We start from the raw sequence: 144,179 nt of genomic DNA, 5'->3' as shown, positions 1-144,179 counted from the left end.
TGTCTCTATCTGACGTACCAAAACTCCAGTTCCTATCCTTCCTTTTTCTTTCACCACGTAACCAATCACCACACGATAAACGTCTTTGTGAAATTAAAACTAGTTATAAACTTAGCCCACGGAGTGTTCAGAACTTTAAAAATATCTTCATTACACATGTTTAATTATGCCATCCATTCAGAGTTGCGTCCATCTCTGAACGAGTCGCCAGCACATCGCAGGATGAATACAAGCAAAACATACACTAGCAGGGCAATATAGCACAACAAAACCCCACATCCTACATGACTTTGAAAGGAAACTGAAGCGCCGAGTAAACCCACCAGAAAAACATGCAAATGCAAGGCAGGCACGCCGCCGTGCCCCCATATGATTAATGCATGCTTTAATGTATTTCACCATGAAAATTATATTAAGTTTTTATCTTAGCATTCTAAATGTTCAGAGAGCAGGAAGATCATGAAGTGAATGTATTCTGTGCAGCGATCGCTGCCGGTGCCTACTCTTAGTGCAAGAAGAAGTCAGTTTAAGAATCACTTAACACAAAGCATTTAATGTGCTATATAACTTATGACGGGGTTTGAGAAAATCTAGTAAATTAAATATTCATTTTACGATGAAGTTTAGTTTACGATGTTCTACTTTAATGACAAATTACGAGAATAAAGTCAACATGTCGACTTTAATCTTGACATAAATGGCGAGAATAAAGTAGAAATGTCGAGAATAAAGTCAACATGTCGACTTTATTCTCGTCATAAGCGTCAAGATTAAAGTGGAAATGTCGAGAATAAAGTCAACATGTCGTCACACTATTACACAGTACCCAGGTACATTACACTGTATTGAAAACAAATAAAACAAGTACAACTTGGCTTGCAGTATTATCCAGTAGTATAGAAACAGTATTTACACATCTGACCTTTTAAAAAAGTATCTCCATGTGTGGACGAAAAAATGCACACTGAAAAGCAGACAGATAATATTTTCTCAATTCTCGTTTATTTATTCATTTGGAGTCGCAGTAAGTAGAGATTCAAAAGAGTATAACCTATAGCCGCAAAGCTCAATTGAACCCTGATCAAAAGCCAGGAGGGGTTTTTTATACTTCAGCATCTCATGATTAATAAGACAGAAAGAACATCCTTATCAAACCAGTAAAGTTAAACAATATGTCTGTTGAGCTAAGCATTATCTGTGTTTTGGAAGCTTAGCACAGGAGAGACGCCTTTGCATAAACTACATGTGCAGTTCTGCAGCCTTGTGACCTTGTCCCTGAAACATTCACTCTGAGAAAGGGAAAAACAAGAAACAGCTTACATTTTATTCATGTGGACACTATTTCTCCTGAACCCTGGAATAATATATTTTTGTTAGTTCATAAGCCAAAGCGTCTCTCACTGGCAAGTTACAAAATAGTTATTATAAAGATTCTAATTTACTAAACACACAAAATACATGGTGCTGAGGAGAACATTCTTCTTCTACATTCCCCCCTTTTTGAACCAACAAAAATATGGGTGACATAGGAGTAACAAGGGAGAGAGTAGGAGAAGGGGAAGGAGTGGAAGGAAAGGAGGAAGAAATGGGAAGCATGCATTCTTCGTGTAACATATAAGCCTTGGCCACAGAGGCAGTGAAATACTGGGACACAATATATCTAATTAGGGGGACTCTACAGTAGGCCACAAGTAACAGAATGATAAAAGCAACGGCCAGTGAAATAAAAACTGACCTGAGCCATCAGCCCCAGGGGCTAGAAATGCCAGAAGTGGTAGCTAATTTATTTGAAAGGGCAGTTAAACCTGGCAAAGCACGGTGATTGATCCATCGGGAGCCGTATTATTAGGGATGCAAGTGCAGCACGCATCACCAAACATAGCACATACACCCCCCTTTTCAGCAAGGAGCATATCTAATGCTAATCAATTTTGCCAAGTCATAAGAGATGTTCTATCAACCTGTTCATGTATCCCTTCAACAGCCTCTTTAGTAAAATTCAGGAAACGCTGTTGGTTGTAATATAAGTAATTAATCCAATCTACATTTTTATTTATTGTAACTTGGGGGAAAATAGACTCAAATCCGGCAGCAACTTGATCTCGCGCTTGAAATTTATCAAGGACTCCACAAGGGACACCAATGGAATCAAAGTAAACGCCAGGGCCGTGAAGAGAGAATGTGGAGGGGTCAGTAGAGCGGGGTCGACGACGTCGGCCAGAGCTGGACGACATGCGAGGAGAATTCAAAGGGAGGAGGTGGAATGGCATAACAAGTTGGGTTAATGCGCATGTGCCAGTCCAAATAGGGGGAAGAATATCAAGTAATTTTAATGTACTGCACATCCACCAAACATCAGCACGCGGAGTGGACTGTGTCAACAGGAAAAGTGATAATGTAGAATTAAATGAGGTGGAGTTAACCTGGAAAGTCTGGGAACAGAAGGAAGAAGGGATATGACCAACATTAGTACCTCAGAAGGGGGAACTATAATTACTAGAGAAGCAGGTATAATTGCCTTCATGAGACTGGAACATCGGGGGAGTCATTTGAGGAGTGGGGGGGGAAGAGGAGAGAAAGTGTAATGCAGTTAGAGTCTTTTGGTGTGGACGGAGAGGTAAAAAGGGCAAGGAGACAAGGAAGACCAACAGGGTAAATATTAGAAAGAGGGAAAGGGACGGTAGCCAAATGTGGCCTGGCCGTAGCACAGGCGTAGCAATCAGATTGATTTACTTGCTTAGCTGAATATAATACCCACTGCAACCAACGGTTCTGATCGCCATAGCCAGTTTCAATTGAAAAAGTGGATGAGAGGGTGGAAATATTCATAATCTTAACAGAAGAAAAGTCTGAACCAGAAGTTGGGGAGACGGGTGTGTGTGCAGGAGAATGAGAGGTGTTAGTAACAGGATTGTCAATCTTAATTAGAAATCTCCCTAAAGGGTCTGTTCCAGATACATATGCCCCTAATATATAGGTTCCTGAGTCATGTAAAGAGGAGTTCTTCAAAATGATGATCAAGGGGTTACAATGGTTGTCAACACATTTATGAGAAGCATGTCCTTTTATGATAGAAAATCGATTTTTCAAACCGTATTTTTGGGCCTCAAAAGGTTGAGAACCCCAGTTCTCAGTTCCAGTGTTAGCAAAAACCCATTGCCAGGTGTCGCAGTTACTTCCCCAATAATACCTTGAAACAGTCATACACACGTATTTGTCAGACCAGGTCCACTGGGCTTGTCGACCAGTCCCACAGTTGATAATAGAGCAGAAATCAACCTGCACTGATGTGGTGATTCCTAACGGGAAAGTCAAGGTGACCAGGGCAGTAGACAAGGGAAAAGAAAGCACAGTAGCACAGCAATCAAGGGTGCCATCTCTTGCAATGTGAGGCGTGAATCCAGGCGGGCAATCCTTCCATTTTCACTGCATGTGGTGTGGACAGAAGAACTTGGAACGGTCCTCTCCACCTCGGCTGATGCCAATGTTTCCTCCGAGTGTCACGGACGAGGATCCAAGTGCTTAAGGGAATCGGCGTGTCTTTAGATGGAAGATTAGTCCTCCAGGCCTGGTTAACCTGCTCGTGGACTTCTTTCAGAGAAGCTCGGAGACCTGTAAGACAAGAGAGAAGATCATTGTCCACAGTATGCAGGTTAACATTTCGCATAACCATGCCCACAGGCATGGGTGTCCGGTCAGAATTTCAAACGGCGACAGTCCTAATAGCCGGTGTGTTCTTGCCCTCAATCTCATTAAGGCCAGAGGCAAAGTGTCTGGTCAGGATAAATTTGTCTGCTCACAGATTTTTTTGCTAATTTAGATTTTAGGGTGCCATTATCAGTTTGCAATTTTTGTGGTATGCCCCACCTAGGAATAATTTCTTTGATTAAAGCTTAGGCTACAGTTTTAGCATCAGCGTGTTTAGAAGGAAAAGCTTCCACCCATCGGGAGAACACATCAACAATTACTAGACAATAACGGTAAGCTTTAGACGGAGTTAGTTCAATGAAATCCATTTGGAGGTGTTCAAACGGACCCATTGGATTAGGTGTAACGGCGGGACTTACCTGGACTTACCTGGGTGCCCTTTCCTACATTAGACTTTTGGCATAATGCACAGCATCTGCAGAACTGCTCTGCATATGTAGAAAAGCCTGCAGCTTCCCAGTGTTTTTCAACATCCTGAATCATGGCGTCCCTTCCAGCATAGTCTAGACCATGAGCGATTTTTGCCATACCTGGGAAAGAAGCCTTTGGGAGGAAAGGTTTGTTAGTTTGCCTATGGGTCCAGACTCCATCAGAGAGGGACCATTCTTTGGACCATTTTTTTTTTTCTCTGTCCGTGGCTGCACTCTGTAAAGAAACAAGTTGATTATCAGGGTCCTGGTTATTTCTCTGTTGGAATAAAGAAATTGATGTGTTATTATATGCAGCCTGTTTAGCAAAGTGATCAGCTAATTCGTTTCCTTTGCTGACAGGATCTTGTTTTCCTATGTGAGCTTGACATTTAACGATCGCTAACTTTGATGGTTTAGTTATAGCTTCTAAGAGGGATTCAATAAGTTTTTGATGTTGGATCGGTTTGCCAGCGCTGGTCTTAAATCCTCTACTAAAATAGAATGAACGGTGTGAGGTACCTTTACTGTTAGGGGCTCATGAGCACTTTGTTTGTCTGTATGTGGTTGCGTTAAAACTGCATTCATTAATCCCCCCTTTTTCGTCCACGAACACAGTGAATGGACGAGAATATGGTCAGTGAGAGTAATGCATTTTTATTATTATTTATTTATTGATTTATTTTAATCACATAGAGCCTTGTCAGCCTGCTATACCACTGCATGCAGCCAGATCGCAGTGTTAGCTAGATTTTGTAAAGGCTGTGCTCCTCCTGAAAAACTTACAATCAAACAACTTCTCAGGCCGCAAGCTGGTACTACTTTTAAATTAGGAATTCATCTCACCGTGGTGCCATACATGCTAGCCTCCAGATCATGGAAAAGTCTGAGGCGGAACCGGGTCAGCGACAACAAGGAAACACTAATTTCCGTGGCGACCCAAATGCCAACTGTAAACAAAGATAATCCATCTCGGGAAACACACAGCACAACTCCACAACAAGAAAACATTCCCACCAAAAGCTATGCAGCCACAGAGAAATATGCTGACTTAACCTGTTGTTTTGTGACCGGTCTTGGAAGGTTTTGAATGATGGTTAAACGGCCGCTAGAGAGAGCTCTTGTATCGCAAGAAATGTCATGACCTAAATATTTAACGATAGCTTGAAGTAACTGCAGTTTTTTTTTTTTTTTCTTTCTTCGACACTTTTTTATGGCCATTTTCACCTAAAAAGAATAGCAATTTTCTGAGTATCATGTGCACTTGTTGTTTATTTATTTTTCTTTTCTTTTTTCTTATCTATATACTGTATCAATTTATTATCTTTTTCTGGCCAAAACCATAAACACAAGGGGCTTCAGTATATCCCTGAGGCATGACGGTCCAGGTCCATCGGCGGTTTTGAAAGGTAAAAGCAAACCAGAATTGAGAATCAGGGTGCACGGGAAATGGAAAAGAAAGCGTTAGCAAGGTCAAGAACAGAGAAGTACCGGGCGGACGGGGGTATCGTGGAAAGAATAGTGGATGGATTAGGAACAATAGGTGTTCTAGGAAAAAAAAACCACAGAGTTAACTTTTCATAGGTCTGGAACAAAACGGCAGGACCCGTCAGCCTTTTTTACAGGAAAAAATGGGGGAGTTGACTAGAAAGTATGTAATTGGAATAATCGCTCCTCGCCTCACGAGATCAGAATGTACGGCGGCGATGCCAGCCTCTGCCTCTGGAGACAGAGGATCCTGGACACGGTACGGGCGGAAGGAAGATTTTGAGAAAATCACCAGTGGCTCAGTGTGCTATCCTTCCATAATCAATTTTTCCCTTGGGACCACAGTGCTAAGGAAACATGGGGAACCGAATCTCCTAAACAGAAAACGCTTTGTGAATATGTGAGGTGCACTGAAGCAACAGCTTTAGTAGACAACAAAAATACATGGAATGTGCAAAGTTTCAGGGCATGTGCTGGAGGAAAGAAAAGATTCTAACCAAGGTGTGTCCACTTCAGTAGGGAAATACTGGGCAGTACAAGGCAGGGTGTCCGGGACTTGTAAGTGAGGAAAATAGGCATGAGGGGAAAGAATGAAGGGCTTTCAAGAGGAAGGTGTGCGGAGAGATGTTCAGGGTCCAGGCTGTAAAAGAGGGCTTGGGGTGTGAAGTGTGGCACAGGAGCTTAGGAATGGAGCAGCAAAAATCCTTGTTCAGTTAAAGAAATTGAGACTGACAATTAAGTCATAAGATCCCATCCCAGCAGTTTCACAGGGCACAAATGATTTAACAGAAAGCAACGAGTCAATAATGAAACTGTTAATGCTGAGCTGTAATTGCACAGGAACCTCCTTCAGCGCATGGCTCCTGTGTCCATTTCAAAGGCAGTTTCTTTGCCATTAAAGTCAATAAAAGATCAGTTTCAGCATGACGAGTAAGCAAAGGAAACTGGAAAAAGTGGCTGGGGTCCCTGATATTTCTTAGGACCAAGGAATGTCATTAGGCTCAGGGAGAGGGGGTGACGGAGGCGCTTGTGTGGGCAGTTGCGTCTGAAATGTCCAAGTTCACCGCAGCAGCGGCAGGCATATGACGCTGGCATCTGCTCCAAAGGGTTAGGCATCTGAGCAAAAGGATTATTAGGGTTTGATAAATGGAACCCGCGTCCTCTTCCGTGCCCTCGCCCTCGACCTCCAAAGAATTTTCCACGTCCTCTCCCCCTAGCCAGGTCAGTTCTTCCAGTATAGTAATTTATTTGTGCAGCCAAAAGTTTGGTCTGTGTGTCTGACTCTTTTAATTTAGTCTGACTGTCAGCATGCTCTGCATGACGCTTGTCTTCCTCGAACGTTGCGGTCTTCCAGCTTTTTTGCAGGACGTGCAGACTTTGCTTTGAATGTCACTTCTCAGTCCCGAGATGAAAGGAGGCACTGCAGCACGAGTTCTATCGTTTGTATTGTCTAGCCCAGAGTGATTAGCCATCAGATCTTGCAATCGGTGAGCCGGCTGAAATTAGTGACCAGTTTGTGCCCTTTTTATATTTTTTTCTGCCAGGGCTCCTTTCAAAGGCTCTCACTGGGCGAGGAAAGGACCTTCATTCCAACGCCAAGGGACACCGTTATGATCACCGTGATTTACAGTTGCCCATGCGGTGCTCAGCTGTCGACGGAGCACCTGTTTCCACTCTGCAGCATTTGTTTTATACATGTTATCCAGCTGCTGTAACAGCTCCACAAATTGCAGTCCACGGACTGCTCGTGCGCTGGGAGACAGATGACTCTTTTAATTTCTGCCATTACAATCCAGTAGCATCTTGTGAATGATCTGAATTATCTTCCTCAGGGTCAATATGTGAGGATGGGTCATAATGATATTGTTCATTGTAAAAACCTGCTCCAGACGGTTCGTCTGTTAACAGGGGTGTTGTTGGAGAAGAGGGTGCAGGAGGTGGAAGCGGGGGAGTTTTGGTAAGGAGGGGGTGGACAGATTACGGGGTATAGGGGGTCTTTCTTTTCGGTCTGCTTTCTTTTACTTTCAGGCTTGGGCGCTGTCTCTATCTTCATTTTCTGCAACACTAGCAATAATTCTTCCTTGTCTTTTTTGTGTTTTGACTTCAGCAGCCAGCAGGTTGTTACGCCTCTGCTTATTCCACTTCTTACATGCCTTTTAAAATCCAACCCAGTCTGCTTCTCTATTAACTGTTTAGGGGACCCGCTTTCAATCCCGACGGTGTACTAGGAGCCTGGTGATTCTCTGAAAATAATCCTTCTAACATTAAGTTTTGAGGACCCTGGGGGACCTGTTTGACTGGCGTGCCATTACAATTTCCCATAGTAAGCGGCAGGCCTTCAACAGAGAGCAACTCAATCCCCGATTATTTCTCGTCCCACTTGTCGTCCCCGGAATCAACCAGTCGACAAGTGGAAATCAACCTCCCCTCTTCAAATTTCACACGTACTCTAACTGCCCCTTTCACCCCTATTCCTCTTAATATAGGAACGTGCCACTCGGTCCTTTCTACTCGAATTCTTAAGGGATGACTTACTAGCATTCACACTGTGCCGTCGCTCTCTATGAATCCCTAGAACCCTTCTAGGTCGATACGGTATAATTCTCTATTCTTTTAGCATGCTTTTTATTTTTTATTCTCTTTTATTATTCCCCCGTATACTTCTATTTCTTCCAGCACACCAGTCAAACCAACGGGAATCCCCCGAATCTACTCACCGCGACTCCTTCTGCCTGCCTGGAAAAATCCCGTCCAGTTGCTTTTCGTTTCGGTCAGGAGGAGGTCAGCGACTCCCCACGCAGGAAAGCGCCCAAGGTTGGCCAGTCCTAACTTTTACCGGAGCTGGTCCTCGATCCCGGAAATCGGTCCACTTGGACGAACCCGCCCAGGGAGTCGTCTGCCCGTCACCTGCCCCACGTTCGGGCGCCAAAACTGTGGACGAAAAAATGCACACTGAAAAGCAGACAGATAATATTTTCTCAATTCTCGTTTATTTATTCATTTGGAGTCGCAGTAAGTAGAGATTCAAAAGAGTATAACCTATAGCCGCAAAGCTCAATTGAACCCTGATCAAAAGCCAGGAGGGGTTTTTTATACTTCAGCATCTCATGATTAATAAGACAGAAAGAACATCCTTATCAAACCAGTAAAGTTAAACAATATGTCTGTTGAGCTAAGCATTATCTGTGTTTTGGAAGCTTAGCACAGGAGAGACGCCTTTGCATAAACTACATGTGCAGTTCTGCAGCCTTGTGACCTTGTCCCTGAAACATTCACTCTGAGAAAGGGAAAAACAAGAAACAGCTTACATTTTATTCATGTGGACACTATTTCTCCTGAACCCTGGAATAATATATTTTTGTTAGTTCATAAGCCAAAGCGTCTCTCACTGGCAAGTTACAAAATAGTTATTATAAAGATTCTAATTTACTAAACACACAAAATACATGGTGCTGAGGAGAACATTCTTCTTCTACACATGCGACGGACGTGACTTCTTTTTTTCGGCAAAAGTTCTTCTGTTCATCATGTTCAACTTTATCGTCGGCTTCAGTTTCGGAATTTTCTCTGTCCATTTTCACCGTGCAATACCTATGCTACCGCTACCAATTTGGTGGTGTAGCAGTGAAAAAGAGCCCTAGTGCAACAAATCTGTGTTTAGCGGTGTAGCAGTGAAAAAGGTCCCCACTTGAACAGTTTCTCGTTGCGCCACGTTCCGAACATCGTTTAGGCAATTTAAACCGGTGTTGCGGTATAAGAAAAATCCATATCATAAAAAAAATAAAAAATGGTTTTCGGTATGAACCGGTATACCGCCCAGCACTAAGTTCAGCTATGAATTTCACTGGGTTTGGACTTTTACGGTTTTGAGGGAGACCTTAAATTCTAATATTATTCCTTCTATATCCATCTTCCAGGGCAGCTAGTCTGTCTTCAAGCATTTTTCCTTCGGAATTTGCAGACGTTTCTTTTTCCTCAGTGGTAGATGCCAGTTGTTCAACTATTTCAGTACAAATTGTGAACGTTTTCTTAACGTCTTCAAGCTGAACACCAAGGGCTCAAAATTTATTCTCAAACATACTTGCATTTTCCTGTATTCTTTCCTCAATGTTCTCCTCAGTTTTTTCTAGCATACCTTTAAAGGTTGCCTCAAAGCGATTAGTTAAACGTTTCTCCTGGGGCCCCAAACATAACACTGTGCTTAGAATTCACACTAAAACTTAGCGTACAGACAATAGTGGAAATGTGCGTACGCACAAAAAAATCCAGATGCATAAATCTGTGCGTACACCAACTTCCACGTTCTTCTGTTCCATAAATCACGGTCAGCGTGAAAAGTAACACTCGTGCACATGCCTTTCGCCTCACCCCGACTCCTCCTAGAATTACGCCTCTTTGAATATGCAAATCAATATAAATAGCCCGTTTTGTTTTGCGTTCTATGAAAAGACAATGACAAAAGCACTGGGAAAAAGAAGAATTTCAGCGAATTCCAAGTAGAGGCAAGGAAAAATGTACTATTTGTTGGTTTAAGCAGTGATATAAACAACAAAAGGAAGTTGATCGTGTGACAGAGTGGTGGAGGAACTTGAAAGTCAAAGTTCAGAAAGTTGCACAGTGCCCGAAATAATTAAGAAGTGGTCAGATATCGAAGTCGCAATGAAAAGGCGAGTCATAGCCCACCGTCTGAGTGCCATACAGAAGCATATTAGGGTACAGAGAAAAGAAAAAAAACTGGGACACAGTGTGAAAAAAGAAAAAAAAATCCACTTTAATCACAGTTTATTTTGTCATTAAAGCAGAAAGTCATAAACATTATCTTAAAATCATTTAATTTAATAGTTTCTCAAATTCCATCGTAACTAAAGTGGCATGTTATATTCTGTGTGTTATTCTATGTACTCTTATGTGTGTGAATCACTATGTGCTTCTTAAACGGGCTTTCTCTTACGCCAACAGGACACAGAATACATTACATTCATAATGTTATAGCTCTCTGAACAATTTAAATACTAAGATGTACGTATACTTAATATCACTTTCAAGATGATAGAAATTAAAGCATGTATAAAACATTGAGGCACGTTGGCGCAGTGGTAGGGATGAGCTGGCCCCCATTCGAGAGGTTGTTCCTGCCTCTCGCAAGATGCTTGCTGCACTGTGTGCGACCCTCAATAAAATAATTTATTGCAGCAGTACTGTCTCTTTCCAACGTACTAACCCCCAATTCCTGTCCTTCCTTTTCTTTCTCCAAATAACCAATCACCACACAATCAGCTATTTAATAAATGTCAAGCCATTTGTAAGCTTAGAATGCCGATTCTTCAAAACTTTTAAGGAACATTGAAATATCTTTATAGTACATGTTTAATTATTCCATCCATCTATCCATCCAGGTCATGGCAGTCCCAGCAAGCATACAGTGCAAGGCAGGAATAAGCTCTGAACGGGGCACCAGCTCATCGCTACCACTGCCCACCGAGTCCTCACATATTTAATCATTAACAATATACATTATTTAAATGAAGTTAAAAATGTATCTGTATAATGTAAAATATATACTTTACTGCATTTCATCTTAAAAATTATATCAAGAGATCCAAGAAGATAGCGCCTGGAAATCTAAATCAACTTAGAAGCCAGTCGTCATCATCTGTAAATATGCACTCTCAATTGAATTGAATTCCTTTATTGTTATTGTATGATACAATAAGATTCAATATGCAAATCCTCCATAAACTTATTTTCCTATAAAATGGTAAAACAACAACAACAACAACAAAAATAATAATAATAATAATAGGATAAAAAACAGTGAAAATATATACAATATGAAAGCATAAGTGGTTCAGGTTGTGCTATATTACAACTGTAGTGCAAGTTTACAGTGAGGTAATTGTACTTATAATTACCTACAGTTCTACCGGGAGCACTTGATGGACTGATTGAGTGCTTTTAGAGCTCGTGGGATGAAACTGTTTCTGAACTGCGAGGTCCATACAGGAAAGGCTCTGAAGCGTTTGCCGAATGGGAGAAGTTCAAATAGGCTGTGCACATGGCTGAGGCAGCGTGTGCTAGAAGCTGTACCTTCTCCCCGCTCTTGACACAATCTGTCGTAGAGCTTTCCGATCAGCTGCTGTAGAGCTGTGATTCCACACTCAGATACAGTGGGTTAAATACTCTGAGTGGTGCACTATAGTAACAATGCTAAAGTGGCTATGGTATTTGGAATAGTTTGGCCTTTCAGTGCACAATTATATGGTTACAGGTTGATTTCAATCAGATGTCTTGACCTAAAAAACAACATGTGGTTAATTTCAGGGTATTTGATAAAGCCACGTCAGGGATGTGAATCTAAAAAATAAAGGTAAACCACACAGGAACAGAAGCACTGCTTTGACGCTGGGTGCCGCCTTTTTACAAAACCGAGTGGAGAACTTGCATACACAAGGGATTGAGCTGGTGTGAAAATGTGCGTGGCTTTACACCAAGTTTAGTTTTTATACATAGCGATGTGAGCATGGAAACGGGCGTATGCAACATTTTTGTGCATATGCACCGTTTATACATGAGGCCCCTGGTCTTTAATATCATGAAGCAGCTTCTCGTTTGTCTTGTTTTATGTCCTTTATATCTTTTCTTATATCCTTTATATCCCCTCCGAGAACAGTAGTTATTTCGGTAATCATTGCGGTGATCGTTACCTTCACCTCGGACTGTTCATTTCAGTCTTCTCCATGGCTTTGCTGGCGGAATAGCAAGCTCGGTTGGGGTCGATGCCACTGACTCGAGGGGGCTAGTTGAAAATGGGAATGTTAAATCCATACACGGTTCCAATTCACCTTCTGGAATCGACGAGTTCTTCTGGCCCGAGTCACTTGCAGTTTCACTCCCACTTTCGCTTTCGGCTGGAGGCGATGCTGCAGCGTCAAGTCCCCAGAGACGTATTCTTTCCCCTATCTGTTCCAGGTCCATCTCTGTCAGGCTGTACTTTGAACTTGAACTTGAGGACTGATTAGACTTAGATGAAGGTTTAGCTTTAGTGCTTGTATATACTTGCATTGACTTTAATTAAAATCCCTCAGGTTCAGTAAATACAGGTTACCTTGGGATGGTGGTAAAGAAAATAAGGTAAAATGACACTGCTGCTAACTGAGTTCCGTCTCAGACATCCATCTCCCGAAACGGATGAGACCAAATGCAGCAATGTAACCTTAAGAGACTGAATGCCACATACTTTGGGTGTCATCTACAGTGTGACAGCTCCGGAAATAGCCAGGTGGTATTATTGGTGATTTCCCATCGCCCATTTACTTTTCTTCTGCTTTTGGTACATTAAGAATATTTAGGAATGTTAAAGACTATAGAGACAGAATTAAAGTATATTACCTGTTCCCCTTGTTTGCATTTAATATTTGCACTCCGTTGCCACCTGAGGTATAAATTAATACAGAGGAGGTGTCCTCTAATAGGAAAAGTGAAGCACAGTAGCAGTGAGCAGTGGGTGTAGTTTGGGTCCGTAGTCCGCCAGACTGTCTTTTCTTCCAGGTTATTTGAATGCAAGGAAAAGAAAACAAGACTTAGGGTGGCATTTACAACGCATGTGTGTCTTTTGGCATAGAAAGTGGGCGTGGAAATAAAAGTATCTGTGTTTTTAGGATACAGTCACCTGAAAAACCCTTTCATGACAAAACACCCAGTGACGCAGAGGCAAGAACTGAGCTAGCAGCTGCTGTGGTCAAGCCAGAGATTCTTTCTCCCTTGGCTTTATTTTTGAATTGCTTGGTTTTTTTTTTTTGGTTTTTTTTTTTCACTTTTCATTATTGTTTTTTTTTCCCATTATTTTTTATAATATTGTTCTATTCAATTACTATTTATTATGCATGATCTATTAATTTTATGCAATTTTGCTATTACGTATCTATTGACACTGCGATGGGCTGGTGCCCTGCCCGGGGTTTGTTTCCTGCCTTGCACCCTGTTTTGGCTGGGATTGGCTCCAGCAGACCCCCGTGACCCTGTAGTTAGGATATAGCAGGTTGGATAATGGATGGATGGTATCTATTGACAAGGTAGCTTTAAAATGCAAGCGAGGGCAGACTTGCAATTATCTGTAGTCACTTTGGTGTGTTGGTCAGGACATAGGAACAATCCAACCATGGCAGAAACATTGCTTTAATGTTGAAATGCTGTAGAACAACTGTACAGGTAGATTTATAAAGGTATGGTTCTAACAAGGCAAACAACAAGAACAGAACATTTAATATATATAAATGTTATTCTGCAATACTAATTGTAATGTTGTTTCATTATGCAATACAGAAAATGTCCAATAGATGACACTGTAGCTATACACTATTGCAACTGCAAATTCAATGCTAGATACAGTACAGTAGATCTAAGATCCGAGTTGATTTATAAGGTCAGTGTTTTCTAACAGTTGGACAATAGACACGTCGATCTACTCACTCAGAATCAGTAATTTATATGGAAATGTGAATGGACCCCTATAACCTTGTGGTTTTAATCTAACAGCCTCTATAATAGTGATGATCTCTCCAAATTGTTAGACTGTGTTGATCCTATTAATTGCCATTTATTTAATTATTATTTCAGAAAAGCAACATGGTCAGAAAACTCGCATCATTCAAGCGGACTTCACCGAAGGTTACTCCATTTATGAAGGCATTGAAGAAAAGCTGAAAGGCCTAGAAATTGGAATTCTAGGTAATATAAAAAATAAAGTAAAATCCTTTTTATAAAGTGATTGTGAAAGAGAGGTGCAGTGGTTAGTACTGCTGGTGCATTATTTAACTCCATGGTCTTAAGTTCAGTTACTGGCCCTACAGTCAGTGTGCAATTTACACATTTTCTTGCTTGGGGTTTTCTTTAGGAACTCTAGTTTCCACTTGTAGTAAAATGATATGCATGTTAGGTTACCTGGTGACATTCAGTTGGCTTGGTGTTAGTGAATAAGTGAGTGTGTATGCATGAGAGAACCTTCTAATAAACTTGCATAAAGTCCACAATTAGTTCCTGGTTTGCTCATCATACTGACTGGCACTGGCAAACCTGCAATGGAAAGAGCAAGGTTCAAAAATTAAAGGATGAATGTATAATGTCAGGTTAGTCTACATACCTGCAGACAAGTGTGACTGAAGAGAAGAAACAACATCCTTTTTTAAAAGTTCGTTCCATCAGTAACTGCTTCCTGCTTTGTTTAGTAAGAGCCAGGATAGAGTTCAATCATCCTGAAATGGAAAGAAATGAGTTTAGAAAATGGAAAGATGAACATACAACTTGAAATTACTGTAGACACATCCCCATCCTAAATCATCAGCATCATCTCTTCTGAAGCATCTTGTACTTTATAACTGAGGATGGACTAGGGCAATTGAGAACACAATAAGACTGATGTTCAAATCAAGTGCAAAAAGAGTTCAAGTGTAGCCATTTAAAAAGGTGTTCAATAAGTACATTAAAACACAAAATAAAAAAAATCCACTAGCAAACCTTCCATTTCCTTTGCTCTCTCTCTCTCTCTCTCTCTCTTTTCAGTCAGTCAACAGACACGAGACCCTTCTAAACTCAGTCTTCCTCTCAGCCACCTGAGTCACCACTGACAACCAAACTGACCCCCAGCTCACTCTCTCTCCCTGCCACCTCCTTTGGTCACTGCAAGAAGTCACCTGGAGCCATTGATCTCCCCTGCCCCAAACTGTTGCTTATTGGGTTCAACCAGTCCTTCTGGCAATGGCATCTCGTGCTCCACTTTCACAAATTTTCTCCCTACTCTTTGGTTCATTTTCTTCGTAATTCTTCATTGAGTGCAGGGCCCCTCAATTATGACCATGTGAAATAAAAGTTATAAAATAAAAGTGCTTAAAAGTTTCAGTTTTGTTAGACTTAACACTTCTGTAACAGAAATTAAGGGAAACAGTCACCTTTTTATGTATTAATTACCTTGAACAGTAACATTTTTGGCCATGAAACAGATTCAAAATGAAATGTAATCACCTCATTAGAATATTTAAAACATCAACCTATGTTATGCAAAAAATAAGGCTTATTCATATGAATAAGAGCAGGTTATTTTGAGAATTTTATTTATCTGACTTTCACTACATTGAAATCTCCTATTAAATCCTGATAATCTAAACTTTTTGTTGAGTATTTTCAATAGAGAATATAGCTCTTCCATTCAGTCTCTCTTGAGACATAGTTACTTTTTCAAAAATAAATAATTTAAACACGTCTGTTTTTGCCAAAGACTTTTGACCATAAATGTATCCCAAAAGCAATGTAACTTTTTAGAAGGCCCATTAAACATTACAGTTCATCTCTTCCAGTTCAAAAGATGTGAGAGCTCCAGTAAATTTGACAAGTTTTCCTGCAATAAGCAAGGCAAAATTCAAATGAAACTGTCATATGCAATTTTATCTTTGAAGCTACTGCTCAGGTTTAATGACACATCTGCATTGGCAATCGGAAGGTTGCCGGTTCGAATCTCATTAATGCCAATAGGGACTCTGCTCTGTTGGCCCTTAACCAGCAATTGCTAAGAGCTTTGAGTAGTGAGAAAAGTGCTATATAAATGCAAAGAATTATTACAAATAAGCGGCTGAAAACAATTAGCTATCTTATGCCTCATCAGAAATCAGGCTAACAAAATGTATAGATAGTGTAGAAAAGGCGCTATATAGACGCCTGACCCGGCACAGAATGACACAGAGGCACGTATAAAACACAAGGACTTTTATTTTCTTCTTCACCCGTGGGCACACGTCTTCCCCGTGACCCACAGGCAATACACAGTCCCACAAGCACTCTTTTCCACACCAACAATTCCTTCTCTACTCTCCCACCACTCCTCCTTAAGTGTAGTCCGCGTAGTCCTCCTCCTCCTCCTCCTCCTCCTCCTCCTTCCGACCCTGGCTCCCTGAGTGGTGGTGGCTGGCCCTTTTTATACCCCACCCGGAAGCGTTCCAGGTGCTTGATCACCTGGTCCTAATTGCATTTCCGGGTGGGGCTGAAGATTCGGCCAGCTGGGCTGCAGACTCCATGCAGCTCCCCCTAGCGGCCATCCAAGACCCAACCAGACAGTGGAGGACTCCATTTCCCATGGAGCCATGCACTAGGCTGGGGGATCATCGTCCGCCAGGGAGACTGCCACCAAGCGTCCCGGGGGAGGTATTGAGCCGCCCATGGTGGCTCCCTCGGAACAGATGCAGCAGGGGCGTCCCTGTCGGTCATGGGACCCGGCTGTCCTTCACAATGGGTAACATTGAATAACAGAACAGTGAATTGCCAGTCAGTGGGGTCCCTCCTAAGAATTTTATTTTGCTTTCTAACAAACTTTGCCCACTCTATCAATGTTTTTATTGATTGCACAGTGCTTGACCCAGCAGACATGAGACACAAGGCATTCATCTTGTGGCCATGGACTTGACTAATAATCTCACTTTGCAAATACAGAGACAAGGGGGGTAGGGGTGGGCCTACAAGCAAACCTGCCTGTTGAAGTGCTGGTGATGAACACTTTGAAATTTTCTCTTACTTGGGGTTGTCGAAAGAAGACTTCAAGTTTTATATGTATAATTTGGAAAGTTGTTAAAGAAAGACATTTCAAAATTGAATTTTAATGATGTCTACAGAAAAAGGAGTAAGGTACAGAACCCCAGGGGATAGGCCTGGATGTAAATATCACAACTCCAAGGTTCTGTGCTTCAGTACCTGCCTTGGCACTGCCGTTGTGGAATTTATACATTCCACCATGCTTGCATGTGTTTTCCTCTGGTTATTCCAATTTTTCTCACACATCCCTAAGAAATGCCTGATAGGTTCATTTCCAAATATAATTTTCCTTGGTGTAAGTTTCAATGCTGTTGTGTGCATGAGTGTGTCCTACAATTGTCTACCTCCCCTATTAAGTGTGATTTCCCTCCTTGAACGCAGTTCTACCAGTATAGTACACTGGTTTCCATTGACTCTGAACTGTTTAAGTGGGTTAGAAAATGGATGGATTGATGGAACGATGGATGCAGTTGTTCAGAGTGTCTCTTTGAAGTATAGCTAGCCAACTAATACTTTAATTAATTTGTTTTAACCTCTAGAAGTGTATGATTATTTAAAACCTTATATTGATGACAAAGTGGCATGATAGTTAGTGCAGTATAGGGGGTTTTGCACATTGCATATGTTTATGTCCCTAATTAAAGAGGTCATAGTGAGCATGTTAATTTGTAATTTTTTAATCTATCTCCCTGAACGGGCCCATTATTTGAAAGCAGGTAAAAAATGTATGTATGCTTGTTCTTGGCCTCCTGGTGGTTGGAAACCCCCATACAACATATATTCTGCATACCCCTTATTTATGCTCCCTGTGACTGATGTACTTTTTTTTGTGTTCATATAGTCAACAATGTTGGAATGATATATGCAGGCTATTTTTGCCGGCTACTTGATACTACAAACCCAGCTCAGGTAAGTGCCAATCTTTGGTTCTGAGAGGTTTCAGAAATACTTTCTTGAGTACTGTATTCTTTATTTTTTAAGTCTAGCACACAAACTATTAAATGTGTGCAGTATCGGTTGGTTATTATTAAAATTCCATTGGGCAGTTTCTAGCATTGCTGTAACATACCTCTAGGGTCATTGATTGCTTTCCTTCTGGAAGTTTGAATGTTCTCTCCTGTCCGCATTGTTTTTTAGGTTAGAAAAGGTTAGACTGATTTTGGACTATAAATGAACCTGGTGTGATGGGCTGGATTCCTGTCTAGTGTTGGTTCCAATCTGGTGCTCCATTGTAAGGTTATGAAGGACGAAGGAACACTATCTCTAGCTCAAACTGATATCTTGTTGTTATCCTAGCCGGTCCGACTATTCATCAACCCATCTCTCTTCAGCTTGGCTTATTATCAGTAGCACCCGAAAAGTCAGTATGCAATCTTTAGTAATGATCGACGCCCAACTATCTTTCACTGACCACATGGCAATTGCCATTTTTTCATGCAGAATCACTCCATATAACATCTGCAAGATTAGACCATGTCTGATGGTGTATGCAGCACCACTCCTGTTCCAGGCTTTGATATGTTACATCTGGACTACTGTAGCCCTTTACAGGCAGGGGTACCTGCATGTAATACCAAGCCACAGCAGATGATTCAAAATGCAGTGGTATGCCTTATGTTCAGCCTGCCAAGACAGACATGTCACCCCTCGTTTCAGGTTGCTACAATGGATCCCTTTGGCAGCATGCATTAAGTTCAAACCCTTATGCTTGCCTACTAAGTAGTCAATGCGTCAATATCTATGTGTATGGAAGCACTCATGAAATCATTTGTCCAGTCAGGTCTGCTACTGAATACAGTCTGGTAATTCCACCTCTATGTAGCATCAAATCTCAATCCAGATGGTTTTCATGTGAATCTTCTAGCTGGCAAAATGAGCTGCCCTCCTCCATTAAACATTCTAACTCCCAAACTGTATTTAAGAAGCATTTGACAATTTTCTTGTTCAGCAAACTTTTGTCTAACTAATAATGGCTTTGATAGGTTCATTTAAGTAGAATGACAGTAACTAGTCCTTTGTTGCTTTTCACTTCTGATTATCAGTTTTGTAACCTTGTCCCATAGTACTTCTTCCAGAACTGTCACAGGACTGTTGTTTACTTGATTATGTTGACCTCTTTTGTAAGTTGGTTTGGATAAAAATGTCTGCTAAGCGAATAAATGTAAATGTAACCTATGTTCCAGAATTTAAATAAAGACATGGCTAAAATTTATTAATGCATTTTCCTGTAATAAGCCAAATGGGTTTAGAAAATAAAAGAATGATATAAAAAATAAAATAAACAAGAATGTTGTCTGCAACTTTGACTGAAACCATACAGTTTGGTAAAATATGAAGAGGATGAGGCCTCATCTACTCAGGTTGCAGCCGACAGAATGTTGCCATGCCTCACCCTCTCCATCCTTTATAGGCTATCTAGTTATCCTACCTTTTTGGATATAACAAACAAATATACAGTAAATACTAAACTTAATAACAAACTTTTTTTTCTTTTACTGCAATTTTCTTCATTATCATTGATACCATGATTTGACATGTTCTGTTTTTCCATTGAAAGAAATTGATTCAAGTGATCAATTGCAACATCCTCTCCGTGACACAGGTGAGTCTTGCATCCCATTGGTCCTTTTCTTTAGTAATAGGTTGCCTTGTAAAGCAGCACTTTCATTAACAGGCATTTGTTTGTTTGTAGATGAGCAGTATGCTTCTGCCAGAGATGATCAAAAGGTACTTTTGAAAAGTTTAATTTAGAATTCCCCAGTTCTTGTCACCTTAGCCTCCTGATAGTTTTCAATCCTCCTTATAATCTCTTTATTGATCTTAATGCATGACTTGGCTCTTTGTTATGAAAGACTGTAACACTTTAGACTTGTATTGTTCTTCTCACAGAAAAAAAGGGCTGATCATCAATATATCCTCAGAAATGGCATCCCATCCTCATCCAATGGGGAACATCTACTCCTCAACAAAGGTGATGCAACTGCCTTTCCACCGGTCCAATGACAGCTGAACTGTACTATAACCTTGGTGGATGTTTTTTGTTTTCAGGTTTTTGTTAACTTTTTTTCCAGAAGTCTACATGCAGAATACAAAGGCAAAGGCATCATTGTTCAGGTAAAATTATTGATACAGGCAAAGTGTATGCTTTTTATGTATAACAAATGGAAAATTAATTATGTTAAAAACCAAAATCAATAATTGTTTATGCCAGGATTACATTGTTTAAACCAGGATTATATTTATGTCTTAGCATTTGAGGATCATACCTTCTGACCATTCTGAGGGTGATGATAGTGGTTAAGTATGAGGAGGGGCAGAAAAATACCTGTAGCTATCAAGTAGCATGAGTGTAGGTTGTCGAATGTGCTTCTGGGTATCATATGCCTACAGTCTGGTTAATTAGTCTGCCAAGTGGCATTGTGCAAAGTTGATTAAGTGCATATTCTGCAATTGTTCAGGTAACTTGGCCGATTTTATTTCTCCAAGCCACAATGGCAGAATTTCAAGAGTAAATGATGATTGTGTTTATTGATATTGATGAACTTGATCATAAAGACAGACTATTTATCATCAACATTACATAAAACATCTGAGGTGTTTACAAGTAAGTATCAGGACAATGACACACCTGATACTGAATTGTGGTAGACAGTAGGACTTTAAGGAGCATCAGAACTAAACTTGATATTATTTTGAAAGAATTAGGTGGATAGGACTTTTTTGTTGGGCATTTAGCCTGTTCTTGTCTAGATTGTTTGAATATTCTATGCAATAGAATGAAACAAAAATACAGAGTTTCCCAACACTCAAAAACACACACATTCTTAAATATACTGGCAAGTAAGTGCCCAGTTATTAGGAGACTGCAACTGTCACAGGAATCATTAACATGGCATAGAACAAGAAGAAGAAGACATTGCATTTATATAGCACTTTTCAAGATGTTCAATGCAGTTTACTTTTGGGGGCCTCTCTTCAACCAACACCAATGTGTATCATCCACCTGGATGATGTGACAGCAGCCATTTTTTGCCAGTACATTCGCCATACATTTGACATTAGCTGGTGAAGGAGTGAGAGATGCTGTTAGCCAGTTAGAGATGTTGGATGATTAGGGGGCCAGAATGACCAGGCCGAAATGGGCAATTTAGCCAGAACATCAGGAAACACCCTACTTTCATTAAATATGTCCAGGAAGTTTTTTTGACCACAAAGAGTCAGGACCTCAGTTTGTATCTTCTCTGAAGGAAGGCATCATTTTTGCAGCACAGTTTCCCTGTCACTGCACTGTGGCATTGGGATTCACATACAGACCACACAGGGTAAGCACTACCTGTTGGTTCACCAACAACTATTCCAGCATCAGCCCAAGCTTTTTCCTAAATAGTCTCTCATCCAAGTACTGGCCAGGGCCAAACATGCTTAGCTCAGGTAGATTACCTGTTCTGAAGTGCAGGTGGTATGGCTGCTGGTAGACTTTAAATACCTACAATTTTCCCAGATCTCTTCACATAGCATAGAGAGCCACAGTGGCAACATGCGCAGGCCATGTTCACCCATGACATTAGAGGTCAGTGAAAGTAGGCAATAAGTTAAAGGACCTCCTATGTGACAAGTTGCAGGACAAGGCCAACCCAAACAATTTGGGCAGCACACAGTCTTTGATGTAAAAGAGAGCAGCCATGTTGCTTCTTGCAGGAAACTGGTAATGGAAAGACTATCTTAATGCAAATGTGCTGTCTGAATTTGGGTTGTGCAGAGTCGTGATTCACAGTAGTGCTCAATTGCAAAGGGTTGGGTACAGTTTCCAAAGTGTCTTTGTTACCTTGGGCAGTTTAAGCAAATGCTGTTGTTCCACTATGATCTGGGTTGGCAATTCTCCAAGAGAGACCCTCCGGGATGACAGTTACCTGCGATTCTGGTTTTCAAAGACAGAAAACATACAAAATTGGGTCATGAGAAAAAAAATTTTGAAAGCTACTGTCTTAAAGACTTGACCCTTTAACTCTTTCAGGGCTGATGTTGACTTTTGTCAAAATTCAGGGGTAGAGGACGGTAATCAGCTGTAAACGACGTCAAAACTAGCCCTTATGTTTTAGTTCGACTCTCTTTGCCAGAAGGAAAGTTAAGTAGCTTTGTTGTTTTGACCTTGATTCCCTGCATGAGTAGCGCAGAGCAAACAATTTCTAAAATGGCATCGACATAGAGACTAAAGCGGATGTGCAAATTAAAAAACCCCATGGACATTTTACGTATTATCGCTGAATCGGACTCTGACTTGTCAGACTTGGAATTTGATGCAAGTGATCAGGAGATGGATATCGAAAATGAAAGTGAGGTACCAGCATTAGCTGATCAGTCCCCAGCTGATCTCGTGGTGCTGAACACATTTGGGTAGCTGATGCACCTACGGCAGCATTCGCCTGGGAGGACCACCACTTATGATGATGACAATAGGTGCAAACCATATTGCGTCACACTGCTACTGCCACCGCTGCCCCATGCATTCCTGCTGGCCATCGAGGTGCCCCCGCGTAGCCACAGAGATGCCAAACATGCGCCAACAGCTGCCACAGCATGTAGCAACAGATGTTTTAGGTCGATTTATGTGTGAAACCAATGCTTTGGGTGGTTTTCAGAAAACTGAGTTTTTTGGAAAAAATATTCAGCCCTCAAAGAGTTAAAGACCAATGAGGGAAGGATCGGCAATATTATTGAAGGTAGAGTTGCAAATTATGTTCTCACCAACAATGAATTTTGAAATTTCCTTCTAATTTTCTGAAAACAGAAGGTCTTTGGAATTGAGAAGCAACAACATAAAATATCAAAGTATTGACCCAATGTGCCATTCTAGGTGCTTCTATACATTTGTGTAAAGGGTTTGCTGCCTTTTGCCACGACAGGTCCAGAATCAGTATTAACAAGTAACTGGAGCAGAAAAAGTTGTTTGGCTTGGCTCTTGTTATACAACATGTGAACGTTATTACCATCAATGTCTTCTTTTCTATGTGTCCCCAGTGTGTGATGCCTTTGCTAGTTTCTACCAACATGACATACAACCTGAACCCCAATTTGTTGGTGAAGGATCCAGACAGCTATGCTAAGGAGGCCCTCAGCACAGTGGGCTACAGCACCTTTACCAGCGGCTGCCTGTCCCATGCTTTGCAGGTTAGAGAAATGTGATTTTTTTAATAGATGGCACAGTGGCACAGTGGTTTCCTTTACTGTTGCACATCACCTGGGTTGAAACCTGGCCTAGTGCTGCCTGTGTGGAGCTTGCTCTTTCTTCCATTGCCTTTATGAGTATTTTTTTCGTACCCTGGTTTTACAAAAATGTGTATTTGAGGATAATTGGTATTGTACGAGCATAAGTATACACTGCACTGAAATGCCACTTCATTCAGGGATTGTTCCTACTTTGTACTTTGACCAGTTATACTAAAATAGACAACCTCCATGTGACTTTTAACTGGATAGGCAAGTTAGAAAGTGAATGGATGGATACATTTCATAAAATTGCCATTTTATACTTGTGGTAAGTAATTCTAGATAAAGTCCTTATTATGGACAAGTTAAGATGGAGCCTTTAATTATTTGGTCCCTATCTTTTTCAATCAAGCAAGTACAGTAATATACAGGTTTTCTTATTACTATCTCAAATATATTAAGAATTTTAGTTGTTGTTTTACCAATCACTGTGCACACAAATTAGTCTAGCTAATAATTTGAAAGAATTGCCTAAGTACAAGAAGCCTGTTAAATTAACTGAAACACTTAGTGCTGGTTTAATACACCAAAATCATAACAACTCTCTTGTGTTTGAGCAAGAAATAGATATGTCCGATGTACTTCATTGACACTGATGGAATTAATAATATCGCCTTTTTTTCATACATTGTTCCACTGAACATAATTATGATGTCATTGAAAATTTATTTGGCAGTATATTAATGGCATCACAGGTCAGGGTAAACACACATGCATAATAAATAAGTCAAAATTCTAGGCCAACAAGATGTGTCTTGTTTTCCAGTTGAATTTAATTATGTATCATCTGGGAAATCAAATAATGGTCTTATTCTAAAAATATACTTCCTCTGAAAAGGTTCAAGGGTCTCTTTATATTGCTAAACCAGAGTTTATTTTTTAAGAAAACATTATTACTGTATTTGAGTAGAAATTGGAGCTGAGGACATCCTGTGAATTCAGAAAGAAGTGGCTTCAATTCTTCAGGATGTGGAAGAATTATGTAGTGCATGTGGTTGAGCCAATTCAATCAATTGTCCTACTGGGTTGTCACAGCTTTACTCATTTCTTCCCAATCTGTGAAACATTTTAATGCCTTTTTGCCTTTCTGAAGAGGATTAACAAAGGATGTGGGGAAAAAAACACATAATAAAAGGTACATGTGGGCAAAGGGAGAATGAACACATCTAAATAGGCAGTACCTGGACTAGGAGAAGAAGCTAAGATTCTGGACCTGTTACTCAGCGGCACTAACCCCTGTGCCTCTGTGCCATCCACACACATCCAATTGAGAAGCAGAAATTAGTTAATATTAATGTATGGAGGATCCACTTTTTCGGAAGCATTGGCTTTCATGTTTTGAAAGAATAAATGTGTTATTTATATATATATGATTTGTTTTCTTATTCATTATATTTCACCTCACATTTTTGTTTTGTTTAGGTTAATTCTTGGGCTAGCTTCTAATTCTTAAGCATTTTCTCAGTTTGTAGTTAATTATAAAAAATGTGTTAAAGAATCGCTTATATGGTATAATTGATAACATCAGAGAAATAGATTTTTAGGGGCCCTGGGCATGGATCTTTAGTAAATTGTAAACTTTTTAAATTTATTAACATCTTTCTAGTGAAAAGTCAAGCAAAATGACACCTTTTATTGGCTAACTAAAAGGATTACAATATGCAAGCTTTCGAGGCAACTCAGGCCCCTTCTTCAGGCAAGATGATCTTGTCTGAAGAAGGGGCCTGAGTTGCCTCGAAAGCTTGCATATTGTAATCTTTTTAGTTAGCCTATAAAAGGTGTCATTTTGCTTGACTTTTCACTACATTCATAATGGCTAACACGGTACAACACCCTAGTACTCTTTCTGTATAATATTCAAAGTTATTGTTAAATGTATTACCTCAGAATAAAAGTTTGTTTTATTTATTTATTTTTTAAATTTCAGTTTTATTCTCAATACAGTTTACCACTTCTTACTCCTAAATATGGAAAGAGTCCTAAATTGTTGAAGTTCGTACTTCCAGAACCATTCTTCTCCACATGCCTTTTACCATTTATTAATTTCATTAGGGAATATTATCTTATACATTTATAGAGCTGCATTTTCTTCACTTTTAAAGTTACATGCTTTTTTGCTCGTAGACACAGGCTGTAATAAAGGACATAAAAAGTAATATGGTAATGCAGGTGCACTTCACTCACACAATCTGTATCTCTGTTTTATTATATTTACAGCATTATGCCTTCAATTTTTTCATGCCTGGCTGGTTCCGTCTCAGTAACCTTTACATACATCAACTGGAGAGATTTGCATCAAAATATCAAAAAAGAATAATGAAGAATGAAAAAGGAGAATGAAAATTTAAGTAATGTCATTCAGGCTCTGAGTGACATAGGTGCCTGTGCTTAGTAATCATTTTTTCTGCATTGTGTACTGAAACGTTACATAAGAGATAAAGAATGTTAAAAATTATTGCTAAAATGGGGATGTAAGTTAACAACTGCATAGACTGAGTATTAAATGGTTTAAGAAAGTCCTCCAAACTCCTATGAATACTGTTTAAAAATAATAGCTTTGTTTGCAGCAATAGTGCCATAAACTGTTTTGGACTTTGTTGTTTCATTTTTGGTAAATTCTTTTGTTATGAATACTATATTTCTAATAGTTATTAAAAATTAACCTTATTTTCATAATGTCATCTCTACATTATTTTATTAGAGTTTTTAAGCACCAAAGCCACCATTTTCTGCACAATTTTTAATAATAGCAGCCATATTGTTGTTAGTGCAGGTTTCTAGACACGTCATTTGGACCACTGCAATGTGTGATGTCAGCTTGCTCATACATTGCTTGCAGCTAGTTAGAAATTTGGCATTTTATTGCTAAAGTTTAGAAACTTTGTGTTATTTCTTACCTATGAGTTTTTCGTATTATTTTAAATTTTGACAGTCAGTCTCCCTGTTGATACTCACAGTCTTTTGACCCACACCCGCTTTCTCCTTTTAAAATATTTTGCATCTCCCATCCCAAATTTTAAAACTTTTGATTGGTTTTCCACAATCATATTCCGAATAAATAAGTTCAATATGAAAAGCTCATAAGGGCCTCACATAGTTGTGCTTTAATCTAACATGTTTTGGAAATCTATTTAAATCTAAAATCTCCAAATGGCAGAGGAGAGAGTTTTATTTTGTAATCCAGTTATCTTTGTAACACAAGTCACACTCATTATTTTTTCAATCAATTAATAGAGGCAAGTAGAAAACAAAAAGCTAAAACCTAAACTAAGATTTCTAAATAGATTTTTCCACTATGTTCAGATACATTTGTTAGGGTTCAAACAATCACAGTTCTTAAAATGAGTACCATGATACAACTTCCAGGCCGGGGTCTGCAGGTGACATCCCTTCCAGAGCAAACATGTGAATGAAAGTGTGACATCAACAGTCCATGTCAAAGATACCAGAATCCTTAAGGATTAGAAGAACATGTTGTCTTTCATCTCCATGCTGCCACAGCATTTAGGAGAGATTTCAGTCAGGCTTTCTCCCCAATCATGACACAGAAAGAGTTTTATCTACAGCTGGAAATTATATTTTAATATTAGTGCACAAAAAGACACAGTCATTGACCCCCAGCAACCCTACTACACAACTGTACAGTTTGGTTAACCTTTAAGCACTCAGGTTTGCTTCCATATTATTCATTCATTGGTTTCACTCTGTGTAGTCTGTTGCATTTAGGTAACGTCCCGACAGAAGATATCAATATTTAGTCATATACTATATTGTTGACACTTTGCTGTATCAGCTTTTATATGATTTACTGATTTAGAGAAGGAAGCAATGAATGAATGAATGACAATACTTGTCCTTTACCCCATATGGTTCTTTAGGAGGATGACATTTCAGCAACTAAAATGACCAGGAGAGAAACACTAATGTAGATGCTGAGAGAACATACAAACTCCACATCAACAGCAAACAGGCACAGGATTTAAACTTTGAACAGATGAATTCATGAGGCAGTAATGCTAAACAATGCATCATAATGACACCCAGTTCTACAACTAGAAAGATACTCTTGACGACAATTCCTGGTTTGCAGGGTTTGAATTTGGGTTGCATGTATTTTGTTGATATCATTGCCACATATTTGTCACATTCCCATACCCATAACCACTTTCCCTAGCTTAGAAATATTGTAAAATTAAGATGGTTTCTGAATATGCAGAATATAAACCAAGAATAACTTAACTGCTGCAATTTTTTATTATCAGGCTCTTAAGATCATTCTAATACTATTCTACAAGTAACTGAAGATGCTGCAGCAAACATTTTATCAAAAGGAAAGAAGTATAAAGTTCTTAACAATGGTTTCCATTTCAGATGATCTTAAAATTACAGAAATTATTAATATCGCCACTCCAGTGCATACACTGTTATCATGAGATACATTCTGCTAAAGCTAAGTAAAACTATTGTAGCAGGCGGCACCTTTAGCTGCAGGGCCTCCAAACTTTAGAAGTATCTATCAGCCAATATAGGAGATACTTCATCTGCCACGTTCTTTAAATTACTTAATTCACCGTACAAGTATTTGTATATCTTTTGAATAACTGCACAAGTTATATGGCATTAAATGCAAAATGTGGAAGATAGCATGAACCATAGTGTCTGCTAAAATGCCCATGAAAGAGCTGGTCAGTTGTCATAGTCACTTACAATATATATGTCTGGAAATAACCAAGTACAATTAGAGGGCTCAATAAGTGTCACATTTCTACACCAATCCAGTTCTTCATGAAGGTGGCTGTCAAAGTAGGGGCGGTGATTTTGAACTGCAAAGATCAGAAATGCTTTCGTTAGCCTCGTTTGACAAGCTTCTGTTTATGATGAACTGTCTACAGTTGAAATCCTATAAATGCGTGCCATGTGTGCAGAGAGCAAACTGCATGTGCTAAAAACAAATATAACCTGTTTTAAAAATAAACATAATGCAAGAGAAAAGTCTTTCTATAGAATCAGATTATACATTGGCATTCGATCACATGAATGGAGGAAAGGTAACCGTGAACAATATGTTGTTGCAGGTGCTATGTGTGTTCTCTGTTGTTCACCATTACAATGATAGTGTAGGTGTCATTGTAAGCTTAAAAGAATTAGTAGCTATGAAATTATGAACTTCAAAATATGCATTTGAAGTAAATGATTTGTCACACTCCGTAAATAGGACTACCGTTTTCAGTACTCAAAGCACATGAATCAACAAATCTGCCTAACATCACCATAATTTGCATAAGTGAGGCTGCATAACACCCACCTGTATGTCTAAATGAATAACTAAAGTGATTTAACATCACTGGCTTTTTGGAAATACAAAATGGCCATAACAAATGCTGCAGCATTTTAATACATTGTATATCCATAGACTACAATGCTTATCTAAATTCTATTTGCTGTTGTTATGTCATATAGTGATGTAATAATTAAAATAAAAGGAAGATATTGTAGCAGAACGAGGCACTTCTCAAATGTGTGGAGCCCTGTGGCTGTGGTGGTCTATGCGTGTATGTCTGTCTCTCTCCAATGTCGCAGTGCTCATTACAACCTGCAAATTAATTATTAAGTTTTAGTTAGCTTGTGCTACTGAGATCCTGAAGAGATAATAGCAAATTTGGCTTTTTATTTTCTCTCAGCAACAAGTCTTTTGTTCAGTATCTTTTGCAATATCTCTGAAACCCTAACTGCCATCAGAAAATATAACATATCCCCAATGACATGTAATGGTGCATTGGCTTAAACTGACAAATTGTGTGGATGAGATCTGCAACTACAGTCAGCAAGTCTGACTTACTGTATCCTATGACTGGAGATTGTATAATGTGACACTGGCTTAAAACCATTTCCCTTTTGACTTGTCAACAGACATCTAATTTCCTAGGTTGGACAAAATTTGCCAGTCATGTGTGCAACTGTATGAGTTGACCCTCATTCATGGCAAAATTGGCTTTTGCCAAATTAAGTGTATATCTAAAATTTTGTTTCTTTGCAGTTTAAAGTAAATTTCCCCATATACAGTACCTGTAGAATAAAGAGGTGTCTTGAACCATCTCCAAACCCAAAATTAATTGAAAGTGTCTGAAATTCCAAAAAAAAAAAATTTTCAGAAATGAGACGTAAGGACAAACATAGGCAGTTAAACATCACACAAAATTGAGTAAAGCCATTATTGTCTATCTGCTGGAGTGCCTTCCCTCTTGCCCAACTTAATACTACAATAAGCAGTCCTGACAGCACCGCCGTCTCTCAAAACGAAACTCTCTGCCCTCTTTCTTGAACCCTCCTGATTTAAAGGCTTTGGTCTGTTGCCACTCAGACATCCAGCCCCACCCACCCTGCTCCCAGACACTCATCTGACATAGTCTTTCAGTCTTGTCTGTAAAGAGCTGTCTGCACTCAGTTACAATATGTTCTCACAAACTTAATAATAATACATAATGTCATGCAGTGTGGCAAAGAAGTTTCTCACTATTTTGTTTAGCCACAAAAATGTTATGTATGTTTTAAAAATGAATATATATTTTTGTGGCTGGTTTTGCATCTGGAAACACCCTGCCCTACCTCACAGGGGTTGTGGGGAGTCCCCTATACCAGTTATGCTGGCGATATTCACATTCTTTCAATTGTTCAGTTGTTGCTGCTTTAGAACACTGTACATCATTGCATAATAGTGATGAAATAAATGTCTGATTAATACTTACTTTGACAAATTTTCACCCAGGAAATGATTTCCCACATATCCAATAAAAAACATAGTCTAGCATGTATCAGCAACTATAGATAACTGAAAAAGACTTGAATAGATAGAGACTTTATTGTCATCCAAGAGATCCTGTGTTGATGTAACATTGATTTTTTGGTTTTGTTATCCACTCACTTAACCCAAGATCAACCAAATTCCCATCCAATGCTTAAGCTCAAATGATTTTTTGACATTACAACCCCAAATGTTTATTTTCCTTGTAAGGAGAAACCAAAAAGTTACATGAAATGCCTGAAGATTAAAAATATATATATTTTAAACTTATACTTTTTGAGGCAAAACTGCCACTACAAATAACAAGTGCTGCTTCTTTGTTGCGAACTTTAGTAATTTCTTTATTGTCAAAATAGAGATGCTAGCCAAAAGTGTACTCAGTTATAGTTTCATCATCATCATCATCATCATCATCATCATCATCACTGAGTAGACATTAGTGTCTTGAGAATGAAAGACAAATGTCTTTAAAGATATTATATTTCTAAATATTATACAATATTTATTCTGTTATAACAGGCTTTGTCACTCCTCCGTCTACTTTTTTCGGTTAAATTAATTACCATGTCCAGGTCTGTGCTTAAGTCCTTTCAAGACAAATCATCATTTAGTGCCTCTCACAAAATATTAGAGGATGCAGTAAGCTAAGTTTTCTATGAAAGATATTTAAAGTAAAATGGTACTAGTACTTAAGAAGTTTTGATATGAATTAAATTTGACAAAGAGACTTAGTGGTAAGGATAGGAATTATTGCTAGGTTTGAACAAAACGTGTAAGAATTCAACAAGAAAAGATGAAAATAACAGCAAGATTAAGGACGGCTCAACTAGAATAAATCATTCTTCTAATTCTACACTGTAATCAGCATGGTCTAGAGACTGCTTATTCACCTCATTAATAGGAAAAGTAAATAATGAAACAGAAGTCACGGTAAAGTAGCTGTTTCCTGGCAACAGATCAAAAGCAGAACCGAAATGTAATAAAAATCTTACCTTAATCAGACCATGTAATACAATTTCAAAATTTAAGCCTATCTTCCCTATTAAACAGGATTGTATGCAAAAAGTGTTGAGCCACTTACCGTTTTTATAGAAGGTTTAATTATTTTCTTCTGTCTTCTTTATTAAGTCAAAGAACATTGGGCGGGTCACCTTCATTCAATTTAAAAAATAATATTTTAATAAAAAATCCAAGATATTATTCTTCACTGTCCTCATCTGAATTTGGTGTATAAGATTATGAAAAAGTTGGCGCTTTCCTTTATGCTATTCAGATAACTCTGGGATTGTGACTGCTTAAATATGTTGGCACACAAACTTGATTGTGAATCTAAATGTATTATGTTTTACTCAATCAGTTTTATTGTGAAAAATAGACTTTACTTCTTCTTCTTCCTGAAAATTACATAAAAGATGCTTCTTTAACCCAACTTGATTGTGAATCTAAATGTATTATGTTTTACTCAATCAGTTTTATTGTGAAAAATAGACTTTACTTCTTCTTCTTCCTGAAAATTACATAAAAGATGCTTCTTTAACCAGGTTGTTACAAAAATGCATAAGAAGCTATATAAGTCAATACATCCTCAATAGGAGACAAAATGGGCATTTATTGCTGTATAATATTCAATTCTCCCTACCAAAATACATTTGCTATGTATAAAATAAGTTAAATCTTATTTTCTCTCTGCTGAAATCGAGAAGTATCATTTCTATTATATGAAATATACAGTTATTAATTGATATGCTATAAAATGTTTATTTTAAGCTGCTCTTTCAATTTGGTATTGACAATGAATTATAGATGCTGCTTCTATTTTTTTCAGAAAATGTGAATCTAAACAATGTTTGATTGACTGGCTGAATGAGTGTTAATAAAAATTTTTCTTGATCAAATTGTATGGTTATGTCTTCATTTGCTTGGTATTAATACAGTACTTATTGTGTGGTTGTACTTGACCTTCTCATGGCACAATCCACTGTAAAATGAACATAAAGAGAAAGTAGAAAGGGTTGGGATTCCAGTTGGACAACTGGACAATTAACTTCAAACTGATGTCTTTTGGATATGAGCAGAAGTCATTATACTGTACTTGCAGAATAATTTACCCAGCAACAGGAAGAATAAGCAGACTTCACATAGGCAGCAATGTGGCACCGTGATGCCCTCACCCAAATATACTTGCTTAAAGTAAAACAATGCAAAATAAAATAAAGTTCCACCCAGCATTGCTTTCTCCATTGCATACAATATTGTGCATGGCTATGTATGAATTTGCATTAACCATAAGAAACACAAGAAATCTGACAAACGAGATGAGACCATTCAGCCCATCAAGCCTGTTTGTTTAGCTAATAGCTGAGCTGCCCCAATAACTTGGGTTGTTTTCAACACTGCATGGATTATGGGACTGAATATAAAATAAAATGAAATAAAATACCCTCTATAAACATTGGAACATTCAAAAAATGTTCATTTTCTGTATGGTCAAGCAATGAAACATGAACATCAGGTCATTTCCATGTATATGCATTTTACCATTTAAAATATGTTCATTCCATAAGTGATGAATTGAGCAAGGCCAACAGGGTCTCCTGCTTCCCTGTTCTTTGGCTGGGTGAGGTGGGTAGGACAGATTGTTTGAGGATGACTCAGATTAATTGGATTCTGTGACTGAATGGGTGCACCAAAGATGCAGTGTGGTCCACTTATGTCTCATCTCTTTCTTGTCTCAGTTTGTGTTCTAGTAGTCCCAATGAGCAATCCATATGCCCCAGGGGCTAGAGGGCATGAGACCCAGTAGATTTACAATGCTACTTAAAATGATAGAAGGGCCAGTTAGGTCATACAAGAGGTTACAAGACCTCCTACTACCAAGATACAGTGAGAACTTTCTTCTTTTTTAAAGAGTGAGAGATGGAGAGATGAAATTGACTCTTTGAAGTCGAGAGAACAACTATAAGGGCCAGAAGGGTACACTGTCCCAAATGGGAACAGGAGTGATTATGTTGGCCATTTACATCAGGAGGGATTGAGAAGTTGCCTTTGAAACTGACCCCTTAAAGGGAATGGAAGATGCAGGATGAAAAGTCACCACTAACCATTAGAACAGGAGTGGGCCAACTTTTTGGAAGTGGACCAAATTCAATTCAATTCTGTTTATTTTTGAATAGCTTTCTCAGCTGAGTGCAGATGTAAAAAAATGTGACAAGTTTTCAGATAAAATGCAAGTATAAATTTTACAAATTACTAAATACAGAATTAGTACACATAAGACATCGATTTGTTTAAACACACACAAAACAATGTAGAAACTATTCAACAATGATTAATTGTTCAGCTATGTGCAGTTGTCAAAGTAGGAGAGAAAAACAAAAGCTCCAATTCGAAACATCCCAGGAGAGAACAAACCTCTGGGAGGTTCAGTCACAGTCCTGGAATCTTCAGCCAAGTAGTCGTACCCCACCTCTCAGGCATTCTACAGTAGAGTCTGCCCTAGGTTGTCTAATCTGATGACAGAATCTTTCCATTTGATGATTCCAATGCTCCCAGGATCTAAGATGACTTTTCAATAGGCTGGAGAACAGATTAGCAATAGAGGAGTAGCACCAAGTGTCACATTAAGGGTGAATCATTTTTAATAATGACACACACAATGGACTGTATAAAATCTAGGTGTGACTATGAACCCAGGTAATACAGCACATATGTTAATCACAAACATTAACTTTAAAAATAGTTTCTCCAAGAAATGTTATAAAATTAGTTATAAAATGTTTTTTTTATTAAATGCTATTAAGAGCGATGCAATCTTTATATATAATACGCTACCGTGGCTGTTCGTTTGTCTGTCCAGAATTTTAAATCACCTGTAGCTCGCAAACCATTTGACTAATTGACCTGAAATTTGGTACACATATACTATGTGACGTCTACTGTCTGCTTTCGGGGTGATGATTCACCTCCCAGGTTATTCCTCTTTTTATTTTTATTTTATTGTAGAATCAACTCTCGGCAGCGGTCAGCAGGGTGGAAGTGTGGCGCATGTGTACGGGCACCGTTCTCATCTCTACCACCTTCACCGTCACTTCCTCTACATCTTCATATCTTAAATCATTCTTGAGGCAGATTGAAGACTTAAGTGCCAGCTTAAGTGAAAAATTAAGAAAAACATACTAAGTAATCGCAACACAAACACTGACTTAATCAGTTTTAACATGAAAAGATGCCGACGAAAGAAGAGAAGAAGCGGGCCGCTAGGGGGGAGAAAAGAAGAGCTGCTCTGGAAGCAGCAAGTGCATCAACTTCTGAGCAAACGAATGCCAAACGTACAGAGAAAGAGGATGAAAACTAGGAATGCTCAAGTCAAGTGTATTCACTGCACGATAGTGCGCCGTTACTGGTATAATATAATTTTAAAACACAGTGATTTCACATTGACCTTTCTGTAGTCATAAATATGAAATTGCTAGCTTCTGCACAAACTGTCAAAATCCACTGAAATTCTGGCAAATTTAATTTATTGCAAAAATTTGTATTTCTTTGTGTATGCAGTATGTTTCATTTTTTCTATACTCAAGAAATTTTCATTTCTGAAAATGCCTGCTGATAACTAAGGTACCAAATAAAGATTCCATGCACACAGCAGTGTAATAAGTAATGTACAATCTGTAGAAATCAAATAAAGAAACTGTAATACACTTATTTTTAAGCTCACCATTGCACTGAAGAGCTGCAAAACGTCTGAAACATTGTCCACATTAACAGCAAAAGGAGAAAAAAAGGACAAAATCTATCTAACGTTGCCTAAAGTTCTGAAAACAAAATTCAAATTGACCATGAAGGAAAGTAATCTGATTTGGATATCTTAAACATCCACACTTCTGTCTGATCACTGTTCCTTAATTTGTGAATATCAACATAGTTTGACTGTTGCAACTGACTCAGAGTATTAAACATCTAAGGAATGGAGAAAAAAATAAATCAACAGCACGGTGCCAAAACTGAAACAAGTCCACCTGTAGAACAGTAACTATCCTTCTTTTCTCACTCTGCGGTATACTGCTTGAAAAACACACACATTGTCCAATCATGAATCCAGAATTATTTTTCTGGAAGAATTACATTTTTCTGTTGGAAAATTAGATTTTCATAGAATTTTCATGTATGCATGTCTAAGAAGCTGCATTCAAAACTTTCAAATTTTTAAGTTACCACAAAATTGTGGCTTCATTGCTACATGCAGTCGATGGTTCTAGGGGTGTGGTCCCGGAAATCATGATCGTCGTCATCCTCTCTGTGGTGATGTAAAGGGTTATCATTTTGAGTATAACACTTTCCAACTTTGTGAATAACTTAAAGAAAGTCTTCTGTTATTTTTAAAAATTCTGCCTTAAAGATTTTTGTGTATTTATCTGCTACGAGTTTTTTACTCCCTTTAAAATTTTTGGTTGCTCAATTGTAACCCCTTTGGTATTTCATTGTAAGGTTACCTTTTACATTCAATCTCCCTCAAACACTATTGGTCCAGTTCTACAATTTCATCATTGAGTCCATTCTGACCTCATCTACAGTATAACTGTCTAGTTTGGTGCTGCTCCTCTTCAGGCTAAGGCCAATCTGCAACATATCATCAAAGCCTGTGAAAGGGTCATAGGCTGGGACTTACCGTTCATTGAAGTCCAATATGAGTCCAGGGTAAGGAAGATTGCTGATTCGACTCACCCAGGGCATCACCTGTTCCAAAGACTTCCCTCTAGCAAATGCCTTCATACAGTGAAAGCTAAAATAACACGTCACCTAAACTGTGTTTTGTCACATACAGTTATTTTGACTAATCAGGTCAGAGCTTCTACTCAATATCTATGTATACCTGCACACTGGACTGCTGGGACATTTTAATCCTACTATCTCTTTATTTTTTTGTATTGCCCAAGTATGCTGCATCATATTTTATCATTTTATATTTCTGTTTTGTATTCTGTGTTATCTTTATATGTTGCACCAATACTATCAAGACAAATTTATAGCACATATCAGTGTACCTGGCCAATAAAGTGAATTCTGATTCTGATTACTTCTTAGTCCTCCCACTTTCTCTGCACCTTTTATCAGTGGGAAAGCAAAGACACAGTTGTGATGCTGCAGCGAGTAAGTGCATTTTATTGCTTTTCACAATAATCACATAGATTGATGTACAATAATATTAAGTTTTGCTTGATCAGCAACTGGAAAACCTTTCCTGATCTACCATCTTTCTTTCAAATTTTTAAAATTGATTTGTACACAGACTTGGAGTCACACCCAGAGTTCCACCTTCTGGGGTTTCTCTTACAACCAAATCCATTGCTAATAAATTCAGCCTCATGTAAACTAAACTAAAAGTCACATGTGAGACGAAAGCAAGCAAGCTGATAAAACCATAAACATTTATGTATGTTGCTGTACTACTGACTGTCCCCATTTATATGTGTTACGAACGTTTTCCCCAAGACATAAATGAGTTAGGTCTCCCAAAACAAGCTAGCAAGCAGGCCAGAAAACTACTTACTCTGTCCAGAAGAAGCAACCTTGACGTAAGCCTGACCCCAAGGCGACCTTCTGGCTTCAGCTTGAACATGTCCTAAATATAAGAAGCAACTACATAAAAGAAACAGCTATAAATATCTCAAAATAATGCAAAAGCTCCCAGAAATATAAAAATGACCCTAAACCTTTGTTTTGCATGAAATTGGAAAACAGATGATCCTTATAAAAAAAAGATTTATTAACAGTATGTCAAAAAAAAAAAATAATAATACAATTAGATGCTCCAAATTCAAAAAGAGGCAACATAGAGTTGAGTTGCCTAAAAACAATCCTAAAGCAAGCAAAATCCCAAAACATGTTCCAGCAATCAGAATCCTGTAAACGAAAGCCAGAGATTAAAAATAACCAGAAACTCCAGTAATAATCAGCAATACTTATAAAATGCAAAACTAAATGAATGATTCCCACACCAGAGCCTTCTCAGTCAATTTAAATAGCCTGAGGGAGGATAAAGGAGAGGTGATAACAGGGTGTTCCTGCAGCTTGAGGCTCCACTCAAAAAGAACAAGGAACAGAACTATATTTAAAGAAACAGTACGGAATTATTGCTCCACTTATTAAACCAAAAGAAATAACATAAAAACATGAGAAAGGAGCTTGTTGTCTGAGGTTGGAAAGGATGCCCATCTCTGATATTAATTTAAATTTGTTTGTAAACATAATGTGAGCTTCTGTACCAAACAGAAGAACACTCAGTAATTGTCAAGGAAGTTCAGATAACACAGTAGGAATTGCATTCCCTTTCTCTTTTTTAAAAATTTGCAGTTTCTTACTTTTTCTTCCCAACATGCTCTTTAATTTAATTACAAATACACCCTGTTTATAGATTTATAAAAATGGCACCATTCCTGGTTAAAGAAACTCTAAAACATTCTTATGTTACAATACACATGGGACGAAAAAGATAAAATATATGAAGTTTTATGATTCTCATAAAAAGTAACATTTTTACCCTCTGTCTTCTTTTATCTGTAGTTTTTATTGATCTGCTTAATACAAGACTCTTCTGAATAAACTAAATGTGCTTGGTACTGAACTGGAGAAACACATTATAAAGAAAATGGGTGGGTTGATGGATGACCATTAGGTCACTATGACTCCATTGTGTTAGTAGTTCTAATTTTCAGTGAAGAGTTTTGCATTTTTTGTTTTTAATTATTTTGCATTCAGTATCACTGAACGCCTTATCCAGAAATAGTGCCTGCCTGGTGCCCACTGCTTATGGAAGGCTAGATTGATAGTCAGACTGTCATATTTCCAGGGTCTGATCTCTGACTCTAGTATCATTTAATTTTCTTTACATTTTTATTTCATAACAAACATCAACTGATGCTCTAGGACACATCATCAGTTATAGTACCTGGGGTCATCTGTGTTTCGGGTCCTTCAACATCAGACACCCCCACCCAGGTGACCCAAACTGGAGCGATAAGTTCCTGGCTTGTTAGCAAATACCATGTGACCAGAAATCACTTCTCTTAATCTACAGCCAACTCAAGGCTTTCTCTGCTACCTATTTTCTTTTCCTGGTGGCCTTTCCTCTGTGTGCATTATGAATGCCTAGGAGGCTGAAGGTCTTGCACAGAGACTGACCAGAAAGCCCATCTTCAGCCCACGTCTATGGGCACTCACCATTCATGACTTGTCTACAGCACTTCTACACCAAGTTTGCATACTTCAATTTCTTCCTCTTGCTGGCTCTCTCCTTCAGCTCCTCTCAATGAACTGTGAGCTCCACCATGACCACCTGTCTTCATGTCTTTCCGGAAACAGCATGATATCCAACTGTAAGGTGGTCTTTACCATGTTCTTCTTGAATTAAAGGTTTTTTTTCCCCCAATCCCACCTTCATCTGCCAGTGAGCTGTTTTTGTAAGTGGCCCTGCTTCTGCCCTTAATTCAGGCTTGGGTGTCTCTCCTGCTCTGACGAAGTTGTTGCCCTTCTTTGCCGTTTGCAGGAGCTTAGTCTGGGCTATGGCGCCACAGATGGCCTCAGCAATCATTTTCACCAACATGGTTGTGGAGCCAGTGATACCATCCCTCACCTAGAGCTTTACGGCAACAGTTGAGGATATGCTTGAGTAATACCTGTTCTGAGACACAAGGGGCATGCTGATGAGTCAACCTTGCCTCAACAAAAGAGGTTGGATGGGGTAGGTAGAACATTATAAATGGACTGGATGAGGAGCTCACTATAGATAGATTTAGCCCTCCACAACTTGGACCAGGAGGTTATTGTCCTTAATATATGTCTTTGTTGAGTTTTTTGTGTACTAAACTGGACAATGAGGATTTTGCTTCATTAAAAATTTTTGGTGCATTTTATGGATTTTGGTCTGTTTTATCACAAAAATCACCTTTAAATTTCCTTATCAAGGACCATTTTATTGTAATCAACAATTTTTGTAATTTCTTCTCTTATTATAAGTATACATATACAAAAGAAAACTACAACTGGAAAACCTGCTCTGATCTAAAAGTAGTGGCACTTGCTACTAGGAATGCAGCTTGGATATGCCAAGTACTAGAATGGGATGGACGTGCCAAAGAGTCTTGTTACATGAAAAAGAACTGGGTACAGGTTGCACATAAACCACTTGTCAAGTTAACAAAGATATTTTTCCCTCCTCTTAATATAAAACTTGGACTGATTAAAAGTTTTGTGAAAATGATGAACAAGGAAGGTAAAAAGGATTTTGATATCCTTTTTGTTAATCCACAAATCAGACATGCCACTAATATCAAGTGGTTTGAAGATCTGCCTGTGGGGCTGGAGGAAATTGCATGGATAGCATTGAAGGATGCACCAAATTATGTTCATCTGGTTGACAACATGGTTTAAGCATGCAAAACCATGAAGTGCAACCTGTTGCTAAAGATTCATTTTCTGCATTTATACTTCTTCACTCTCAACTTGGTGTAGTCAGTGACAAACATGATGAAAGGTTTCACCAGGATATTGCAGTGATGGAAAAGTTGCATCAGGGCTAGTGAAACCCAAAGCTGACCGACTATTGTTGGACACTGAAATGAGAAGCATTGGATGGTGAGTACAAATGAAAATCAAAGCTTTTTAATTGTCAATTGAACACAGTGTGTCAGCATCATTAAGTGAATTAAACACACTAAATTCAATAAAAGTTCATTTCTATTTATCCAAATTCCTATGTCATGCTTTCAATCTTAAATAACATTTGTGTTCAGCTTATCATAATCACCAAAACTTTTTCAAGAAGCAAAAATGTGTTGTCCAGTTTGATTTCTTAGTAAATATCCATCCATCCATCCATCCATCCATCCATCCATCCATCCATCCTCTTCCGCTTATCCGAGATCGGGTCGTGGGGGTAGCAGCTTGAGCAGAGATGCCCAGACTTCCCTCTCCCCAGCCACTTCTTCTAGCTCTTCAGGGGGAATTCTGAGGTGTTCCCAGGCCACCCAAGAGACATAGTCCCTCCAGCGTGTCCTGGGTCTTCCCCGGGGCCTCCTCCCGGTTAGACGTGCCCGGAACACCTCACCAGGGAGGCGCCCAAGAGGCATCCTGATCAGATGCCCGAGCCACCTCATCTGACTCCTCTCGATGCGGAGGAGCAGCGGCTCTACTCTGAGCCCCTCCCGGATGACTGAGCTTCTCACCCTATCTTTAAGGGAAGGCCCAGACACCCTGCGGAGGAAACTCATTTCAGCCACTTGTATTCGCGATCTCATTCTTTCGGTCACTACCCGTAACTCATGACCATAGGTGAGGATAGGAGCGTAGATCGACTGGTAAATTGAGAGCTTTGCCTTACGGCTCAGCTCCTTTTTCACCACGACAGACCGATGCAGAGCCTGCATCACTGCGGACACTGCACCGATATGCCTGTTGATCTCCCGCTCCATTCTTCCCTCACTCGTGAACAAGACCTTGAGATACTTGAACTCCTCCACTTGGGGGAGGATCTCGCTCCCAACCCTGAGAGGGCACGCCACCCTTTTCCGGCTGAGGACCATGGTCTTGGATTTGGAGGTGCTGATTCCCATCCCAGCCGCTTCACACTCGGCTGTGAACTGATCCAGAGAGAGCTGAAGATCACGGCCTGATGAAGCAAACAGGAAAACATCATCTGCAAAAAGCAGTGACCCAATCCTGAGCCCACCAAACTGGACCCACTAAACACCCTGGCTGCGCCTAGAAATTCTGTCCATAAAAGTTATGAACAGAATTGGTGACAAAGGGCAGCCCTGGCAGAGTCCAACTCTCACTGTAAACGGGTTCGAAATTTCTGCCGGCAATGTGGACCAAGCTCTGACATCGGTTGTACAGGGACCGAACAGCCCTTATCAGGGAGTTCGGTACCCCATACTCTCGGAGCACCCACCACAGGACTGCCCGAGGGACACGGTCGAATGCCTTTTCCAAGTCCACAAAACACATGTAGGCAAATGTAGTAGGTTGGGCAAACTCCCAGGCACCCTCCAGGACCCTGCCAAGGGTGTAGAGCTGGTCTACTGTTCCGCAACCAGGACAAAAACCACACTGTTCCTCCTGAATCCAAGGTTTGACTATCTGACTGACCCTCCTCTCCAGGACCCCTGAATAGACTTTTCCAAGGAGGCTGAGGAGTCAGAAGCTTAGCAAATATTATTTTGCCTATTACATTTCTTATGTTAATATAGTATGTTAATTATATCTTTCTTCATATTACGTTCTTATGTTCTTGTTGTCTCCATGTTGAACCCAAGGTGTTGTGATATAGCAAAATAAAATAATGCAAAGATTGCAAGCTCCGACCAAAAAGGACCAAAACCCGACTAGGACCTTCAATGGTCTGCCTAGAAACAGACCTCACCTGAGGCAGCCAGACCCCAAAGTCAAGAGGCAGGGTTTCAGGCCTAAATTAGGCAGAACGTAGGTAATGGCTTTGAAAGTACAAACTTTTAAATGTCCCAAAAACACAGAAATGTTCTTCAAAGGTAAAGAAAATAAACATAAAAACTCTGGCTTGGAAGAACAAGGCCAAAGAAAGTGTTTTCAAATGAAGAATTTGTCTTTAATAAATAAAAGTGAGAACAACACATTAATAAAGTTAATCTAAGGGCAAAAAGACTTTGCCTAAAAAGAATATTCAATGCAAACAAATGAAATCCAATAGTAAAGAAAAAAATGCAAGATGCAGATGCAAATACTCACAAAAAAATAGAAAATACAAGAACAATACTCACTCATATAAACCTTCACCAGCATTAATGCACCTCTGGGAGACTCCATCCTAGCCATCCTAGCCTCTTGTGGTTTCACCTACAGAAAACAAAGAATGTATTCTATATGAATATATACAAATTACATACTGTACATCTCTATATATATAAAATCCAATGTCCGTCTGTCTGTATGCCTGTCCGCTTTTCACAAGAGAACTACTTAATGGATTTAGATCGTGTTTTTTTCTATAATTTGCTTGAACATTCAGGTTGATTTTGCAACTTCTCTCATTGTGCTAAGTATTATAGTTTGATTGTTGCAGTGAGTTATTTGTGCAAATCTGAAAGAGACGGCTGCCGGCCGAGGGGAGGTGGAGGTGGGACCTCGGGAGTAGGGAGCCGGGTGGGGCCATCCTCACGCATGCGCCACCCTCCATTCGAGTCACCACGTGTTTGAGCATACCTTGCCTCCGCTTAGCTCGTGATACCTGTTTGTTCAGCAGACATTATCATCTAGTGATTATTAAGGAGTATCGTTTGACATTTTTGAGAGAGAGATCACAGCTATGTGTGTTTTAGAGGGTACCTGTTCATTGGCAGAGATATCAGGGCCATGTGCTCTTCTCTCCACGCATGGGACACTCTCCCATCAGAGCTGAACATGATCAGATACAATGGCAACGTCTGGGTGTACTTAATTATTGCATGGCCAGAAATACCTTGCCAACGTTTTACATTTTTGGCAAAAAGATCACAGCTACATTCTCACCGTTGATAACAAAAAACAAATATTGTATATCAAGAGGCCCTCAGATACGAAAGCTATCAATATAAATTCTTCTCAATACAAATTACTTTTTAAAACATTTTTTATTGATTTTTAAAGTTGGTCCTGTTTCACTACTATGCAAACGGAGCCACAGGGAACAGTTAGTTTTAAATGAATAAACATAACAAAATTAACAAAAATAAAATAAAAACAAAAAAAAAGAAAAAGAATTAAAAAAATGAAAATGACAAAAACAACAATTAAACAGAAGATAAACACAACATAACATAACACAAAGAGTGTGTCCACTAATGCTGCAGGCTTTGGCACTGCCTTCATCCTTGACAATGGGCTCAGAGGTCTAAATCATTACCGAGGAATTAGTTTGACTATTGTCCAGCTTTTTTCTGGAGTTGCATTTTTTTTTATACATTGATATTAGTTTATCTAATTGCTATTTTTATCTGAATTTTTAAGTTTATGGATCTTTGCTCTGTTGTAGGATTTGATTCTTGATTGTAGATTTGGCTTTGTAAGTCTTTGGGCTTGTCTGTGATAAGAAACACAAATGTGTTTTGCTTCTTGGGACCAGGGGTTCTATACTGTTTTCCCTCTCCTTTTTACGGTGAATTTAAACCTTGTTCCTTGTGAACTACGCTAGTCTTAAATCCTGCTTCTTGATTTTAGAGACCAGACAGATTTGGGCAGGTGATGTCTGTACTTTCTGTTCAAACCACTGTGGGAGTACTGGTCGGATCCTCCTACCATTTTAAGATTTTATAAGCCAGAATAATCAGAACACAGACTTGCTGTCCCAGCCTTTTCGAGTTGTTTCCTGAGTCTGTTTTTCCATGATCATTTATAATTGATTTAAATGATCTGGGGGGTATTTTTCTTACGTGGATTACTCGTAGACCCGGGTTCGCTTCCCGGGTCCTCCCTGCGTGGAGTTTGCATGTTCTCCCCGTGTCTGCGTGGGTTTCCTCCGGGCGCTCCGGTTTCCTCCCACAGTCCAAAGACATGCAGGTTAGGTCGATTGGCGATTCTAAATTGGCCCTAGTGTGTGCTTGGTGTGTGGGTGTTTGTGTGTGTGTCCTGCGGTGGGTTGGCGCCCTGCCCGGGATTGGTTCCCTGCCTTGCGCCCTGTGTTGGCTGGGATTGGCTCCAGCAGACCCCCATGACCCTGTGTTCGGATTCAGTGGGTTGGAAAATGGATGGATGGATGGATTACTCATTTAGCCGGATGTAATTGTTGACGATTTGGCCTGATCCTGGATCTGTCAGTTTTTCGAAACTCTTGCTGGAAGTGTTGTCATAGCAACACATCCTAATCCTCAAACCTGCTCGTAGCTGGTTTGTTCTATGTTAACAAGGATTAGCTCACACCCTTAATCAGTGTCTGTGCGTGGAATTCATTCAGTCATGACTTCGCCGTACATGAATGAGCGAACAATTGATATTGGTAAGCAAATTATAAGAAGAAAATTTCATATACAGAGGGTTTTGTGCGATCAGCAAGATCCTTTATTGCTCCCGGAGGAAATTGTTTTTGAAAGATACCGCTTTTGCTGAGGGGGAATATTGTACCTCAAAAATTAGCACCTTATATTCGAAGTCAAACTCGGCGAAGCTGGGCTGTCACAACCACACAGACAATATGCATTGCTTTGAGGTTTTTTGCAAGCGGCACTTTTTTATGTACTGTAGGCGATGCGGAAAATCTATCTAAAAGTGCAGTTTGCCAGGCAATTCATAAAGTCTGTTTGGCTCTGAAAGATTTCCTTCGGGTTTTCATAGTGTTTCCTGGACGCTTGCGTGTGCAAACAATAAAAGAGGTGTTTCATGCCATTGCAGGCAGGTAAAACACAGGCAAGAACACACACAGATCCATAAAGAATCTCACAATCAGCCTAACATTCTCATTACCCAGGATTTCCAAATGTGATTGGGGCACATGGGACTGATCAGAGTGGAGTTTGATTTGGAAAATGTACCTCTCCTCCTTATGAATAATGAAATATTTGACCTTTGTCAATAGCTCGTTGGTCAGACACAAGTTCTAGGGATATGACATTCCCTGCAACTAACCCAACAAAAAAAGAGGGCTATATGGAACATACCTATGGCACACATTAAGGACAAATATATGCAATGACCATCCTTTACCTGAAATGAATTGACCACTGCATCCTGCCAGTGGTTCTGAGGAGGAGCTTCCCCGTGGAATGCCCTCAGAAACAGGGCGATGGGCATTTTGCTGGAGAGACAACTCTTCTGCAGGGGTTAGGTCTGGACCGCGTGGACCTCCACCTGTTTTTTGCTTGTCTGCCTTCTTATTAGCTTTAAAATTAATGTTCTTTACATTATTTATGATTCTTTATATCAACAATTCTTTACATAGTTATATACCAATATTTACCAGTTTGAAGTATATTCTTGTACTTCACTTTAACCTGTTCCCATGTTCTCCTTGTGCTCACGTTTGATGTGGAATTATGACATATTAAATAATAATTAATCTGACACATAGGAAATGAAACGCTGCTTTCAGTAAGAACAATGCACACGAGTTTAATTTGTCGGCCACTTTTTGCCAGCCGTCTTTTCTGGTTTGGGCTGCTTTTGCAGTGTTACCCCTTGTGCATATTAAATCTTGAAATTCTTCGAGTAACTAACTAACTAACAAATTAACTAACTAACTAATACCCACCCACACACACACACGCGCGCACACACACACACGCACACAGCTTGTCTGAAAGAAAATGCGCCTTTTCTTTTGTCATTTTGTTACAGCCTATCAAAGACTTGCTGATCATGTTTTCTAGACTCAATATATATGGGCTTTTCACTCAGCGCGGGCGCGTGCATTCATCTCGGATGATTAGATCCAGCTAGACTAATCTACTACACGGCTGCATTTGAAAAAACGACTTATCCCGGATGAGTTTCACCGGCATTAACTCATCCAAGATCAGGCATCTGATCTCGGATGATTTAAGCGACATACGGAAAATACCCCCCTGGGATGGGATATCAAAACACTGTCAAGATTTGAAGGAGCCTTCAGTTTGGGAGCCTTAAAGGAATACTCCACCGAAAAATATTTTTTTAAATGTTACTTACCCCATGTGATTTGTAGTGATGGCGAAGAAAAACAATCTTATGTTTTCATGCAAAACAGAGGTAACAATGTTGATTCTTCAGTGGAAACAGATGGTAAACAAAGCTGGGCAGCTGCCAATAATATCAAAACGTTCATAAAAAAATGTAATGTTACTTGTGTTGCATAATCCACATTAAGTCATCTTGTTGTATACTCAAAATGTGTAAAATGCATGCACTTTTTGCTGAAATATTGTTAAATCAATTCATCTGATAAAACAAAAGTAACCTTTCACATGGGGTCATGCTTTTGATCTGAAGACCCGCCTCTTCCCATAATACATTGGCCAAGAGTCCTGTCTTCAATGACTCCATGAATTCTTTTAAAAAACAACTCAAAACTCATCTGTTCAGGAAGGCTTTTAGCTCTACCTGACTTTATTACCCGTCTTTCAGTTTACCTCTCTGTCAAGATGCTCATGTTACCTGTGTGTGTGTGCTAGACCATCAATTATGTTGTCTGTTAGGCTTTTCTCTGAATTACTATCTTACTCTTCTTTATTTATTTATTTGGTTTAGTACAAATGCTATATACTGTATACCCATCCATTCTTTCTTAAACTCTGTGAAGTGCCTTGAGCATGGGAAAGGCACTATATAAATAAAATGTATTATTATTGTTATTCATTATTCAATGAGTCTTGATCTTCCTGAGCTGAAGTACCTTGGTGTCTTTAAGAATTACTGTAGCGGTGATTGTGAGACTGACTACCAACTCATTGTTGCAGGTGCAGTTTTGCAGACATCATGGCAGACAATAGTGGTGAATAACAGTTAAGAAGCTTTTGATTTACAATTAATCTACATCATGGTTATCATGTTCTCACCCTGAGAAGTGACAGAAAGACTGAGATCACGAGCACACACATGCAAACAAAATGAACATTGTTACTACAATCATGCTCTGGGATGAGAAACTCAGCAATGAAGGTTCTCATAGTAGAACAGCTGCTTCTGCAAATTGAGAGTAGCCAGTTGAAGTCATTTGGGCATGTGCTCCCCCAGATTCCTGCCATGCAGAGGCACAACAAGTTGGTTTGAAATTGTTATGCAAGATTTGTTTTTTGGTCCTCTAATGATATACTACTTTTATCCACCACAGCCCTTGGAAGTTGTTCCCCTTGAAGCCATAACATTATTAGTCTGCTGTGAGGGCAGTCTTGCCATTGAACACCAGAGGTCATGGTCACAAAATAATAAGCAAGTCTCCTTATGGGCCCCTTCTGCTACTGCCATCATGGGAGGTGCGCAAGGCACAACCCATTGGGAAAAGATCTAGGGACAGACACAGGACAAGTTGGAATGATTATAGCCTCCAGTTGGCCAGGGAGCTTCTTTGAACTGGCCACTGTGTTGGAAGAAGTTCCTGAGATAGCACCAACACGACATGGTGACACTCATCAGGATAAGCTGAAAGTAAGTGAATTATCGTTTTCCACCTTTCCTTCCTTTGTAGAGTATGAGATTTTGCCATTTAATTAATGTGTTCTGTCATGTTACTGTCTGTGAATTGTAATGTTGCGAGCTGACGGTAAGAAAGACTGCTGGCGAGGCACCAGCGTGTCAGTGGCGTAGGAAGGCGGGTGCGGTGGGTGCGGCCCGCACCGGGTACCAGCTCTGAGGGGGTGACAAAAAATTGCTGGTTTTGTATTAATGCGCCTTTTTGTTACATAAAATAATATGTCAAATATTTTACATGGGCTTTAACAATCCCTAATTGCAGCAAATTGCGGGTGAACGATGTGATGCTGTAATGATTTAGTATTATTGTGTGGTGCGTGGGGGTATAGGGGGTATTCTGTCTAGTTTCTCGTTTCTCCGTGCGAGCGGACAATATCTCCCTCCCCATCCCACTATCTTAAGGCCCCTATACAAGCCGGGACACACGACGAAATCATGTGTCACAATTCTGGTTAATTGTCGATTTGGCGTAATTTTTGGCGACAAATCAGAGGCCAAGAAGGGGCAGTATTGGGAAATTATCATTGGCGTTCTCTTGATTTGGCTCGTTATTGCCTTTATTTTACGTCGCCAAGACGGTATTTTTAAACGTATTTTTATAGTATAGTTTGTGGTTGAATATGAACTTTTAGACTCTGTTCCCACTCTCACTTTAGCATTAAGATTTTCTGTTTCTGTTTCATCATGTGAGAGGAGTTTTTCGAAACTCAAACTAATTAAGAATTATCTCAGATCCACTATGAACCAAGCACGACTCTCTAGCTTTGCCATTTTGTCGATTGAAAATAGTGTAGCTGAAGGTATCGATTTTGACGACGCAATTTAAAAGTTTGCAGAACAAAAGTCAGAAAGAAGAGATTCTAAGTATCATGTTAAAGTACAGTTTGTTGGATTATAGCGAGAACAAAACTTGTAAACAATTGAGTTTTCATTAAATTGTATTATAATAATAATAAAGTTATGCACTAGGTACTATCACTATGAAAAAAGACTTCTAACATTGTATTTTAAACTGGCTTATTAATAAAAAGGCATTTTACTTTTTTTTAATTCATAAAAAATTATTTACAAAATAATTAACATTATCCCCTCTTTACTTAACTAATTGAATAAAGAAATTGCTTTCTCAATAAATTTCATTTTATATTTTGGTGGACATGGGGGTGACAAGTTTAAACTCCGCACCGGGTGCCACCAGACCTTGCTACGCCACTGGCTAGTGTTTGCCTTATTGTTTGCCCTGACCCTGCTGTGCATGTTAAACCGCCGTACTGGAGTCCCCTTTGTCTGTCCGCTGAAGATGCCACCGCCAGAGATTAAAAATACTTCAAACGTCAGGCGCCGTTCAAAAGTGCCGCTCCAGTCGCGCAGTCACCGCTCAGCAGAGTCTCTTCAAGAGGGCTCAGCCAGCCAGGTAACTGTATTACAGTTGTCCTCTGCTTCAAAATCAATAACACGTTCTGTATTGAATAGAATGACAGAATAGATAGACTGCCGTGTTCCTAAAGATTTAAATTAAAATACAAGCATTGCTATTTGTCATGGAAGAAATCTTTAATAGCACAGACCGCTCGCTAATACCAATATTTATGTTTTCGTGGGTGCGCCGCGCGTTCAGTTTCGACTTACAGTATTAAAAAAATAGAGTGCAGACGCATGTGCAATCACGCTAGCGATCTGATCTGCCAATCACTATGACGGTACTCACGACGCCCTCCAGTAGGCGGACTGACTCGGGTGAACTAAGATCCACGTCTTGACAGCAAGATTCGCAGAATCGTGGCTTTTTGTGCAGAAAATATGCTTCTGTACGTTTTTGCATGGTTCGGAGTTTTGAGCTTCGCGGTGTGCGCTCTCAAGTTGCTTTGGAACATCTGGTGTGGATTTCGTTTCTATATTCTGTCGATGGTTTGGAAGACTGATCTGAAGCCGTTTGGAAAATGGGCAGGTATTGGCGATAATAATAGACTGCTTTTAAAATCGAACACAGCGCGATCCAGACCGGTTATTTTATATTTGCATTTATTTATTTACGTTTTCCATTGGAAGAAATGTGTTTTAACCTGAATGGCAGGGCAGGTTATTGAGTGCTGTGACCACCTGGGACCAGATACAGGTGCCTGGGTATCTCTTTCACTTTTTCTCTCTTCCGGTGCCCACCAGTCTATTTTCAAACGCACTTATTCCAGTTCAAGATCGTGCGGACACAAAGTTAGAAAGCTTCCTCGTTACCCTTGGCTAGGAACTAAACCTGGACCCGATATAATACTTACACCTGAGTATGCGATGTTACGGAGAGCGGACGGGGGAACCCACAACTTCACTTTGCCTAACAGTGCGACTTGACCTTTTGGTTTATTGAAACAGAAACCTTGACCACCTTTAAGAGGAATCTGGATGAGATCTTGGGACAGCTTAGATATTAGCTAGAAAACGGGCTTGATGGACTGAATGATCTCCTCTCTTTTGTCAGATTTCTTATGTTTGTTATGTATGTTCTGTTTAATGCTTTTTCCGTTTTTATAGTTCCCTTTCATGTGAACAAAACAGTTGCACACAGTTTGTCTTAAAAATTCAATTCGCCATAGGAGTGATACGAAATCAAATTATACATTAACTTATCCATAGTGTATTTTTCCTTTTATGCAGCAAAGGAGACTGGGGTTTGTGTCAGGGCTGTTCCCTGCGTGGAGTTTGCATGTTCTCACTGAGTTCACATGGGTTTTCTCTGGGTGCTGCGGTCAAAAGACTTGCAGGTTATAGGTGAATTACCATTGTTACTATTGTTATTGCCCTAGTGTGTGTTTGTGTATGAGGGGGTTGTTCCCATAAACATATATAGATAGACACTGCATTCACTGTGTTTCCCAGTCGACACGATACATCAGCGTGTCCACCATATTGCGAGTGGCAAAGTGCCATTTAAACTAATACTGGGTTTTCTGATGAAAAAACAATAATATTTAAAACAGTATCGTTTACATACAACAGATTTTGGCGAATCATTTAAATGCAATTATTTATATCCATTTATACACTAACTAGCAAAATACCCATGCTTCGCAGCGGCGAAGTACTGCTTTAAAATTTTAAATAATAAACTGAGGGAAAATATACCAATAATTATTTGTTAAGGATCTCTTTGTAAACCACGTTGTCAGTTCGCCCCTCCAGTTGTAATATGACTAAGCTGTGCGCTGAGTTTACTCTTGAGCATGCAACGTATAGTTGGCCATGTGAAAAGCAACCTTGCCTCAAATCAATGCCAACCTTTTGTAGGGTCTGTCCCTGAGACTTATTAATTGTCATTGCGAAGCAGAGCCTTACTGGAAATTGGAGGCGTTTGAATTGAAATGGGAGATCAGAGGGTATAACGGGGATGCGAGCATTAAAAACTCTCTCCCCTAAGCCACCGCCAGTAAAAATAGTTGCCTCAATTAGGTTCTTTTGCAGGCATGTGACCTGAATTCTCGTGCCATTACAAAGTTTCAGTGGCTGTAAGTTTCTCAGTAACATTATTGGTGCCCCAACCTTCAAAATTAGATTATGCTCAGGAGTGCCTGGAGGATTCAGAGTGTGGACCGAACTGCAGGCTATGGACGTATATATGTACGTAAGTAGGATTCAGCTAGCGTTGGGAACCCGCGTACCAAATTTCTTGAAGATGGGCCCATTAAGTAACAAAGACCGTTGGAAAGTTCAATATGGCAGCCGATAGTGGTGTCATACCACCAAAATAAGTACATACATCGGTTTCGGTTAGCGCAGGGAAGCCGCCTACCAAATTTTGTGAAGATGGGGCCATAAATAAGAAAGTTTAACATGGCGGACGTTGTTGACCGTTATGACTGTTACGACTGTTACGTGTAGAATTTTAAAGTGAAACCTGCTTAACTTTTGTAAGTAAGCTGTAAGGAATGAGCCTGCCAAATTTCAGCCTTCTACCTAAATGGGAAGTTGGAGAGTTAGGGATGAGTGAGTCAGTGAGGGCTTTGCCTTTTATTAGTATAGATGTATATGTGTATGTATATATATAGATATATATATGTGTGTATGTATATACTGTGTATATATATATATATATATGTGTGTGTATGTGTGTGTGTGTGTATATATATATATATATGTATATATACAGTATGGTTTTGGCAGCCAAGCGCTTTTTTTCCAACCTAGAAGACGTCTCTTGAGATCCGTTTAATCGCCTCGTTGATTGCATGTCTTCCAAGGTAGTTTCAATACCCATTTCCTGCACCGAGTCATCTCCCCTATTATGAGTGACTGTGTTAGTGGCCGAACTTCGTACAGGTCTTTGAACACACTGAATACTTGTAACTGGTGTCGCCCGTCGGCTACTTTCGACAGGAAATGGAAGCAATTGTTGAGTAAAAAAAAAATATTTGTAAGTGATTTCGCATTGAAGAAATAGTAAAAACTTGATCACTTGGGTCAATACCTAAAGAAATACACACAGCAAATGCAATTGAGAATACACCAGAATCTGTATGATTTAATTGTTGCTGTGCGTCTTCATAAACTATGGGAGGTTTGTAAGGAAACAAAGCATGAAGGAAACAAAGCTGCTCTTCGGTGTGGTTGAATTTTTTTATCAGCGTTTAAACTGTCATAGACATGAATTACAGTACCATCATAATAGGTACACACCCAGTGAGTCACTCGTTCAGTAGCTGCAGAAATTAATATTTAAATATGTTTTGCATTTTGTGGAATGGGCATTATAGGTATGTCAGGAGTCCACATTAGCAAAACCTCTTGAGGTTGGAAAATTGTATGCGCAGCTAAAATTTTGTTGAATTTGCTCATGTGATCTGTTGATAAATAATCATTATTTACCAACTCATTCATTGCAAAATCTGACAGTGGTAAGATCACTCCTTCCATAATACTAATCATAAACACTAAGTAGACACTAACACTAAAAAACGGCAACACCGCCGGGAAGAACACTAAATGAGATAAAGTAAAAGTCTACTAAACTTCTTTATTATAACTGCTTTATTGTAGCAGGTGAGGGGACGCTGGCGCACGCTTGTTGTTACCGTTCCTCCCTGTTAACAACACTTTTCGCAAAATTCACCTTAATTCTGCACTTTCTTACGCTTGTTTTTTTTCGTTTATTGTACGTATAGTTCGTGGATACAGCTGACTCGAATTGCATGGATTTGGTTTAATATTTACAGATTTTATGGACACCACTTTACTGTGAACAGCTGAGTCTGTGGATCACGGGACAAGACCTACGAACATTTCTTTGTACCTGGCGATCTAGCACCTTGGGATGATCTGTCTCCGTGATTATATTCGCTATGCTGATCTGCTCCCGTTTCATCTTACAGTACTCTACGACCGGGAACTGATCTGATGTTCATACTAACCTGGCTTATGGCTTATGGCTCTGGGGCGATCACGCCTGAAATTACCAAGCGTTACTGTTTATGGCTGTGTATTGGAACATCCAAATCCTGCTTCCTCCTCCTGCTGTGCTTTCTGCTGCTTGCTATCGCTGCTCACCTACGCTACCACACCCGCCTGTCCTACCGGCTCCGTTGTGCTGTGCTGCTTCTACACTGCTATCAGCTAAGTATCACTCACTATTTTAGCACTTTGAGTACTGAGAAAAGCGCTATATAAATGTAATGAATTATTATTATTTATTATTAAACACTAAAGTACAAAAACGAAGCAGAAAGTAACACTAAACCGCAACACCGTCGGGAACACCGGCACACTGCGTCTACTAAACACTAAGAAACACTAAGTAGAAACACTAAAGGAAAAAATACTATTCAGTAAGTACCGCGTCTACTAAACAGTAAATCAGTAAAGGAGAAAGGACTAAACACTATGGAAAAAGAACGGCAAGACCACATTAGCTGCGGAGCTCAGCTCGGAGCGAAATGAAGTGAATGAAATCAGGTGAATGGGAGGGGAGATGATCACGTGACTCCAACACCCGCCTTAACTCTCCATCCCTCCACAAACACACAAACACAGTCTCTCGGATCCCAACTCTCCTTTATATATATAGATAATGACAATTATTAAATAATAATAATAATTATTATTATTATTAAATAATTCCTCCCATGTAAGTAACATTTCTCGGACTACCTTCTTCCATCTCCGAAACATTTCTAGACTTTGTCCTGTTCTTATGCAACACAGTACTGAAGTATTGGTTAATGCCCTAGTCACCTCACGTATAGATTTACTGTAATGCTATTCTATCTGGAATCCCACAAAAACGTATCCATCGCTTACAACTTCTTCAAAATTCTGCTGTCAGGATAATAACCTGCTGTTCTAAATCCACTGAACATATTACACCTATTCTCTGTCAATTTCACTGGCTCCCTGTTAACTACAGAACACAATACTAAATACTGGTCTTAACATTTAAAGCTCTCCACAACCTCACTGATCTCCAACAGACTTACACTCCCTCTCGCTCACTCAGATCCTCATCTGCAGCTCGACTTTCTGTACCGCAGATCAAACTCTGTTCTATGGGAGCTCGAACGTCTCTCATACTGCTCCTCAACTCGGGAATTCTCTTCCCTCTCGTACCCGTCAGCTAGACTCAATAACACATTTTAAAACTACCCTCAAAACTTATCTTTTCAAACTGGCATACCAATTGTGAATTTTGCACTGTTACTGCCAGTTATCTTTGTTTGTCTTTCTTTTAACAGTAAAATGATACACTCAATGGCAAAAACACACACACACACAGTGGCGTAGCTTGAGTTCGCGGGGCTGGGCTTCAATTTGCCGCCCTCCAACGTATCTGAATATGTTAACCTAATTAAATAGAACATTAAAATGAGGTATAGAGAAAAATTAAGATACATTTTGCATAGATTTATTTATATATTGAGAAACAGCAATATTTTTTTTCACATATAATTATTTATAAGCATCAACTAGACAAGAATATTGTATAGGCGCACTGATAAGCCGTGTTCTGATTATTAGTTTAATATAATTACGCTGCGAAAACCAGAACCAGTGTGATGTACAAGTGATAGGTGGGAATGAGCAAGAACGCCTTCGGAAACGAAACGAAATTATATATTGTGATTTAGTTGTTTATCTTCCTAGAAATTATTATCGGTGTAATGAATTTGTGAATTTCCCCTTGGGATTAATAAAGTATCTATCTATCTATCTATCTATCTATCTATCTATCTATCTATCTATCTATCTATCTATCTATCTATCTATCTATCTATCTATCTATCTAATGTTTCTGTTTATTTTTGTTATTGCCTCATAAGTTTCAACTGCCGTGTCTGATGCCGTCACAGAAGGACCGTCTGAAAATGATTTTTGAAGCATTTGTGGATGAAAATCAGAAAATTCATTAATGAGTGATATTTTTCCGAACCCTGTTGCTTACACATGAAGTGTTCTGAGCCTTTTGGCCAATAATGCCGCCCTCAAAAATGTGCCGCCCCCTCCGCCCGCCCCTAGCTACGCCACTGTACACACACACACACACACACACACGCGCACACACACACATTGTGGTTACTTAAATATATACAGGATAGGATCTAAAATCCATGAAGTAGAACTGTCTTACATAGCTTTTTCCATGTGTTGCCACTCTGTAATTTGAGAGTATTCAGTCTGGCAATATGGTGCAGCCTTAGTTTGTGGAAGACAGACACAACTAAAGACATAAGCATAAAATGATGGTTGTCAATTTCAAACTGTGTTTCCTCAATGTGCTCCTTGAGAAAAAACACATCATCTGAACCAATCTCAGCCCGAACAAACTGATTGATCAAAGATACACTAACACCTAATGTCGACTGTCGGATAACACGCTCAGCTACTTTGACCACCTTGACTGTACGCTCAGAAGGAATCATCAAACCTCCTTTGTTTTTTTAATGTGAGCAAGTGGTAGCTTTGATCATGTGATGCCGGTACAGCATCTTGTTACCAAACTAGCACGGCACACATCACAGGACAGCTTTCTCAAAATCCTTCTGAGCTACCTCCCAGTGCTTCCTGCAGTGGATTTCTTTGGGAAACTTTCAAAGTTTGAGAAATGTTAACAGCTAACAACAATCTACATAGTTAGTGACTAAATACGTTTAGCCAAAGCATTGTTTAGAGGCTCACTTGAGCACATAAATGCATAGCTTTGCTATCTTAGCCTGGCGTAGCTAAAGTTAAGATTATAAAATGGGATTTTCTAATGGCCAAATATAACCAAAACAATTGTTCAGCTTTACCTATGAAATGTAATCCCTGTGATCTGGTTTGGAGCATACAGCGATTTGTACAATCCCAACAGCACACGCGTGAGGCATCTTTATCCATTACTTCACTCCACAGCAGTGCCACTCGCAATATGGTGGCGACGTTGACGTACAATGCTGCTGGTCATGAGGTTTTCTAGTAATTCTATGTCTATGGTTGTTCCTGCCTTCACCTGATGCTTGCTGGGATAGCCATAACCCTGGACAACTGGGTTTAGCAAAAGAATGGATGGATGGATCAGAACTCTGCTTTACACATTTCTCTTAAGGTTTCCAAAAAAATGTTTTAAAAATATTTTGAAACAGTTTTTTATTGTATATTTATATTTTACATTAGCTTGTTTTTATGTTCACAGTTATTGTAAGCCTTTTGGTATATCAGAACATTGAACTGATTTCCTTTTGGGTTTGATCACAGTTGATTTTTTTTTTGTTTGTTTGTTTGACTCCAAAAATAATCCAGTAGTGTTTAAAGTCACCTCCCCGTCCTCACTGTCAGTGTCCTGACATGTTTAACTTGTGCTATAAGTTGGGGCAAATGCTTGAAAGACTGAGAGGCTGTGCAGCCAGAGTGCTGGGAGCACAGTGAGTGGACAGGTGTTGTGGTGTTTGAGGGTTTTTGTCTTAAACATTGGCTATGTCACTCCATTGATTGCATCAGCCTTCACAGAAAAGCCCACTGGAGTATCTAAGGTTTGTTTTTTGCTGTTTTTATTTTATTACCTTTATATAGTGCTAGCTACTCGAGGTGCTTTACATAGACAGTGGGGAGCCACTTTAGCCATCACCGACGTGTAGCATCTACCTGTTTGATGAGACGGCGGCCATTTTGTGCCAGTAAGTCCACACATTAGCTAAAAGGTGGTGATAGGGATAAAAGAGATAGACAATTAGAGCCATGGGGAGATTAGGGGGGCAGAATGAGCAGGCCCTGGTGGGCGGTTTGGCCAGGACCTCAAGGAACATCCTACTCTCTCCAAAATATGCCCAGGAATCTGCTATGACCATAGGGAGTCAGGAGGTTGGTATTTCGTCTGATTTCAAGGATGGCACCATTTTTTAGTACAGTGTCCCAGTCACTGCTTTGGGACATCAGGATCCATCACAGACCACAGGATAACTACTGTACCCCTTAATGGCCTCACCAACACCAAATCAAGTTCTGGCCAGACCCACACGCTTAGCTTCAGGTGAATTACCCATTATGAAATACGGGTGGTTTTTAATTGGTGTTCTCCATCCAGTCATCTCTCCAGGTGCATTCTGGTTAGAGTGGCACACTGAAGTGCTACCATTCTACATGAGTTTAGTCATTTTTGAAAATGGGCAGAAAATTGTCATCCTGTGCTTGCTAGTGTCCAAATTATAACTAATCAAGGAAACACACTTTGATTTCAAAACTCTGCTAGTTAACAATACTATTTAGTGTTTTCTCCACTGATTGACCACCTATTTTTAAATTAATTTATGAAATATCTTTTGATGTAATTCAAGAATGAGTGTAATGTCTGTTCTTTACATTCAGACACACTAGCGTATAGGAGTTGAAGGAGTGGAAGAAGACACTGTCAAAATGCATGAATCACTTTTCAATTTTAATAGACAAGCAAAAGAAAGCAAACAAATATTGTTTTAAACCAAGGAAATTAAATCTGAAAATTGATCAGTTAATATTTATTTGGAAAGCAGTAGCATCTCATCCACACTTGGATCCAGGTTCTGTTCCAAACTGGGGTTCCCTTTGTGGAGTTAACATGCTTATCCTGTATTTGCTTGACTTTCCTTCTACAGCTCAAAGACGTGCTGTGTAAGGGTAACACGTGTACCCAGTTCAGATTTGGCTTATACCTGTTGTTTTCAAAATGTATTTAAACAATAGAAAAATGGCCGGGTACCTGAAGGAGTCATGCATCATCAGCCTTCACAACCCTTTGGCTGCTTTAGTGGCAGATTTCACTTTCAGGATAAGTGGAGGTAACTTCCTTTGCCAGCAGAATATGAGTGACTCTACAGGCTGTAGCTCATGTGTTGATGCCTGAGATATATTGGTGCTACCAGGGTAGCCCATCAGCTGTGAGCTCTTTTTGAATTAAGCTCTTGAAAATGTTATGTTTTGGTTTCCTGAGCACACTTTGTTCTGTTATTTTACAGCTTTATGGGTCAGAGTTTAAATTGTTGCTCAGTCAGTGTGTGGTGCTTTTCCATTTTTTCAGTGTGTATGCAAGGGTTATTCTCCCGGCATGCCCAACATTTCTTGAAAAATTTGTGTTAAAATTTTGGCCTAAAATTGATCTGAAGCATAGAACATGGCACAATTTATATAGGTAAAATTAAAGCATCGATTAACAATTTATAACATTAATTCCTCTAACCCGCTTATCCTGGGCAGGGTCGTGGGGCTGCTGGATGTTTTCCTATCCCAGCAAGCATCATTGTTATTTTATTCATATAAATATTCATTAATTAAGTGTTAAGAATTTTGATTTTTAATGAAATATGAGGAAATACTTTAATGGAGACAAAACTGAGAGAAAAAATAGGTACAATAATATTTTTTAAATACATACAAATATTTAGCATTTTAACACAGTATCATTTGGAGCCATTAGTAATACATTAATCAATAAAATACTTTTGCACATTAAAGTCATTAATTGAAATTGAAAAGTACATAGACAGAACTTAATTTGTCCCCTGGGGAAAAATTGGCTTTTTACAGAAGCTCTTTAAATAAATAAATACATACATGCATATATACATAAATATATGTACACACACTATGATCTGAACACACACCAGAATTAGTAAAAAGGAAAACAAATTCAAAAGAAAGAAGTGAGGCATTATGCAGGCATAATGCTGATGGTATAAAGGAGTCCCAGTAGCGTTTCTTGACACACTTCTGCTGAATAATTTGTTGGCTCAAAGTCCTCAGTGTTAGTGTGCCAGAGAGAGGATGTGAAGCATTGTTCATAATGGCACTCAGTTTTGCTTTAATTCTCTCATTCACTATTATTCCAGGGGGTCCAGAGTGCACCTCATAGCTAAACCTGCTCTTTTAATTAGATTGTTGATTTGGTGGGCCTCTCTTGAAGTGATGTTACCAGCCCAGCACACCACAGTGTAGAAAATCGCACTGGCCATCACACAGTTATAGAAGATGTGAAGAATTGCACTTCCCACATTAAAGAAACTCAGTCTCCTAAGGAAAAAGAGCCTGCTCTGCTCTTCTATAGTTCCTCAGTGTCCTGAGTCCATTCCAACCTGTCATTAATGTGGACCCCCAAACATTTGTAGGAGTGGACCGCAATTGCATCTGCTCCTTGAATAGTGACCAGAGGCTCTTCCTTGGTTTTGACAAAGTTAACATGCAGACAGTTCTCCCTGCACCAAGAAACATAGTTCTCCACCTGACTCCTATACTCTGTCTCATTTGCTTTATCAGTGCACCTCAGAAGTTCAGAATCATCTGAGAATTTCTACAAGTGATTTGACCTGGTGTTATATTTATAGTTTGAGATGTACAGAGTGAACAGAAATGGGGACATGGGGATGTTACTGAAATCCATTATCAGAAACATGGTCCTTAAATCTTACAAACTGTGGTCTGCCTGACAGATTGTCCATTATCCAGGACACCATAGGTGCCTCCACCTGCGTATCTCTGAATTTACCCCTTAACAAGGCTGCATGGTACTGAAGGCACTGGAAAAATCAAAAAACAAAGTCCTCACAGTGCTGCCAGTTTTGTCCAGGTGAGAATAAGCCATGACACTGCTTAAGTGGAAATATACATGCCTTTATCTGTTAAAACTTAAGAATTTGCTTTAAGGTTTTCTCTTTTAATTTTCAGAGTATACTAGGGGGCTCTGCCTCCTGCTCGCTTCACTTGCCCACCCCCGGGTTTGGTTTACTGTATATACAATTTAAAGAGATTGTTATTTTCATGGGAATTGTTACATATGCATTATTTTCACTTTTACTTTAAAAATTTTATAAAAACAATACTGTACTTGTCCTTTATTTCTGGCCCTGGGTGTGGTTAAATCTCTTTCTCGCAGGACGTATAAAGGTGCTCTCGTTGTGAAGGGGTGGATGCTGAACGCACAGTAAGGAGAAGCGGTTGGATCATCTGCTGGCTTGTTGCTGCTGGTGCTGCTTGTATTCTGCTTGTTGTGCTGCGCGTCAATCATTTTAAAGCCTGTACAGCAGCTGTCCTTTTGCCAATTTGCATCTCTGCCACTTGTGTTGTGCAGGGGTGGGGGGGTGGGGGGAGTTTGGCTGAACGCATGCTAAGGAGAAGCGGTCGGATCATCTGCTGGTTAGCTGCTGCTGCTGCTGCTGGCGAGCTGCATATTCTGCTTGTTGTAGTGCGCGTCAATCATTTAAAAGCCTGTACAGCAGCTGTCCTTTTGTCGGATCATCTGCTGGCTTGCTGCTGCTGGAGAGGTGCGTGTTCTGCTTGTCGCTTGTCATTGTTTTAAGAGCTGGGAGCACATGAAGCATGTGCCTCGTCTCGCGTGACATTAAAGTGTCTCTCACGGGATATCAAATTGTCTTCTGAGAAGATCACATCTCGTCTCCCTAGTCTCCCTTCCAAGATTTTTTTTTATAATAGAGAGATAGTTAATTGAATGAAACATTAAGGAAATGTTTACACTTGGGTTAATCAGCCACATCCCATAAACATTGGGATCCAGCTAGCCCAGTGTAAGGCAGGAAGACCCCAGCCATCCTGCACAGTCATTTTTCATACTCCTCCCTTCTGCCATACAGTACAGAGCTGTTGGTATTCATGCCAGGGTCAGATTCTATCCACATGTTTAAGGTTAATGAATGGTCAATCATTAGAAGAACTGCTGATGCATAACAAGCACACACACATACACTTACATATACATATAGAAACAAATACTTGCAAAGATATATTTTAAATATTGTTGCATACTACAAGAATGTATACCCTTTATAGGAGTGTATGTCTTTTTGTTGTTAATTATTAATAAATGTTCGGAAAGGTAAGAACTTCTTGTACTTAGTACACTATGTGCTATGCACACATGACAATAAACTTGACCTGATTTGATCTTGGGTGTGCCCTGGAATTGTCTAAACCAAGGATTCTTGAAATTTTTTTTTAATTTTTTTTTTTCATGAAATCTGCAAACCTTTCTGAAAACGTGTTTTTACTTTGTGATAATGGGTTATTGAATGTAGATTGATGGGCAAAAAAGGCAAATGTTCTGTTTAAAATTAAATCTACAACACAATAAAGTGTTGTGGAACATGACCCGGACACAGACAGGCAGACACGTTTGAGTCACTCCACACGTTTGTTAAAGTGCTCCATTATTTACAAAAGTGCCACAGATCCCAAAAGTCCCCAAAGTCCTGGCCAACACACACAATGCCTTCTCTTCAGGCCGCCTCCTTGCCTCCTCCAGAGACCTCGTCCTTCTTCCACCCGACTCTAGTCCAACGTATGAAGGGAGGCGGCCCCTTTATATTCACCCGGATGTGCTCCAGGTGCTTCCCGGCAATCTTCCACCGGCACTCCCCAGTGTGGCGGAAGTGCCGGCTGCATACCCGGAAGCACTCCGGATGTCCCTGCTTCTCTTCCCCCCAGCACTTCCGGGTATGGCGGGAGGACCAGGGCTCCCAAGGCATCAGGGCACCCCCTGGCGGTGACCACGGGCCCCTACAGGGTTGAGCTTTAAAGCTCTGCAGCCGTGGTCCCCATAGAAACCAGGGTGGTCGCCCCCATGTGGTCTGAGGCGGGCGTAAGCCCTCTTCCAGTCCACCGGGGCATCCCGGCTGGGTTGCCCCCCCCAGCCACCTGTGACAGTGTGTTGAAGATGAAGGGGTCTGAATGCTTTCTGAATCCACTTTACACTCTCTGACCCCTGTCAATCTGGTTGATCAGGTTCCATTATTGATGATTGAGAAATTTTTCATTTAATTACACAGGGCAGGAGATTAAACTTGAAACCATGATCCTTGCATTGGCATTTCTTAGCTCCTGGCTGTATTGTTTGTAAAAACAAGTAAAACAAAGCAGTTGGACTTAAGTAGGAAAGAATAATGGCTGTGGAAAGAGACATTTAACTGTGCCAAGTTCTTAGAAAATTCTTAGAATGTTAGTTCATGGGAACATATTCTTGGAATGGGGCTACAAAAGCTTTCGAAGATTTTGTGTTGCACTTGAAATATTCCTTTTTTGCTATATATGGAATATGCGTGGTAGCAAGAAAAGTCTGGTGAATTAAGAAAGATGTTTTTGTGAAATGCAGTATGTTCAATCTTTAAATAATTAGCCAAGATTTTTTAGTACACTTTGGGTTTTAATATGGAGTGATTTTAACTTTCACTTTAAACTCAATTAATGTTTATACTCTAAAAGTCTTGGGGGTTGCCAAAGTGGGTCATCTTCTTCCATATATTTCTATCCTCTTCATCTTGCTCTGTTACACCCATCACCTGCATGTCTTCTCTCACCACATCCATAAACCTTCTCTTAGGCCTTCCTTTTTTCCTCTTACCTGGCAGCTCTATCCTTAGCATCCTTTTCCAAATATACCCAGCATCTCTCCTCTGCACATATTCAAACCAACGCAATTTCGCCTCTCTGACTTTGTCTCCCAACCGCCCAACTTGAGCTGACCCTCTCATGTACTCATTTCTAATCCTGTCTAATCCTCGTCACACCCACTACAAATCTTAGTAATCTTTAATCGCCACCTCCAGTTCTGTCTCCTGTTTCGTTCATGTGTATTGTAAAAGGCAACCTCCTGGAGGACAATGCAATATAGAGCAAGTTAGATAACGTATACATGGCCAGTGGTAGACCTACATTTTTAGGGCCCTTTTGCAACGGGCAACATGGTCTGGGCTTGCTACTGTTATCTTCTTCAGTGGGGTTGTTTCATGACAGATCACCACTAAATATTTTTGATATTCTAATAATCTTATCATTTTTATTTTAATTGTTATTTTGCATTTCATTACACTATATTATTAATATTATTATTTTTTACAAACCCATTCTCATACAGTAGATATCCAGGAATCAATTTAACAATATTTTAGCAAAAGAAAACATGCAAAAGTTTTCAGTATACAACTAGATGACTTGACTTGGATTATGTGACACAAGTAATGTGAGATTTTTTCATGGACGTTTTGATTGTCCATGTCAATAGCCATACCACATACACTTTACTTAAATGGGAGACCAGCTAGGAAAACCTTGGGTTGCTGCAGGTTATGTGTTAATGATGCCAGCAGGGGGCACTTATCCTGTGGTCTGTGTGTGGATCCCAATGCCCCAGTGCAGTGACGGGGACACTGTGCTGTAAATATGGCACCTTCCTTCAAATGAGATGTAAAACGGAGGTCGTGACTTTCTGTGTTTATTAAGGATCCCTGGGCATCTTTCAAAAAGAGTACGGCATATCCCGATGTCCTGGCTAAAGTGCCCAACATGGTCTCATCCATTCTAGCAGCCTAAACATCCCTGTTTCTATTGGACTATCTCTCTCACCTCTTCACCTAGTGCAATAATGGCTGTTGTCACATCATCTAGGTGAGTGCTACAAATTGGTGGTGGTTGAAATTGTTCCCCTCAGTCTAAGTGCTTTGAGTAGCAAGAATAGTGCTATATTATTATTATTATTATTATTATTATCATTATTATTATTATTATTATTATCATTATTATTATTATTATTATTATTTGCTGCCATCTGGTGTTGACAACTTCCCAATTCCATTAAAGCATAAACTTTGTTATTTCTGTTCTGCATAAAAATGTGAGATTACAATTTTTTCACTACAATGCACACAGGGCAAGTAGTATATAAAAATATATATATTTTTTCACCCTTCATTACTCATGCTGTGCAGTCAAATTTCCACATCTTGTTCAATGAGATAAAACACTCAACACTCTAATAGAATAAGGTCTCTCTTTCCTCTCAGACCCATTTGTCAATCATTAAAATAAATATTGTCCCTCGTCTGTATTTTATTAGTTCAATGCTCCCTCTTTCCCCACCTTCCTCCTTTTAGTACATTTTCAGATCAGCTGTCAGCTCCTTTTTATGGAGTGGCAAAAGACCTGCTATCTAAAACTCTGTTTTGTTGTGAGCCAAGATCAGGCGATAGCATTTCTCTTCCTGATTTTGAATTGTGTCACTGGGCACATGTCCTGCGTCTGATCTCCCTATGGTTAAACCCTCTACTTTCCCCTCCATCCTGGCTACAGATAGAAACAAATCTAATCTCCCCTCACTCAATACAGCAGTTGCCTTTCGTAAGGTTTAAAAATAAAAGTAGTAGAGAGTAGATAAATATAATTATTTTATAAATCGTCCTCTGTGTATCTGGCAAAGGTAGAAAAGTACCTTTCCTCCATTCTGCACTGGCACTCCCTCCCACCACTGTTTCACAATAGTTCTTTAAACACTGGTGGGCAACCTATTTCCAGTCTTGCCAACGTATCAGCACACTCTGCAATTTGCATGACACAATCGGGCTTGCTTCTTTCCAGTTTTTGAAAGGCAAGTTTGCAATACCTCCCTCTTCTTTCTTTTTTATCTTGAGATTAAGTCTGCTCTCAGGATGTGTGGAATAAGCATTTCTGTCCCTGTTCCTAGCCATCCATTATTCGACTACTTTTTCTTGCCTTCGATTTCCATAAAACCCATTTCCCTTTTGTACGTCCACCTGCATGATGCCATAACTGCACCTCTCCCAGTCTGTCAGAAATTGAGCACCGATACAATTTTCAAAAACATAAAATATTCCACTATAAATTCTAATTATTAACACATTCAATATAAAATTATCCATATTGTCCACCCTAGAAAGCATTTCCTAATGGACTTAACACCTGATCCACTTTGCCACCAATGCACCCTTAATGTACAGGGCACTTTTCTCCACACATGCAGGGATTGCCCCTCCATTGTATTGCTTTGGGCTTCTGTTGCTTCAGTACTCTCCACTATCTTATCTATTTCTATTCCTTGCTCTCCTATTACACAACTTCTTTTCGATGTATCTTACTTTTCCTTCTTTGTTCATCATCAACAAATTATTTCATTAGCCACAATAGCAGCTAAACTCCTTTTAGCTTTCCAACGGAAGAATCCTTAATTTGTTACTTTCTTGAGATGGAAGTCTCACAAGTCTTACAAACTTGTTATGCTGGAAATGTCAGCCGAAGAAGAATCAATGGGTTGTCCCCTTGCACCATCAAAAATGGGAAAATCAGTAGCTTTATGATAAAATCTTGTTTTCCCTTCCTTTGTTTTTTAAGTAAGCTCCAAGGTAGAGCAGGATGGAGTGGGAGCTCCAAATTCATATATGATTTTTTTTCCTTTGTTCTTTTATTTCGTTTTTTGGCCTAATTTTAAAACCAATAAAAAGTAAATACAAAAAAATATATCATTTTTGGTTGATGCCCTGATTCCTGTCTTGTGACTGATTCTTCCTGTATTGGCTGTAGTCCCTCATAATCCTTAGCTGGATGAAATAGGCTTGAGAATATAATAATGTAAAGTGTAGTAATATACTAATTAAAACAAATCTGTTAATTAATTGAATCTACGTGAGTGAGAGTGGATGAGTGGGTGAAAGTGATCTGTAAAAAAACTGCTACATCATCCACTGTTGGTAATTGCCTTGCGTCTGATGCTGCCAAGATGGCTGCTGGTTTCTCCGAACCCAGAACTGGATAAGCTAGTTAGAAAAGAGACAGTTGAGTGAAGATATGTGCTACGGTATGCAAAAGTAATTACTCTTCCTTTAGGCACCCATTCACATGAATCCAAGTGTAAAGTACACACAAATAAAAAACAAGTTCACAGTTCTTCCTGAGATTATGATAAGCATAACCCAGTTGTGATGTAACAGGTCATAGCTGGATATGAACAATGTTTGCACACACTTGCCTTTGACCTCAAACAAACACCTTCTGAGAAAAATAAATGTTTATTTTAAACTTTGTGGTGTCACACCTTCGTGGTAAAGTGCATTTTCAGGTTTTCTGATGACTGGTTTTGATGAATTTTTTTGTACAAGTGGCAAATGCTCACCCTAGTCACAGAGAATTTCTGAGATTTGATTTTTGGGTGCCTTCTACACTCTTAAAAATAAAGGTGGCAGAGTAATTCTTAAGATCGAAACCATAGGGATTTCCCAAAAGAGCTATCCATACGAAGGTTCCATAAAAAGCTTATGGCCGTTTAAGACGTGTAACATTCCATTAACAAAATGACAAGCTTATACTAGACTCGTGAAATACCAATGGGTTCCTGATTTTAAAAGGACTTACTTTTGCCACATACATCACACAGGCTCAGATCAAGTTTCCTTCATCTGTTGTGTCCTGCTTAGGTGACTGACTATGCATTAAAGATGTCTGTTCTGTTCATGTATCAGGAACCTTTTCAAAGCCCACAGAACTAATTTCATATGCAGAGAACTCCTCCCAGAATAACCTGGTTCTTTGTCAATCAGTGCTTCTATGAAAAACCCCACAACCCAGTAAAATGCTGCTTTTGAACCATTCATGTATTGAGTCGGTGATTTTTCTGGTGCTGAAATTTCACCTTCCAGTCATGGTGAATTCCTTAGTTTTGATTTTTATAATAGCTGATCTCATAAATGTGAAAGAGTTCTTTCAAGTTGTGTTTTATGATGACAACTTCTGTTTTTGTCTTCTTGTTTTCTTGTACAAGATTAACTATTGAACAAGCATAATTTAATACTTTGATGACAAATCCCTTCAGAAAACTACTTTGCTTTGTTTTCAGTTCCTTTCCCAAAAGACATGCACATCTCCTACTTATCGGTTTTAAACTTCATGGCAGTTGCTCTTAATAGCTCATTGTCTAAAGATTATATGGGGAGGTAAGTTTGTAAAAAAAATGACTAGTGGTGAACATTCAAGCTGTGGTGCTGCCAGGTTGCTTCATGTTTTTGTTATCTGGCACAAATGTAAATTAATGATAATTGTTGATGACCAGAGTGACAACAAAGTGAGGGAATTTAAAACTAGACAAGATAAAGTGCATTCTGCCTACCTCTGTCAGTAGCAATTCACTCAGCAAAATATCACAATTACTACATAAGCATTTCAAAACTTGCTGTCTTTGACCACAGCACCAGCAGCCTTCTACCTTTATTATATTGTTATGTAGTATTCCAAACTGGATTCATTCCAGTTGTTTGTTTTTTTTTTTGTTAACGTTCTAATAAATAACTAATTAAAAAGTAACATTAAAAAGGAAACACCAGACATCAGTGAATCCAGGAGACTGATGTCTTTCTGCTTAAATTACAATACTGTATAATACCTCTGCATTTGGGCCAGCTTTATAAATAATTCACCTTTCAATTGAGAACAGTATGTGCTTCTAAAATTGTCATAATGTAAATTTTTATCTTTTTGATTATTCAAATTTTTCCACGCACTTCTGAAAGAAGCAAGCATTAAATGAAATCATAACTTTGCCTCATGTAACTGAGTTTGGGTGTTTCTGCAAATGTGTCATGCAAAAGAGATGCTACACCTCACAGTGTTGGTTTTAGCCTTACCTGCAATGTAGATGAATTAGGCTCCACCACCCAGTACCTTGAACTGATATAATGAGCTCAGTAATAAATGGATGGGTGGATATTGCAAAGATAAGATTGCTCCTACATTATCCACTTTTAGATTCTGTAAATGATTGTTTCCTATGATGGATTGGCACTTCATGTGCGGGTGGCTCCTGTCTTGTGTTAATTATATTTGATTAAGCTAGTTTGGAAAGCAGATAGTTAGACAGATAATTATGAAACATTAATGCCTCATATCATAGGAGATCCTTTCTCCCATTTCTTTTATCATATTATTTTAATTCCAAAATATGTAGGATGTTCTAATATGCCTAAAAGCCCATGTCTTTTCAGGGTGCCGCCATTTTCTTTCCATATTACATTAATTTAGCTTCTTTGAAAACGGGCATTTCTTTTCAGTGCCAGGTTTTTTCCTGCTAGTTGGATGACTCTGCACTATTTTTGCTTTAACAATTTGCACTTACAGCCTAACAAAAGGCATAGAGGTATATAAATAGGCTGTACACAAATGAAAGAGTGGGAGACAAAACACAAAAAAAACTAAACCATTTAATTAAAAAAAATTATTTTCAAAAAGAAAAAAAAACTCACAAATTCTAGAGAAAGTTACACAAAACAGAAACAAGGCAGGAGGACAACACTAACTTAGCTATCTAGCTAAACAAAGTTTACACAGCTAGATACACACTATCCACATTTATCACATAGATGGCTAACTTACAACAATTACATTTCTTTAATAAAGAATAAGAAACAAAAACCCAAAGCCAGACCATCCAACCCTAACTCTTGTGATAAGCTGCCCGGACACAGACAGACGGACACCATATTAAAGTCCACCACACGTTTATTGTGCATAATTACAGTCCAATAAAGTGCACAACCCAGTGCCTCAAGCACCAAACTCCCCCAAAGTCAAGGCCTCTCTCCGTCTCTCTGCCTGCTCTTCAGGCCGCCTCCACTCTCCTGCACACAAGCCTTGTCCACTCCTCACCCGACTCCAGTCCTTCTTTGCAGGGAGGCGGCCCCTTTTATAAGTACCCTGATGGGCTCCAGGTGATCCCCGACACTCCCTAGACACTCCCCTGTGTGGCGGAAGTGCCGGCTGTGTTCCCGGAAGCCCCCCGGGTGTTCCCCGTCTTCTTCCCCCCAGCACTTCCTGGTGTGACGGAAGTGTTGGCGTTCCGGGTCCTTCAGGCATGGGAGCGCCCCCTGGCGGAGACCACGGGCCCCTACAGGGTTGGGCTTCCAAGCCCTGCACCCGTGGCCTCCGAAGGGACCAGGGCGGTCACCCCCTCGTGGTCTGGAGGAGGCAAGAGCCCTCCTCCTGTCTTCCTGGGCATCCCGGCTGGGTGCCACCCCCAGCCGTCTGCCACACTCTCCATACCTTGCTCTGTGAAACCCAAATCCTTCTCTTTGAATTATCTTTAGTACTAGTACAAGCAATGAAAAGAAGGGCAAAAGTAAATCAAAGAAAATAAATATAGCCATTCACCTCCTGACCTCAACGACATCAAGTTTAGCACATTGTGTTAGCTACAGTGCATTTTGGAGAGAAACATGTCTTGCTATTCTGATGCATTTATGTTAAACCAATTCCTGCTCAATACATTTGTGAAAATTATCTTACAAAATGAGGGACATATGTGTCACTATTTTACTTTATTCAGCATGCTGCTGTTGTGATTCTGACACTCCAAAATAGCAAACACTGGTGAGGCCTTCAAAATTGCCTGTAGGAAACAGGCCAGAAACCTAACCAAGATAGGCCTCACCCTAGGACATTGAGAGGATTTAGGCCTGTCTAGGTCTCAAAATGGAAAAGACTTTTAAAGCTCAAAATATGTCTCTGCTGTGGACTGGAGTCCCAAACAAGGAGAATCAGGGTTGTAAGTTCTCCAAAAGACATTACTGAAAAGCTTCACACTTCCTTGCATGCCTGGAAAGGCCTCACCGCAATGGGGCTAACTCCCCTAGCCTGCTTCAGGCCTAGAAGGTCAAACAGAAATTAAACCTTTAAAAGTTACTTAACAGTTGTAAAAATATTTCAAAAAAGCCTCACAAGTAGGAAGGTCATCCTAAACCTCAGTTTGTGAACAAAAGAGCCTCAAAAAGCTCTTTATGAAAGAAGTATTTACTAACAAAAAATTAAAAAAATGAAAATCAAGTCTTCACAGAGCAAATGATGCAAAAGGGAATTGCCTAACAGGCAAACCTACATTAACAAAGTCCTGAATACGTAATCAAGAAACAGAATCTTGGGAACACAGCAAGAGAATACACAAATAACAATACTTACATTCCAAGACACATTTCACCTGATTATGTGAACAAGGTCTACAACCAATCCAGTAGTATTTGAAGTTCACACACTGCGGTAAGCAGTACTGGGGAACAACTGTCAATTTTACAGCTCTGCAGCATCAGTGATTGCAAAGGAGAGCAGCTGACAATGAATAACCCTCTACTAGGTGAGCACAGGTGCCATTCTTAAAAGTTTAGTGTAGTCACATAACCGTCCCATTTGTCTCAGAGAGATGGGAATGTCACGAATACCACAATTGGCCAGGAAGTCCGCAAATACTGTTGATGTAAAAGTGAGGGCCACTGTCAGTGATTATGATGGAAGGTAGGCCACAACGAGCAAATAGTGACTCCAGCAAATGAATGGCTTTGTCAGAGGTTACAGACCCAGCTGAGAGAAATTCAGTCCACTTAGAATACAAGTTAAAAGCCACAAGGAGAAAATGCTGGTGGTATAGGGCTCCATGAAACTCTCCCAAGATATTCAACTATATGTGATTCCGAACAGGTTGCAGTGGAGTTGGGACAGGTGGGGCAATTTGTCCATTAACTGGGCAAGTTGAATAATTTTTTATCAGGATCTCAGTATACAAGTATATTCTTAGTCATCACACTTGGACACAGCACTGCTGCTTAACAAAAACAATGCCCAGATGCCCTTCATGCACCATGTCCAGAACACATGCATAAAGGCTTCTGGTGATAACAGTGACATGTTGACTATGCAGAAGTCATTCCAGCAGCTTAGCCTATTGTTTACTTGGTGACACAGAATCAGTTGCTCAGGAGTCTTGGGTGATCAGCTAGTGCTGCTGAATGGGCAAAACTGAGAGAGCAGAGGGTTGTGTTCTGAGGCCAAAGGGCCTGATTGGCAAAAGCTGGGAAGTTCTGACTGTCTGAGTAGAGTGGGACCTGTAGAGATCCCTGACAAAGGTCAACGTTTGAGAGAAGTATAAAGTCATGAAACTTTTTAATAAGCTCTTCCATTGTTTGTTCTTAAGCCAACACTCCAGTGCCACCACAAATGGTTATTTTGTAAACAATGAATTTATCTGCTCTTTTGTAGACTAATTGATTGACTAACTTTGTCCATATAATTCAGACAGGCATATGAATATGTGCTGTATTTGAATATGTGTTGAATAATTTGATGTATTGAATTTGAGGATATGGAGAAAAACACAGCTAAAATAACTCTAATACGAAGACAAACGAGACAATACTATTATCAATAAATTATGAAGTCAAAAAAGCCTAAAAGTAAAAATGGGTGTTTTTGATTAATAATGGACTAATTAACATGACTTGGTGTCAGGAATTCAACTTGAAACTTTCGTATTACAACCATTCTGACACATTTCACATGTATTTTAAAGAATCCATCTTAAATTAAGATAGATGTTACTTATAGATACTGTATTAATATAGATACACTCTTAAAAATAAAGGTGCCTTCAGAATGATGCCATAGGGGAATCATTTTTGGGTCCTAAAAGACCCATTCATATGAAGGTTGCAGAAAGAACCTTTATTTAGTTAGATTCGTAACAGGCTCTTTACAGTAAATGGCGATGAACAGATGGTAACAGATTTGTGAACTACTAATGGCTCCTGATTTTAAAAGGATTCTCACGGCATACAATAACATGATCTGAGTCCAGGTTTTGTTAATCTGTTAGTACAGCCTACCATACATTAATGATTACATTTTTTTCTACAATTTAGAAAGTTTTTCAAAGCACAAAGAACCAACTTCATATGCAAAAAACCTGTCTCAGAATGAAATTGTGCTTAGTCTAGCAATGGACTTAGGAGGAGCAATGTAGCCAACTAAAGAACCATAAAGCACCATTAAACAACAATTATTTTTAGGAGTGTACTGGACTAGGCACATTTGGCATAAATTGGCTTAATAATGTTTTATGAAGTATAAATTATACCATCTAAAATCACATTGCGTAAGATGTCTCTTGAAGATAATACTGAGGTAAAAAACAATCTTCTATACTATCATAACCACAGAGCATTAAATACTTAATTAATTATATAACTTTTCAGGAACAGTTCATTTTTTGAATTTCATATTTTAAATTCCCATTGTTTGTTATTCACATCACATTTAAATATTTATTATTTATAAAAATGGTGATGAGCAAGGCTGACAATACGAGCATAAATCTGTTTATTTTAAATTCTTTATATTAAGCATTTTGAGTATTTACAAATAAAATATTTTATTATTATTACTATTATTATTAATTGACATTTTTTACTTTTTCCAGCTTCCTGTCTTAATCGGTTATCATGTAAATGGGCATTGATAATTACTCAGAAATGCTGTGCAAGCAGTTCTGTGCAACACACAAATGAATTCACTGTGAACATTTTCTGCTTAAAAAAATACTATTTCAGAAAAAAAGGTGAAGAGAAGAAGTGAGAGAACATCTTTATAATGCACAACACTTCATAAGTATAACTTGTGCGTTGCGTTTCAAGAGTCTCGACTCGACACCGACGAGATGTTCATCCCCCAGTCCTAATCGACTTGAGAACATGGAAAGAACCCAGATCCATTTTTATTAAGAGTTGTTTGTATTTGTACTTTTTTAAAATTAAAACCAGGATTTTAGTGAGCTGTACCGTCAGCGTATTTAGTAATCTAAACTGCAATAGAAGAATGTGTAACTCTTCAAAAAAGCTGAGTTCCCAGCAGCATATGCCCTGTTCTGTTGTACCGCAAAATCTCTTTCAGTTGGAATCAACTGAGTCAACTGCGCTGTATTAAAAATACTTCAGCAGCCTTATAACTTATTAAATACTAGCCGTGTAAGGCCGTGCTATAAAAAGCCCGGGGTTCTAAAAACTATTGAAATCATCAGAAAAAAAACTGAAATGTAGAGATGTCAGGTAATTGAAAGGAACTACTCTGGGCATCTCTCTTGTAGGAGGATTTGTTTTGCCGATGTGCTCGCTTCACTTGTTAAGTGACGGGAGGAAATGTAAAAGGGACACCGTTTTGCCAATGTTAACAGCTAAGCGACTTCATCTTTCTTCTGAGGTTTCGTTTTGCTGATGTGCTCGCCTCACATTAGCGGCTAAGTGAGTTTTCTGTTTCCTCGGAGTTGGAGCCCTTACCCCGACTCCACCTCTCACTTCTGGGCCGGAGAGACACACAAACTTCCACGCGTAGACATTTATATATAAGATTATTAATTTACAATTTAATGTTTGAAGAGGGCGGCACAGTGGCGCAGTAGTAGCGCTGCTGCCTCGCAGTTAGGAGACCTGGGTTCGCATCCCGGGTCCTCCCTGCATGGAGTTTGCATGTTCTCCTCGTGTCTGCGTGGGTTTCCTCTGGGCGCTCCAGTTTCCTCCCACAGTCCAAAGACATGCTGGTTAGGTGGATTGGCGATTCTAAATTGGCCCTAGTGTGTGCTTGGTGTGTGGGTGTGTGTCCTGTGGTGGGTTGGCACCCTGCCCGGGATTGGTTCCTGCCTTGCACCCTGTGTTGGCTGGGATTGGCTCCAGCAGACCCCCGTGACCCTGTGTTTGGATTCAGCGGGTTGGAAAATGGATGGATGGATGGATGTTTGAAGAAATATCTAAAAAATAAAAAAATAGCTTCATAAAGCTGACCTCTACATATTATGGAGCCCCTCAAGGGACATGGGTGAGAAAAAAAAAATTGATGATGAAAAAAATTAATAAGAGGAAATTTTTTTTGACCTAAGGAAAAAAAATTGATGAAAAAAAAAAGAAAATTAGGAGAGGGTTTTTTTTTCTCATCCATGTTCCTTAAGGAACTCTGTAATTTATAGAGGATGTTATTGCTGCTTAAATTTCACAACTACTGATACGTATTTTTATTTCTGGTGATAGTTAAAGAGTTATAAGTTGACAGCCCTGTCATAAATATCTGAGCAAAGAGTGAAAATGCAACTCTTACCAGAAATAACGCTAGCAAGTGTTTTCAACAACTAGTCTATGTACTGAAACATTACTCTTCACCAGTGCACTGAAGTAAAATAATGGTGTCAACTGATAAGTGCATTTAGCAGACAATTTTTCTGTTCTGTCCAAAGAAATACCATGCATTTAACTTTCGTCCTAATGCTAGTCACTAGCATGAAATTGTTAAGTTAACTAAAAGAAGTGTTGTTGAACAGCTAATCCTGCATTCTATTTACCTCGGAAGTCAGAGCTGGAGATGACATCACACCCAAGTTGACCTCTGTTCCAGTAAGATATTGGGAAATCTAATCTGGATGTGTCTAAGAATACCTTTGTTGTGCTTTCTCTGTCGGAATGAATAGCAGTTGATAACAACACATTACATCTTCTGCGGTGGGTTGGCACCCTGCCCGGGATTGGTTCCTGCCTTTTGCCCTGTGTTGGCTGGGATTGGTTCCGGCAGACCCCCGTGACCCTGTGTTCGGATTCAGCAGGTTGGGTAATGGATGGATGGATGGACATTGCATCTTATTTTGCATATCCAAACACTCCACTGATAGAGGTTGGACAGTACCATGTGTACGACTGATTTAATGACACACAAATAGACAAAAGCGGTAATAAACAGTATAATGCTACAGCTTTCACTAAAGTTCACAGTCTACGTCACCATTTTGGATTGACGGCATGAGCTGAAATCAGACAAAAACATACTGAGAAGACCACAACCGAGTTTCCAAGTTGGGAATCTGACTTAAGGGGGCATTCCAGTTTAACAAAGAACTGAGAAATTCCAACTTCCTACTTCAAATGAAATGCAGCATAAGCGTCACTGTTGGCTTGTCCAGCGCTATATACTTCTAGGCGTTCATGCATTGAGCTAGTGCTGTTGTGGAACACCACACAATGAGTAAACAACCACTTTCTCTGATTTTTGGTCGAAATTATCCCACGCAGAGGAGAATTTTGCCAGATATTTGGGGAAACCTTCTTCCGCTAAATGTGGCGCAATTGCTGTGCTATGTGGAAGAGGAGCAGAGACAACTAGTCAATGAAGAAAATATAATTTGATGAAAGTTTTTAGTCACTTACATTGATTAATCATGGCAGCCAGAGGACATTCAGTTCAAGGACCCAGATTTCTTCCTGATAATGACAATATAAAAAATGTATAGCTACGCACCAGCCTGTTCTCTAACACCAGCTTTTTGCAGATTCCTGAACTCTGTAACCAGATCCGCATGGAGGGCCAAGGATAGATTACTGGACATGCTTTAACATCATTAAGGGGTTTATGAGTGAACATTGGTGTTCAGACAAGTCCACTGAATAACAGTGAGGATATTATATCTACTGGTGTCTTGGGGAGAAAAGCCCAATGCTTTAAACATATTCAAGTCTGAAAATGTTGGCACTATGATGGATCCTGTGAAATGTGAAAGAAGACAGATACTTGGGTCTCAAATGGACTACCATTATGACAGAGACCACTATTTGTTTTTTGGAGCCAACCTTACCACAAAGCAAGGCCGAGGACCTACCACAAGGAAAATGAGAAAGAAGAAAACATTAGCTAGGGTCAGATGCCTACATGTAGGGCAGCTGTGAGGTGCAGTTCTAATGCTGTCCTACATGAACCTGCCATGTTGGATTTGTCCTCTGCCCAGGAAGTGCATACCACTTGTAGGAGAAGTGTTTGATAGTTTGAGGAAGTTTAATGGCAAACACTAAGAGAAAAGCCAGTTTGGCAATCAACAGATTGTTTGTGGCTAATAGTAATCTCTCATACACCTTTGCTTTTTTAGAGTGCCCTGTGAGTTTATCTCGTTTAAATTCACCCTGCATGGCATGAAAGTTTCAAGAGCTCACCAGTCTGCATAGGTTTGCTGTGTAATGGTGCAACAACTCGCCTGGTTGTTGTTGGCACTTCCAAAACAGCATCTGTCTGGCAATAATGTTGTGAGGTGCAGCAAAACGTTTGTGGCAGTAGCATAATCCCATGCATTTGTGAGGATTTTAAAAAAAAGCAGCATCCCTGCATATCAGTAGCACCTTTGTGCATGTCACTCACATTATCAAGGCCGAGAGTTGTGTGGTACGTCTCGAAGGACTCCAGCCGGTTAGTACTTAGCATGGGGGCTTACCAGACAGTGGCAAGACGGGGTTAGGCAGTTGGCAGTGAAAGCTCCATCCTTGTTATTAACGTTATGTATTGAATGAAGGAGGCTCAAAAAAGAGCTGCACACACATGACAGTCTTGTACTTTATTCAACATCCTCCTGACTCAGCAAAGCAAATTCATCAATATCTTCTCTACTGTTGTACTAATCGTCAGTAAGTAACATAAGAGCTTTAAAATAAATTCAAATGTAGAGCATTTACCAAGTCCTCTTATTCAAACACACAGTCATGGGGAGCAGGAGGATTTTTTTGCTGCATCATGTCTAAGGCAGTAATCAACTCACATAACCATGGGCAGGAATTTAATTCCTGAAACTGAAGCTGTAGCACTACAGCAGTCACTAGATTTTTATTGTCTTAATTGCAGTAGTAGTCTTAGTAATGTCACGTGTAGAGAGCATAGGGAAATTCTTGCTGAGGGTGGTCCTGTTGGAAAGGCTGTTGACCCATGTGTCTGGCGTCCAGGTTCACATTTTGTGCTCGGCTGCTGTCAGTGTAAAGCTCTGAATTAGACAGACGATGATGCCAAACTGCAGAGTAACTGTTTGCACGATTGGAGACATGTGTGATACTAATTAAAGAAAACAGCTAGATTGACAAACTACTGTAATCCAGTTATTTATGATCTTTTCTAGCAGTATCAACAAATGTGTCCAGGCCATTTTAGAATAACTTTGTAGAATAAGCAATACTTGATCTTTTTTCACACTTGCTTTGCTTTATTCGATGACATATCCAAGGCAGGCAGGTATACATGGGACAACTGCTTCTCATTTCATCCCGTTTCAGGAGGCCTACAGGACTTTTCTAATGAGCTGTAAGGGAGGCAAACTGCACTCAGGTCCTAATTTGCATTCCTGAGGTGGTTTGTCATGTGGTTTGTGCGGCAACGTGCTGTATCAGTGCATGCTCCCAACCTCTCTCTCTTTATATATATTGTGATGGACGGCCGGCGTTTCAGTCTGGCCGGGACGTCCCTGAACAGAAAGAAGGAGGAAGAGCAGGCTTTTTAGGACACTGCCTCCCCCGGGACACTAGATGGCAGCTCCCCTGGACGGAAAAGGTTCCCCGGATTCCCTCAGGGCATCATGGGACATGGAGTCCGTTTCCTCAGCCCTGTTGGGTGCTGTGGGTGCCTCCAGGGGGAGCTCACAAGGAACCTGGGGTCTCCTACTGTTATTACGACTTGGAAGTACTTCGGAGGCACAAGGACAGAAGCCCGCAGTACTTCCGGGCTACTTAAGGAAGGATGATGTGGCATTTGACCCTGAGAAGGAACACTTCCGGGTCATGGACTATTGTATTGATTATTGATTATTCTTAATTATTATTGTTATTGGAGAATTGTGGAGTGTGTGGTGCTTTGTGCACTTATTTGAAGAAATTATTAAAGAATCCTTCTTGGTGCTTTTAAACGTGTGTTCTGGACATCTGTCTGTGGGGTTTCACGGGGCAACAGTGCCTCTAGCATCCACAATATAAACACGGCTAAGGTAGCCTCTAACTTTGAAAAGAAGGACATCTCAGCAGAAAAGTAAGAACTTTGTAGGATGCCTTTCCCTATGACAGCTCAATTCACCTTTATTTTCTTTTTAACAGTTCATGGTAGTCACAAATAAAATGTGTTATGTTCACTGGCAAACTAATAATAGTCCTAGTCATTCTTAAATCTGCTTACTCCAATTTAGTGAAACAGAGAGCAAGAGCCTGTCCTGGCAGCACTGCACACAATACAAGAAAGGGGCATGGACAAGGTACCAGTTTATAACTTGGCCCACACACACATACTCACACTTGAACTGAGACATTTTAACCAAACTTGCATGGCTTTGAGAATGTAGGAGAATAACTGGAGGACCCTGAAGAACAGCAAAGAGGCTCCATGCAGACAATCAGGTGCTGGATTTTAACTTAGCAGTAGCAGTGCTAATCATTGTGCTCTATGGTGCCACTTAAGCTACAAATATGTTTACTGCATTACCGCTAAATATCTCAAATTTCTTAAATTAACTATATCCACACTTATAGCCGTTGGACTGATCAGCTGTCTTAAAGCTGCAGAACATTATACTCTTTCAGAAAAAAAACAGTATGGTATTAATGAAAATAATTTAAAAGTACATATTTTTTCTTAGCATATTTTATTTTACGTTCTGTAGGTTATTTTGCATTATTCTATCAAAGCAATTTTTCCATGGCAAGTCTGGCTTTTTTGGCTAAATATGAGCGGAAATGTCTACATGCAAAATGAAACAATATTTATTTAAAGTTGAAATAACAAATTATTTGAAAGACTGGATGACAACTTTATCTACTCCGAATTTTATGAACTATTGTAAACATCTGGTAGAACACAAAGTCTGAGCTCCCCCCACTCCCTGTGTTAAACTTAAGGGGGGATATCTTCCCCCATTTCAAAAATGAATTTCAAGCCCTGTACAGTTCTAGAATGGAAAAATGTACAGTATGACCCCAGATGGCAGAAATTCATGTGTGACCTGCAGCGGTACATCTTTTACTAGCAAAAATAACCAAAAGTGTTACTCAGGATGCATCATTTATTATTGATAAGATCACTATGATGGTGGAGGTTGGCTCCATGCTCCCACTTCTCTTAAGGAGCATCTTGAACCGTCAACAGTCATAACCAAGATAAGCTGGGCAAATGAGGACACACTTATAGCAAGGGGTAGGTGCAAAAGTGTTCAAGAATCGTTATTTAAAACCATCAGAAAAAACGTTTTCAAAAAGTGCAGTGAAATTTTTCAAATCTTCAATAAACAAATAAATGATACATTAAAACAGTGTCCATGTGGACGTTAAAACAGCTCAATAAATACTACGCTAAAATGAAACTAAAACTCCACGTGCAGGAAACAAAACTCACAAGCCTCAGTGCCGATATCTCCTCTGCCTACCTCGCATAGGACTTTACAGCAGAGGAGATTTTCTGCTGAAAGGTGCAGCCAACCTTCTTCCACAGGCTCACTCCTCACACTCTTGCTGCCACTCCCCAGCATTACATTAGAATGAGTAACGGGCTACTCTGGCTACCTGAAAATTGCTCAGCCAAAGTGGCCCTCTTCAGCCCCCGAGCTTCAGCCCTACAAATCCTCCCAAAGGGCTCTCCTCCCATCTGCCTGCCTCCTCTCCTGTCGCGTTTCGTCCTTCACTCACTTTCTCTCTCTCTCTCATCTCTTTACCCTCTGTTTATTTTTTCCTTCTCTCTCGCTCTTTTCAGTTTCTATCTCTTGAACCTGACTCTATCTTGTGCAGGCTCCACTTATCTTCTCTCGCCTGATTGCGTGGGTGTAATTCACTGCCACCTTCGAGGTGTGAATGAGGCACCTGACTGACACTTCTGCATATGTGTGTGCGATCAGCCAGACACCCCAACCAACCCCGGAGTGAAGTGCGCTGGCACACACTTGCACCTGACTCAGAGTCTGCACATACTCGGGTGTGATTGTTTATTTAAAAACTCTCCTATGGCATGGACCACTTATCACAATTGCTTTATTTAATCTCTCACTGCACATGTTTAAATCCATTCTTTATTTTACAACTGCTAGGTCCGTTGCTTTGGTAATATCTCAAAATGAATATTTTATAAGTACATTGACTTTATGTACTTCATTAAAAGTTATGTTTTACATTTTCTCTGAACACTTGGCATTTGCTATCAGTGAAAACATGTTTACTTTTTTAGAATTTCTTAACAGGCAATAAAATATGGAATTGCAAATCCAAAGAAATGAATATCCTTAATTATCTCAATATTGTATATGTGTATAGTGTTGCTATTAAATGTATTACTATAATCTGATTTCTTTGTAAACATCACAAAGAAGGGAGAGAGAGATTGTTGTTAATTCTTGTTTGAGATTTGAACCCATTGTTTGTCTACTAGAAGCTCAGATGCTTTCACTGCACCTCCTGATTGTTTTATGATGTAGTGCAGTCACATTACTTAAAATTTCTGAAGCAGTATGTTGACAGCAGTACCTTTCTCGTGATACACAGACAACACACTGCAAAATTATGCAGTATTCCTCATTCATTCTGAATGGCTGCATCTGTAAGTTGATGAGAGAAATCCTGATGCATGCAAATAAAATCACCCCGATCTATCTGTTTGTGTTCCTAGTAAGATGTAGGGACTTTCAAAACTAGCCTCAACGTTTTTTAGAAGAATTAATTGGAAAGGACTGGCTGAATGGTCTGTTCACGTCTAGATTGTTCTAATGTTCTAAAAATGTTCTAATGATACATGTCCAAGTGTTCACGGAAATGAGAGTTGGACTGCTATGTAAAGGTGTCCTGTCTCTGGTAAACATACATAAGAAGTCAGAAATCTAAATTTTGGAGAATTTTCAAATTACGGGGCATAAAACAGAACAAATGTAAACTGATGATCTGTGGACAACCAATATTTTTACTTACCACAGCTAATTCATGCAGTGCTAGGGACTTTTAATTATTTGACAGTTGATAGTGGCATTATAGAAATGTCATTTAAATGTTAGCTGCCACAGATGAACTGCTTCTTTTACCTAAAACATTTTGAACCACAGTCATAACATGGAACTCAAAGCATTGCATGAAGGGTGTGAACAGAGTACTTTCACAAAGCTAGGAAGTCCATGCTTTATAAACTTGGCCACTGCTGTATGCTCTGATATACAGTTCATTACATGTTAAACAATCACAAATAAAGTATCGGGCAATAAGGCCTTATTTATATAGCACTTTTTATAATGAATAGTGCAAAGAAGCACTTTGGTAAGCAATTACATATCGCCACAAAATCAGACAACTAGCATCAAGCATTTACACAAGTTCCCTCTCTTCAGCACTGTTCTGGTTTTCTGTCAAAAATATACAGTAATTGTTGAATGTGAGAGAGAGAGAGAGTGTGTGTGGCTGTGTGTGTGTATGTGAATGGTCCTTGTGATTGACTGATTTGATTCCTGAGTAGTGTCTGACACCCTGTAACACCAAATTGGATTAAGTGAATTTGAGTAAGTCATACTAATTTTAAAAGCTCCCTAACTGCATGCTCTCCACACATTTTTTCCAGATTTCCTCTTGCACTCCAAACACATATGCACTACGGAAACAGAGTATTCTCAGTTAGTCTAGTGTGGGTGTGTACATGAGTCTGCCCTGCAATGGACTGGTTGCTTATCCAAGATTGGTTTCTACCCTGTGGCCAATGAGATATTCTCTGATTCCTTGTGATGGCTAACTGCAATAAACTCATTAGAAAATAGTGTGGACCACCACGGGGCGTACAGCTCTCCAAACCCGGACAAAACAGACACAGAGCCCAGTCTTGCCACACAGCACCCATTTATTTTAAGTGGGGAAGTACTTTTCCTTTGCTCCCACTACACAGCACAATACTATATAAAGCACAGTCTTTTTCCTTCTCTTCATCTCTCATTCAGTTCTTCCACCTCCACTCCCTCTCTGGCAGGCTTCGTCCACCTCCTCCTGACTCTGGCTCCCTCAATGGAGTGAGACAGCCCCTTTTATAGAGCACCGGGAAGTGCTCCATGTGTTTCACAATCTCCCTCCGGCCTCACTTCCGGGTGTGACAACAGCCCTACAGAGAAGGGCTCAGCCGTTCTCCATGTACCTCCTGGCGGTGTCCACGAGCCCCAGCAGGATTGTGCTTCCATGCTCCAAACCAAAGGGGCTGCCTTCTTTTTTCCTGGAGGAGGTATTGCCCCATTCAAGCTCCTTCCCACAGCCCTTCCATTACAGAGGCATCCCAGCCAGATATGAATCCCAGCTGTTTGAGAGACTGACTTTTCCTAATCAGGGTTAACTTTTCCACCTTTACAGCTCCATAAATTTCAACTCACACATTTTGGCATAGACCAGGAGCCTAAATAGCTTGAGAGATTTTCTGGTTTCTGCATTTCTTGGTTCTTTTCCATCTTCTTGTCATAGGCAAATCAAAAAAATGTTATGTGTGGCCAAGTTCAATATGGCTTGATGCCTAAAAATCTAAATGCTTTGTCTTTCTGGTATTTAAAACTTATCACTCAGTAAAATCACCAGTGTTAAATTAACTATTATATCCTTTACTAAGGAATATATAAAAGTCTTGTTTTCACATAAACTTTAAGTGTTAATATACTGATTTTGCTGTGCTCATATTGGAAAATATCTGCTTAGAAAGCTATCTCTGCTTAGAAACTACAGATCCAAATGACTGTGAATATCCTCTTTTGGAAAATTGACTAATCAGGCAAGTTAATAAATACTTAAGCTAGTATACACAGTATTAGAAAATGTTGTATGGTAAGATTTCATTAATAATTACCCTTCTAAATGAATTTAGCAATTTTAAATTAACATTAGATGAATCACTAGGTAGTGTAGTGTCCCACCTGGGGTGAAGGGGGGATGTGACAGTAAAGTGAAGAAAAAAAGGGGTGGAGAATGGAGGCAGGGATTTCTGGGTAGTTTGTAGAACAGCTAAAAAGCTAGAGAGGGAGACAGGGGGGACTTGAGCTGGGTATGTGAGGTGGGCTATGGATGTTGAACTGGAGGTTTTTTTTTGGTCCATTGAAGGCATCTGTCAGGGCCATAGTAATGAGAGATTAATAGATAATTGTAAATAGTTCAAGTTCAAAGGTGTTCATTTTGCTTTTACTGTATATTTGTGCACTTTTTTTCGACTGTTCAAGTAAACTGTTCTGCAACCCCTTCTTTATCCAGCTGTGTTTCTTCCTTTTCGAACCTGTCATGGTGAGATCGCTACAGTATGTTAAAATTAACAGTAGTTTTAGTATTAATAGTAAAGTATTCTCTTCACACTTTCCTGTGATTAGACACTCAAGTATTTATTAAATTTATATTTACTTAATTTCATTAGTTTACAAAGTACAGTATACCTTATCATATAAAGGCATGATCTAAGATATGAATTTACTAAATAAAATTGCAGCCTCACTAACCACTGTAGCCCTGTAAACTGGAGTTTGAATAAACTACCATCCAGAGTTACCAGAGGCATGCAGGTGGATGAGCCTATGGTGATCTGGGTGATGTAATATCTGTCCAGCAGACTGCAGTCCGTGAGACTCAAGGACTGTATCATTGATATGGATGTGAGTGAAACTGGAACCGCACAAGGAACAGTCCTGTCACATATTTGTTGATCTCAGACTATAAATATAACATCAGATCATGTCACAGAAATTTTCAGATGACTCTGCACTTATGGGGTGTATTAATAAGAGGGATGAGACAGAGTATTAGAGTCAGAGGGGGAACTTTGTTTCCTGATGCAGAGAACTGTCTTCAACTTAACATCAGCAAAAACAAAGGACTGATTATTGATTTAAAAAAGCCACTGCGCCCAGCCACAATTCAGAGAGTGGATATGGAAGTGTTGCACTGCTACAAGTACACAGGGATTCACATTAATGACAGGCTGAACTGATCTTGTAACACAGAGGAACTTTATAAGAAAGGGCAAAGCAGACTGTTTATATATAAATGTAACAAATTATTATTATTTTTCTTTGGAGACTCTCTGTGTTTCTTTAATGTAGACAGTGATATCCTTTACATGTTATGCAACTCTGTGATTTTTTTATGCTGTGGTGTGCTGGGCCAGTAACATCACTTCAAAAGAGATTCTCTGAATCAACAAGCAGATTATCAAGATGGATTCAGTTATAGGACGCACTTTATAGTAGCAAAGGTGAGAGTTAAAAGAAAACTGAGTGCCACTGTGAACAACGCTGCACATCCTCTCTGTAACACACTAACACAGAGGACATAGAGCCAATGAATCATTCAGCAGAGGTGTGTCAGGAAATGTTGTTGGGGTTCTTTCGCACCAATAGCATTACACCTGATAATGCCTCACTTCTACTGAGATGGCCTGTATAGAGGCATGCAGTGAAACGGAGATGTCTAGTCCTTGTACCAGTTAGCCCATAAAGCCTTTTTTGTACTTACAATTTTAAGCTTGCAGACAACCATTTGCACGGTCAGCAATCAAAATGAATTTATACTTGCAGGCCATTCAATCTCTTACATTGAACAGTCTAATCCACACACAGCCACACTGGACCAATTTAGGAGTTGCCAATCAGTATAAAATGCAGTTGTTTGAAATGTGGGAGAAAACTTACAATGTTTAATTAGAGAAAATCTACATGCATGTGGGGAAAATGTGCAGACTCCACACAAAGAATGGCCATGTCGAGGGTTTTGATTCAGTCTCCAGGACTTCTGAAAGTGCTCATCGTTATAATTTCACTATTCCTGGTGGAAACATAAATCTTAGGTAATAACAGGCTGCATGTTAAGCATAAGTGAACAGCCTTGTGTGGTTTTATTCTTATACCACCAGTTTCTGTGCGGAATGAAGAAAAACTTTGCCTCTTATCCTTTCCTATTCTGTTATTGGTTTATGGCATGCAAGTGGGTTTCCTACAGAATGGTTTTACGGTAGTATAGATTTTGTGATGCCTGGGAGTGTACAGCCACCTTAACCCCAACACAAACAGGCAGGACATATGTTCAGCATGCAACACACACTTTTATTTACAGCTGGGGAGCACAGGACAGTACAGAAAAGTACCAACACAGTCCCTTTGCCACCTCTTCAGTCCTCCACACAGGCTTTAACCTCTTCCTCCCGACTCTGGCGGCTGGCCCCTTTCTTTAGGGCACCTGGAAGGACTCCAGGTGCCCAACAACTTTCTTTGGCAGCACTTCCGGGTGTGGCAGAAGTGCTGCTAAACAGAGCCCTGCAAATGCCCATGTGCCCTCTGTTTTCCCACTGGAAACCAAGGGGGCTGCCCTCCGTCAGTCCGGAGGAGAAACTGTCCTGGAAGTTCTCTCTCCCCTGGTCCTTCCACAATCAGGATGTCCCAGCTGAGTATGGGCCCCAGCCGTCCAGTAAAATATGTATACAGTTACATTTACTGACACAACAAGGAACTGCAAACTAATGATGGTGAAGTTATCTTCAACCTCGAGGTATAAATATTAGGGAAATGTTGTAAGTTATGTAAAAATGTAAACAGTTCAATGTAGGACTGCATGGTTTACTGGTACTGGAAAAGTGCAGAAAAACCCAAATCTTAACATGGTACAGTAGTAGAATTTCAGGATTGTCTGTACCGGAAGTAAACATCAGTTTTCCTTTGAACTCCCTTCTCTCAACACTCATTTTTGCAGTTGTGGGAAAGCATCCCTTTCAACACAATCAGAAATTCATTAGAACAAATCCCATTACTTTGAAATGATTGGGGACCCGATCTTACAGTTTAAATGCAATCAGGAATTCATGACTTATCAAGAGTGAAGTGGTGAATAGTGAGGCGCAATGGCATGGCAAACTAGTATGGTGCACCAGGTAGGCTAGAATAAAATGGGGGCTTTTGGAGTTATTTGTTATTTGTTTCAGAACTGTTTTGGTACCAGTACTGATGTCCAAAAACTGGTATTGATACCAAAGTCAAAATTATAACACCAATCCAACACTATGACAGGGAACACTCTGTGTTTTGATTCTCTTGTATATCATTGTTCTTTCATTCTGACAGTATCAACTTAAAGGCAGTCAAAGAAATGCACCATGTTAGCAGAAGGCAAGGTCTTCTAAGCAACTTGGGAAAGAAATTCATTTAATTAAATGCCAGCCTACTTCTCATTAAGAATGTCCCCCTGTGAAAGAATATGTTTTAATTGTTCATAATTAAAGAAATTATGTGCATACAAGAATCAAACACTTTTTAAATGGTAACTCTAACACAGTGGTTCCCAGTCATTTCTATGCCCTGCACCCCTAGAAAATGTTTGATTTATGTTTACACCCCGAACAAAAGTAACATCATATTTGAAGATAAAGTCAAATTTCTGTTTTTTGAACTACATACAGTACTGCAGGTGAACAAATTGAACTACAAAATAAGCTTTTAATGCAGTGCATAAACTTTAAATATAAATTGAACAATTTATAAATTTCTATAATGTTGTAAATGTGTTCCACATGAAGCTGGCAATATGGGGGTTGGGATATCCCACAAAGCGTCAAAGTACCAGAAGGAAATGACACACGAACAACAATCAAGGACTTTGAGGCATTGGAAACCCCGTGAAGCAATAGGTACTGGCGCACCCCTAGGCAATGAAATACAGTTGATGAGCTTTGTCCCCCGATATCACCTGTGATTGCAGTTCAAAAGCAAATGTGATGCACAATTAAAATTGCTGCACTACTGCCAGGACCTCCAGCAGGAGAGATGGCCTGAGTGTAAGCAGCAGGTGTTGCATCCAATTCAGCCCCCCATGCCCCCCCCCCCCCCCCCCCAGCAAAAATTTCAATCAATCAGGGCTTGCACTAAAATCAATACTAGACCTCGCCCTTCTCTATGAATTATTGCAAGTCCAAATTCCATTCTCTTAAAAAAAATAAAGTTATTCACCTTTACGAACGCTTCACCCACTGAGAATGTGCAGTTCTGTGGCTCATTCACAGGTTACAATTGCACGTGTAATGTTTGATTCTTTTCATATCATAGAATAGGAGCAGTAACTAATAAATGACATTTAAATGATGGCATGCTGCAAGATACCTTTTGCACCACAAAAAACTTGGGCAATGAACCTCACTCAACTTTGACGAATCGTGACCCAGCCTCCCTCTTTGTTGCACTGCCTGAAATGCCATCTTGCACCACCTGGGGGTACCGGCACCCCACCTTTGGAACCCCCGCTATAACAGGTCTGGCCTGGGCAATAACCAAAAAAATAAGAGCAAGTCTGTGCTGTAGGTTTTGTCAACCTGATGGTCTTAATGAATGTCAGCCTCTTTAGTTGATCTACCTATCTCTCTATTGTCACACATGTGTGATTAGGAGGGAGCTGAGTGGACCAAGTGGAGGTAATTACCCGCCAGGCCAGGGGGTGGCGGGGTGCACTAAATCTACCTCTGTTACAGTATATCTGCTGGCCAAATACAGGAAAACCTGCCTGAGTCAACATCAATGATGTCACTTCCGGTTCCGGCGCCCAGACTGACATCACTTCCAGTTCCGGCCCTAGATGACATCCCTTCCGATTTCAGCTTACAAAGACGCCATCTTGTTTAAGCTAAATCAGTTCAGTCTTGGAACTCAAAGAGAACAGTATTACCTTCATCTGAATACCCATTTGCAGCCAGGGACAATATAAGGGTGGCTGCCCCAAATCTTTTTCGTGTGTTGAGACTCATTGTTTCACACAATCTATCTAAATCTGAGTTGATTCATTTAAAATTCATTGTGGTAATGTACAGAACCAAAATTAGAAAAAAGTTGTCTCTGTCCAAATATTTATGGACCTAACTGTATATATATATATATATATATATATATATATATATATATATATATATATATATATATATATATATATATATATATTAAAGAATAGTGACCTAATCAATGGATTGTATAAATATAGCCTGAGGACATTTTTTCCCGTGTAGCAATGTGACTAACATGTGGCTAACAAATAATACACTTGCTACCTCTTCGGAGATTTAGATAAAGAATAGCACTTTCTCCTGCCTGTGTTTTATTGCTTAAATCGGGACATTTGAGTGGGGGGGGAGGGGGTGTCTGTATTCATAATTTTCTTCCACACTACCTGTTGTGGAGATCAGCCTGACTACAAACAGACACAGTCCTTCTTTTCCTTCCTTCTCTTTTCTTTCTTCTTCTAATCTTCTTTGCCACCTCCACTCCTCTCCCTTCTATCTATCTATCTATCTATCTATCTATCTATCTATCTATCTATCTATCTATCTATCTATCTATCTATCTATCTATCTATCTATCTATCTATCTATCTATCTATCTATCTATCTATCTATCTAAGCTGGTTAGAGATAGCAAGGGGAAATTCTGTGCTGCATCTCACACTTAAGAGCTAGAGACAGCAAGGGGAAACTTGCAAAAGGCTAAAAGAGGAGATCAAAAAGAAAAATGACAACACCAGAAACACTAACCTAAAAATCAAAGTCTAAGTCATTGCGAAAAAATTCCCAAAAAAAATAAACACATGTAGATCGCAAAGAATCAATTTAATCTCATATAAAATGAGTTGACCTTTAATCGGTTGTACAGATTACACCACCGTCATGCAAAACCTATGTATTGTGGGAAGAATTCCCGTAGCAACGAGCGATGTGCTAAACTCAACATAGCAGTGCCCAGAAAGAAAATATAAAAGCAAAATTTCATCAAAAATGATGAGAAAAAAATCATAAACTTCCTAATAAAAAACTGACATTAAAAAACAAACCATGGTGTCAGAAAACCCTCAACCACATGTACTGTATCTCTGATTAGAAATACAAATTGAGCATCCCTACTCCAAAATTCCAGAATTTTTTGAGAAACTTTTTGAGCACCGACTTGACGCTTAAAATCCCACACTTGACCTCACTTGCCCATGTTGGGCTCGGACCAATTCCCTCTAGTTTTTTTTTTTTTTTTAGCTGATGAGTGGATGTTAGTAACACATTTGCTGGTACTTTTCATTTACAACCAATTTAAAAAATAATCCTTTGAATGTTCAGGGGCTCGAAGCACCAATACACAAGCTGCAATTGGTGAAAAAACTGAGTGCTGTGAAGCACCACATCTCAAACAACAAGTGGGTTGGAGGGTCCCCACTAGAGTTTCATGGAGCTTCAGGTGCATTACCAAATGGTGAAAGGTACAACAACAGCTGCATGGCAATTCCAAACTGCTGTGCTGGAGGGGAGTGAGCTTATAATGAACATAGATTTTGATGTTTTGTTGCCACCAGTTTGTTATTTACTATTATCACTGCCAGAACTAAGTGCATTACTTTTTGAGCTTTTTGCTTATTCTCTACATACAGTATCCTTTACTCAGAACACAGTACTGTAGCTGGAGGCTGAAAGCCTACCATTGTTGTTGTTTAACAGTTGATGCAGGTGATGTGAGTAGATGTTACTGTGCACAAACTTTGTTTCATGCAGAAAATTATTAAAAATATTGTATGAAATTACCTTGAGGCTATATGAATAATGTGCATATGAAACATAAATAAGTTTCATGTTTACACTTGCGTCCCATTCCTAAGGTATCTTACTCTGTATATGCAAATATTGTAAAATTCACACTATCCAAAATTTTCAATGCTTTTGGTCCCAGGTATTTCATATTAGGGATGTTCAGCCTGTAATGGGAAACAAAGGTGAACTGGGGAACTGTGGGACATTTCCCCTCTACTAATTGGTAGTCCGGCTTACATTATTTAAAAACATCGACAAACAAAGAAGTTCTGGCATTTGAGATAGAAGACATCAGAGGTCCATTGTGACATGGGGCAGTCATCACTTTACTGTATAATGGAATTTCTGACCTTTGATGCAGACCAATCATGTTAAATACACATTGGAGTACCTGAAGATTATTATGAGCACCAAAATAACAGATAATATATAACGACAGAGATGTGATCTCAGTGAATCACTCGCTGTTGTTTTTAATTTATTATGAAAAGAATATTTATATTTTTATGAATTTATGGTTCTCCACATATGTTTTGGAATATCATAAATCTCAAGAATTCGTTATTTTATTGTTTAGAAATATTGTTCAATTATTTTGGTTGCATTAAGGATAATCCACAAAGGCATGTTTTTTTATCTATTGACATTGCCATTGTAGATTTAGGTTGCGGTTAATAGGGACACGGAAGAGGTTGCACTCATTACATCAATCTGAGACGATATAAGTAGCTTCCTGAGGGGACATTGAAGTGTCCAACTTTGTAACTACATTTCTAAAACCTTTTGGTGCTGTTGGTCCACGTGTTTATTTTGGCAAAAACTTCATTTTTAATCAAACTACAATTCTTGCCTAATCTCTGATTTAGTCACGTGGCTGTTTTGTTGTCCCGCTTTTCGATGCTTGCTTGTTTCTCTCTTCTTGATCATTCTATATTATTTTTGTCCATTTTCAATGGCAATATACCAGGCCACCAGGCAATGCTGGTTGAAGGCCATTTGGAGCCCAAGACAGGGAGGGGTCCATAGCAGGTAGTCGGTATTAATATCAGTTACATTAATGACACCCCTCTGTGTATGTAACCATAGAATTTACGGAGTATGTGCCCCTTACCTTTTAGTATATACGGTGCCCCTTGGGTGAACACTTGCAAACAGTATTACTGGACTTAGACAAGCGGGGGAGGGTTCTGGGGAACCCCTTGGTGTCTGCAGTGTGTGCCCCTTCAGTTACATAATTGGCACCTCTCTGTGTATGTAACGAGGACTATATGAAGCATGTGCCTCTTGACGCCTTTTTGAAACTTTATGTTTACCTTGGGGATTTCAGTTCTTCACCATACAGATACCACTAACAGCAATATAGTTTGATAAATGGCAAAATTGCTGGTCACTTCTTGTGTTGAATGTTCATGTTCACATTGCATTTACGTTGTTTTTTTCCTTGTGTATATTAATGCCATCTTGCATCCCAAAAATTTGCAGATCAAGTTGAATTTTGACTCTAAACAACCTCTTTAGAAATGAATATGGGTATATGAGTGATAGTACCCTGTGATGGATTGGGACTTACTTCAGGACAGGGTCTCTTCTTGCACCCAATATAGATGAGCTAGGCTTAACCCCCAATAAAGGCTCAAAAATGGATTGATTGAAATAACATCATGCATTACAGTTTTGAAAACTTGTGTTTTCAAAGTAACCCTTGCAATAAAAGGCTACCCCACTTCATTATTTTCAGACATATCCTGCCTCATTTAACTTAAAATATGTGTTGGAAAGCAAAGTGGCATGATGGGTTTATTAGAGGAACATTCAGATGACTGCAAAGAACAATAAACCTTTTAGTTCTTTTGGCTGATGCCGCAGTGTTTCTGAGAACAGAACATTTCCTTTCTCTATCACTCAAGTAGGAAAAATATTTTTTTGGAATTGTGCAATCTAAAAAACGTTGCACAACATCAATTATATCTCCTGCTGCCTGTACATAGCAGATGATAAAAATAATCAAGTTAAACCAGGACAGGATTAAGCTGTCAGTCAACTTAAGAAGAAACATTTTATTTTCATTAATAAAGTTTCCAGCTGGCTGTTTCTGGATCTGGAATGTGTCACTTTGTGGATGTGTGCTGTGAAAGCAACAACGTGAAACCAAAGTATGTCATTCATAATACTGAAAGGCTTGTGAAGGTTGACTTTACTACATGTTCAGTTGATAGCTATGAATTTTAGAAATAACTAATGATGAGTGAAAGTTTTCACACAAAATTGAATTTGCACCAAAATTTGGTGTTTCGCTTCACAAAAAAAATTCATGTAATAAACTGTGTTTCACTTCCAACGAAATTCATGCCTTTTACACAAGAAGAAAGATATTTAGTTCCTGTCTCAAAGCATTTATATGTGTCTGCTAGGGCTGCAACTAATGATTATTTTGGTAGTCGACTAATCGTTGGGCGGCACGGTGGCGCAGTGGGTAGCGCTGCTGCCTCGCAGTTGGGAGATCTGGGGACCTGGGTTCGCTTCCCGGGTCCTCCCTGCGTGGAGTTTGCATGTTCTCCCCGTGTCTGCGTGGGTTTCCTCCGGGCGCTCCGGTTTCCTCCCACATTCCAAAGACATGCTGGTTAGGTGGATTGGCGATTCTAAATTGGCCCTAGTGTGTGCTTGGTGTGTTTGTGTGTGTCCTGCGGTGGGTTGGCACCCTGCCCAGGATTGGTTCCTGCCCTGTGTTGGCTGGGATTGGCTCCAGCAGACCCCCGTGACCCTGTGTTTGGATTCAGCGGGTTGGAAAATGGATGGATGGATGGATGGACTAATCGTTCATTTTTTTGTTTAGATTAGTCACGATTATTTCATGCCTGACTATTTTGATGCCTGTGAAACTGTGGTTGCACATCCTGTTCTGGGCTCCAGTGCATGTCTTACCTCATCTGCTCACGTCTGTCCACCTGTGAATGTCACCCTGATATCTCTGCATTAACACGATTAAAGTTAATAATAATCAAATTAAAATAACAACCAGTGAAACATATGAATTTGAAAATAATCAAATGTTTTATATTAGTGTGACCATCACAATAAAAAAGAAATACATTAAACAATACAAACTAACGTGCACATAGTCTTTAAACAAAAAAAGTGCATTTAACTTAACCAAAAAATGGTCACTGGTGTGTCTTAAAGTCCAAAAGTTTAAATAAAGCTTCAATTCAAATAAAATAAAACAATAATGTACAATTTATAAAAGATTCAGTTCATATATTCCTGATTGCAGTGCAGGAACGTGAGCATTTTGACATGCTCTGGTGTGAGGCTGGCTCTCTTCTTTGAGACAATGTTCCCAGCTGCTGAGAAGAGACGCTCAGAGGGAGTAGAGGTAGCAGGAATACACAAGAATGATTTTGCAGACAGAGAAAGATGTTTTAATCATCATACTCTGAAGGATAAGTGTTTTAGTTTATCAAATCATGTACTATATTATGCCAATATAAAAAATAACAGACTAAAATATGTAACAAGCTAATTACTGATATACTCCAAAACACAAGTTACCTAACGTTACTTACAGATGGTTTACTACTCATATGAACTCAAATATTATATGAAAAAAGAAGGAAAAAAAACTAGCATGGCTCAGCTACTCCTATTCACTCGTTTACTATAGCTCCAAACACGTTAGCAAACATAACTGAAACTATATTCACTTAACCGTTAAAATGCCGGAACCAGCTAAAGTTGTTTCTCAATGCAATTTGCCAGCACACCAGAGCCAAGTATATTCGGCGATGTATATTCATTGAACCCCGCAACCGGCTATATTTACTTCACAGACCAATTTGCCAGCACGCCGGAGGTGATTAGTCAAAGCCGTATATTCGTTGAGCAGCCAGCTCACAACCACTGCCGGCCCCAGCAGAACTGCAGCCCCACTGTCTCTGGGATTCAGCCGCTGCACTAGACGAGCCTGCAAGCATCAGCGCTTACCTCTGTGTGTTTGCGTGCAGCCAGTTCAAGTGCAGTTGGCTCAGTGATTTACTGAATTTCACCAATGTCTTCAGTTGCACCTTGAACATATAATAATAGATTGTTGCAGTAGTTTTTTTTTATAGTTTTTACAGTTCATTTGCAGTGCGTAAAATGATCGGTGTTGCAGTAATTGTGATGCTCTTTGCATGAAAAAAGATACGTGTTCCATTAAAATTTCACATTTTCTTTGTGAACTGTGCAGCTAAAAAGTATTTGGCGTCCAGGGCTACATTAACCCCCAAGTATGTGTCGGTTTAAGGGTTAACTATCATTGTCGAAACCTTGATATGCACATTATAGTACAACCATCAATGTTAACATGTGACAATAACTTTACTCGCTAAAACTTACCTCTCAAGAGACGGCAGCATCACAGCTCCAGGATTCTTGTGTTTCAAATGCTCATGCATCGCGTTGGTGCTGCCGGGAAAAGAAAGTTCTGCTTTGCATAATCTGCATTCAACTTTTTTTTCTTTTTCGTTGAAGTGCTCCAACACTTTAGAAAGTTTCTGTGTCAAGTTTTTTCCATCTCTTTCCCCCTCCTCTATCCGACTCGCATTGCAACTACATTTGTTTTCCTCTACATTCTTCTTCTCCTCAGACGTTCTTTCTTCATTGGTAGGACTATGTGCAGTCTTGACAAGCAATAACAAATGATACTGCCCCCAGACATTCATGTAGTGCATTGCAGTTACAAAAACTAATGTGGTTCTTTGTGACTGGAGCCTCTATTGAAGGTTCTGTTTATGACGAGTCGACGATTTTTTGTAGTCGACGTCATCGATTACGTCAACTAATCGTTGCAGCCCTAGTGTCTGCCTGTCATTTAGTATTTAAATAAAGATATCTAGTGAAACGAAAAAAAATTACCAGACTCATTTCCTGTCATGTGAAGACATTTTGCTGAGCTTCCAGATGTGTTCTGGTAGACTGAGCCCCTCTTTGTCAATTGTGATGGCAATCTTGGCAGTTGCAGTCCTAAAGATGTACGCCAGACAGAAAGGTCCATGGTTCTTGAAGAGTACAAAGTGTTGTTGGTTAGTGATTGAGATGCATAAATAATATTGATTTGAAAGGTGTGTGGCAGCTTACATGAGTTGCACACCTAAAGAAAACAATACAGGTAAATACAGAAGTGTGATGAGGCTTTAAGAAGCAAAACTACTTGTTTTACATGCCAAAAATACTTTATACCTCCCAAAACTCTGTTTAGTGAATTTAGCTTTGGGCAATTGCAATGTTGCCTGCTAAATTAATTTCATTGTGAGTATGTGAATTGAAACTTTCCTGTTTCACTCATCTCTAGAAATAAAATTTTTGATGTGCCTAAATAGCCACATATTTAAGTTTCCTTCATGTGGGCAACGTGATAAAAAAACAATGGCCTGCAATCAGCTGTTTACTAATGGTGTGCTCCACGAAGGATGCTATATAAATTAATGTTGGATTGAGTTTATTTAGTTAGTAATTAGCTGATATCAGACACACATCTGCATCATCATAAGGAGCTGTCACTTATATATTGGGATTGAACATTGACACAGTGGTTAGAACTGCTGCCTCACAACACCGAATTCCTGGATTTGAATCACTGCTTGGTCACCTTTTGTGTGGCGTTTTGGTGTTCTCCATGTGCCTACATATGTGATTCTTCTTTTTATTTCTGTTTTCTTCCCACTTCCAAATGGCCTGCAGCTTAGGCTGATTGGCTATAATGGGAGTGCATTGAATGGTATGCACGTATTCCAGGGTTAGTTCCTGCAAGTGATGGACATTTTGATTCACTTTATTTGATTTATTCAAGCTACTTGATTAAAGGAATCAATTCTTCTGATTTATTTGATTCATCTATGACTAAAAAACATCAAAATCTTCTTGGGCAGTTTGGCTTAAATGAACCTTAAATTAATTATTTAATTTTAATATATTATTTATATTTATTAAATTATATATTTAACATTCTGGTAATTCATATATTGTATATTATTAAAATCTTTGAAAGCACAAAGCATGGCAGTAAATTAAAAATGCATGTTTAAAACAAGACACCAAGTTCAAGAATCACAGAGTAAATGAGCAAGAACTGTGTGACTCATTCTCGAGTAATGATTCCATTCATCAATCAAATGAACGAGAATCATGCGACTCATTCATAAATCAAATGTACTGCACAATGAATTGTGTGACCTGTTATCATTATTTGAAAGCACATAGTTGTTAGAAGTTAGAATAACATCTTTATAAGAGTCAGTTTTATGTGAATAATTTGTTGAATGTACAAAGGGACATAAACATATCAGTTTAATATTATATTTAAAACAATTTAAGAATGAATTGTACAAAACATACAATTAAAATATTCTAATATGAATGTGTTGCTTCTGTATTGTATGATGAACAGGAAAATGATTAATGACAGAGTTCTTGTTCGCCAATAATGATCTAACTAGAATGAATCACAAGTGAAGTGAATGAAATTAAACGTGCACTTTATACATTTAAACGAAAAAGGCTGACAGCATCATGTATGTGCTTTAGTGCTCCTATTCAGCATTATTGAATTGATTTCTCCATGCTCGCAAATCGATACGCATTATTCACTGAAAAAAGTCAGTCAAAAAAACAAAACATTCACAAATCCCCCATCACTAGTTAATGCCTAGTGGCTGGAATTGACATTGGCCCTTCCATGGCCTGTGATTGAATATAACTAGTTTTAAGGCTGACAAGGAAGTTAAGTGAGCACCAAGATATAGACATGAGGCACAACAAAGGTTAAAACTGGGAGATCAAAATACAAGGCCATCAAGCCAAGATATCTGAAAAGTTTAATGCAAAGGAGGTAGAAAAAGGGTTGGACAACACAACTTGGAAAAGGAAGTGACTATTAGATGACATTTTAACCCACCACTTCAATTACCTGTGGGTCATGACCTCTGCAAATGTGAAGTGCTTGTCCTAACGGTGGATATCCAAAATGACAGTGTTTGTTAAAATACATGGTGGCCAAAATACACTTAAAATGAAGCAACAATACAATGAAAATAGTAACATCATAAATAGAATCTATGGCTTAAAAAAACTCAAAATAAGTGTGTAATCGTAAAACATTGTTATGAGAAACTAATAAAAAATATAAACAGAAAACCAAATCATAATACTGTACTGGTGATGAGCGATCTTCTTCTTTGCCTCTACCTTGTTTCAGGCAATGTGTTGCTGGCAACACCAACATGGTACCATTCAGTATACTTCTGCTTCCTTAGGCCACCAAATAAAATATCTTTGTATGCCTCTACTTCAGAGATGAGAACTGCTATTTTGCAGTCTTCAAAGCTTCTCTTTTTACCTTTCTTCATTGTTGTCACCATTGTCTCACATTAGAGGTAAATCTGTTCCATATATATGATTAGCACGGTCTATGTATGGTTGTTTCAGAGTGGCAACCGAGCAGGGTTAAAGGCACGTTCACATGTGCACATTTACAAGATGATTGTAATTTATTTAGGGAAAATTGCATACACACGTGCGTTTGGCAGATTTATCAATCTGAACTGTTTTTGGCAGACACATTTTTCTGGTTTTTGAAATATGCATACTTTCTTGCTTGAATCCATGCAAAGTTTTATAAATGTGAAACCAGGAGCTGAGTGGACATCCCTGAGGTAAATGAAGGGCAGTGACTCAAACAGTTTGAAGGGGAGATCACAATGTGTCAGTAGTGCTTAGGAGCAGATTTAGACTTCTGCCTAAACTTGTTAAATTTGTTAAACCCCAGGCTAAGACTCACTTCTCTTATGTAGCTGCCAATATAAGAAGACTGTTTGAAATTTTTACTTTGGTGATTTAGAGAAGTGGTTGTCAACTTTCAGTTTTCAGGAGCTGCAGGTTTTTTTCCCAAACAATTTCTTGTCTTAGTTGGACTCTTACGTTAATTAAGGAATTTATATATGCTATGACTAAAGGGTACACAAGTAGGTAACACTGAAGTACAGTAGCTGCTTCTTTCAGAGTGTTTACTCTGCATATCAGTATTCAAATACAACTCCACAGATAAAGTGAACTAAAAAGAAACAAATAAAGAATTTAAAGGTATAGAAAAAATACAAATACCAGTACCACAATACATTAGCTAGCTTTGTCCTATCTATTTAATTGCAATTGCAGTTCTTGGAATCAAAGTAATACTTGTGGCTAGAGGTGAGCAATGCTTTGTTCTTTTCATGGTAGGCTATCTCCGGACACAGGAAGAATTTTTAATGTGCTTTCTTTCTTTGTTCAGAAGCTCATCTACTTTTTCACATTTGGTCCCACCTTCAGGCTGTGGGTGGTACTGCATTTTCTCTTCAAGGTTTTTACACACACATTGTCCTTAGTAAGTAGCAGAATTATACCTGCTGGGTCGGCTGGTCCAGTGGCGTAGTTAGGGGCGGGTGGAGGGGCCGGTCCGACCCAGGCGGCACATTTTTGGGGGCGGCATTATTGGCCAAAAGGCTCAGTACAATTCATGTGTAAGCAGCAGGGTTGGGAAAAATATTACTCATGAATGAAAAAAAAAATTCTCTGATTTTTTCATCCACAAATGCTTCAAAAATAATTTTCAGTCTGTCCTTCTGTGACGGCATCAAACACAGCAGTTGAAATTTATGAGGCAATAATAAAAATAAACATTACACCGATAATAATTTCTAGGAAGATAAACAACTAATTTAATTTCATTTCATTATCAATCCAAATGCGTACAGAAAACATCCCCACCTATCACTTGTACACTACACTGGTTCTGGTTTTCGCAGCGTAATTATATTAAACTAATAATTAGAACACGGCTTATCAGTGCATCTATACTATATTCTTGTCTAGCTGATGCTTATAAATAATTATATGTGAAAAATTATTGCTGTTTCTCTATATATGAATAAATCGATACAAAATTTATCTTAATTTTTCTCTATAGTCTTTTTAATTGTCTATTTAAATTAGTTAAAATATTCAGATATGTTGGAGAGCGGCAAATTGAAGCACCGCCCCACCCTGAGCGGCACAAACTCTAGCTACTCCACTGGGCTGTTCATCAGTTAGCCATTGCTGTTAGCAAGGCGAATGTACGGTTTATGTAGGCCTCTGTCTCTCTCTATCTTTATGTTGCTTGTGCACTTGCTCTTCCTCAGAAAGGTTGGACTAATAGCAGCCTTATCCAAACTCCAGTACAAACAAGTTTTCCACCCTTCCAAACCATTACAATTGCCCTTTTGAGTAAAGAGAATTTTTCAGCCTCTGTCGCAACCACACGTTATAGCCAGGCTGAGCTATAGCTTCACAAGAAGAGCAGTTAGTTAAGATGTAGATAATGTTTTCAAAGTAAGTAATAGAGGTCTTGTCATTGGCTTCTTGGATGTACATATGCCCATCCTTTTGGCTGACCGCTAGTCCAAAGTTCTGTCCATCAATTTTGCTCATCCTTTATTTACTGTATGGTCCTTTGTTTCTTTACTTGGATGTTTTCACCTTGTGCCTTCTGAAGATCTCCTTACTGATGTTATAAGGTCTGTTATCAATAATCTCATCAGATAAGCTATTTTCTGGTAGCTGGTCCTGTCAGGCAAACTGAGACTTTTTACCAGGCAATAAGAGTGTCTGACAACAGTTTCCTAAGCAAGGACTTGGGTTCCATCCTGGCAAAATCGATAATGGTAGTCTTTCCTACAAAATAAATATGTATTTTTGTGGCTGGCTTTGTGAGGATCTCACTGGTCCTTTTCTGGAGGTCATATTGTGCAATACTTCATATTATGACAAATGTACACATGACAATAAGCTTGACTTGATTGGTATGAAGAACCATTGAATTAAATGAAATAAAATCTGTTACATACAAATGGGTAAACCATAAGCAAAGTTAGACGTATATATCTACAGTAGTTCTGACATCCCTTTCACTGTGGCAGCTCAGTCCTCTTTTTCCCTGACGAAGAACACTCTTGTGTATTCCTCAGGAGTTTTTCAAAACATTTTGTCATTTATTGGGCTCTAGCCTGTGACTAAGCAGTCAAAAAAGAGACCCCTTCTTCTTTCCCCAAGTCTCCCTCCCCACCCCTCACTTGCACAGGATCCCTCTACACTGACTACGTTTAGCGTTGAAACGGTGGCAAAAAAAATTGATTTGATGGGTCCAGGTGTATATACTCACTTACTGACAAAGTGCAAAATATATCAAATCATTATCAAATAATGAATTATGTGAGAGCAAATCAAAGGTTCAAACCTATGAGAAATGTATGATTACTAAAAACACTATTGACACTCGCTGTTAGCTCTGTTCATTGTTTCATTTCAGAGAGCACAGATTCTGCCCCAGAGTTTAAAAGGTTTATTGTGGGTTATAGTATATGATTGTACATAAAAGAGTTTCCATTTGCTAAATTTAATACTCATGTTGTTCTACAAGAACTGGTTGAATGTATCAAAAACATAAGACAGTGAGACAGAATGTGCTGAGTGTAATGAAAAAATGGGAAACGTATTTAAAGAGAAAGAGAAGAATATTGAGGAAGCCATAATAAGAGACAGTAGCACAGATGTGTCAGGAAAGGAGAACCAAGAGAACAAGATTGTGCAACGCCGGAACAGTTTCTGTAGGTGTAGCAGTAAACCTCAGCCACCAGGAATCAGGCACAATGGACAAGGGCACATAGTAGAGGAGGCAGTTTGTCTTTTTTAGATCAATATGAACTACATTTGGATTCTGTTATATGGTGACTACAGGTATAAATTAAGTCTTTTACATGTTTTACTTGGGAGTCTCCATTACAGTATGTGTCTCTCATCAGAGCAACGTGATGTGCCAAGCTGCTGCTGCAAACCAAGGAGGCTGCCATTATTTACACAAACAAGAAGTGAAAAATAGTATGAACAGCAGTCCCTACAGTTTTATAAGTGTATTATTTAAGAGTGTATTTTTATCATGGGAATGAATGACAAGCAGAATAGAAATGGAGGCTGTCATTCATCTGTATCCAGGTAGAGAAGGAAGTATAAGATCTTGCAGTGACGTCCTTAATTTCTAGACCAAGACTGAAGTCATTGTTTTCCTTTTCTGCTTTCAGTTGTCACAGGAGCTACAGCAGGAATTGGTGAAGCCTACGCACATGAGGTAAGGTCTAGAGATACCTCCTAATAAGTCCTAAATAAAGTCTGCTACAGATATAGAAATGCCATCCATCAATTATTAAGCCCTCTTGTTCCAATCAAGGTTAAAGTATTCGATAAAATGTAGAAACCAACTGTGGATGGGTTGTCAGCCCATTGTTGGTCACACTCAAACACACACACACACACACACTACAGTTTTGAGTTGGCAGTCATCTTAATATTTATGTCTTGGGGACATGGGAAACTTTTAAAAGCTGGAGCTATGCAACAGAAGTACCAACTACTGCACCATCCCTACAAATAAATACATTTTAAAAATACATATATTACTGGTTATACATATGTTTTGTCTTGGTAGAGTAATATATATTGCTCTACTTTCCCCTATTGTATTATTAATAAGTAACCTTTGTCAGAATGCCTAATCTCACAGACTTACCACTGTTTATAAGGTATTATAGTATATAACTTATCCCCACCTTCCCTTCTATATCTATAACCCCAGGCAATTAGGTATAGTAAACGACAAGCAGGAGTTAAGTTACAATTTAAACAATGTATTATTGGTAATATTCATAAATAATAACAATATGCAAAGTACATTTGAATATTGGCAACCATATTGTGTGCTGCCTGACTTGTAGTTATTTAAAATGTCTCTTGTTAAGGCATCATTGGTGCTCAGCTTTCTTCAGAACAGGCCATATGCCTGTTCCAATATGGCTGCTAAGCTGTGGTCTCCATTGTGTTGTCCTTTCAGTTCATGGTGTGATGGTCTTCATCAATTTGGTAAGAGAGGTACTTCTTTATCATATGTTGGTTAGTAAGAGAGAGATAATGTGGTTGAGCAAGCAGATTTATAGATTCTCTGTCCAACCCCTAGAGCCAATAGGACGTCATGGTACTTAAAAGCTTCTGATCCAAGCCAATTCCAAACTGCCATACTTCAGGCCAATAGGGGAATACAACATCTTAAAACCTGCCACCCCCAAGATCATATGTCTTTATGGCTTTCTTGCGGCGGTTGAAGGACTTTAGCAGAGAAATACTCACCAAACTAGTTTAAGGCACACCCTCCCCCCAACTCTGTCGTAAAATTCAGAGAGACCCATTTCTAAAGGGGAGTGTGTGTGGGGGGGGGGTGGGGGGGGGGGGTCGGGGGTACACACTCACTAATGTGACACTAAATCACATTGCTTTGCCTAAATTACAAATAAAGGCATAAAAAATATTTATCAAGTTATATGCAAAATCTTACATCACAACAGCATACTACTCCTAATCTACCTCCTACAACCTCAGAGACTTGCAGATTAGGTTCACTGGCTGTTGTAAATTTACTGGTGTTTGTGTGTGTGAGTATGCATGTTTTTGTGTGTTTGTGTGTGTGTGTGTGTGCGTGGGTGTGTGTGTGTGTGTGTGATCTAACAGCGTGTGACCCTGAACTGGATTAAGCAGGTTTCAGAATGCTATGTTATTCCCAATGTGAATCATACAAAATGCAACAAAACAATGTTTGACATGCATTTAAACAGAACAGAAGTCTAAATTAATGTAAGCCATCTTAATTCTGGGTGGTCATAAGAATTGTGATAATATATTGGGTAAACTAGAGGTAGAAGTACATAATAAACAAGAATAGTCATATATTTGAAATATAAAATTGTGTACTTCAGTTTAAATGTTCAAAGTCTAAATATCCTCAATTACAATTTTCACCCTCTGACAAAGTCCATAGATCCTTAGTAAAGAATCAAAAATAACACCTTATTTGTAATCACTGACCTTGAAATTGTCTAAAACAATATCTCACATGCTTATGTTTGAAATGTGTCATTTTTAACTTTCTGGGAGAGGGTCTTAGAAGGCTATGACCACCAGTAAAGAATCAACTTTCAAAAATATTACCATATTCATGATCAGCAACCTCAAAATAGCATAGAACTCCACATGCCAGTATTATCAATCCCCATTTTTTTGTAGTTTTGTCAAAAGAAGTAACTTTGACCCCTCGCATCCCATTACAGGCTGAACCCTTGGGTTCAGTTGATGTGTCAAGTCCTTATGATTATTTTTGATTATGCAGATTTTTTTGAAGATACCTATTGGTTTACTCTTTATCATAACAACATTTCCTACACAAAATATTGTCTGAAATAACCCAAATGTTAAAGTATTTGAGGTCTAGATGACCAAAATTAGGAGGAACTCAAAAAGATTGATGTCTTACACAACTAGACATCAAGACAAGTCGAGCAGTATATCATATGTGGAGGTTTTCTTGTACCAGTGAGGCAGGAGGCACTGGACAAGGAAAAAGGTTAAGTGATTTCAAAATGTTCAAAGTAATTCTTATAAATATAATAGTGTTCAATAATTATTTCCCAGCCTTCTCTGGGTCTTATTTTTAACCATGAGCTGGTATCTCGTTCACTTATGACTGGAAACTTGGGTAGTGACTACATGTAAACTCCAAACTGAATGTGTAATTCTTGAAAGTAGGAGTAAAATGGCACAGCTACCTCACAAGCTGGTATATTTGCTTTTGATATTTGTATATTCTCTACAATGTTGGCATTGACGTCCTTTGTGCCTGCTGTTCTCCTTCCACAAACTGATTTGATAATATCTTTCAGATGTATGGCAGCAGAAACATAAACCTGCATGTCACCAATGATCTTGTATTATTTATTATTTTAAGACAGATTCCTCATTCAAAGTGGATGTGCTATGTAGTCTTAAACACGCATCTACACTACAGTATATGGCTAAACGTCTGTGGACACCTCATACCTATATGAGCTTGTTGAACATTTCATTCCAAAACTACTACCGTTAATATTGAGTTACCCAAACCTTTGCAGCTATAACAGCCTCCACTCTTCTGGGAAGGGTTTTCACAAGATTTTGTAGTGTATCTGTGGGAGTTTGTACCCATTCAGCCAAAAGTGCATTTGTGAGGTCAGGTACTGATGTTGGACGTGAAGACCTGACTCCCAATTGATGTTCCAATTTATCCTAAAAGTGTTCATTAGGGTTGAGGTCAGGGCTCTGTCCAGACCACTTGAGTTCCTCCATGTGTTAATAGGCCTGGCTTTGTGCACAAGGGCACAGCCATGCAGAAACAGAAACTGGCCTTCCCCAAACTGTTGGAAGCACACAATTATCTAAAATATCTTTGTATGCTGTAGCATTAACAGTAGCCTTCAATGCAGCAAAGGGTCCTGATCCATACCCAGAAAAACTCCCCCAGACCTTTATTCACCCCCTACCAAACTTTACAGTAGGACCAAAGCAGTCTGGAAGATAGCTTTCTCCTGGCATCTGGAAACCCATATTCACCTATCAGATATAGTGAAGCATGACTCATCACTCCACTGCCCCAGAATCCAATGGGTGGCATGCTTTACACCACTCCAGCTGATGCTTGGCATTGTGTATAGTGACCTTAGACTTGTGTGTAGCTACTTGGCCATGGACACCCACTTCACAAAGCTCCTGATACACAGTTTGTGTGCTGCTGTTGCTTGCAAATGCAGTTTGGATCTCTGTTATGAGTGATGCAACAGACAATAGGTAATTTTTACACATTATGCATGTCAGCACTCAGTGCCCTTGCTCTGTCAGTGTGCATGGTCTACCATTTCATGGCTGAGCTATTGTTTCCCCTTGACTCTTTCACTTTACAATAATTGCACTTACAGTTAACCAGGGAAGACCTCGAAAAGCATCACTTTCATATTCTAACGTCCTATGATAGTGCCATGTTTAAAGTCTCTGAGGTTTTCTGTACAACACATTGTAATGTCAGTGTTTGTCAATGGAGATCACATGGCCGTGCATTTGATTTTATGTGTCTGTTGACGATGGGTGTGGCTGAAACACCTGAAATCAATAACTTGGAGAGTTGTCCGCATACTTTTGGCCATATAATGTATTTTCTAACACTCTTATTCAGAGGGATAGAAAATCATGGGGAGCCAAAATCAACCAGGACAGAATTGTAATTCCAAAAAAATTCAACATCAAAATAACAAAATGAGTTCTCATAAACCTATGTCTAACCGCTGGGTACAGCAGCTTTCAGTAGTTGACATACAAATGTTTTCATAAAGGCACTATATACAACCAGAGCACACCTCTGAAATAGCCTGTCTCCACAATTAAAATGAAATGAAACAGCGAAGACAAAAAATGATAAAAGGACAAATGGCACACTATCAAACCATGGAATTAGAAATGTGCAGACTAGGAGACACAATTTGTTTCTTTTACACTGTTGGATAAAATTAAAATAACATGCTGGAAAAAGGAATTTTTGTACTTGGGCAGCTTGTGTCACTACAGTCTGTCAACGCAGATTTGAACACATTTATACTTGTCTGTCTGGTTTAAATTTACCCACATAAGTTAGGAACATCCCACTTCTTACACCACTGTACTCAAAGTCATCTTTTGCAGCCAATGGGTCTTGTCCTCTGTCTCAACTTGAAGTCCAACCCAGCCACTTGATAGCTTGCCATAGGCTTAGATATGAATGTATGATCAGTTACATTTGTGTGTTTATTTCTATATATATTTATTTTTTATTCCCATTTGTTATTGCCTTTCAGTTATTTATTTGTTTATCCCATTTGTTCACTGTCAGAAATACATTTAGGTTTATTTTCTGACATTTTGTTCTTTTCTGAAATACGGCTAATTAGTTATTTTTGTGGCTTTGCATTGCTCTGATATTTCAATAAGTGCTGCCAGTTTGTAGCCAATGATGCAATGTTTTATAATGCAACACCCTAGGGTACACAGCTGCACTTACAAAGAAGGCAATGCTCACAGTAAAATGTCCAGAATTTATAAGAGAATAGCGTTTAAATAAATAAAGAACGAGCATTGTAAGGGAAAGAATATCTGGCTTTGGCTTGTGTTTCATTTCAGTACTTAAATTCTGCTTCAGTCCTAAAAACACGCAGAAAGTATGTGTACCGACAAAGCAAAAGTCCCTTACTTTTCTCCTACTAATTCTAAAACACATGTGAAACGTTTTTGCCCCCCCTGCAAATTCCAGTCTATTTGACACAAAAGTTACTAGACTTATTGTTAACTCAAGGGTCAGTCTTGGCAATTCATCCTAAAAAATTGATGCTGTAAAATAAATACACAGTATTAAAACAAATAAATGAGATTTCTCAAACTGACTGCCTCCTTAAGGCCCCGGGTTTGCAAATTTTTGACTGTATAAATTGTGGTGTGGATTAGGCACCTCCTGACTTTCGGTGATGTTTGTGCTACTGTCTTGTTTTTCTGCTCTCATGGTCTTTCTTGCTTTCTCCTTTCCAAACACTGCATATTCAGGATGGAACATCTCATTTATATTCCAGTTTGTCATTGACCTACAGTATATGACTGGTAACTCTTTTTGTCTTTTTTTTTAACTTTTCAGTTAGCCAGACGTGGTTTGAATATTGTTTTAATCAGTCGCAATATGAAGAAGCTGAAGAATGTGGCTGCGGAAATAAGTAAGTGTTAAGTCTTCATACACCGCTGACATTTCTTTCCACATTTCTTTCCCAGTGAGTTTGCTTTACCCATGGCCTTTACAATGTTCTTAATCACGATATGGAGAGACTTGATTGCAGAATCTAGGCTGGGATATACAATTTTGTGCTTAGCCTTAGCTGAGAATCAACTGTACTTGTGTTCAGGTAGCAAAAGTAGCAATCGTTAAGATGGTCTCCTGGTTCCCTCCACATCATTGGGATTGCAAATGGCATCACTGCCTTTCCCTGATTTAACCAGTCCGTTGGAACAACTGGTACAGATGACATATGGCGCCAAAGATTAATCCTGGTCACCAAGTAGACAGCCAAAGTATAATTTATATATCTACTTAAGATTTGTGGTAATTGGGTGATGTTGTGCTTTCCTCGTGAATGAACCACTCAAATAACAGAAACTGTCTGAATGATTAATATAATTTCCAGGCATGATAACAACTGAAATCAAATGCAGTTAATACCATCTGTAATGTCAAAATACAGACAACTGACGTTAAATCTTGTGATACACTTTGGCTAATTATAACAAATGTCATGCAATATATTATTAGCTCCATCACAAAAACAAGACGTGCTAGAGAAAAAAACTAAACACAGACTTGGAATCAGCAAGAGAAACACTACAAAACCACATAAAATTGTCTCTGATGACCTGTTATTGACTTAATTTTGTATCTTCGAGGCTCTATCTGTTATAGTAGGACACAGTTCCCATAGTTGGTGGTCCAGTGATAATGGCAGTGTACCCAGCAGTGCACAATTCACTAGAACAGCTTATTCTCTATTTCCTGTCCTGAAATATGGCAAACCTAATACTTTCACTTGTGCTATAGGTCTCGCTATCGCAAAATATTTATTTGTATATAGAGAGAAGAACGTGAAAGACAAGAGGCAGACTACACCAAGTAAAGGTATAAAGGTTATAAGGTTTTATTATAAGTTTTTCTTTTTATTTATTCTGTTTGTTTGTTTGTGTTTTCATTATTTTCCCAGAAAGGCAACATAACAGAGACACCCAGATCATTCAAGCAGACTTCACAGAGGGTCTTTCTCTTTATGATAGCATTGAAGAGCAGCTGAAAGGACTAGAAATTGGAATTTTAGGTAAATTACTTTTTACTCAATTATGTATCTAAAAGAATAATACTAATGTAACTTAAACTGATTCCTTTGGGCCTGCCTCTGTTGACATGCATAGTCCATATTCTGTAGTGCACACACCAGGATTATCTGCACACCTGCACCTCAGACACTCCTGTGATCTGTAGGTTGAGAGTTCACTGGATTTAACCCTTTGTATTTGTTTTATTCCTCAATTTTATAGCTAACGGGCCTGCTCAGGGACTACAGATCTATACAAAAGTACATTTTTTTTTACATTTCAAGGATAAGTTTGGTATTTCTCAAGTCAAAGTTATTTTTTCACAACTATATAAGTACCGGTATATATTTGCCACACAAACTTATGTTCTAAAGTTAAGCACTTTGTATAACTTTCTAAAAATGTCTTGCGCTTCTTGGTGCTTTACATTGGAGGCTATGGGGCATGGAAGAAAAGCTTCAAAACTTACAAAATACACCCATTTTTACAGCAAAGACAGCTGTTGAGTGTTTATCTGCATCTTGCAATTACACACACATTGTAATATAGTTTATATGTGTCATTTGTGAACCCTAAAAAAACACCAATTTTATGAGATTTAGTCATTTTTAAAGAAGACCAGCTGTGTACAATAATTCAGCACTTAGTCTTCTGGCACAACACCCACACTGGGGACTGGTATCCTCTTTAAAGTCCAAATCACAGTAAGAGTTTTGTGCCACGTGTTTGGTTTTGTTTTGATTTTCTTCTGTATTTGTGTGACAACTCACATAAGAGAAAGGTAAACATAGTTTTACCACAGGAAAAATAGAACCAGGAATATGTGATAAAATGATTATTTCCACATTCCTGTTGTTATTATAAACATGTGTTGGAAACATGGAAGTTGCAGATGAGTACTTGACAACTCCCTTGGCATAAAAAATGGACATATTTGGTAAGTTCTTCAGCTTTTCCACCATGTCCCATAGAATCCATTGTAAAGTACCAGCACGGGCAAGATATTGTTTTAAATTTATAGAAATGGCTTAACTTTAGAACACAATTTCATGTGGCAAATGTATATACAGGATGCCATGTTTGTAAAGAAAAAGAGTACCTGAGACAGACAATCAACCAAAGTGAACAAAGTATTAATTTGGTTAGGCTTAGATGAAAAATAAAGCTGTATATCATCTGCATATACTGTAGATGATACAAGATGTCCTTGAAAGAGTTAAGAATCTGTGATAGGGGAAGAATATATAAAGAGAAAAGTATAGGTTCAAGAACCAAGCCCTGTGGCACTCCACATGTCAAAGGAGCAGAGTCAGATGAAAAGCCAGCCACACCGACTGAGAAACTCCTATTTGACAAATAAGAGGAGAACCAGTCCAAAGCAGAGCCAGAGACACCTAACAACTCTAATCTATTAATTAAGATCCGATGGTCCACCATATCAAAAGCTGCGGTAAGATCTAACAGTACAAGCACAGAGCACCTGCCTGCATCAGAAGCAATTAAAAGATCATTAAAAACTTTTAGAAGAGCTGTTTCTGTAGAATGTCGGCTTCGAAAACCAGATTGAAAAGAATCAAAGAACCGTTGCTTTTCTAAGAAGGCACAAAGTTGCTGTTCAACCACCTTTTCCAAAACTTTGGCAATAAAAGGCAGTTTTGAAATTGGCCTGTAATTACTCAAAATAGAGGGATCAGAATTAGATTTTTTCAACAACAGTTGAATTACAGCATGTTTAAAATACGATGGAACCACACCAGATCTCAAGGAGCAATTTACGATATTCAAAAGGCAGGACCTATAAAACTTAAAGATTTTAACATTAATGATGTTGGCAACAGATCAGTGGGACATGAGGAAGGTTTCATCTTCCTGAGCAAGTCAGAAAGATCCGAAAGTGAAACTTCTGAGAACACAAAAGACTCAGAACATGAGTGAATGAGAGCACTAGGTAAAACAGCTGGAACAATATTAGCCCATACAATATTAACCTTGCCAATAAAAAATGTAAGAAAATTATTACAACCACTATCAGAAAAAACATGAGTAATAGATTGAGATGGAGAAATAATATTGTGAATAGTATCAAAAAGCACTTTGGGATTATGCTTGTGAGTCTGAATAAGATTAGAAAAATAAACTGTTCTAGCATCCCTAACCAAAGCATTAAAAGAAGCAAGTAAATCCTTTAAGTATGAATGATGAACTTCCAGATTAGTACACTTCCATAGGCGCTCCACTTTTGGCAGGAATGCCTAAGATTACGAATGGAGTCATACATCCAAGGAACTGAGTGGGTAACAGAACGATGCCTGATTTCAAGAGGAACAATCTTATTCAAAATATTAGTACAACGGTCATTAAAACATTGAACTGCTAACTCAACATTATCAGTATTACTTCCGGCATCAGATGCCACAAACAAATCAACAAACTGATTAATCACTGACTCATTAATGAAACGAGTACGCCTAGAGTTAACACAAGGTGACAACTCTAAATTTGAAGACAAGTCAAACAAAACACACTTATGATCACTAAAGGTTACATTACAAATTGTAACATCATTGAAGCTAACTCCATAAGAAAAAAACAAATCCAATGTATGCCCCCCACTATGGGTAGGGCTAATAACATGTTGTACAGAATTAAAAGAGTCGGTGATACACAGTGTGATATATGGCCGGCCATTCTTCCCAGCCAATACCCCCAGGCCACCAGGTGGAGCCCTCCCTGCAGCATGGAGGTGCCCTGAATGCCAGCAGGGAATTATGGATATTGGAGTTTTCCTTTACATCCCTGCTGGATACCACGGGGGCCACTAGAAGGCGCTGCAGGGAGGAGCAGCGACTATTTGCCCTATGCCCCGAAAGTACGTCAGAGTCACATGGACAAGAGGAATGACGTGCTTCCGGGATGAAGAAGAGGACTTTTTATTTGACCCGGAAGTGATAAGAGTTACATGGACTGAAGGCTGGGAAACACTTCCGGGTCAGGGACTATAAAAGACTCTGAGAAACACCAGAGCGTTGAGCTGAGCTGGGTGGAAGGGTGGCAACGCGTCTGGGAGTGTGGAGGATTGTTTAATTATTAGTTATTGTGTATTATATGAGTATTGTGGAGAGGAGGGTGCTTTGTACACGTATTTGTTCAAATAAATCTTATTATTGGACTTTTACCTGGTGTCTGGAGTTTGATCGGAGGGTTCAAGGGAGCGATAGCGCCCCCTATCTGTCCCAACAGAAATTCAGAAGCCACACTACATGAAATATCATCCATATGGATGTTAAAGTCACAAAGCATTATTATTCCATCCTGTTTAATAATGGTGGATACAAATTCTTGAAAATCAGCAATAAGATGACTAATCGCAGTAGGTGGACAATAAATTAAAATAGAATATATTGGGGTTACACGCCCAACTTTAACAATCTGAAATTCAAAAGTCTTATATGAAATGGTAAGAACAGAATGACATAAAAATAACTTCTTAAAAACCATGGCAATCCCACCTCCACGGCCGGTATGCCGTGGTGTGCTAATGAAAGAGCAGTCATCGGGGCACAATTCTATCAAATTAGTAAAATCAGAGTCTCTGTCAGGAACATGAAATCAAATTTATTACTAGTAAAACAGTCATTCAAAATAAATGACTTATTTGTGATAGAACATAACATTAATCAGTGCTACCTTAGCTGGTAGAGTCATAGAAACAGTGGCCGTCAAATTAGCATTTTCTGGAATACAAGGGATAGCGCGGAGCAGTCCGGAATTACTCCCTCGGCAAACTCGGAGTCTCGGACGGGGAGCGGGAAGCAGCACATCAGGTAATCCTGGCAGAACAGGTCTCAAGCACGTCGGCCTGCTCGGATAATCCTCAGATAAAGATGTAAGATCCACATCAGAAACACAGCGCCATAGACGCCAAAACCTTGCATGCACACCTGCCCTTTTTTCCATTTTTCTCCAATGGGACCACAGGTTGACTCAGTTGCCGTTAACCAACAGTGGGGAAAAGCCACTGAACAACGTAGCATTCACATACAGCGAAGGAAAAAAGGAATAGTTGTAATGCTGAGAGAAATTTTGCATTGCTGATCTAATGTTGATCAATGAAATGCAATCGTACACTAACGCGGCTGGAAAACTGCGTACGACTAGTGTCACAAAATAAACAAAAAAACACAAAAATATCCCACAACCGCAATGAGTGGGGCAAGACAATGGCAAAGGCATAGCCTAACAGAGGCGCCATGGAAGTCAGTTCTGAAAATTGATGCAATATCAATTATAATATAGACAATGATTTGGCTGGTTATTTAATGTGTGCCATTTATCTTTGACTAGTATGAGCAACTTGAAATTGTATGATAATTATAACTGATGCACTTCATTATTTTTCATCCAGTCAACAATGTGGGGATGACATATGCAATTTCGTTTGCCCGGTTCCTTGACACTTCTAATCCAGCTAAGGTAAGGACTGGCCTGTGAGACATGGCAAATAGTGCCTTTACTTATATGGTTATTATTTTTTTTTGTTATAAATAAATAAAACCATTCTTTAAAAATCTTATTTTTGAAAGAAAAAGTTTTTTAATTTTATAAATTTATTATATTGATGATATTTTATTCATGGGCTCATAATATAGTGGTACTTGTGTCATAAGTTTTACAATGATTGTATTTCTGCTAATGTTTGAGATTTTGTTTTTAAAAGAGATATGTATTCTCAATAAGGCAAAGCTGGCTGGTTATTTAAACACTTAATCCAGAAAAATAAATAAATAATCTCTGTCCCATCTGGAACTGTTTACTACCTTCCATATACTGGTGATCTCTATAACACAGAATTGGATAAAAGAGAATAGATGGACTTATGAAAATAAATAATAATCAGTTTTAATATTGTTTACCCACCTATTCATTTGCTTTCTAATCTGCATATACCACCACTTTACTTGGGAGCTGGAACCATATGCCATTTATTACCATATATCACAATAGATAAATTGTAAATATTGGAACAAGTTTAAAAATTTTTGAGTGTTTGAACTGAAGAGGAAATGTCAATCAATCAGTAAATTATTTTTATTATCAATATAAAAAATAAATAAATAAATAAAAATAAAAATAATACAATACAATAATACAAGCGAATACAAGTGGCTGAAATGAGTTTCCTCCATAGAGTGTCTGGACTTTCCCTTAAAGATAGGGTGAGAAGCTCAGTCAACCGGGAGGAGGTCAGAGTAGAGCCACTGCTCCTCCGCATCGAGAGGAGTCAGATGAGATGGCTCAGGCATCTGATCAGGATGCCTCCTGGACGCCTCCCTGGTGAGGTGTTCCGGGCACGTGTAACCGGGATGAGGCCCCGGGGAAGACCCAGGAGACGCTGGAGGAACTATGTCTCTCGGCTGGCCTAGGAATGCCTTGGGATTCCCCCGGAACAGCTAGAAGAAGTAGCCGGGGAGAGGGAAGCCTGGGCATCTCTGCTGAAGCTGCTGCCCCCGTGACCCAACCTCGGATAAGCAGAAGAGAATGGATGGATGGATGGATGGATGGATTCTTATTATCATCTTTACCAACATGCCCTGTGATGGACTGATGAGTTGTTCAGGGTTTGTTCTTGCCTTGCACCCTATGCTTCCTGGGATAGGCTCCAGCAACACCTTCTGCTACCCTAGTCTGGATTAAGTGGGTTAGAAAATGACAATCAATCAATCAATCAATCAATCAGTCAGTTTCTTTCATTATCACCTTTGACAATAAGCACCATAACATGGTGTTTTACAAATATAACAAAACTGCAATTTTTGAACATCTCAATTGATTACAGTCTAACAAGGGCTCAGACCTCTCATTTTCAAAGAACCTAATCACAGTTTTGGAGAATAACAGGCCACTGAGCCCAATATGAGTCCCAGTTCACCCACCCTTTGCAAAATATCCCCTAGCTGAATTTTGAAAGTTCCTGAAGTATTAATGTCTACAGGACTACTTGGAAATGTGCTCCTCATATCTAAGGTTTTTAAATGTAAAATTAGAGTGAAATTTATCCTTGACAAGTTTCAGTTTTTGCTGCCATATTCTTGTGGGAAGAACTCATTTTAAAGTAACACTTTCATAACCTTCATTTGCTTAAACTGAAACAGTTCTGTTCTTTTATCATTCCTAATATGTGCACTCTGAAATGGCCTTACCCTGTTCTGCCAAATTCAAGTATATGCCAGTAATAATGCCCACAAATATGTTGGACCAGGCAATGATTTCACAAACAACATACAGGTGAATTGTTGCAGCCAGGAAGACTGGAAATTGTATCAAAACCCTAATACAGAAACTATGGTAAAAAAACTAACAGAAGTCATTGTTTTAAGTCTGAGGAACGCCAAAATGTCAAAATCTTGAAGTCAACATATCATTGCTAGAGTCAGGAAACCTTAAACTAAAGTGACCAATTGGAAAACTCATTTTGAACTCTTTATCCACGATCTTGGATGCAAGCTAAGGTGTGCTGCCAACTTAAATAATGGTTCATGGATAAAATCAACCAGCATGAATTCTGAGACCTCAGTCCTCTCAAAACACAAATCCCAGCAACCAAAGCCAAAAATAGATGGTGGCCTGATAAAACAAAAAATGACTATCAAGTATAACTAGATGATTTGGACAAATTGAAAACACAACACGAAACATATAAGTGAAGAATTTATTCATATAAAGAAAAGAGGCACACATACGGACACTCAAGATAAAAGGAAAAAACTTAGGCAACTCAAGGCAAACAAGTTCAAACCAACATCCAAAGGATAAAGCAAAGAACAGAGTAAAAAGTCCACAAAACCAGAAAATCGATAATAACGATCCTTACACCACAACCATCAATGAACTTCTGAGAGATCTACTCCCCAGCCTTAATTATAAAGGCTGATAGTGACCCTCAGCAATGACATAATGGTGGCCTGCCTTCTTGGGTTTGCAACCACAGAAAACAAGTAACATAGACAAAAGTATTCATAAATATAAAATAAATAGACATAACAATATTAACAAAATTTACATTGTAACAAAAACATGGAAAATAAAAATTCAAAACAACAATAAAAATAAAAATTATATTAATATAAAAGCCAGGGAAGAAACCCTTGCTGAAACACAACAGTCATGCAGTGTTTAAGCTCAAGAAACCTTACAAAAAAGAATGCTGAAAAAGATATGGAGTTTTTCTTTCTACACTGGTAATAAGTGTGACAGTGCAAGTGGTCTTTACCATATGAACGTGGAGATAGGCCTCTTTGTGGGTTGAACTTCTCTAGATGTGGAGCTATCGAGCTCAGACCATTTCTCCCCACTTTCTCAGCTGACTTACCTTCGCTGGCAGCCTTGAAGAAATGTAGCTAGGAAAGGTAGTTCTTGGAGACACACTGTGCTACCACAAAAGCTTCAGCTTTCAGTGCTCCCTCATTGCTACTCTTCAAATTATTCTGATCAGGAATTGCATCTTAGGGCTTAATATACAAAGGTACTGTTGCAGGTTAATAAATTCTCCTATGTCCATCTCGTTGTGCTTTGCTAGTGGAACCCAATTCAAATAGAGATGTTTTCATCTAAAATAAACCTCTTGTGATGTTTCTCCAAGCAAAAAGTCTGCGGACCTCAATTTCTGCATATACGTCTCTCTAATAACCATGTATTTTGACAAAATGGCAGTTTTTACATTGTCATAGCCACATGAATCTCCAACTATGATGTGTTCTCTAGGGATTGTCGGTAAGCAGTGGCACTAATCCTATTTAACAGCCCTTCTTAGGCTGCTTTTAAACCATTGATAGACATTCAAAGGTGAGTAGGAACTTTTCCACATCATCTTTTTCTCCAGCTTATGTAGTCTTGTTTCAGCAAGCAATGAAGTTCCACCTGTGGGTGATTTATGCAAACGTCTCCTTTCAAATGTCTTCATAAAGCTCCTACTCTGTGTCTTCCGCTGGAGTATGACTGCAGTCCCCCATCAAACATGCATATAGGGTCCCCCTGCAGATAGACTATGGACTATGTGGGTTTGGGAAAACTCAATTAAATACTACAAAGGCCCAATGTGGGGGCTCCTACAAGGGGCCCCTTAACAAAGTTCTCCTAGTAGTCCAAAATGGTTAGCAGTACAAGTTCAGTAAGACCCTCATTGACCCAGCAATGATTTGGTAATGCTGGCCAATGTAATCACTGCCCCATAGTTTCCCAGCAAACATGCACACAGTGGCCTCCTGTGGACAGACTATGGGCAGCGTGTGCTTGAGAAAACTCAGTTAAATACCATACTCGCCTAATATGGGGGCTGCAGTAAAGGTCCCCTTAGCAAAGTTTCTCTAGTGGCCCAAAATTTGTTAATCGCTGGCATTACAAGTTCAGTAAGCCCCTCATTGACTTTTTTCAGGTTCATGAAAATTTGCCCCATCTGTGCAAATCCCAGTTGGGCTATTGTTGGCTGCCCACATAGGGCCAATATTTTGCCCACTCTGGGTCTTCACTGACCTAATGTCAGTTTGTTTTCTGGGCATCACTAATTGCTGGAAGTGCTGAAACTGCTGATTCAAAGAACCTCAACTTCTCTCCTATTTTTCAGCTTCTCTGTCTAGTAGTAGTAGTTTATTTATATAGCACCCTTCACAGACAAGGGTCAGAGAACACTGGACAGCAATACAGTACAAAGCATAACAATTAGAACAAAACATAACCATTACCAATAAGACAACAAACAAAGAGGAACTACTCAGCATTGATTTAAAGCCTGTTTAAAAAGAAATATTTTCAGTTGTTTTTTAAAAGAATCAACAGACTCAGCTGTGCACAGACCATAAGGCAGGATATTCCATAGTCTTGGTGCCATGGACTGAAAAGCACAATTCCCACGGGTTTTAGCTGAGTGCATCAGACAGCTGAAAGGCCCCGTTGCCCAGCTCTAAGAACAAGCTCTATAATGATAGAGCAAGCAAGTAAGGTACTCCGGAGATTGTCCATGCAAGGCTCTGTAAGTAAGTACCAAAATTTTAAATAAATTCTATAAAACACTGGGAGCCAGTTCAGTGTGTACAGAATGGGAGTGATATGATCACTCCGGCTAGCACGGGTTAAAAGCCTAGCGGCTGCATTTTGGACTAAATGAAGACGTGAGAGCATTACATTAATCAAGTCGTGATGAAACAAAATAATGAAGTTGCTATTCTCAAACTTTCTGCTGCACAATAAACTTTTGGAATATATATATATACTAGTTGTGCATGATCTTTGGGACAAAAAAACCCTGAAGACTCCCTATATTGGGGAACTTGCAGAGGCATGATCTAAGTGGGTCGGGACAGGTTGTATCTTGTCCAAGACAGAGATGCAGTCGAGTGCAGCTGTGGGACAGTCTGGAACCTGTCTAAGGCAAACATATGGTAGCTTGCTGTGTGAACGAACAACATGCATGTACCATAAAATTGAGCAAAAACATTCAAAATGCATACATGCACCATCTCACCAAGTACAAGTCACACTAGTATAAACTTCAGCATCTTCTGCAGAATTCACACCAGCTCCCCTGGATTTGGTTGAGCGTGAGCAGAGCAGGCTGCTCCATATACACACACACACACATACATACACACACACACACACACATCCATGCACACCCACACAAGTCTTCTTATTGAGGACTGAGGTGCATGCAAACACAAAAAAAAATTTAAAGTGCATGTAGTGCCATCTAGTGGTTGAGTGTGAGCAAAGCGGACTGCTCCATTCATTCACATACAGCTCTTTTGTTAATATATTGTCTAATAATAAAATGCTAATGTCTGTGTGTGTGTGTGTGTGTGCGTGTGTGTGTGTGTGTGTGTGTGTGCGTGTGTGCGTGTGTGTGTGTGTGTGTGTGTGTGTGTGTGTGTCCAGGCTCACTAAGCAATCTGATAAGTCAGTGTGTGAGACACATGGCAAGGAAGAAAAAGACAAGAAGTAAAAAGCAGACAGGAGGCATGAAAGGTGACTCGAAGTGAGTCTGAGAAGCAGGCTTTATGAGAGATGGAGCACAGGTCAAGTGAGGTTCAAGTAAATAAGGATGACGAGGAAAGCCACTGAAGGTAAATGAAGGGCAAATATCAAATTATTTTAAATTTATTCTACCTGTCATTCACAAGTAAGTGACTATTCCTGTGTTCCACAAGGCAAACCAGTAAAAACAGCACCTACTGTTATCAAACAAGAAACTGCAGGCAATTCCTAAGGTTCCTCATCCACCTCTATACCTTTTCTAGCATTTTCTTTGGTCAACCACGGACCATCTTTATTAATAGCACCATACCACTCTTGACACCCTGGGTGCAAATCTGTCCTTTCTTTGTCTTGTTGGCCTCTCCTTGAAAGCTCTCCACCACTGTGCCTCAGATATCAATACTGAACCTTCATCTTTTCCATTTTTGACGAAGTGAAGCTTCGCTGAGACATTCCTCGATCAAGGGTGAACATAATTTACCAGTTTCTTCGAAATGCTGCATAGGCACGGCACAGAGTTTCTTTTATAAATCCCGACGTTTGCATGGGAAGTTGCGTACCCCCAAAAAGAGACTTGAAATGTGCATACACAACTTCCCACAGAACCACTTTTAAAAGTGAAGCCCCTGGTCTGAATGAATGGAATTCTCAATCCTCTGATAAACCCAGAGGTTCTTCTCCATCTCATTATATATCAGGGAGGCAGCTGATCATTCCCAACTTCATTCTGATGCGGGACAATAACCCCAAAACATGACCAATGATATAAAGACATAACTTCAGCAAAAAAGAAAGAGGAGTTCTACAACATGGCATGGCCTTGCCCCAAACTAAAAATCATTGAAGCTGCAAGACAGCCAATGTCTGCAGAAGAACTGAGGCAAGCTCTCCAAGATGCTTGGAACAAAAGACAAGCTGGTTTTTAAATTATATCTAATTTTTTTTTTAAACAAAATGGCACTACAGTGAGCCTAAGAGCACTGATAAGGTTTTAAAGGCAAAGCGTAGTTACAATAAATATTGAACTGATTTAATTCATTGAACTTTATAGTAATTCATTTCATATTTGGAAATTTTGCATATGATTTTTCTTTTCTTTTTAAAGCATCTTTATTTTACATGTGCTATAGTATACTGCATACATTTATGTAGTAAGTCATCTTGGGAATAAGCCAGTTTTTGAATTTTGAATAGGTAAGGGTAAATAGCTGAACTAATGCAGCATGAGCCTTTTCTCGCCACTAAAGGGCAGCAACAAATCACAAGCCACATGGTGGGAGCGGTTAACTTTTTTTTTTATCATTGTCACACCAAAATTAAACAGATGATATTTATTTTAGGTGTGGAAATTTGGTATGTGCAGGAGTATAAGAAGGTTCTGTATTAGACAATTAACATTTTTCTTTCTGTTTTTTTTTTTTTCAATTCACTTTTTTTTTTTGTACAGCATTCATCCCTGACTGTATGTACTCTCTAGGCTGGTAAACCAGTTGAAACCCGGGTCACATTTATGAGCATATAGAGAGAAATCAAACAACTTCCAAGCTTACAAAAACAATTAAGCTGTTAAAAGGATTTTGTGTGTCCAGGACCATGCCACTGACAGGGCCTTCATAGTCTAAACTAGGCTTTTTATGACATCCCCAGTCATTTTAAGCAAAGATCCTCACTATTCTGACGTGGGACTTTCATATTTTGAACTTTAGTTTATTTCTCAGTGGTCTAATTGTGTAGATGTGCATTTTTAAATAGGCTGAGTCCAATGAAGAACAGAAGCTGGTTGGAACAAAAACCTGCAGCTACAGTGGGTCCCCAGGATCGAGTTTGGGAACCATTGATCTAAGGCATTAGAAGAAACTGTTTTGGGAACATATTCTGTATAAGTTTGGGAGATGTTAACAATCAAAAGCATGTTATAAAACATTGGATAATATACAGGTTTGATAGTCATCACAAAAAGGAGTAAAATAATATAATTAGTAACTCCTAAAATGTAACAATGTGCAACTGCAGAGAATGATCTGGGTGGCAGAATGCTGCTCTTGATCTGATTGACCATCTCTGCAGGATATTTATACCAGGAGATTCAGGACCAGAGCAACTAGGATCACCAGAGACTCATCTCACCCCAATAACTATCTGTTCAGCCTGCGGAAATCAGGCAAACGTTTTAGGGGTATTATGGCCAGAACAGAGTGGCTCAGGGGGAGCTTCTGTTCTCAGGCTACAAGACATTGTAACCTTGATATGCTACCACAAAATTTTTCAACTGTTCAATAACACAAACTGAATTCCTCCACCTCATTGTTTCTCAGCTGCCGCCATGTCATTTTAAGTCTATTTTAACCAACAAACTAGCACACTGCACTTACAGTACATACTGTAGATATTCTATTCTGTTACATTTGCACACAGCTTGGATCTTGTTTAAAATTGTAATACTTTGGATATATACTTTGTCCCCTATTTATTGTATTACCTTAGTTCTTCTCTTTAAAATTTCTTTTTAACTTAAATTTCTTCTTTCTATTTTTAAATTAAATTTAATTTAATTATCTATGTGTTAACTTCATTCCATAGTCTCATGGCTGATTCAAAGCACTTTTCACTACATGTTGTAATTGTATAACTGTGTTTGAGACAAATGAAGAATCTTGAAATCTTGAGATACACACACCCATACAAACCATCTGTTTGGCTTCTCAGGATGGTTTCTAACAACATCTTTCTTGTGGGTCCATTTGGACCCATCCTGCCAGAAAACACCACAGTTCCACATCATCCCAAAGCTTCTTTATTGGATTGCTATTAGATGACTGTGTTGGCCATTGGAGTAAACTAAAGTCACTGTTATGTCTAAAGAGCCATTTGTGAGATGATGCATGCTTTGTGACATGGCAAAAGATCCTGATGTAATAGGAGACGCTAGAAAAAATTATATTGTGGCGATAAAAGGATGCATATGGTCAACACAATCAATTCTGTGATATTCAAATAAAGCTGAATTGGTATCAAATGGCCTAATATGTCCTGTACTACTGGCACAAGGCAAACTGTACCCATTAATAATAATAATAATAATAATAATAATAATAATAATAATAAGAAGAAGAAGAAGAAGAAGAAGAAGAAGAAGAAGAATACATTTTATTTTTGCTGTTTACTTCAGACACTGACCCTGCCTTTGGCAAGTCACAAATGAATCTTTGAAACATCAGGTCGGGAGACATTATTCAATTTTCACTGGTCCAGTTTTGTTGATCACATACCTCACTACAGTGCATGAAAATCACTAAAGTTTATTTCAGATGCTGAAACTAGCTTGTATGCCACCACCAACAGTGTGACAGTCAGTGTCACTTAGTTTAACCCATATTCTCCATTTAAATGTGTGGTTTAACAACAACTAAACCTGGTTGACCAAAAGCATATGCTATACATGTTGAGCTGCAGCCACGTGACTGGCTGCTTAGAGGATCAGAAAATCAGTTAATAAGCAGATGCACTAATAAACTGGACCTTGCATCTTTTAATGCTGTTCTTTGGTGGTTGTAATGTATGAAAACATGTTCATAGTTCTTTATTTTATGTGATATTTTAATTGTATCACTGCTGGTGCTGGCATCTTTCTTAAGTGCTTTCCTACCACAAGGACTTTGCTTTCAGGAACTAATGAGTTCATGTACAATGTAGGCCCTGTGTCACTTCCTGGCGCTTTTGTGTGCTGTGTTCCCACCGCACAACGGAAACTGTAACCTTTATGCAAAATTTGTGATGTGCAAATAAGAGTGATTTGGTGAGGTGAGGTGCTTTTGGAAGTTCATAGAGCCCCCCCTCAAACTCATTGTTTTGATGTGGTATGGCACGGTGCTCCAGGGGGATGGCAATGGACTGCAAAGTGATGCGGTGTGAAATGTGGCATGATTGGGAGTTCACATGAGACTCCCCACCTTATTGCTTTGAAGTGATCACAATTTCAGGGGAAAAATTATTGCTTTGATGCAGTGCATGGTGCAGTGCACCTGAAAAGCAGCTATGAATAGTATTGCAGCGCTAAGTGTGTCACAACTTGGAGTTTGCACGGGGCCACTACCTTATTGCTTCAAAACAATTGTGATTTTATGGGGGAGATTATTGCTTTAATGCGGTGCATGGTGTGGAGCACTAGGAAGGCGGTTATGAAGAGCAAAGTGGTGCGAAGTGGGCTGCTCGATCTTCACTGATAACTCTCCAAAATCTGTAATACTAACAGGTTTGCAAAATGGTGCCAGTGCTTGTCATTAACCAATCAGCACAATTCATCACCCAAGCTCCATCTATGATAGTTCCTGATTGAATGAAAAGTACATACCCTGCAGTTGGTGCTAAAAAAGTACAGGGAACTACCTAAAAGGAACTAAAAATTGCCAATGTTTCTGCAATGGGAACACTATAAAAGTCAGTGGTTCCTGAAAAAATCCCCTACAGTATCAAAAGTGCATATTCTCAAACTCTCTTATGTGAATTTAACTGAGGGCTTTTTCCTTCCTAATCCAACCTCCAATGCTGCTGCCATTGTTGTTTTCTCACAGCTCCTTCCATGCAGCTCCAATGATCTTTCCTCTGCTGGCACATTTATTATTACCAGACAACGTACTTGCTAGGAATTTCTCTTGGTGTTACATTCATTAACATAACAAAAGTAATTACAATTCTTCTTCTTCTTATTATTTTTTTGGCTGCTCTCTTTAGGGGTCACCACAGTGGATCATCTATTTGCGTAACTTCCTGTTCTCTGCATCTTGGTCTGTCGCACCAGCCACCGGCATGTCCTCTCTCACCACATCCTGTCCATCTTCATCTCACCCAATTCAAATCTTAACATTTTTAACTCTGCCTCCTCCAGTTCTGTCCCCTGTCTTTTTGTCTGTGCCACCATCTCCAGCCCATATAACATAGCTGGTCTCACTACCATCTTGTAGACCATCCCTTTCACTCTTGCAGTTACCCTTCTGTCACAAATCACTCATGACACTCTTCTCCACCCGCTCCAACCTGCCTGCACTGTCTTCTTCACACTCTCTTCCACCCTTCCTGTTACTCTGTACTGTTGATCCCAAATATTGTCCACCTTCACCAACTCTACTCCCTGAATCCTCACCATTTCACTGACCTCCCTCTTATTTACACACATGTATTCTGTCTTGATCCTACTGACCTTCATTCCTCTCCTCTCTAGAGCATATCTCCACCTCTCCATGGTCTTCTCAACTTGCTCCCTACTCTCATTACAGATCAAAATGTCATCCACAAACATCATAGTCCATAGGGAACTGCTTTCTAATTTCTGTACAACACACTCTTCTCGCTTATGAGTATGTTTCTATCATTATCCTTTTTCCAGGTTGGTCCCTCTGTCTAGACAAATAGTACAGGTCATTTTCTCCCTCCTTAGTGTTCAGCCTCTTATACAATTCATTATACACCTTCTCTTTAGCCTTTGTCACCTCTCTCTTCATCCTACGCATTATCTCTGTGTACTCCTGTCTACTTTCTTCATCATTCTGACTATCCCATTTCTTCTTTGCCAACCTCTTCCTCTGTATACTTTCCTGTATTTCCCCATTCAACCATTCCCCATCTTCCTTCACCCTTGTACATCACCCTGTGCTCCTTCCTTTTCTTAAAATACGCCACAGCCACGTCCATTCTTTTCTCAAAATCTACTATTATCTGACCTTCTTCGATTCCTCTCCTTGACACCATACCTACTCATCACCTCTTCATCTCCTCTGTTCCCTTTACCAACATACCCATTGAAATCCGCTCCAATCACCACTCTCTGTCCCTTGGGTACACTGTCCATCACTTCATCAAATTCACTCCAGTAATCTTGTTTCTCATCCATCACACTCCCAACTTGTGGGGCATATGCACTAACAGCATTCATCTTCACATCTTCAATATCCAGCTTAATAATCAACATTCTGTCCATTACTCTTGTTACATCCAAAACATTCTTGACATTCTGTTCCTTCAGGATAAACCCTACCCCATTTCTCCTCCCATTCACCCCACTGTGGAACAATTTGAACCAGTCTCTGATACATCTGGCCTTACTCAACTTCTATCTCATCTCTTGCATGCACAATATATCAACCTTCCTTCTCACCGTCATATCGGATAACTCTCTCCCTTTACAAGTCATACTGCCAAAATTCAAAGTTCCTACCCTCACTTCCACTCTCTTAATCTTCCTCCTCTTCTCCTATCTCCAGACTTGCCTTCCCACTCTTCTTCTACTTCGGCCAATAGTAACACAATTTCCCCCAGCACCCTGTTGGCTAACAGTACTGGTGGCAGTTGTTGTTAACCCGGGCCTCAACAGATCCAGTAAGGAATCTGTATTTTTGTTTGCATATTGAGTTGGTAACATTTTACACTGGATGCCATTGCTGATGTAACCCTCCCCATTTATCTGGGCTTGGGTCTGGCTCAAAGAAACACACTAGTTTGTCCATTACCCTTGGCTGGGTTAACAAAAGTAATTGCAATTAACAGCACAATATACAATACATGGCACCATCTCAGCATTATTTACAGTCATAGAGAATAATAGTATATTGCACAAAAACACAAATATATAAAACAATTTGATAATGCAGAATTGCACTTATGCACAGTAATGCATCATGTAAGCTTTTACATAGTAAGTATAATTTTGAAATCAGGAAAAACTGGATCAGAATCAGAGATTGAGTTTAACCAGAGTGTAGTAGAAAAATTCTTCATATGGGGGGTAAATGTAGTCTTCAATTATATTTCTCTATTTTCATATAGTTTGTGCTGCCTTACAACATTGACTTGGGGTCAGAGGCAGCACCATCTATGTTCATGTTACACAACTTCATGAGCTGATCCTAACTAGATTCTTCACCATCAGCCACTTAACCCACAGTAATGGATTCAAGCAGATTTGCAGGTCATCTACTTGCTGCTCTTTAAGTGGCTGGTCATCTCACACACACATTCCACATCCTCTACAAGGCTCTCAGGGTGGCATCTCCCTCACGGTCTCTCTCTCAAGTTGGTGTGGGTCCACCAGAAATTGCAATCCAAAAATGCCACTGCTTCTTTCTAATATGCTTAAAACCATGGGGAAACTGAAACTGTAAAGTAAACTGAATGAGAAAACTGCAGACTTGTTTTGGAAAGACAGATTAGCATTAAGAAAGTACCACATCTTAAAATGACATTTGGATTTTCAGATATCTGACGTGTGTGTGTGGGTGTACGTTCATCTATACTGTACTTTGGGTTTGCTTGCATGTGGCATAGGTTTTATGTTGTCACTCTATTTGATTTGATATGCACAGCCTATTGGTTTTTTATATGGTTTCACACCTTATTACGTTTTATACATCTTTGCCGATTTTAAGTATGTTTCATGTCTGTTTCACAGACTTCAGGATGATCTGTTTGTTATTTGTCTGCCAGCACCAACAGCTCTAAATTAGGCCCATGTGAATGTTAGTTAGAATGGGTGTACAAGTGTATGTGTCCTGTGGTGGACTGACACCCTGCTGGTTCTTACCTATTATTTCAGGCTCTGCTTCCCTGTGACACTGCATTTCAATTAAAATTTATCTTAAATTAATAACATAAAAAAAAAATTCTCAAATCCAATCCTGGGTCCTAGCAGCACTTGCCACAAAGCAGGAAAGAAACCTAGACACAAACTCAGTCCATCACAGGGATGACTCATTCACCCACACTTACTCAAGCAGGACCAACCTGGAATTGTCAATTAACTTAACCTGAGCATGTCTGGAATGTTAGGAGAAAACACATAGATTAAATTTCACCATGATAGGCATAATCCAATAAAAAAGTGGGTAGTCATCAAAGGATGTCTCCATCACTTTTTATGTAGAGAATAAGTAACCAAGCAGTTTTTTGGGAGTTTTTAAAGATCAGTGTTTTGTAAATTTTTTGATGAATATGAGTACAATTGCTAAATAGCATATTCTCATCAAACCTTTGTCATGTTCTTAATATAATACCACATACATTTTTGCAATTTAAGAACTCAATTCTCTGAAGTCCTTTCAGAGACCACACAGCTCGCCACTTCTTCCTTTACAAGCTTCACTGCAGTCTGATTGTTACTCATAGTTTATGATCATTTAGTTGTGGGGAAAACAGGCAAGTTTCGATTTGCGTATAAGTTTCACAAAAATTTGTTTTTGTAAGCGATGCCTTAATTGTGAAACTCAAAACTAAGTGAACAGTTTTTTTTGGGGGGAATAAGGTTTTTTTGGGCGGAAAACAAATAATATTGCTTTCTAAAGCCTTCTCTACACATCTGTGCTTCCCTGTTTTATTTTCTGTAGCTGTCAAACAAATGTAATCTGTTCCACACCAGTTAAAGTACTTCTAAAACTTATGTCACGTTAGAAATCTTTTGCAATGATTTTCACTTGTAGTCTTCATTTATAAAAACGTAGCCAGTCAGAGTCAGTTGGTGACATGTTTCCATGAAGACAATTATCTAATGTGATATGCCCAATGACTGAGACAAACTAGTTTGCAACTGGCCGCAATAAAATCAAACAGGCTGGCTTTTCTCATAAGTCAGAGGGTTGGGCTATATATGCAGGAGAGCTAACAATGAATGAATGCTCATCCAGAAGTACAATGTGTAGAATGAGGAATAAGGAACACACATGTTCTGAACCCCACAAATAGAAGAGAAGCTTGTCCGTCTGAAGTCGCTTGTTTTGTGTACTAAAGAGAATGGGAAAAAGAAAAACGGGCAGACACTGTGGCTGAGTACACCACAGCTATTAACCCTTCTCTCTGTCAGGCAGCATGGGGGCTGTGAACCTCACAAATTAGAAGAAAAACTCGCCTGTCTGATGTCTCGTATTTTACATTCAACAACAGAATTGAAAAAAGAAAAAAATTGCTGCTGAAGCTCTTAATTCTTTGTACAACGCAGGCCCCATCAGGCAGCATGCTATTGGCTGTCTGTAACTGAGTTGTGAACAACTTCTGCTGGAAGATCAGCACTCATTCAATAAATGTGACATTGGGTGCGATTTTTGGTCATGTAACTTGACATGGTGCAGCAACAAGATTAGCAACTGTGATTGTCAAATCTGACATACTCCACGACAAAAAGCCACATGATGTGACATTGGCTTTATGCCTCTTGTTCACATCACCATGTAGAAGTGTGGCATATTTATTTAAAAATGGGACGCAATGAATATTTTCAACATGAAGACACACTACAAAGCACCATTGTTCACATTACTGGGTTTTCTCCACCGAAAAAACAGTACATTAGCCTCCTCTGTTACCTAGCAACTGCTTTATTCTAGTTGAAGATATGCACACTTCCGATGTTATTAAATTTAAAAGACAGGCAGACACTTGTGGAATTAAGACATGGAAAGGCTTACAGACAGACAATAAACTAAACACATTTCTTCCTGTGTGAATTCTGTACTGCACACATTTTTGCTAGAAACAAAATGCAATTTATTGCACAATTTTTGTTTGCGTAGTGAAATACTGAGTTTCACTGCAAACTCAATTTTGATCAAATAATTTCACTTATCATTAAAGATCATAGACACCTCCTGAAACTGTTTCTGGTTAAACATTTAGAAACAGTCTCACCAACCCCAGTGCTCTCAAGGAAAGTAAAACTATCAATCGGTGAGAATGAGAGCAAAATGAGCAGGTCTTTCAGGAAAAGACTATATATAACCAGCAGGTCAGCATCTGTAAACTAAAATTTTGAAACTGAGTGCATTGTCAATCAAATAATGATCATAACATGGATAGTTATGGTAGGACCAAAACCTGGAAATGGAATTGCCTTTTATAACAGGAATCATTCAGTTAATGGATCTTTATTTTATACAAGGCTTATATGTAAGGCTTTTCGAAAGCAAACAGGATTATAGGTTAAAGTATCCATCCATACATACAGGTATCAGGCATTTTAAAAGATTCTTATCATAGTTCATTCATTAGTTTGTGAATCTGTTTATTCCAATACAATTCTTGCTAAAGCAAGAATAGCAGGAGCAGTAGTATTGTCATGGGTTCCGAGTGCAATGATATTCTTACTTGTGTGTCAAGTTGCCATTGTTCAATTCACAATAAATTGCCAACATATCTAAGTGAATTGAAATTAAAAAGATGAACTTCTGATATCTTAACATACACAGAAAGCAATATTTGAACCACAGGATATTTGAAGAAGAAGTTAATTTTGTGATAAGACAAAATGGACAGGAAACAACTTGCACTTAGCAATAAAGACATATTGTATGTTTTATCTGCCTAATGTTTGTTCTAAGATATTTAAAATCTTTTAAATGTAGCTGAAATTGCAACTTGTGATGCACAATATGGCCACAAATATGTGTGCATCCCTCAGACTACTGAGTTCAGATGTTTCAGCCACACCCATTGTTAACAGGTACATAACATCGAGCACAGAGCCGTGCAATCTCCATTGACAGACACTGGCAGTAGAATGGGTCTTACATAAAGAGCTCAGTGGATTTAAAAATGGCAGTCATAGGATGCCACCTGTGCCACAAGTCAGTGAAAGTTCCACTCCGTTAGATCTGCCCTGGTCAACTGTAAATGCTATTATTATGAACAATAACTCAGCCATGAAGTGGTAAACCATGTAAACTCAGAATGGGGCCACCGACAGCAGAAGCCCATGACATGTAAAACTCACCTATCTTCAGTTGCCTCACTCTTCCAACTGTCTGTGGAAGCAACATCATCACAAGATCAGGAGCTTCATGAACTGGGTTTCCATGGCCAAGCAGCTGTGCACAAGCCTAGGATCACTGTCTGCAATGCCAAACTTTAACTGGAGTGGTGTAAATTATGCCACCATTGGATTCTGAAACAATGGAAACATGTTCTCTGGAGTAATGAATCACAGTTTGATTGACAAATCTGGGTTTGGTGAATTCCAGGAGAATGTTAATTTCAGGACTGCATAGTGCCCAGTGTCAAGTTTGGTGGTGGAGGGATAATGGTATTTGGTTGTTTTTTACATGGTCTGGGCTAGACTTCTTGGTTTCAGCGAAGGGTACCATTAATGCTACAACACATAAAGACATTTTAGCCAATTGTAGACTTCTACGTTTGTGGGAACAGTTTGGGAAAGGTCCTTTTCTACCCCAGAATGACTGTGACCCTGTTCAGAAAGCCAGGTCCATAAGAACGTGAAGGAACTTGGGTGGCCTACATGTAGCCCTGACCTCAACCCTATTAAACACCTTAGGAATGAACTGAAATGCCAAATGCGAGTAATTCTTGACCAGCATCAGCACCTGACCTCACATCTGCTCTTCTGCCTGAATGGGCACCAATTATGATAGACACACTCCAAAATCTTGGCAAGCCTTCGCAGAAGAATGAAAGCTGTTATAGCTGCAAAGTATGGCCACTCCAGATTAATGGCTATGGTTCTGGAACGATATGTCGAGTTAGCACATATAGGTGTGCTGGTGAGGTCTCCACCAACCTCTGACATGGTGTATCTCATAACTAATTTTTCATATATACATTGCTATTTTTAAATTAAACAACACTGAAAACTGCATCCAAGGGTACTTTGCAGGCTCACATACACCACAAAATAATTTACAGTTGGACCACAGGTAGTTAAATGATACATAGTTACATGGAAGATGGAAATGACCTATCATTAAAACTGTTTTTATTTGTGCTTTTTAAAATTTTCACTGTCATTTTAAATTAATGTTTCTTCTTTGGCAGAAAATAACTGAGATACTCAACTGTAACATCCTCTCCACAACCCAGGTGAGCCTCTGAGCGGAGCAGATCTGCTCTGCCATGTGCTTGTTTGCTCTTATTAATGGATGTTCATTTTCCATCTACCATAGATGAGCAGAATAGTTTTGCCCCAGATGATCCAAAGGTACTGTTTATAACTCCAGTTTAAGCCTTCTTAGTTTAAATCTCTGTGGTTGTACATTTCCTAGTGTCTATGTTTTTCATAGCTTTTTCTAAGCCTCCACATTGCTTTTGTATTACCTTGCATTGTTGACTTTGACTTCTTCTGCTTCAACACACAGGAAAAAAGGTCTAATAATAAATTTATCTTCTGAAACGGCTTCAACTCCTTTTCCGATGATTAACATGTACGCCAGCACTAAGGTAAATTAGTTTTATTTGTTTTGAAATCCACTTCAAGAGTTGGTGGGCATCCGCATGCCACCAGTCAGATCTGGACTTCACTAAGCCTCACCCCAGGCAGCCAGGCTGCAAACTCAACAGAAAAGCTTCCTGGTGTGCCAGGCCCAAAATGGGGCTAAGGCTGTTAAATAATAGAAAACTCAAACTGATCACAAAAATAGAGAAGTGGAAAATTGTGAAACCTCTGATCCAATACATAACATGGCAAGTTCCGTTATATTTAAAGACTAGCTGTGTTAAACAGCTTTACCTGAGAAAGTTTCTGAGACAATGGGACTCATAGTGCTTTTGTTTAATAGAATGTGTCTGAAGCACTATATATATAAAACTAAACACTTTTCTGTATACAATATTTGTATTTTTATTTACCAAGGCTAATATTATTAGTTCACTGGAGCTGCGTACTCTTAAACATGCTACATACAATTGTCCATGAGTGAAACATTTCTGTTGTAGTTCAATTCCTGCTTTTCCTAGTGACTTGGCTTTTGTTAATGGGTCATTACACAAGATAATTTCACAGGTGAAATTGGTAATCAGTGGGAACAATGTGAATTTTGAGTATATATTATTAAATTATAATTTAATTATAGTAAATTGAAGTGCATGTATAATAAAGTGCTTAACACCTACACCACCAGTCATCTCGAATCTGGTCAGCTGGTACTTTATTTCAAATCTAACATCACAATTAAGAGTGACAAGCAAAACAGCTGAGTTTCCTTTTGAATACATGTGAGTTTGCAATAGTCAAACTTACTAAAAACAGGTATTTTGCCTTAAAATAGCGGGTTTGGCAACAATACATACATTGATTTTGGCAACACATTTCTCAGAAAAGGGTCCAGATTAAAATAAATGGGGGAAAAGTATCTTGTGTAGATCCAACATGTCTAAATACAATCCAGGATGAAACAAAAAAACGTTCTCTATAATAAACGTTGTAGTTCAGGAAGACAATGAAACTGTTATCCCAAAGTGGTTGAGAAAAAGAAAAAAAAATGCAGCAGTTGCTACCTTTGATGGCATGCCGCGTTTGTTGATACTCTTATTTAAACATTGTGTGCACTGATGAAACTGCCTGGAGCAGCACGCTGGCTGATTCGAATTATAGTCCCCATGTTGGCTTTTGCCACAAAGTTGCAGATAAGTTGGAGGGGTAATATATACGAAATGCCTTTTTACTGGATCAGTTGCGCAAAGTTGACTACGCTCACTGACACAGTGCCTGGCAAGCATTTGCTAATTGCCAGACTTTCCTCCTTTCAACTTTGTTTCCTCAGATGGCTTTCATTTGCATAAATTAGCACACCCCACTCCATGCAGTTACTGTCAGCGCTGTAGTAAATAAGGAATGTGGTAAGGAGACTGTGGAAGATTGTGGGTTCGCTTCCTGGTTCCTCCCTGTGTGAACAGCGCTTTGAGTACTGAGAAAAGCGCTATATAAATGTAATGAATTATTACTATTATTACACATTGAATCTCCTACTTGCTACAGCATTATCACAAGTCAACTAATTTTCCTTTTTCTACAATTTCACCAAATTTCACTCAAATCTTGGGGTATTTAGTTTTTCTGTTTTGGGTGGAGGTTTAAAATTGATATATCAAACTATCTTTTCTTAGTGGATACCTTCCTGCCAAATTTCAGCTTTTTAGCTAAATATGAAATATTGTTTTTGTTGATGAGTGAGTGAGTGGGTCAGTCAGTCATCTTTGCATTACATACAGTACATAGATTTATTAAGGAGATTCCACAGGATAACAAAACAAAAAAATTAAAGGCAGGCAAAAAGAAGCAAAAATTAATATAAATCTAAAACAAGTACTAGAAATGTTGCTTTATCCATAAGTCAAAACCAGAAAATCCAAACAACTATAAGAAACAAAGCATGAGCCGAGTACAAATTGCCAACACCACCATTGTGCTAAGGATGTAGAATACTCTAAAGGTTCAGCGTAAATACTACTGAACCCCAGCTGCATGGTTAGGTGGCCCCGCCTCCTTAGGCTCTAGCAGTGGCAATGCTGTGCAGAAAAGGTGGGCGCTCACACAGAGAGAGATCAGTTGACATCACCTGGAAGTGCTTTGTTTAGAGTTTTCAGAGATGAACCCTGGGTGGCTGATTGACGGAACTCTCCATTTAGCTTAAACTGTAAAGCGCTCATTCTGAAACAAAGATTGTGGGTTTGTAGCTGACCCCCGGCACCACACCACAGTACAAATCTTCAAATTGAAATGCTTTGTGATGTGAGTCCAAGGAAAGTCAGTTCTACATAAAGGAAGCATGGCAGATCACAACCAACATTACGTAAAAACAAAATAAAGAAAATCATAAAATTACTATAATACAAAAAGGAAACAAAACCCCAAACACTAATAACATCATAAACAAAGTTACATTTAAATAAAAGCATAAGAGCTAAATTCCCAGGAAAAAAATGAGTCAAGTCAACAGTCCTGGCTGTACCATGACATCATCAGTCTTACTCACTTTGAATAAACCTCTGCACTCCTCCCTGGTTGTAACTGTACCTTGTTTCTTTCTTTTTTTTTTAGATTTTTATTAACTATTTTTCAGAAGCTCTGAATGCAGAATATATGGACAAAGGAATTATTGTCCAGGTAAGAATTTGTGTTTTTTTTTTCTTCTAAAATTGCTAAGGTAGGACACTGCATAAAACATTTATTTAAATGTTGTGGCCTTATGAGTGTCATGCACAGCCTGCATTTTTTGGCCAGACATTCATACTGTAAACATACTTCCCACTTCATCCTAAAAATCCTTTGTGTAGGAAGTTGGCATAAACTTACTGTGATGTCGATGGTACCAGCTGGATATGATATGTGCTTTGTGACATTCAGCATCACCACGCTGTAAGTATACATTTGAAAAAGGTTGCATCAAGTCCATAAAGCAATACATGTGACCAGCAGCAAAGATTAGGTGCATTAAGAGACCTAATGTCTGCCAAGGAAACATTCCCCCCTCCAGCACCACAAGCCTGCTCTGCTGGTTCAGTAGATTTGTGTCTTTTATGTCAAATTATGCCTCTACCATCTTTGGCACCAGAAATCAGGATTCAGTTGAGCAGGCAACATTTTTTCCAATAATCGCTGTCCAGATTTATGTATCGTGTGCCCTATATAGGTTCATTTTCATCTTCTTAACTAACAGGAGTTAATCTGGCATGGACTTCTGCTGTTGTAGCCCATTTGTTTCAATGTTGGATGTTTTGTAGGTTCTGGGATGCCCTTCTGAAGACTACTGTTATCTGAGTGTTTGTTGCACTCATGTAGTATTGAATGACCTTAGACATTCTTCTTAAACCTTCCTTATTAAGATGGTGTTTTCACCCACACACAGCCACTCACTGAGTGTGTTTTGTTTATTGCTTCATTTTCTCTTAACCTCAAAGACTGTAGTCAGTGAAAATCCTTAGAGGGCAGCTGTTTCTGAGATGTTGAAACCGCCACATCTGCTACCAACAGTCACGTGAAGTGCCTATAAAAGTATTCACTGTCTTGGCGGTTCTAGCTTCCCCATGACCCTGCTCAGAATAAGGTGGTTTTAGAGAATGGGTGTATGGATGGATTATTACACAACCCTGAAACACAGTGGACTTAATTTTGCGTTTTTCACTTTGATCAGTAGAAAAGTACTATTTAATATCAATGTCAAAACAGATCTCTGCAAAGTAGTCTAAATGAATTACAAATGTAAAATAGAAAATAATTGATCATGTAAGTATCCCCCCCCCCACCCTTTAAGTCAGTATTTAGTAGGTAAACCTTTGGCAGCCATGACATCTTGGAGTCAGAGTGCACAGGTCTCTGTCAGCTTTGCACATCTGGACACAGCCGTTTGTCCACATTCTTCTTTGCAAAACTACTGCAGCTCTGTCAGGTTGCATGGGGACTGTGAGTGAACAGCCTTTATCAAGTCTAACTGCAATTATCAACTGGATTTTGGCTTTATGCATGGGGTCATTGCCTTCCTGGAATAGAAATCTTCTCCTAAAGGACAAGTTTCTTGCAGGTTACCACAGGGTTTCCCCCAGGATTTATTTTGTATTTTGCTGCATTCCTTTTATCCACATAAGCCTTTCATGGCCTGTTGCCGAGAAGCGCCACCACAGCCTGACGCTGCTATCGTGATAATGCACAGTGTCCAAACCTGGTGTTTAGTCTCATGGCCTAAAAGCCTTATTTTGTTCTCATCAAACCAGACCTTCTTTACCTTTATCCTTCAGAGTCTTCCATGTGTCTTATGGGAAATTTTAGCCGAGATGTCTTGTGTGTTTTTTTCAAAGAGAGGTTTCTTTTTGCAACTCTCCTATAAAACTACAACTGGTGAAACACCCAGGGAACAGTTGTTATCTGCATGGTTTCTCCACTCTCAGCCACTGTAGCTTGTAACTTGTTCAGCTTTCTGAAGTCTCTAGCTGTCCAATGATGTAAGTGGTATCAATGATTTAAAATGAATTAAAACTATTAACCACAGGTGGTAATCTCAAAACAATATTTCATTTCATATAAAAACAAATGAAATGACACACTATTGAAAGACAGTCAGTTGGAGATGAAATTGAAAACCTTAACCCAGCACTCACCCACCTCCACATCTCAATGCTGTGTGCCAAGACAACGAGAGAATTAAAATTGTCTGTGCCAACATAGGAGTTCTAGGAAGTTTTAGAGAGAAGTGGTCACAAACCTGATGCCTGAGACAGCACCACTTTGCTCACTTCTGACAGAAGTAAAAGTCTACATAGCAAAGGGCAGCAGCTCCTTGGATTTGTCTGATTACAGTGATTACACAGTGTGAGGGCTCTGCCTACAGTGACCAGTCTGGCCAGGTAACACACTAACTAGTTTTCTTTTTTGCACTTTTCCAGTGTGTAATGCCATTTTTTGTTTCTACCAATATGACATACAAAATGAGGACAAACTTGTTTGTAAAGGATGCTAATGCATTTGCGAATGAAGCCCTCAACACTGTGGGATACACCACTTTAACCAGTGGCTGCCTGTCCCATGCCTTACAGGTGAGAAGAAGCTTTTTATTTCTCAATCCTTCTGTGATGCCTTTTTGCTATTGTCAACATGTCAGATGAAACTGAGTGTTTAGTTTCTGGACTATTCTAATATGATAGTGAAGCACAAATAATGCCGCTGGGGAAATTACTACATAAAAAAGAAAGGAGAATTGCTTAAAGTAACAGTCATAGAAGCTAAAAGACCTTATATACATTAAAACATTGGAACAATCAGGATGTGAACAAGCCATTCAGCCCAACAAAGCTCGCTAGTCCTATCCACTTAATTCTTCCAAAATAACATCAAGTTGTGTCTTGTAAGTCCCTTAAGGTTCATGCTGTCTACTACACTACTTCATAGCTTATTCCATGTGCCTGTGGTTCTCCTTGTAAAGAAAAACATCCTAATGTTTGTGCATAATTTACCCTTAACAAGTCGTGATCCACTGTACTAATTTCCTTCATAATTTAAACTCTTCAGTCATATCTCCTGTTAATGTTCTTTTGCTTAAACTGAAAAGGCTCAGCTCTTCTAATGTTTCTTCATAACTCATCCCCTGTAGCCCTGGAATCAGCCTAGTCACTCTACTCTGGACTTTTTCCAGCGCTGCTATGTCCTTTTTATAGTCTGGAGACTAAAACTATACAAAGTACTGCAGATGAGGCCTCACCAATGCATCATAAAGCTTCTGCATAACCTCCTTGGACTTGTACTCTACACATCAGGATTCTATATTACATAATTATTAATGGTTTCTGAACACAGTCTGGCAGTACATAGTGTCGAGTCCACTACAACACCTAAATCCTTCTCATAAGGTGTACTCTTGATTTTCCAACTGCCCATTGTGTATTCAAACCTAACATTTTTACTTCCTATGTGTAATACATTAATGTAATACATTAAATTTCATCTGCCACAAACCTGCCCAAGCCTGTATGCTGTCCAAGACCTTCTGTAATGATATAACAGATTCCAGATTATCTGCCAATCCACCTATCTTGGTATAATCTGCAAACTTGACCATCTTATTAGTTATATTTTTATCATTCATATATTTTAAAAATAGCAGCAGCCCCCAGAACTGACCACTGTGGAACACCACTTTTAACAACAGCTCTTAAACTCTGCACTCACCTTCTCCTCATAGGAGGTATTCCAAGCCATTAAGCTCTAAATTTAAGCATCAGACTCATGATGTCATTGATTCTTCAAATACATATGTATATATGACTGTATAATTGTGATAATTTATAAGTAAACAGTACTGTATATGTCTGCCCATGAGCCTGCTAATGATGAAGCGTGTTTAGAAAATGGATGAATGGGTGGATGGATGGATGGATGGATGGATGGATGGGTGGATGAATGTGTCTGCTGTAGCAATATCAATAAATAGCTGAAATTACCTGAATGTTGTAAAAAAAACAAATTGCTACAGAAAGAGCATTACGATGTTCTTTAAATTTGTTTAAAGAAGGACAATGTTATGTACAACTTCACCCATCAAGCTACTGTATATACTCACAGATAAGTTCTCTGGCAGATAAGTCAGGACTTGATTTTATCATATAATTTCTGGTATTTTATAATGTCGGTCGTAAAAGTCGAATGAGGAAAACTCCTGTTATTGGTCCAAGAGATTATGATATGCTAACACCCACCTGAGAGAGTAACCACGGAGCACACTGCCTTTTTTTTCTTTGTGGGTCCGGCAATATCAGCGCTTGTTCCTAACCTCTGTCTCTCTCTCTCTCTATTGTTCCTACGTGACCACACAGTAATACCCGAACTATTCCAAAGCAATGTTTGCTCTGATTTGTGTTTTTTGTATCTCACACCCTCATACACCTTTATCGTAAGAACATCCCTTATCTACAATGGAGCGTTCAATCAGAAGAAGCTGGTTTTAAATTAAAAGTCGCTGAAGTAGCGAAAGAAATTGGCAGAGGTGGGTAGAGTAGCCAAAAATTGTACTCAAGTAAGAGTACCGTTACTTCAAAATAATATTACTCAAGTAGAAGTAAAAAGTAGTCATCCAAAAAACTACTCAAGTAAGAGTAAAAAAGTACTTGTTGAAAAGACTACTCAAGTACTGTTTATAACTGTTTGATCATAATAAATGATTTATTTTTTAGAAATGTTGTAATAAGACAGACAAAAATATAAAATAATGTACAAATTCTGCTATTTCCAAATAATAAAATAAAAAATGAGTAAAAATAAATAACATGTTTACAAAATAAAGATGCACAAATAACACAAAGTTCCAAATCTCAGTTTTTCACAACAAAGCTTTTGAAGCCAATACCTACAGTAGGTAGCATGTATGTTTGAACAGTGCAAACTACTTACAGTGACAAGATATACTGTACACCAGGGGTGCCCAATTTGTCGATCGCAATCAACCGATAGATCGGAAAGGTAGTGCAGGTGGATCTCATTGTATTCAAAAAATTTTTTTTTAAATGTTAGTCTATTATATATCCTGCCTTTTGCATTTCCCACTTGATTGACATACAGGGCGGCCAGTCTGAGATCTCTTTTCTTCTAACACACTGGTCATCCCGCACGTACGAACAAACGCGTGAGCTACTGCAAAACTCCGGCTATCTAAGTGATCTAGTTAGCCTTCCAATTTATATCGACTAAAGAAGGGATTTAAAAAAAAATTCGTTGGTTGGCGGGTGTATGGGCTGGATGTGGAATTTTTCTCACAATGTCACAATCGAAGTGCGTTTGTCTGATTTGAGAAAAGCGATCTGAGAAAGAGAAAAGAGAGGGAACTAAAATCTCAGTTAATCGGACAGCTGTCATTTTTCACTTGGCTGAATTCAAAAGCAAAGGCAGACACACCAAAGCATCGTTCCGGGTGAGTCACTCGATCATTAAGCATAAGAAGTCCTTCCAAGATGGACAGATGATAAAAGAGGCCTTCATTGAGACAGATGGCTAGGGAGAAATTCCTGCTGAGATTTCAAGACCCCTGGCCGGAGAAAAAGGAGTTTCTCCTTGTCATTAAACATGCAGAATACAAGCAGCTTAATAATGATCAATTGCTGCTAGACTTGGCATTTTTTTCCCGATCTGACCAACATGTTGAATGAGCTTAATTTACAGCTGCAAGGAACAGAGAAAACCATGGTCAATATGATGAGCTCAGTTAATTCTTTCAAACGAAAAATGCAACATCTGTCCTCAAATCTGCAACGCCTTGATTTGGGGAACATCCAAAACCTCGCGTCAGAGCTGGAGACGCAATTGAAGGCGTGTGCGCAACTTGACAGCATACGCTACACAGAGCAGATTGAAAATTGTGACTGCATGGCTATGTCTGATATGTGAAACGGAGCCATGTGATTATTGTTGCTACGTCTGATTGGTGAAACAGTCATGTAGTAGATCCACTGGCGGATTCTGTCTGCCAAAAATATAGCATACTGTATCTAATGGAAAAAAAGTAACGATTTGAGTGTTGCCCAATGTAGTGGAGTAAGAGTAGTGTTTCTTCTTCACAAATGTACTCAAGTAAAAGTAAAAAGTATGGTGCAGTAAAACTACTCTTAGAAGTACATTTTTTTTTAAAAGTTACACAAGTAAATGTAACAGAGTAAATGTAACGCGTTACTACCCACCTCTGGAAATTGGTAACTGCGCTGCTGCAACAAAATTTGATGCGTCTGAGAAACTGATGTGAGATTGGAGGATGCAAGAAGATGTAAAAAAACAAAAAATGAAGTGTCTCATTTTTGAACGATTTTTCAGGTTTCAAGACCCCGACTTATACATGAGTATATACGATACATACTTTTTTCCTGTATAGAAATGAGGTATTTGTTTAAAGACTACTATCCAACTTTTGGCATGTCACACACATTTTTGTCTCAGAGGCTATACTGGCTAGACTCAGATAGCATTTAATTTCAACAATGTATAAATATATCTCACGGAATCTACCATTCAATGATCCTGGAGAACAGTGGGAAAGGAACCTTTCAATTGTCATTTCAGAAAAAGAATTGAGACTCAGCCATGCACAGAATACACTCTAGCTCTAAATGCAGCAAGCATTCCATAAGTCCACAAAAATGTTCCATAAATCATGTATGTTGTTAAAAGTTATTTAAAATGTGCCCAGGGTAAAATCCATCCCATTAGCTTTGCCATGTAGCTCCAGCATTATTAGGCCATATGTTTTGGGAAAGCACTAAATTAACATCATTTTGGATAAAAATCTTTATGTAGTTCTCACATAGCCTTGGTGACACAATCACTCCTAATTTATTAATAGCGGTATTGGGGTGAGGGTGAGGAGTTGGAAGGTAATAATGGAGTGCTTAATTTGGGATGTATTAGCGAGCCATCTCACCTTATAGACATCTGTAGGAAATGTCCAGAGTGGTAGCAGATTTGTTATTTTTTGTGTATTTTGTACTTTCTAGTCTTAAAAATAATCACCATTTCTATTACTTTGGACCTCTTGGCATCACTGTGGTTACAAAATGCCATGATAGGACCTTTTAATGTTCCAAGTCTTTGCAAGAATAAGATTAATGTTAAGCTAATGTAGCATCATGCTTTACATTATAATCTGACCAGGTCCAGTATATGCAGTATGTGTATCATTTATCCACATCATTGTATATGTTTACAATTTCTTCATTTCTTTGTCATTTTGTATTTTCCATACCACATAAAATGATCAGCACAAAGAGTGTTGTCTTCCCTTTTGGAGCAACAGCAGACTTGTGTGGTTTTAATGTTAATCTTTTTTGTCACATTCTCAGACTGTACTTCACATAAGAATTCTAGCCAGGCCATCCAGAATGCTTAGTTTCTCATTTTGTGCTTGTAGTGTGCCCTTTATCGGTCTCCTCTTTTTAAATTTACAGCATGCTGTCTTCAACTTTTTCCTGCCTGATTGGGTCCGTCTCTCTTCCTTCAGTATGAGGATGTTGGATAAATATGAACAGCATCAAAGGCCCATCCTTCAGGAAAGGATAAGGAAGATGAAGAAAGAGGAGTGAAAATGTGTCTGATATACTTGCCTTCTTGTCTCTTTTTATACTGATATTGTCTTCTCTATATTTTAAGTTCACCATGTGTTCAGCAAGAATCTTTACTATGAAGGTCACATCTGTAGACCTGAAAATAGATATAAGGAAGTTAGGTATTCTGATAGTGATCTACAGCATATACAGCTGTGAAGATATATCGCAGTAAGCAGTTAAAAATATTTGGGGACTTTTGACATCATGCAAACAGATTCACTCAGGCAAACAGTGTCAGTATCATGATGGGTGGGGAGGTTTCGAGGGGTTTAGCCATTTCTAGAAATTCTAAAGCAATTCCTAGCCCTACATCAAAGCCACTATCTATGATATTATTAGACTGCAACAGGCACAATTAAATGTTATTTTTTCACAAATTCACGGCCAAACCTATATTTAGTTTAAAACTAAATATATTTATCCTCAAAATAAAACTTTGGCCTTTGACCTTTGTCAAAAACCTTCTGGTGCTGCACCTGCAGGCACACCATTGTGTTCTTCCCAGTTGTCCAAAGTATGTGTGGCCTTTTTCTGTAGGTAATCCAGTTTTCCTCCATCTTCCCAAAGATTTGCAGTAGATCAGTTGAACACAGCAGACTGGCCCAAAGTGACGGTGTGATTATGTGCAAGTGTGTCCTGTGACGGACTGGTGCTTCAGTCCCGATGTCTACGGACTGAATCAATCAGTTTTGAGAATGTATGGATGGATAGGAACTGAATGAACCAAATGCATGGACAGCCAGTTGACAATCGTACTGCACTGCTCTCTTGGCCCATGCTACTCTCTCATTCAACTGCTGGCTACACAGTGCCTATAAAAGTATCCACTCTCTTGATAGCTCTCACACGTTATTATTACACAACATTGAATCACAGTGAAGTTCATTTTGCTTTTTTGACACAAGCCAACAGGAAAAAAACTCAAACTGAAAACTGATCTCTTCAATGTGGCCTAAATTAATCTTATACATAAAGCAGACTGTAATAGCCTTGTGGTCTTGTATGTATGTTATCATCCAGTTGACGCTCGGAACATTTCTGGTGTGCTCTGTAAAAGCAACCAACAGTTTTGTCATGAAAAATCCGTAGTATTATTTGTTTGTCGCTTAATGTTTGTTTTTGTTAACTATATTTTCATCTTGCATTATTCTTATTGTAACAATGTTGTAGTGATAGTAAAATTAAATCAACCTAATAATAATATTAATTTAATTGACGTTTTTTCTTTCGTCATCAAAAATTCTACATCTAAAAACTTATTACTGTACCAGAAAACAAAAATTAATCTGTCAAAAAACCTTAAAAGGCTTTGCTTTTCCCATCATTTTTACACTACCTTGAGCGCATTCCGAGATTATATTTTGATGAATATAGGCTATCTATTATATTATATATAAGATAAGTAAGCAATTTTACTTTTTATTTATCATAAACATCCTATATTTAGTTGTGGATTCATCCGTTGTCTTTACGATTTTTGTTTATTCGTTAATGAACAAAATGTCATTTGTTTCACAGCATTATAGATAACGTCTTGGTGCTACAATTTTTTCATAAAAAGTAATAGGAAGCTTTTTTTTAATATGTTCATAATCAAAAAAACTGCCATATCGATAAATAAATCTCAAGGACAATCATTGAAAGTTGCTGGAATCAATTTGGAAACAGCCTGTTTCTCACATGGACAGCTTTATGTGGCATGTTCAAGGGTGGGAAGCCCTAAGAACCTTTATATATTGGCTAAAGATGGAAAAACTAAAAACATTTTATATAACAAGGCACTTTAGTAAACAATACAAGCACATTAGTGTGTCTTCATTGTTTGTTAATTTATTTTTATTTTTAAAGTTGTGTTTTTTAATTAGATTTTTCTAATTTAATTTAAAAAAAAACTTTCATTTTCCTCCAGAGCAGCGCTGGATATTTCAGCTAGTTACAAATATAACACAAAAGTAATTTGTCTTCCAGTCAATATTCAATGAATGCAGCTTTGGCAGCCATGACATCCTTGAGTGTGTGTGCACAGGTCTCTATCAGCTTTGCACATCTGGAAGCAGTACCTTCTTCCCATTTTCTCTTTGAAAAACTGCTCAAGCTCTGTCAGGCTATAAGGAGATTGTGGATGAACAGCATTTTGTCAAGTCCAGTTGCAAATTATCAGTTAGATTGACATCTGGACTCTGACTCGGGCACTCCTGAAAATTAAAATCGTTGTTTTTAAGTCATTCCTTTATGCCTTTGGCTTCATACTTGGGGTTGTTGTCTTGTTGGAAAACAAATCTTCTCCCAAGGTGTAAGTTTTTTACAGGCTACATCAGGTTTTCCTCCAGGATTTTGCTGCATTCATTTCCCTTCTACCCTTAGAAGGCTTGCAGGGTCTGCTGCAAAGAAGCATTCCCACAGTGTGATGCTACCACTACCATGCTCCATGGAGGGGATGGTGTGTTTATGATAATGCACAGTGTCCAACACGGCAGTTGGTCTGAAACCCAAAAAGCTTAATATTGTTCTCATCTGACCAGAGATCCTTCTTCCAGCTGGTTTTAGATTCTTACATGTGCCTTTGGCTAACTCCAGCTGAGATGTCATGTGTGTTTTTTCTTTTTGCCACTCTTTCATAAAGCTATAACTGGTAAAACACCTGGGCAACAATTGTTGACTACATAGTCTCTCCAATCTGAACTGCTGTAGTTTGGAACTCCTTCAGAGTTTCTCACAGGGCTCATGATGGCGTCCCCCACTTGTCTTCTTCTTGCATGATCACTCAGTTTTTGTGGATGGCCTCTTCTAGGCAGATTTTGAGTTGCGCCTCCTTCTTTTAATTTTTTTCATGACTGATTTAACTGGATCTCAAGGGATATTCAGTGATTTGGATATCTTCTTGTTTCCATCCTCTGACATGTGCTTGTTAATCACAGTTACATGGAGTTGCTTGGATTGTTCTGTTTTTTTCATTGTGTAAGTCAGGCCATTATACTAACTCGCCTCAAGAAGGGGGCATTTAGACTCCAATCAACTGAAACCCCAGACACATGATTGCTATTGATCTCCTTACGTGACTTTTAAAATCAATTGGCCACACCAATAATGATTTAGGGATGTCAGACTAAAGGAAGAGATTACTTATGTATTCAGCTATTTAATGTTTTATATTTGTAACTAATTTTGACCACTTTTCCGAGATCTGCTTTCAATTTGACATTTATGTTGATCAGTGTCAAAAATCCAACTTAATTCAATGATGTATATCAATAAAATATTAAAATATCCAAGTGGTTGAATACTTTTTTTATAAACCCTGTATATTTCTGTCCTAACTCACTTTTATTCCAATGAACTTTGATTTTTCCAGTTGATCTTTCCCTGTGGGTTTAAACTGCTCCACCTTCTAAATCCTTATATTTATTCTTCTCTATAAAAATATCCAATGGTTCCAGTTGTTTACATTCAAAGTCCTCTCTTTCCAAACAGGATTTCTGTCTGTCAATGAATGCAGAGGTCAAGCAATCAATTAATCAAGATTTTTTAAGAGGATGGCCACCTTATACGGTCATGTGCATTCTTGGTCACATATGTGGTATTTTAATTGCTGCCACTTCTAACTGCTGCTGCTTTTAACAATTATGTCTTTTGTTAATCAATTGCCTTGTTATAGCACTTCTTTTAAAAAAGCAATATTTGTATTACCAACTTTACCAATATGACAAGGTGGTCTTCTCTGAAGTTCTACCTATGCCATGCACCAGTCCAGGTAAGATTGAGGAGATTAAAAGGCTTAACGTGTGGCTCATATCTTGGTGCAGGGTAGAAAGGTATAGGTTTATGGGGCATTGGGACTCCTTTTTGAACAGATGAGACCTGTTTTGGGGCGACTGGTTACATCTGAACCAGAGGGGCACCAATGTATAGGGGAGGTGTATGAATAGGTTAGTCAAGGATTGTTTAAACAAGGGAATGGGGTCAGGGAGTTTAGGATAGGCCAGGTTTAGAACTGTAAATGGAGGAACAAACAATAGTATAGAAATAAAAATGAGTAGCAATGTAAATTCTAACCCAGCGTTTAAATGTGAAAAGAGCAACATGTTTAAAATAGCTTGCCTTGATGCTAGAAGTATCAAAAATAAGGCAAGTGAGTTGGAGTTGTATGTAGCAGAGCAAAATTATGATATTATAGCAATAACGCAAACCTGGCTAAATAGCAATGATGGGGATGAGTATAACATAGAGGGACAGACATTTTTTAGGAAAGGAGGTGGGGTTGCTATTTATGTCAAACAGAATTTAAGTCCTCTTCAGTTGGACAATAAGCCCTGTCTTAGTGAGGACATGTGGCTTCGCCTGGAAAGTATTAGGGAAAGAGGCCTTATTTTAGGAATGTATTATAGACCACCCAATGCAGACAGTAATTTCAAAACACATCGTTTTAGTAATATCAAAAAGGCAAGTTTACAGGGGGATATTATAGTCATGGGGGACTTTAACTATCTGAATATTAACTTGGATAAACTTGCAAATGGCGGAGAACAAGAGCAGGAGTTTTTAGAAGTAATCAGTGACTGTTTTTTAACACAGCATTTTAAAGCACCAACACAAGATGAAGCCTGTCTGGATTTAGTATTTTGTAATAATCAGGATAAGAATTGAGGGTGTAGGGAAGATTGAACCACTAGGGTCAAGTGACCATATTATAATACAATTTTCATCCATCCATCCATCCATTTTCCAACCCGCTGAATCCGAACACAGGGTCACGGGGGTCTGCTGGAGCCAATCCCAGCCAACACAGGGCACAAGGCAGGAAACAATCCTGGGCAGGGTGCCAACCCACCGCAGGACACACACAAACACACCCACACACCAAACACACACTAGGGCCAATTTAGAATCGCCAATCCACCTAACCTGCATGTCTTTGGACTGTGGGAGGAAACCGGAGCGCCCGGAGGAAACCCACGCAGACACGGAGAGAACATGCAAACTCCATGCAGGGAGGACCGGGGAAGCGAACCCAGGTCCCCAGATCTCCCAACTGCGAGGCAGCAGCGCTACCCACTGTGCCACCGTGCCACCCATACAATTTTCAGTGTTTTGTAAAAGTGAGAATGCAAAGGCTAAAATTATTAATTTTAACTTAGGTAGGACAAATTTTGAGC

General features: G+C 39.0%; 2 protein-coding genes across 3 annotated transcripts in view; both read left to right on the top strand.

Annotated features, from left to right (window-relative positions):
• LOC114648891 (very-long-chain 3-oxoacyl-CoA reductase-like) overlaps nt 1-26,047 on the top strand; it is an 80,745-nt gene extending 54,698 nt beyond the window's left edge. Inside the window, exons 4-11 of the mRNA XM_028798198.2 lie at nt 14,220-14,330; nt 18,019-18,086; nt 19,735-19,779; nt 19,870-19,904; nt 20,067-20,148; nt 20,226-20,291; nt 23,196-23,345; nt 25,662-26,047. Coding sequence (XP_028654031.1) covers nt 14,220-14,330; nt 18,019-18,086; nt 19,735-19,779; nt 19,870-19,904; nt 20,067-20,148; nt 20,226-20,291; nt 23,196-23,345; nt 25,662-25,784 — 680 coding nt within the window. The 3' untranslated portion in view covers nt 25,785-26,047. The remainder of the gene's footprint in view (nt 1-14,219; nt 14,331-18,018; nt 18,087-19,734; nt 19,780-19,869; nt 19,905-20,066; nt 20,149-20,225; nt 20,292-23,195; nt 23,346-25,661) is intronic.
• Nucleotides 26,048-49,146: 23,099 nt separating this feature from the next.
• LOC114648892 (very-long-chain 3-oxoacyl-CoA reductase-B-like) lies at nt 49,147-142,290 on the top strand. 2 transcript variants are annotated; one of them, XR_007934317.1, is made up of 11 exons: nt 49,147-49,360; nt 99,963-100,009; nt 105,449-105,524; nt 106,557-106,667; nt 111,071-111,138; nt 128,494-128,538; nt 128,622-128,656; nt 128,814-128,895; nt 131,495-131,560; nt 131,678-131,812; nt 133,834-133,935. XR_007934317.1 is itself a non-coding variant. In XM_028798199.2 (11 exons), the coding sequence occupies exons 1-11, from the start codon at nt 49,213-49,215 to the stop codon at nt 139,000-139,002; spliced, it is 963 nt and encodes a 320-aa protein (XP_028654032.1). In that variant the 5' UTR covers nt 49,147-49,212; the 3' UTR covers nt 139,003-142,290. The 2 variants fall into 2 exon arrangements, 1 of the variants encoding a protein (XP_028654032.1); XM_028798199.2 differs by lacking the exon at nt 131,678-131,812 and adding an exon at nt 138,868-142,290 and having other exon boundaries at nt 133,834-133,983.
• Nucleotides 142,291-144,179: the final 1,889 nt, after the last annotated feature.

The sequence above is a fragment of the Erpetoichthys calabaricus genome, chromosome 3 (assembly GCF_900747795.2).
Source record: "Erpetoichthys calabaricus chromosome 3, fErpCal1.3, whole genome shotgun sequence".
NCBI lineage: Eukaryota > Metazoa > Chordata > Cladistia > Polypteriformes > Polypteridae > Erpetoichthys > Erpetoichthys calabaricus.
This window is presented reverse-complemented; position numbering and strand designations above follow the sequence as displayed.

Excerpts from the sequence above, each read along its gene's own strand:
- LOC114648892 (XM_028798199.2), top strand. The coding sequence starts at position 49,213 with ATGCTTCTGTACGTTTTTGCATGGTTCGGAGTTTTGAGCTTCGCGGTG. Across the intron at positions 105,525-106,556 it reads GAATGTGGCTGCGGAAATAA|AAAGGCAACATAACAGAGAC; the intron begins GTAAGTGTTAAG and ends TTATTTTCCCAG. Across the intron at positions 128,539-128,621 it reads ACATCCTCTCCACAACCCAG|ATGAGCAGAATAGTTTTGCC; the intron begins GTGAGCCTCTGA and ends CATCTACCATAG.